At 40.7% G+C, this 144,179-nt stretch overlaps 1 protein-coding gene across 5 annotated transcripts; it reads left to right on the plus strand.

Annotated features, from left to right (window-relative positions):
- Window positions 1-5,603: 5,603 nt before the first annotated feature.
- Window positions 5,604-109,143, plus strand: Prkg2 (protein kinase cGMP-dependent 2). 5 transcript variants are annotated; one of them, XM_076926429.1, is made up of 19 exons: window positions 5,604-5,788; window positions 18,092-18,565; window positions 45,019-45,185; window positions 47,832-47,945; window positions 49,899-50,004; window positions 53,866-53,929; window positions 60,308-60,385; window positions 61,590-61,684; window positions 64,751-64,819; window positions 67,927-68,025; window positions 69,139-69,292; window positions 71,060-71,196; window positions 73,275-73,364; window positions 74,452-74,593; window positions 93,443-93,606; window positions 97,720-97,842; window positions 99,036-99,098; window positions 105,336-105,402; window positions 107,434-109,143. In XM_076926429.1, the coding sequence occupies exons 2-19, from the start codon at window positions 18,105-18,107 to the stop codon at window positions 107,527-107,529; spliced, it is 2,289 nt and encodes a 762-aa protein (XP_076782544.1). In that variant the 5' UTR covers window positions 5,604-5,788; window positions 18,092-18,104; the 3' UTR covers window positions 107,530-109,143. The 5 variants fall into 5 exon arrangements, with proteins under 5 accessions (XP_076782544.1, XP_076782543.1, XP_076782545.1 ...); XM_076926428.1 differs by lacking the exon at window positions 5,604-5,788 and adding an exon at window positions 16,193-16,282 and having other exon boundaries at window positions 107,434-107,671; XM_076926430.1 differs by lacking the exon at window positions 5,604-5,788 and adding an exon at window positions 16,193-16,282 and having other exon boundaries at window positions 69,139-69,205; window positions 107,434-107,671.
- The last annotated feature ends 35,036 nt before the right edge of the window (window positions 109,144-144,179 follow it).

Below are 144,179 nucleotides of genomic sequence, written 5' to 3' on the forward strand. Positions count from 1 at the left end.
AAAATGAGTACTGTATTCTATGCATAGTCAGTTTATGTTATATAAAGGCTATTAGGCTTTGTATACATACTCTTTTTATATACACGTGCACACACACACACACACACACACACATACACACACACACACACCTACATCATGCCTTCAATTCTCTACTCTATTTGCCTTTTCAATACCTGATCTGTTATTTCCAAGTATTTTCTGGCATATATTCACTAGGAATGTACATGTTCGTCTTCTCACAGGTAGACACCAACAACAATATCAACAATAAAAGAAGTTATGATAGTGGACAATTCAGGTTTTTAAAATAGATCTGTGTGAGACGCCCTCTAGGCTTTACAGCACATCCAGAAGTAGAACTGGCAGCAGGGTGTGCAAATTTTAATTTGAGCAAATTCTGGGTCTCTAAAATGGTTTCACCAGTCTAATTGTTCATCAGTTAAGACTTTAAGGTTATGACAGAGGGAACCATAACTACCTTGTTTCACTAGCCCTCTATTGTCGAAAAATAGAGAGACCATGGGAAGTGGACACTCTTCAGGATGACCAAGGCTGGGCTAAGTCCCCAAAGTGCACAATTTAACGTGCATCATGTTAACTATTCAGGAACTGAATACAGACAGAAAGCAAGAAGGGCTCAAGGATCTAGATCTCCATATAAGATCAGAACTACATGAAGAGTAAGGAACTGAGCAAGTAGGCATGAAGGATGAGTGGTTATAATTATAGAGTAGAGTATTCTCTTGGCTTCTGTTCCCTAGAAAATAAAAGCCATAGTGTCCACACTCATTGCCAAGACTTTATTCAAGGGTTTACCACAGAGGTGCAGGAGGGAGGGAGAACCTGGAATCGAGCAGGCAGAAGAACAGACACAGGGTGTTACAATTCCAATCCAAGCTCAGTTTCTAGCATCACGGCTGGTTTGCTGAGTCATGGAAGCGATGCCAGAGGTGCAGAACCACTGAGTCTTAGAACAGCTCTTGGGTGGGCGGACAGGCCAACAATTTATCTGTTGTCTTCATCCTGGCTCCTTCCTCTCAGTGGCCAAGGTCAGCTCCACAAGGCATGGACTCCAGTGTACATCTGGGCTGTGTTTTGGTTACATCCAGGCAGCATCGAGGGAAGTCAGGACTCCTGTGGGTTTAGTCAGGTCATCCCATGGGGCAGAACCCAATGTGAGAGGATTACAGAGGGTGTGTTGGTGCTGTCCTCGGTTCCAGGGAGGTTGAATTAAACCGCAGTCTTAGCCTCAGCATCACAACCACAGAGACAGCATGAGTCACTGCTAGTGCTATTGTGGCTGAGAAGCAGAGCCAGAGGCTGAGATCTTGGAGCTAGGTGTAGGCTGCAATGGAGTGCACATGTGCTGTTAGAGCTAGTTCTTTCGGTAACAACCCCAAGTAAGACTGCAGAAGAGGATGCTTGAGGCAGAGTGAGCTGTATATTAGGTATAAGATTAGTTATGAGAGAGGTGAAGAGTTTAGAGGCCAACGTGTTGTATAGGTGGTCTTTTGAAACAGTGCAGACCGACAGGATATCAAACACCGTGAGCCTGATGCACTGGCGTGTTAGCTATGTTTTGATTGCTGTGATTAAACTATCTGATAGAAGTCAAGGCAATTTTGATTTTGGCTTACCTTGGGTGGAACTGTTTGAATGCTCCCTGTGCTCGGGCAAAGATCACTGAGGTAGGAAGGCATGTCAGAAGAGTTTCCTCACTTCCAGGAGAACAAGATGCAGGAAGGATGAGGGACAGGTACCCACCCTCCGCCCCAAGGACCCACTGTCAGTCACAAATTTTCTTCCATGATAGGTCTTATCTTTGGAATTTTCCAAAACCTCTCCAAACAATACCATTAGCTCAGGGCCAATCATTCCATACCAGAGTTGTTTTGAGGGATACATCATATCCACGAAACTGTATTATTTAAGGAACACCCACAACAAGGGAAAAAAATTGCTCTTTAATAAAGATAAATGAAGACAAAATCAGATGATTAACTTAATTTATAATCTGGCACATTATAGAAAAATTTAGTATCTCTTGATTTCTAATTAGGCAAAATGCTAAGTTTTAAATTAAGTAATTATCATTTCAAGCCATTGTCTTTACTTCATGAAGAAAACCAAGAACATTCCGCGAATTCCAAAGACTCTCAGAAGCATAAGTGTAATTATGCTGGGTGATCACTTATCGTTGTATCAGCTTCCTAATCAGACCTGCTGCATGTATTAGGTGAGATGAAATACAGATGAAGGAGATGCTAGTCATGGCCTTAGGTGTTTACAGTCTACCAGAAAGGCAAAAGCACAGCCTCACAGAGATATTACAAAACAGAAAACGATACATGTCACGAAAGGGGCTGAGTGTGGTGCTGATGAAGGACCAGACATCACCAAGCAGTGACTGAGGAGAGAAAAGGGGCAGGGCTCAGAACAGAGACCTGGGATCTTTCAGACTGGATAGAAGTTGAGGTACTCAAAGGAGGGGTTGAGCACAGGCAAGGCACTGGCCAATGTAGGCAGGGCACACAAGGATGTTCTAGAGAAGAAAATAGATGAAATGTACCCAAAGTTAATGCCCATGATACTCACCCTCCGCACACACCAGACTCAGACGGGAGAATTAAACAAATGAGAGGTCACTGAGCCCTTCGTGAGTTCAAGGTCGACTGAAGAAATGACCCCAGTGGTGGAATTGGAAGATTGTATAAAATGGTAAGACTTCATCCCCATGGAGGAAGCTGAAACACTATGTTTAGGTTTCTTTCATGTCTTGGGTATCTTGGTGAATATTTTTTAAAGAGGAAACATGGGAAGAAGTTTGTTAAAATTATTTCTTTTAAATAATTAAATAATTTCAGAAAGAGCTCAGAGGTGTGCTACATTCCTCTGTCAAAGACAGAGAAAAGGCAATGAGTGACGCCCCCCAACCCCATGAGATGAGAGAACTCTCAAGCTTATTAGCTTTGTGAATTCAGTGACATGAGTGAGTTGACTCTGACTTGCTTCCCAAGGTCCACCTGCCTAGCACCTTAAATGGAGTAAGTGAAAAAAATCACTTGTAATTCTCTACCATATGGATGAGGTCAGGCCACACAGACCTTCTGCTGCCAGGTACCTCCTCAGTGACAGCATGTCTGAGCCTGCCTAGCAGACTTATCTATACAATATCTAGACATTGCCTACTAGATGTCTTCGCCACTACCACCTCCTCTTTGTTCAGCAATCTAATTTGAGACTGCAGCCCTGAAGATGTCAGAGGCAAATCTGTAGAGCGCGAGTCAAAGGATCGAAGTTCTTCCCCACCACTCCCTGCTTTCAGAGATGAGCACGCCACCCAGTTTTGAGAAATGGAAGGTAAAAAGAAGTCTCATTGGAAGCTTCTGAGAGAGACTGTACTGTTCTTGAAAAGGACACCCTGTTGCCTTCTGACAGGATTAGAAATTGCATAACTAGAGACTCTCCTGTCCAGAAGCTATGGGTGCAGTGGTTCTGGGGATGAAGCTGGCCTGCTAAAGAGAGCAGACAGAATAGCAGAAACAGTTGATAATCCTTCCTGAACTTACTCTGTTGGTGAATTGACCAACTGGAGTCTCTTGACCTTGGGACTCCTTGCTGTATGAAACAGTCATCAATGTCCTTATCATTTCAGACATTTTATGTAGGTTATTTATTAATGGCAGACTCCCATGACAACCTCACCTTCCCATTCTTCTTTCTCGGTATTTATCACATGTATAGTTACACATATAATGTCTGTTTCTCCCACTAGATTACAGATTTTAAGTTGACAGGAGAAGTTCCTCTTGATCACCCTTGAATTTCCAGGAATAAGGATTGGGGTGAATGTGTGTGTGTGTGTGTGTGTGTGTGTGTGTGTGTGTGTGTGCTTAAAGCACCCTGAGAAAGAATGACTGTGAGCCTTGTCTTCTTAAGCAATAGTCCTCCCCCTCCTCCTCTTCCTCCTCTTCCTCTTCCTCCTCCACCTCCTCCTCTTCCTTCTCTTTGTCCTCTTTCTCTCGCTTTTACCCCGCCATCCCTTCCTCCTCCTCTGATTGTTTTTTTCTCGTTTCTCTTCTGTCAGTGACGTTCTACCTGGTCGCTAGGGGAGATGTCACGGTCCTCTTCAACTCTAGTTTTACACCACTGCCTGTCCCCATCCGTGGTTTTCAAGATTTTAAGTGAATGGACAGAAAGTACCATTACATGGCTGAGTTAGTGGACCACAGTATTCATGAAACACATTTACTATGCGTTTTGTATTCTTAAAAAACACGGTAGCTTTGACTCAGTGTGTCAAGTCTGACCTAAAAATCCTTTCTTACCGTGACTTTTAGATATTTTCCTCTTCTTTGGAATTCTTCATCCCACCGTCTCTGGTTGGCCAATGGGAAATGCACAGATTTGAGAAAAAGTACCTGGACTTAATTTTATCCAGTGAGTAGAAAAACAAACAACTGCTCTTCGTCCTCTGAGACTTAATGGCCCCATTCAACAAGTGTACACAGGCCCCATTCTATGTGGGTTTATGTATGTAACAGTGCATGCTGGAGTTACAGGAGACCCGCGGCCTCCGGGTGGTTGATACCCCTAGGGAGTCGGGGTCTAACGAAGAATAGACCCTCACTGTGCCTCTCACTCTGCAAAGAAACTGCCCTTGTCCTTGGGAATCTGTCACAGACATTCCTCTGGGAGGAGGAAGAACTTCCTACAGGAGATCTCACAGCACCAGAGCACAGCATACTGCGGTGGGTGAGTATATCTATTTATATTTAGAAAATCATAACGCACGCCTCGGGATACTGTGTCTAAAAGGCCACAGGAGAGTATTAAATTACCTGCTTGAATAATCAAGAGAGCTTCACGCTAAAGCCTCACAGATTCAGGAGGTATAATCTCTGTCCCTTGAAACTCTGGTTCAGCCACTGTCCACAGCATGCATCATGTACAGTGGACTGACTAGATGAGAGTTAAGGCTCCAGAGTCCTGGAGGAGCGCGCGGCCAAGCAGCCCTTGGGTCACGTGTCATGTAGAAGGGCACCGCTGTGACACCAGAGATCATGGCCAGGGTGTGTGCGCCTGTTTGCGCTCTGGAAGGGAAGGAGGAATAGAGAAAGACTCAGCAAGGGAGAGCAAGAGCCCGCAGTGAAGCAGGCTGGAGGCACAGGGATGGAGAGGGAAGGCGGTGATGAATAGCCCCCTCAACTTTCCTCTCCCTCGGCCCACACACTTGAAATAGAAATAATAACACAGCCAACCACCCGGTTGCATCCACGATGTTATCGCCTTGCTTAAGTTGCCTCACTCCGGAGGTTCGGAGTATAAAGTGCAGACTGTCGCCGCCGCCGCAGGCCGGCTCCGGAGTACAGGTTCGCGCCGGCGCGGGTGACCCCACCTTCAAGGAAGCGGGCTCCCGGCTCTCCCACGCCACGCCGGGCTGACCCCCGCCCTCCTCCGTCCCTCCTCTCCGCCGAGCTCCCTCCTCCCTCCCGCGCGCCTCCTTCTCGCCGCGGCCCCCGCAGAGCAGCGAGGCGGCAGCACCCACGTCCCCGCAGCTCCCGCCCGCAGCGCGCCCGCCGTGTCCCCGGCTCCCACGCAGCGCGAGCGGCGGCGCCAGCAGCCCGGACCCCGCACGGTGCGCACGGCGCGCGGCGGGGCAGAGCTGAGCAGAGCCCGGCCGGGGCCGCAGAGGGGCGGAGTGGCGGAGTGGCGGAGGACGCCGAGACGCTGCGACCGCGCGGAGGGGACGAGCTGCGCACCTGGAAAGTTACCCGGCGGCCTGGTGAGACTGGGGGGCTCGGACACCCGGGGGGCTCGAGACGAGGGATGGGAGTGGGGACACGAGGGTGCCCCTGGGTGTGCGTTGCGCGGCGTGCACCTCTCCCACACCCAGCCGGTCCTCTCATGCTGCTTGCATGCGGACATGTGGACGCGTTTCGTTCTCTCCCTGTGGCGCGGGTGGCTCCATACAGCAGTTGGGTTTAGAGCGCAGTGTGGCTGCAACGTCCTTTGGGCTAGAGGCTCAGGGGCTGCTGTCACGATGTGCCATCCTGGCTTGGTTCTCCAAGGTCTGAAGAGCTGATTGGGCACACAAGACTCCTGCAAGGACTTTTACAAGTGCTTCTAAACTTATTTGGGTGTCTTGTCACTCAGCACCCTGAGGCATTTGCTTGCACATTTCTGCATATTCTCATGGAGAAGCGAAGAGAGCAAACACACGCTAAGAAAGGAGCCACTTTGAAAATGGGAGAAAAAAAGAAATGGGTTCAAGTATGAGAGCTGAACATACAGGCAGAGTGAGGAGGCCAGAGCTGAGAGCAGAACTAGCCCAGGGGACCATTAGAAAGGGTGACCCTCACTTTCAGCATGCTTATCTTGTTTCCAAAGTTCTGTAGGAAACGAGCTTTTTTTTTTCCCCCTTAGAGTGCAACATTCCACCTGCTCCCTGCCACACCTCCATACGCACACGCGCCTTAGAAACCATTTTTCATCTTTGCAGGTTTCTATTTAGCTAGTGGAGAAGGCGGTCATACCACAGAATATACAACAGCTGTTGCTCGTGTTCCTGTTGCATTTTGCACACTGGTCTAGTGAGGTGATTGGGTGAAGAATTCCCTCTGGAGAATTAGACTGGTCTCTCCATCCCAACCTGCCCTAACTAAGAATTTGCAGAGATGATACCTCTGAACCCGGCTTGTAACGGTCCTTGACTCCAGGCCTCTGCATCCACAGGATGCAAATGGGAACTCTCTTTAGAGGGAAAGAAGGCACGCCGCCTCTGCCCTGTTAGCCAAGCCCTGTAGTCTCCTGTTGTCTGATTTCTCTGTTTCCCAGTTGTCCCCTCTTTTCCTATGTTTTCATTTTCTCCAGCCACCTCAGCAGCTCGTTTTCTTGGGCTTATCAGTACTCTTATTTCTACTGTTGTAAAACTCCTCTGCATGCCCCCTTAGTGCCATTCGGAAGTCCCAACTCTGGCTTCAGCTCTATCCATGGGACTTTTAAATGAGGTCTATCTTCAGTCTGCTGAGATGGCTAACCTCTGTGCTTTCCCTCCTGATTCCCCCTCCCTTTGACACACCTGGAATTTGAGCTGTGGCCTGCTCAACTCTTGCAATGTCCATTTCCAAGCTGTCTAGCAGACTTCTGTCATTCCGACAATGTTTCCTTATCCTTTTCTGTTTTTTACTTCTCCCACAAATTATATTTCCACAGGTATGCCGTGCCCACACTTGGCAGTGTAGGTATTTCTTTCTTATGTCCCTCCATGGTCTAGTCTATTTGTTTGAATTCAGGTCTTTACCTCTGCAGAATTAGCCTGACTTTTTTTTTTTATTAATTAATTAATTTATTTACATTCCAAACCCGACTTCTCCTCCCAGCCCCTCCCTCACAGAGTCTCTCCTGCCACCCCTCCCCATCTCCCTTGAGAGGGTGGGCCCCTCTGGGTTTTCCCCCACCCTGGCACATTAAGTCTGCCAGATTAAGGACATCCTCTCCCACTGAGGCCAGACAAGGCAGCCATGGAGACTGAGCTGTCTGTCTGCTATATATGTACAAGGGGCCTTGTCATAGCTCATATGTGTTCTTTGATTGGTAGCTCAGTCTCTGAGAGCTCCCAGAATTCCAGGTTAGTTGACTTGGTTGATATTCCTGTGAGGGTTCCTTTCCCCTTCAGGACCTTCAGCTCCCACCCCCCACCCCCCCGTCCCCGTCCCCGTCCCCTTCCTTAAGTGTCCTTTACCTCCATCCGTCCAATGTCTGGCTGTTGGTACCTGTTCAGTCTGCTACTGGGGAAGCCTCTTAGAGGATAGCCATGCTAGATTCCTGTCTTCAAGCTTAACAGAGTGTTATTAATAATGTTAGGGATTGGTGCATGCCCATGGGATGGGTTTGGAGTCGGTTGGCCTTTTCTTCAGTCTCTGCTTCATCTCTGCATTTCTTTTAGATAGGACGAATTTGGGGTCAAAAGTTTTGTGATGAGTTCCTGTTTTTATCCCTTTTCTGGGGGTCCTGCCTGGCCACAGATGATGGGCTCTTTAGGTTCTATGTCCCCACTGTCCTGTATTCCAGGACCCTGAGACTTCCTAGAGATCCCCCACTCCAGCTGCAGATTTTCATTTATTCTCCTGGCCCTCCGGGCTCTGTCCTGTCTCTCCCCATACCTGATCCTGCCTCCCCACCCTCCTTCCCCTCCTCCCCCTCTTTATCACTGTTCCCTCCCTCCCTAGGCTTCCTATGACTATTTTGTTTTCCCCTGTAAGTGGGATTTAAGAATCCTCACTTGGGTCTTCCTTCTTGTTTAACTGCTTTGGGTCTGTGGAGTGGATCATGGGTATTCTGTACTTTATGGCTAATATCCACTTATCAGTGAGTACATACTATGCCTGTCCATTTGGGTCTGGGATACCCCACTGGGGATGATATTTTCTAGTTACATCCATTTGCCTGCAAAATTCATTATGTCCTTGTTTTTAATAGTTGAATAGTACTCCACTGTGTAAACAAACCACGTTTTCTGTATCCATTCTTCAGTTGCAGGACACCAGGGTTGTTCCCAGTTTCTAGCTATTACAAGTAAAGGTGCTATGAACATAGTGGAGCACATGTCCTTGGGTATGATGGAGCATCTTTTGGGTATATGCCAAAGAGTGATATAGTTGGGTCTTTAGGTAGAACTATTTCCAATTTTCTGAGAAACCATCAGATTGATTTCCAGAGTGGTCTTACCAGTTTGCAATCCCCCCAGCAATGGAGGAGTGTTCCCCTTTCTCCACATTCTTACCAGCGTATGCTGTCCCTTGAGATTTTGATCTTAGCCATTCTGATTGGTGTAAGGTGGACTCTCAGGCTGACTTCTTTTCTTTGCATAAGCATCTTGGCCCATGGCCAACTCAACACATCTTCTGTCTCCATAAGGCACCTTCTGTGTGACTCCTTCCTCCTTCTGTGTAATGGAGGATTACTGTAGATGGTGCTCCATGGAACATGTATCACTAAGTGAATAAATGACACGGAATGGAAGTCATGCCTTCCTCCAACCAGTCCAAGATTAAAACATTGGGACTGACTGACTTGCCTCGTGGTCTCTTGTGCAATTAGAGACCACACCTTGAATTTGATTCTCAATTGCCTCTATGTTTTAAGATTATTTTTTAAAAAAATTGAGATTATGATATAATCACATTTCTTCCATTTCTCTCCCTCCCAAGACCCCCATCTATCCCTCTTGCTTGCCTTCAAATTTATGGCTTTGTTTTTCATTGTTATTTTATGATATATCATAAAATATAATATGATACATGATATATATATATATATATATATATATATATATATATATCCTGTTCAGTTCATAGATAGTCTATATGTATGTGTGTTCACTTGTGTGTATACTTGCTTGTATGTGTGTTAGCTTGTATATGTGTTTGCTTGTATGTATATTTTCAAGGCCTGGCCCTTTGGTGTAAGACAGCAAATGAGTGTACTCTTGTGGTGAGTCCTGGTCACACGTTCCAGGACAGGTAGTGTGGCCAGGAGCTAATTCCAATGCATACCATTCTCAGTTATAAGATTAACCAGGGCTCTGAACCTGCTTCACCTGTCCTTACCAGTTCTTCCGTCTGGTGGCTTGGTTCTGCTTACCCCACATACTCTTCCTTGGGGAAACTCGCTTTTCCTGGTCCCAGTTCTCCTCAGTCGCCTGTAGTTCTGTGTGAAGCTATCTCTCCTCACTTTAACAAGTAGCTTCCTACCACAGCTCCTTTCTTTCCAATCTAAGAGTCAGATTTTCAAGCTGCTGTTCCTGGTGTGTCACTAATCCCAGGGAGCTTCTTCAGTCTCCACTTGTGTGTCAACTACTGCTACGAGTCTTAGGCTCCTCCTTTCATTTGATTTCCAGCCCTTCATTTATTACTGCCTACTGCACTTCTGTGCTTGAAATGTACACATCGCTCGTTCTGAGCATGTCCCAAATTAAACTGGTGCTCTGTGTCCCAAATCTGCTCCTCATTCCGGCTAATGGCATCACCTCTCATCCTGTCGCCACAAGGCGAACATGAGGTCGTTACTCTCTTTCTTTCCATCAAGTTCCATCAGCTGTAATGTCCTGATTTGTGCATGCCTGACCACCTGTCTGCCTTTATGGTTCATATGCTGTGAAGCATCCCCACCCCACCAAAGGAGCTGAATGGAGGGCTACTGAACTGTTTAACATATGGGATACATAGTATTCATAAAATTCATGCTGTGGGGTGGATTCTTCCATAGATAGCTGCTAGTGGCTGGAACACTGGTATGACAAGCTCACATGGTTGTGAATTGAGAGGAAAGCATTCTCAACATCAAGATGCTAGGCATGGATAAAACAGCAGCTGACTCCAAGCCGTGTCCCATGTCCACGGTCACAGGGCACGTGGAACGAAGCTTATAATTGTAGCACTGATAGGGGACTCAGCTGTTTCTCGAAGGGTCAGCTCTGTATGGGCTGCTTCAGGGAGAAGAAGCAGGGGTTTAGATACTCTGTGATGGTTACTTATTCTCTAAAAGAGCTCTGAAGAGACAAGCAAATGGTAGTGTCATACAGCTATGTATCATTTTCATATAACCTCAGAATTTTATCTAAGGAAGCCAGTGCAATCCCCTCCTCCAATTTCAAGCTGAACTGCCAATATGATAAAAGTAATCTATTCTGCTTTTCATGATTGATTGAAGGAGAGGAAATTGCAGTTACCTGTAACCATCACTTCTGTGAAATCTTCTGTAGTAATGTTTTCCTCCTCCTGGTTACCATGGAGATGGTCTGTATTTTTCCTAGTTCAGGAAGTCTGAGCTATGAGAATAGGTTTGAGACTCTCTGGGCTGGCTCTAATCTCATAAGCACTTGTCACTCGGGTGGGTGCAGTCGCCTTTGTTTTACTCCCCCTAAGCTTTCTTCGTTTGGTTTCATAGTTATTCCAGGAGAGTTATCTTCTAAAGGACAGCCATGACTACACAGCTTGAAAAAGAACTTGGCTTGCATTAAAACCCAGATACCATAATAAGGCATGTGCATTTTCAGTTCCTTACTCCAGCAGATTCCTCCGTTTTAGCTTGTTACTCATTACTTTCCTTCCGCCCGTCATCCACTTAGCCCATTTCCTCAGTGAGTTAGGCTTCAGGTTTTCTTGCATTTAGTTCAAAGTAAGTTTTCTAAGTAATAGATGCTCTACTTGGGGACAGTTTTAGATTTATAGAAAAGTGCAGTGCCTATGTACCACCACCCCCCCCCCAGTTTTCTTTGTTCCTAGCAACATTAAAAACAGATTTTAAGAGAATGTTTCAAATTTATTTTTATTCGTGTGCATGTGTGTGTATCAGTGTGCATATGTGCCATGTGTGTGTGGTGCTCACAGAGGCCAGAAGAGGGCACCAGAGACTCTGGAGCTGGAATTAGAGCCACTGGTGAGCTACCTGTGTGGGTGCTGGGAACTGAAACCTGGTCCTCTGGGTGTGCAGCCAGGGCCGTTAACCTCTGTTAACCATCTTGTAGCAGTGTGATATCAGTGTTCGCTACAACTGATGAAACAATATGGACACATTACTAAAGCCCATGATTATAATTGGGTTTATTCTTTGTATTGAATATGCCATGTGTTGGGACAAGTGCATGATAACATATATCTATTATTGCAGTATAATACAGAATAGTTTCAATGTCACAAACACCATGGTATTTAACTTGTTTGTTCCTTTCTCCCTTGCCCGCCATAGCTCTTGACAGACACTCATCTTTTCACTGTTTAAACCTTTTCTATTTCCCATAATGCTGTGCCGTTGGACTCATACAGTATGTTTGCTCTTCCAGTTGGCGTCTTTGTTTAGTGATTTGTAACTGAAGTTCCTCTATGTCTTCTCATATTTTTTTTTTTAACCGCTTCTCCTTATCCTTGAATGATACTCTGTTAAATTGATGGACTGGAGTTTCTTTGTTAACCAACAGAAGGACATGGTTGCTTCAAAGTTGGCAGCATTCATGAATAAATTTGATGGTTGTGAGGAAGCCATGTGATTTCTATTGGAAAATCAGGGAGAAGGGGACATGATTACCTGAGTGACAAAAGCCTGCTCTGTCTAGCTAAGTGACTGTATCACCTTACATGGCCTCTGGTCACACGAACCTTCCTGTCAGCCCATACCCTGCCAGCTTCGGTGTGCTCTGTGCTGTGGACTGTGACCTCCGTGTCTCGGGATCTCCAATTAGTTTGACACTATCTGCTCACAGATAACTGTTTCCTCCTGCCTTTCTTTGCTCTCTATGAATCTAGAGTGAGATATCTGCTCTGGCCTTTCCCCATTTTCCAGGCTTGTTTAAACTGTTGTGTGTTGAGAACACCTCCTTTATTTGCTCGACTACCTCATTGTCTTCTTTGGCAGCGTTTTCAGTTGTAACAAAGTATAAACATAACAATTTCTCCTTTACTCATGTATTTGTAGGTTTTTTTTTTTTTTTTTAATTTACCACTGAATCCAAGATCATCTGGACTCATCTATGCTAGCTTCTAGATTTGAGAGTTTTGTGTTTAGACCCACGATCTACTCTCAGGTCAGATTTTTTAAAAGCTGTAAAGTCTGTGCTTGGGTGATTTTGCTCTTTGCCTGCATGTGGCTCTTAAATGTGCCCTGTTCTCCATCGGCTTGGCTTCCCTTTACTCTTTCTTCAAGGGTCAGATGTGCAGGATCTGAGGCCACTTCTGGGCTGCTCTTCAACATTGATCTACGTGGCTATTGTCTCCCCAGGGCTCTCTCAGCCGCTCTCTTTCTCTTACCCTCTCAATGTTTGTAGCTTTGTTGTGAGCGCAGCGTGGGCTAGAGTCAGCTCTCTGAGTGCTCTCCTTTAATAGCTTGCTTATTTGGTGTAGTTTTTAACCAATAACCCTTGTTTTGATTGAGATAAGCCATTCCCTTGAGTAAATCATGCTAACACTAATAATACTGTTTAGTATTCATTAGGCCATAGTGACTTACACCGAGAACAGTGCTAAATGCTTACCGTTATCTCTGTCATACGACCCTCTAAGAATTCTACATGATATGCGAGTTTTTATCTGTTTGTCTATCTGTCTGTCTAAATGTCAATCTGTCTCTTCTGTTCTTATCATTAAAGCCTAGGAGCTGATCTGAGGACTCAGAAAACTAGTTAAAAGTCCTTAAACAGGGACTCTGGCTCTGCATCCTGAGCCATCTTGCATGCTCATACATATGTTTGTAAACACTCCGTGTTTGTGTGTGTGTGTGTGTGTGTGTGTGTGTGTGTGTGTGTGTGTGTGAGAGAGAGAGAGAGAGAGAGAGAGAGAGAGAGAGAGAGAGAGAGTTTGTATGTGTATCTCTCTGTGTGTACCTGTGTATGTGTATGTGAGTGTGTGTGAGTTTGTGTGTATGGGTGTCTCTGTGTATCTGTTTATGTGTATGTGTGTGATGTGTGTATGTGTGTATCTGTGTGTGTATGTATTCAAATCTCTCTGTGTGTATATGTGTGTGTGTCTTCCTCTCTCTGTGTATCAGTGTGTGGTATGTATACCTGTGTGTGAATCTGTGTATATTTGTGTATTTGTTTATGTCTGTGTGTATGTCTCACTCTCTGTGTATCTATATATGTGTGTGTGTGTGTATCTGTGTCTGTGTGTCTGTGCATGTGTGTATGTGTGTATGTATCTGTGTCTCTGTGTCTCAGTGTGTGTATCTGTGTGTGTGCATATGTGTGTGTGTGTGTGTGTGTTTCTCTGTGTGCTTGTGTATGTGTCTGTTCATGTGGCTGCATTTCTATCAGACTCTAGACGAGTAGAGGGAGCAACAAACATTATCTAGATGAGAGCCATGGTTATGTTTTTAAACTACAGACAACAAAGCAGGCAACAAAGCCACATTTTGCCACACTGACTGCCAGGTGACACTCAGCCTACAAGTCCTTCCTAGAGTCTTTGCTCTGTAAGTAGCTTCTTCTGCAGAAGGAGAATTAGGATAATGACAGACACTGCTATTATCATCTCCTCTTGCTAAATGCCAGGGCTTCCTTCCTCTCTCTCCTGTGTATCCCCACTCCAGTGAGTACTGCTGTTCTGCCTTTAGAGATAACTCAGTGAGCCTTTTCGATTAAAACATTTCTCTTCAGTGTGTGAGAATAAGTAGAATCTACACTAAGGAGGTGTCAAGCTTGAGGAAACCTAGAAGTTCTTGATATAATTTTTGTTGTCATTCAGACTGTTTTCTCATCCCTAGCCTTTTGGTAGGGCTCTTTTCCTGAGTTTTCTTGTTTGTTGTTTTGTTTTTGTTTTGTTCTACAGTGTGATTTTTTTCTCAATGGAATGTAGTGTCCAGGAAGAGTAAGGTCTCACTCTCACAAGGGAGTATTTGCATCTTTAAGGACCTCTTGTCTGGAAGGTATCCACTTGCTTAGACTTCTGCCTCATGCAGGAATTCAATTCTGTGTTGAATTTATATGTCCATCCATCCATCTCTATAAATGTACATAAATCCATCTCTAGCCTCATCCTGCCAAAAGAGCCCTTCATGTACCTCATGTCTCCTACGTGTTTTGCTTCACACAGGGGTGCTTTGCAATCTTCATCATGACCCATATGAAACGGAGACAAATGTACCCATTTTATAGATACAAGAATGAAATTGGAGATGCCACGTTAACGTACAGGAGGTCAGGAGAGGGTGGGTTGCTTCTTCCCCTTGTGTATCTTGAATCTGTTGCTCAAGTTAAACTGGACTTTTCATCTCTAAAGTCATTTCTTATTGCATCATCCACTGTCCTCTAATGTAAAAATGATTGTAATAATCTGTAGCTGCTAGACTGATGGGGCAGCATCCTACGGCTCAATTCTCCTTGTGGGTAGCAATTCATATTTGAGAAATTGCTTACCCTAGTGACAGCTAGGCAGCACACAGTGTGAATCTAATCAGATCCTGTGTGGCCAGAGGCTTGATACCTTGCTTTAGGGGTAGCAAAACTTAAACAGGTGACTGTGAGCTCATGCCAGTCTTGAAAGGCCTAGTAACTTGTTCAAGTCAGTGACTTGAAAGGTAAGTTAGCTGCTCTAAATTTTTCCCATTTTCTAAACACTTCACAAGGTTTGTACAGCTTCCAAGGTGACCTCAGGGAAACAGAGGAGATGGTGAAGGTTTAATGCTCTACACTTAATTGTGCTTTAGGTTGTAAGATGACTGGATTGGTACAGATTTTGCTCTGTCCATATACAGCAACGATTCTTGACTTCCTCCTATCTGGGATGTTGTAACTTTTTATTGTTAAATCCAAGTGCTAATATCCATGAGAGACTATGGATATACTCCACAGAGTATATGGTACTCCCGGCTCAGTAAACAGTTGTTTCATGAATACAGAATGAGTCATTAGTTCAATATTAAAATTTAAATCTGTTTATGCTTGCCATGTTCTCTATAAGACAATTCTATTTCCTCCTTACCTTTCCTTGGCTGGAAATGCTTGCTCACAAATCAAAAGGTCTGTCTAGAAAGTAGCTTAGGGCTGCATGACAAAGACTTGCACACATGTTAATTTCAGAGACCTGTGGGAGCACCTTTCAGAATATCACTCAAGTTAATTCTCAAGTCTCAGACTAATGTCTGATGAATTGCTTATTCTGGATACAAGTCTGTCCAGGCTTACTTCTTTAAATTCTCCTCTCCTTCATCTTCCTATGTGATGTTAATGGGTAAAAATAACGAATGCTGCTCGGTGAACAGAAGCTTAAAGGTTATGTCTGCTCCATGCCCACTGCTGTGGAAGCAACTCGGCATAAGCTTATGTTTATTAATGGCTGCTCCCAGCGAGAATCAAGTGTTAAAAGACGAATTACTTCCTGTTTCTGTCTTGATCTTGTGCAGCTTCCATTGGATGGTTGCGTCTGTTTAAAATTTGGAGACTGTTAACTTTTTGCATCCAGTCAGCCTCTGTAGAGGCCACGTTTAATTTGGCAGAACTCGTGAAATCAAGTCAAGATCTTTGTTTTTCCCTGAGCTAGAAATCCGAAGCTGGGGAGCCGAAATGCATGTTTATAAACTTCAGTTTTTATCCTCTGTTTCTGATTTCATAAAATCATAATTAATCCAGATTTTTTTTCACAGTTGATATACAGTTCTCCAGACTAAGCCATCTAATACTGCAATACTTGGTGTACAAAGAGCAGCTAGTCGAGGCAGCATCTGCTGAACTTCAGCTGTGCAAATTCCGCTGCTAGGAGATTTTGCGACATAGGTTTATGACCTGCAGGTGATTTACTTTTATAAACGATTTTATCGTTTAATCTTTAATTATGTGTAGGCTTCTGTGAGTGTAGTGCTTATGGAGGCTGGAAGGGGGCATTGGATCTCTGGAAGCTGGAGCTACAGGCGGTTGTCAGCAGTTGGTACTCTGAATTGCTAAGCTATATCTCTAGCCCTGATTTACATTTTAAAAATTTACTCTTATTTATGTAGAATTGGCTTAGTAAACCTAAACATACTACTTGATTTCCATTGACGTCATAACATCAGTGAGAGAAAACGTTTTGGTGCCAGCCTTTTGCATTTATAGTAAATGTCAAAATAAATAACAAAGCTTTGAAAATTTTTAAAACAAATACATGGCAAATCAACAAAAATTATCTCTAATAATCCCTGATCTTCTTGTACCCTGATTAGTAATAACTTTGGGATTTCCAAGAGGCTGTGTGTGCGCACGCACATGTGTGTGTGTGTGTTGTGTATGTGTTGTGTGTGTGTGTATACACGTCACTGTTTAGAATACACTTGGAAGCTATGGGCCATAGGGGTTATTTCTCAGCATCCATCTACCTTGTATTTTTGAAATAAGGTCTCTCACTGGGATCCAGGGTTGGCAAATTAGGCTAAACTGCCTGGCCACCCAACCCCAGGTGTCCCTCTGTCTCCCAGCACTGGGATTAGAAGCCAGACTGGGTATAGTACTCAGATTTCCATGCCTGCATGTTTAGCATTTTCTGAATTATCTCCCCAGCCCTCCTGTGAGGAGATATCCCATCTCTTTTGCAAATGTTTGTGTTGTTCATACATGTATGTGCATGTTCCTGTGTGTGTGTGTGTCTGTGCATGTACATGCGCGGATTCACATACATGTCTGTGCCTAGGCAAGCCGGAAGTCGATGTTCTGTGTTATAAATTTATTTCTACATTTTGAAGCATGGTCTCTCACCCAAACCAGGAGCTCACTAATATAGATAGTCTTCTTACACACCTTCTCCAGTTCTTTCCTGTCTCTATCCTGGGCACTGGGAATACAGGCAGACTGCCATGTCTATGCAGAATTCATGTGGGTACTAACTTAATTCCTCACACTTGCTCGGCAAGTGCTGTACCCACTGAGCTATCTTTTGAACCCTGAAGATATTCTTAATAAAAGAATGGAGCTTCAAGCCACGGGCCATCGTTTTTGTACAACTTGGCTTTGGGACCCAATGTGAAGAATGTAGAAGAAGAAACTTCATACTGATGTTTTCTTCTCAGAGATCACAGTTCACAGTTGTTAACACCAGCATTGGCATAAAGACACTTACTCATATACCAGGCCAGAACAGATTGCTAACAGAGAGAAACCGGCTTTGTTATCTCTAAACCAAGGGGAGCTTTTTTAAAAACTGTAGCCCAGTGGGTGTGGTGGGAGTTGTGGTATTTTCCAAGCATCTGTCGAAGTGAATGCTCCTTTGCATTTAATCTCTGCCATGGTGACATCCAAATCGCAGTCCTGTTAGGATGTTTTTGACAACTATCCAGAGAGAAGCACTGGAAGGGAACAGTAGGTGACTAAGGCCAGTTGTAGAAAACGCTTAGGTGTGATGCCCTGTACTGCTCAAACGACAGGGAAGAGCGAACCGAAATGCTAACAGCTCTCTACAGAGGGATAAAAGAACTCTGGCATTAGTTTCCTCTGTAAGAACGGAGGGCTTTATTGCTCATCAAAGGATGATGACTGCTGTGCGTCCGTTTATGAAGCAGACTGGAAAGGGGAGGGCTGTGAGAAAGTGGACCTCCGCCCGCTCATTCTCAGTTCTGTACCCTCCCTTAGGTTCTTGAGCAACATGGGAAATGGTTCGGTGAAACCCAAGCATGCTAAGCACCCAGACGGCCAATCAGGGAACCTCAGCAATGAAGCCCTGCGGAGCAAGGTGGCAGAACTGGAGCGGGAGCTGAGGAGGAAGGATGCAGAACTTCAGGAACGGGAGTACCACCTGAAGGAGCTTCGGGAGCAGCTGGCCAAGCAGACTGTGGCCATCTCGGAGCTCACAGAAGAGCTGCAGAGCAAGTGCATCCAGCTGAACAAGCTTCAGGATGTTATTCATGTGCAGGGAGGAAGCCCACTGCAGGCCTCTCCTGACAAAGTGCCTCTGGATGTTCACCGCAAGACCTCAGGCTTGGTCTCTCTCCACAGCAGGAGGGGGGCAAAGGCTGGAGTGTCTGCAGAGCCAACAACTCGAACCTATGACCTCAACAAACCGCCTGAGTTTTCCTTTGAGAAAGCGAGAGTCAGGAAGGATTCCAGGTAAGAAGTTTCTGTGACCTGTTCATTCCAGTGGCCTTCACAGGAGAAAAGACCAGCGAGGTGTCTATGGATGGCCAGGGGCACGAAACTTTCAGTTGTGGGTATGGAGAGCCTTGTGGAGAATGTCTTATTATGCAGCCTTTTCTTTAGATCTGGAATTGTGCCCGGAGGCTGAGGTATTCTGAGACAGGTGCAACTGAGGGACCGAATTATTCTCTTGACATTCTCAGAGGATGGAAGATTTCTTAGGAAGTGTTCATGTCTGTTCCTAAGCAAGCAGACTTAATACACACAGAGCACAGTGGGGTCCAACCTGCCCAGCAAAGCCAGCTTCTTAGCCACTGGTCTTTGAGAGTCCTGAGAAGGACCATGATGGATGCTCAAGGGAGGATGACTTCATCCACTCACTGCACAGTTCCTGTTGAGTGTTGTTCCTGCCAGCCACCATGATGGCTGCTTAAGATAAACAGACAGATCTCCTCATCTTGTGGGGAGAGAGAGCACACACAGAGAGACAGATGAGGACTGTATAATTATTAATTGGGATACATGACACAGTGAACAGAAGTGCTGTCAGAGGTGTTGGTGGGCGCTGAGAGTAAGTGGGGTTGTCATGAAGGCCCAGCTGATGGATGAGGTGACCTTTAGCTGAAACAAAAGGACAAAACGGGCAGAAATTAGGTGAAAAGAGCAAAGGGAACAAATTAAAAGTTAGAATTGATTTCTAAAGCCAGACTGCTTTCCCTTTCAGTGTCTTAAATCAACATGTAGTAAGTGTGTATATTTATATGAGCAATGTGATATTTTAACATATGCATATGGTATGTGTTGACAAAATTGGAAATTTAGGGTTTGTGTGTTTCTTATCATGTATTTATGTTTGGGACGAAATTTTGAAACATTGAAGGAAATGTAGAATTTCTCCACTACTTTCTTCGTAAGTGTCTCCCAGTGTATGTTTAGGAGTACAGTTCTGACTAACATTTGATTTCCTGATTAGGAGAGGAAGGTAAGTTATGGTCGCCTTTCTGTGTGGCCTTTCAATAAGCACTTGTTAATTGACGTGAGCTCTTAGACTGATGCCATCTTGGCAGAGCCTGCTGCTCTGTGCAAGATCTGTGAAATTAAATCAAATTTTAATTTACTCACAGGCGCAAGCAACATAAATCAAGACAAAACATCCAACTTAAACAAATAGCTGATTAATCTTGACAACAAAATTAGGAAGGGAGCTTTAATTCTTCAATTTGTTGACTGCAGTTGGAACAGTGAATAATCAATAAATACCTGAAAGGAAAACAGTCATACTGGGTTATTAATCATACAATTCTGTAGCTGAATGAATCTGATTAATATTAGTCATTACAATGGTTTTGTGGACAGAATCCAAAGTTTTGTTATTAGTTGGTTTAGAAGGGTCTTATCTATTTATTCCTTTCAAAATAATGGCTATTTTAGTGGCCTGGATTTATAAATTATAGTTATAAACATATGCATATTTTTAGAACTTGCATATTATCCACCATTCTTTATGGTAGACTATGTATTTTGATATATGAATGTATACTTATATTCTATGTATATAATGTATACATATATACTATGTATTTTGATATATGAATGTATCCTATGTATCATCATCATTATATTCACACAGACATTATGTGGGCATAAGTAATAGATTATTTACTGCCATCCCCAAATATTCTCAAATCGAATCTGGCTTTATATATGGGACAGTATCTGAGAAAACTTAGAACTAATCTATCTTTGACTTTCTCTCTACATAAGCTATTATGTTCTTCCTCTTAAAACCAAGGATTTGTTTATTTATTTTGTCCAAAGACCAAAAACCTGCACTCATCTTGAGTAAAAGCACTAGTCTCCTAGAGCACACTAACATGCACGAGCATGTTCCTTTGACTTGCTGGTTAGCTTGGTTATTCCATAGTAAAGAAAATTATTATTTAATTCCATAGTAAAGAAAATTATTATTTATGTACTAAGAGTTTTTAAGCTAATCCCCTATGGTTTTTCTTCTGTGTTTCATGAAGGGATCACAGAAAAGGCAAGGCAGTGTGTCTCTGAGGAAGAATTATCAGTGACTCCTCTTACCCCAGTAGCAAGCCAGATGGGCACAATTCTATGTGTAGATCAGATAAACAAAGGGACTAATTGGGTTTTGTTTTGCTTCGTTTTTCAGTACTGGAGATCAAAAGATGAATTGATTTCTTTAATGATTAGTCCTAAATAGGACAGCAGATAATTCATGCCCTAATAATTCTCATATACTTTCACAGAGCCTTGAGGTCATAGGTGAACCACTTAAGTAGACTATGGGCCCACCACTGCTTATTAACCACCTTGTGTTTCAGTTTTACTTGACAAGTGTACAAAGGCATTTCTCCTTCAGTCTGAAATCACTGATTGAACACAGCTAGCTCAGTCAGCTCATAGAGGTGATCTTATACAGTGTTAGGAGTATTTACCAACTGCAATTCATTTTCTCACTCCTAAACACTTCTAGTTTTCGAGAAAAGACCCAAATAAATCTTAAATATCTTATAGGCAGTTTATGAAGAAACTTTATAAGAAATAACGTTCTAGAAGTCAGAGAGCTAGGAATACAGGCTGTTGCTCACTAACGAGGCCTGATATACACAGCCCATTGATTCGGCCACTTTCCAAGCAGAACCCGCTAGAGATGTAAGAATGTACTCTGTTAAAATGGCTCTCCTGTTCATTCCTAGGCTCTCATAATTTATTCATTGAGCTTCTGTAATGTTTCCTGGATGGACTGAAAGCTAAATTTATACCTAATATATATGTGTCAGATACATTTTTGGATAACTTTTGCTCTCCACACTTGCCCAAAAAGCTGTTGAATATCAGATGATTTTTTTTTTAAAGAATACCTTTGTTAGCAGAGATCTCTTAACATTAATAGCTTAGGGATCTAGGAACTGCCATGAAAATCAGAGGATAAAATTTGATGGAATGATGAGTTAAGAACTTCAAAGTTCAGTTTCAATAATCCAGGAGGAACTGTCACAACAGCCCAGCCTTTGACTTTTGAGACCTCTGTTCAGCCACACTGTGATTGAAGAGTGAACGTCATTGATTTTCAAGGCAGTCTCAGCTCATGCCAGCTTTATTGACCTGAACACACTAAATATATTATTAGAGTTTTAAGAGGCAACCTCTGTGCTGGTCTAGAAGTTTTTATCTTCTACAGTTCAAAGATTTGTTCTCCAGGATTTGGCTCTACAGTGGTCCGGTGCTGTCTAGTAGATCTTTGTACAGTGACTGAAAGGCTCTGTAGCCTGTGCTGTCCAGCATCATAGCCGGTAGGCAGACGTGGCTCTTGGATGTTTGAAATGTGAGTAATGCCTGTAAGGAGATGAATTTTCTACTTTTGATGCTTACAGTTATATCCTACATGGGTCTGAATAGTACTGGTTCTTCCATTCTAGAATATTTGTTTTCTGTTACTGTTATGGCCATTGATGGGGTCGTGACCTCTGTGGGCTTTGGGAATACTGTACAGGTAAAGTAAGAGCAATTTTAGGCCCAGCCACAGAGAATGTGGATGCTTCAGAGAGACTGAAGTGATCACAGAGCAGAATCTCTGTGAAGCGGCTCTGGATATAGGCAGTGCTTTGTAGTCATTTGGCACTGAGCCTATGGAGCAGTTTAGATCTTCAAATGCAGACGGCTGAGTAGGCACGCCGTCTGCTTCTGTTACAGGCACCAAGGTTTATTACAGTATCCTAACTCTTGTGAGACTTAGTACATTCCATTAGGTGTTTTGGTCTCAGGTTACAATGTAAGGTAGGTGAATATCAGAAGTCCTTGCAGCTAGAGGCTTAGGGATCATTTCCTGCTACTCTTGTCTGGGAAGAGTATGGAAAGGCTCATGTCAACATTACAAAATATACCCCAGTAGAAGGAGAATTCAGACTGGATTCTAAGATTGACTTAGAGACCTCTGATATTCGGGATCTACCCACAGACATCAGTCCCACAGTTCAGGTCCCACAATGCTTTATGATAACAAACTCTACTGGTGAGCAATGGTGGTGCCTCCTCCCTCTGAGTAGGACCTGCCCATTGCACCGATGATTAGCGTCAGCCATGTCCTAAGAGAGGCCGGTGAGTAAAGGGAGTGATGAGTGGATTTGACCCCAGCCATGTTGTATATGGCGGAGCACATGTGTATGAATGAATCCCGTGCTTCTTGAGGCTAAAACCAAGAAGGGGCTCAGTGCTTCTGTCCATGCCTGGTTTGCCAAGAGCACCAAGGTAGCCATGCATCCAGAGGTCAGACCAGTTACTGGAAGGAAGTTTTCTGTTTCTGTAGATGTTGCTTAGCGAACTCCAGCCTTGGCAGAGCAAAAATTAGAAGCTCATGCTGAGTGTCTGGTGGAACACAGGCACATTTATCTGCCACATCTGGCAAGTGGCAGCTCTGAGCGCCTTTTGCTAAGAACGCTTAGACTATCATTTGAAACTATTGTTCTTCTGTGAGAAGGAAAGATAAAACAAAGGCTTGCCAGGGGCCTCAGAAGAAGATTTCAGTTTCAGGGAGGACAATTAGTTTTGTTTGTCACTCCCACCCCAGGGGGGATGAATAGGTAAAAGTGGCAAATGCTGTTGAATCATACACTGGGGCAGGATTGGGGAGGGGACGGAGTGAGGAAGAGTGTGCGGGTCTTATTTGTGCTTCCTTTCTGAGGGAGTACTGTAGGTGTGCATCAGAAAAACGGGCTCCCCTCAGGCAACAGGAACGTTCTTATGGGAAGAAATAATGGAGGTCTATTAACAAATGTGTGCTAGTCACCAGTCTGCTGCTTCCCCAGCATGGGGACACATAATACAACAACCCTTGTAGATGGTCACTCCCCTACTTTATGTATTACACACACACACACACACACACAGACAGACACGCAATAACTGTGTGCTAGACACAAGTCTAAATACTGCATAGTTTCGGAGAGATGTAATGCTTACAACAACTCTGTAGATCATCACAACCCACTTTACATAAGAGAAATCTGGGTCATGAGGAATTATGTCACTCACTTAAGGGTGCAAAGTTCTTCATTCCTGGACAGGAATTCAGAGGCCCAGAAGTGGCTCTACCTTCTTCTCTGCATGATTTTTCCAAAATTAGAATTAGAAGAGGACTTTCCATATTTTGGTTGAAAAGCCTTGTAGTAAAGTACCAAATGCTAATAAATAGAACGTTTAAATGCTATAATTCGCAAAACAAACAAAATACCACCAAGAAAATCCCTCTCTGCTTTTGTTTCTCCAAGAACAATTATACTTTCAGCCAAGGGTTTCTCTGACATGAGTTCATCGCACCAGGAATTTGTGTGGGATGGAAGGGAAAGGGGCTGAGTTAGTACCATAGGCATTGTTAACTGAGAGTTTTTAACAGACAATTAGAAATGTTTGGAGTGAACTCTAGACCTTTACTTATCAAGTCTGGTCGTTAAAAAGTTGTTGTATATGGCTAAAATACAGATAGCATAACCTCATTATTTAGCGTAGTAACTGTTGGATGGCTCAGTCCAATGAAGGCATGGGAAAACAGAAATCCAATTGTTTGATTAGATTGCTAGAAGCCATGGGTGATGATTACCAAGTGCCATGTGTACTGGAAGGCATCAGTGTGCTATGATGTGTAACTGTAGTGCTCACATAGACACCCAGATCCAAGCTAGCTGCTGAGAAAGGGAATCAGGAAACTAAGTTATTATTTAACTCTTCGCTGCTGGTTCGCTTTCATACATCTCTCGGATGCTTTGGACTTGCCTAGCCAGGTATGTGTGCTTTCTCCGTTGTTTCAAAGGTGAAATGAAAGCTCGGGGTAATGTGTCACTAGGCTGAAGCCTGTAGTGTTGATAGATTGCTGAAGCAGGTTTGCAGTTTGGGTCTACCTGATGTCCACTGTGTATTCTCAACCAGATGCAGCCTGCAGCATGAATGGCTTCTCTTAGGTTTGTATAACCAGGCTTAGGGAGGGAATTTACGTTGTTGGGGTTGGTGAGGGGTATCCTCAAGTTTTATAGAAAAAAAAAGGAGGTTAAGTATGGGGGAGTTTTAAATGTGTCCAGAATTAAGTGCAGCTGGCTTGTCATCTAGAAGCAGTTAAATGAATTAATGACCTCTCCAAATGCTGGCATCGGGCCCCACTCCCTTCAAGCCACTTCTCTCTAGGAATACAAAGGCTCTGTGCTAGAATACTCTGTCTCTCCGTCTCTGTCTTCTTCCATGCCCTGATTTATTCATTTGTATCTATTATTCCCTCTTACCACAACCCTGACTTCCAGTCTGTCAGCAGCCAGGTGTTAGGAAAATATGTAACAGAGTCGTAGATGATGCCCGGGATTCGAAGCCTGACTGTTTTGAATAGTCTGAAGTTCAAGTTCACATATAAGCATTGTGATAAGCCTGAGGCCACTCCCCATTACTACCCTCTCATAATGAAACTCTGTGATCTTTTTATACTACCCAGAAGCCATATCGATTCTAACCAATAGCTTCAGGTTAGAGCAGGCAGTGGGATGGCCCTGTACAATAACACATTCAAATCAATACTTATTTACTGACTACTGAATGAATGAAGCTCAATCCTGTAAATATAGTTAAGCCACCGTTACCTCTGTGACCTCACAGAGTGACTCCCAAGGTCATGGTCATCACCTGCAGTTCCTTTTTTAAAACATTTTTTTCTTTGAGAATTTCGTAAGTATATTTAAGTCAGACTCCTTCCAACACCTCCCAGACCCACCCTTCCCTCCTCCCAGATCTAGCCCCCTCCCTCCCTCCCACAACCACTGCTATAACCTTTCCAGATTCACCCCTACATCCACACCTCCCCAAATCTGTTCCCTCTTCCTTTTTTCTTTTAATAACTCATAGCCTCCAGTCTGTTCTGTCAGTCAGTGTATACTCATGAGTATGGGACTAGGCACTGAAGTATGGTCAACTTACCAGGAGCCACAGCCCTAAAGAAAACTGACTGGACTCTTACCCAGAAGCCACCAGCTACCCATAACACCTTGGTTAGGAGCGAGACTCACAAGTGCATGAGACTCCATGCAAGAGTGTTGGCTGGCTTCACCTTGTGTGGGCAGGCAACCATATCTTTGGTGAGTTCAGGAGCACAGCAATCCCATCATATCCAGAAGACAACATTTTGCTGTGGTCTTCCCTAACCCCCAACTCTTACAGCCTTTCTTTTCTTTGAGATGGCCTCTGAGCCTTGAGGACATGGTATATTCCAGAGGTCCTAAATGTGAATGGACATTCCAATGATGCTTTTTTCTGAGCCTTGAAGAATTCTGAGCTTCTGCATTAACCACTATCAGTACAAAGAAATTTCGACGGTGAGGTCTGAGCCCTGCACTAATCTATGAGCAGAGAGGTACCACTTAGAAGGCAGTTTGATACTATGTCCATTTACTAAAATAGTACATTCACTATTCTTAGTACACTTACTACTCCCACATCATGGCTTCTTGGCTAGACTTGCAGTACTCTGACTCTAACCAAAACCATTCCTGTCACTGTAGAGGCCATGGGCATACATCTTGCCACATGGACCATTATTGCATGAACACAGGGTTCACAGCTGGTAAGGAGTCTTGACTCTCCTCTGCAACCATCTCAGCAGCCCAGCCGCATAGTGCCTTCAAGTTAACATGGCCACAACTTAATCCCAGCTACTTTGCTTTCTGGCTCCTTAATCTATAGGTTCTGAAGACCTTCTTAGTCATATGGGTTTGGAACTGTGTCGGCTGGCTTAAACCCCTGTCTTGGAGGCCTGGGCAAGAGCTTCTAGCTAACCGTATTGATGCCCTTTCAGTGTCTTCTGAAACAGAATGTGCTTTCCTTATGCCTTCTTTTTTTCCTCATAATCAGTCTATTCTAGACAGTGCATGTTTCCTGGCTAGGTACTCATGGAAGGCAGAAGTATAAACAGTGCAGCTGGGGAGACAGTATCTCCCTACCCTGGCCAGCTCTGTGAGTCAGAGGGAAGCTTTGCCCAGGCCCTGGTCTCTGCAGTCTCTGTAAGCCAGTACGACTCCCTGCCTGACTTCTAAAATGGAAATAGCAATCCAGTTTTGAGGCAAGAAGAGCTAAGTCAAGGTGAAAGCTCTCAGGTGTCTAGACTTTATGGAGGCATCTTCTTTGCAAAGGATACTGTTCTCATCCTGTGACTCCACTCCTGCTTCAAAGTCTCATTTTAAAATAATCTGTCTTTGAAAGGTTTTTTGGTTGTTGTTGTTGTTGTTATAAATACTTCAGGGCATTCTTAACTGACAAGTGTCCTTTTTTTTTTTTTTGTTTAAATTTAGAACCAGCATCAGCTGGAGGATGCTTTATATCTCATTTATATTAAAGTATGAGTGGTCAGGAATTCCCATGTCCATTTAAGACTCCCAGTATTATATTCTGTCATATCAGCTCAACTGGGGGTGGTAATTTCCTTGCAGCAGTTTTAGCAATCTTTTCAGAAATTATTGACCAAGTTCCCAGGTAGGAAGGAAAGAAGGCACTAGTGCTCCCAGCCCCCAACACCCCTCTCCACAGGAGAACAAGGACAGGGAGCAAAGGGGACACCAGAAGAGGTTACTGCTTGAAATGTCTTGGGACTGGGGCCTCAGAGAAATACAAGTAATAAATTTCCTCAGAATTGGCAATGTAAACAATGTGTATTTGCCACCTTAGAACATTATGGGCTGGAGTCCAGTGCACTTTGTGTTGGTCACAGGTCCCAAGGCTACAGTGGAGGGGTCAGCCAGCTGTGCTTTTTTCTAGTACCTTCTAGACCAGTGGTTCTCAACCTTCCCAATGCTTTGACCCTTTAATTCACCTCTTCATGTTGTGGTGAACCTCAACCATAACACTATTCTTGTTGCTACTTTGTAACTGTAATTTTGCTACTCCTATGAATTGTAATGTGAATATATGGTATTCAGGATGTCTGATATACAAGCCCCATGGGAGGGGGGTTATGCCCCAGGTTAGGAACCACTGTTCTAGAGGAAGGTTCTTTCCCAAGCTCATATAACTGTTGTAGAATTAAGTGCATTGTGGGTAAAGGACCAAGGTCCTAGATTTCTTACTGGTTTCAGCTGAGCTCAACAACTTAGACCTGATGAGAGTTCCCTGTGTGCCTCTCAGGCCTCCTTACCTCATGGTACTTCTTTGTGGCAGTTGGGGAGTCTCTTTACAGTTGGCTTAGACATGGTCATAAAACCCTGAGGTGGCCTTCCACTTTTGTGTGTTTTGTTAGGGAGGAAAAAGTCCTTGGACCTGTCCCCATTCTATGGCAAGGTATTATGTAAGGGTGTGAAGTAGAAGCCACACCAAACTCTTACTTCTCTGAGGTGAGACTCTCTGGTCAAAATGGCCATGTGTGTGTGTAAGGCACATGTAAGAAGTTCAGAGTCCTACATCTATGTTCCTTTCATTACCAGAGCCAAGTGATGGGAAGCACTTAATATTTATCATTGAATTTAGAATATATATAAATATATTACGAATACAGAAACAGGATGCAGCATGAAGAAAGCACGCAGATGGAATATTCTCCAACCTTAACAAGATGTTACATACTATAACATAAATGAACCTTTAAGACATTATACATTAAGTGAAATAGATCAGGCTCGAGAAGGAAAATGTTGTCTAGTTCCACTTATGAGCTATCTGAAGTAGTCAAAAATTAGAGGTAGAAAGTAGAGTGGATGCAGCCAGGGGCAGAACAGAGAGATCACGTGTGTAATGGGTGTGAGCTGGAAGCAGACAATGGGAATACACTCAATGTTACTGAACTGTGCATTCAAGTAGTTCAGCGGCACATTGTATATAACATATGTTTTGTCACAACATAAAGAAATATTCAGAATCCTAGGACTGATTAACAGTGTTCTCCCAAATGTCAGGGCATGCTTCAAGTCCCGGATCAGGGCTTGGAGGAGAGAGAAGGCAATCGGGCTGTTCTCAGTTCTGTACCCATTTGTTATACCATGAAAGACAGTATGATCTATATAAGTGTTGTAGTAAACATTATATTAGTCAGTTCTAATTACTCGGTGTTAGGCGATTGCTTGCTTGAAGCATTTATACTTGTTTCATATCTTTTTGTTGCTTTATGTATCTTCCCCTTCAACACCCTCCTGGTGTTGCAGAACTACAGGGGGAAGGGTGACATCCCATCTTTACATCTATAACACTTCAGAAGAAGAATTTTACTTTTTTTTTTTTTTAGTGTGTGTGAATTTATGTGTGTGTGCACATATGTGCAAGTGCCTGTAACACACTGAGTCATCTCATTGGCTCACAGCTACAGTTCTTAAGTATAGCTGTAGTCACCTGGGGAATTATTTTTAAAGGTATCTGGGTCTAGTCCTGAGAGAACCTGATTAAATTGGTTTGAGGTGAGAGCTCAGGCTTATGATATAAGATTTATAAACACTGCTCGCTGCAAGCACTGAGAACCCCTGTGTTACAAGGATATGTCCCCACCCCTGCTGACTTCCAAAATAATCAGCTGAACGACCTAAGATCAGTGCTAATTAGATACTTGGAACTGTTTACCATTTATACCTAATTACCGTGTCACACCATCAAATGCATGCATATCATCAAGTGTGTCAGGCTAGCCTCCTTGTAAATTTTGGTTGTTTTCAATCTTTCATTATTAATCTCTGTTCTTTGGTACTCCTGGGAAAATAGCCAGCTGCAGAAACCTGAGAAAGATGGGGAAGTGTTTGTTGTGAGCAAGAAATAACAACAACGTAATTAAGTTAGAACCATGCTTGATTACATGGTCAGTAGGTAAGAGGATGCATTGGAGAAAGTCTTGCCTGTTCTCTGGTTACTGCTGGAATTACCTCTTCCCTTCCTAGGCTGGCTTGTCAGTTTATAAACACATACATTTGTTAGTTTTCTTTTTGTTGTTTTATCTATCAAAAATGTAGGGTTTTGATACAAAACCAGGAAACAAAGAGATCTGTGTTCTGTTTATCAGTTGTCTCTGTTTATTAGGTGACTGAAATCACTTTTACCCACTCTTGCCCTTATGTCTATAATATTTAAACAAAGAGAAGAAATTTGAAAGGTTTCCAGTTTTCTCGGTATCCTTAAATTCCTAATAGGTGCCAGGTGCATCTCAAGAGGTTAAGAAATAGGTTGGGGAGGAAAACATAGCCTTAGTCTTGATGATCTGAGTCTCTTTAGGGAAATTAAAATTATTTCCCCCGTGTGGTGAATACAATAGTTTTAGAGATAGGTATAAGAAAAGAAAAGACTTAAAAACATATCGAGATAGTTTGTTTATTTTGAAACATGTTCTCACTATGTAGCCCAGGCTGGCCTTGAACTCAGTAGTCTTCTGGTTCTACCTCCAGAATGCTGGAATTAAAGGTGTTCACCACCACACCCAGTCTTAAGAGAAGTTCTCAAGCTGGGTAGACTATAGGGATATAAAGTGGGCTGGCAGACTTGGGAACAACGCAGGCTTCCGTGGGTGTGGATATCCTGTGAGGAGACTGGGCAAACAGAGAGGTTAAACCATTAGAAGTTTTATCAACATTTTGAAGTGATTTCCCTGAGTGAATAATAGGCAGAGCTTCTGTAAAGAATGCGAAGTTTGCAGGTCTCGGTGTTTCCATTGGTGTTGAGTAGCTGATTCACCTAGCTAACTCTTGATAGCTAACTCTTGAGCAGTATATTTTATGTCCCATGTACTGTTCTTATTGCATTATGCTGTTAAATAATTTAATTCTCAGAAATTCTATGACCTGTGGACTGTGTTTATTGTTGTTTTACAGCTTAGAGAATTCAAGAGGCTAGGTGACATGCCACGTTTCCAGAGTTAATAGATGGGAGAGCTTAGAATCAAACTCTGGCATCCCCTTTCAAGGTTGTGTGTCCGTAGCCTCACAGTGAAAGTGTGTCCTAAGTATGCCTCTTATTGAATTATGTAGTCAAGCTGTGAAATACAATGCCATGCAACGCAGGATGTGAACACGGAGCTGATGCTTGTGAGAAAGATTTGGTGGGAAGAAGCAGACAAGGGATATTGGCCGAACCATGAGTGAAGAAGTTCACTGGATAACGTGGTCTTTGCGGGGTCTGAGCAGACTCGAGAACAAAGAGCTCTAACATCTAGCTTGTAGAAGGCGGCCTGAGGTCCCAGTAGTGAGAAACGTGGGTGAACTTTGACAAATGGAATTTCCTGAGCCAACTTAGAAGCTGGGACTTTATTGCTTTGAAGAATGTTGATTATATAGATTGGTGCCATAAACGGACTATGAAAGATTGTGAGGCCCCCTCAGATGGGTATGAGTTTGAGATCCTGCTCACTGGGGGAACTTTGGACAGAGCAGAATGTCTTGGAAATGCTTCTGTGGTTTCCAGAACCTTCGTTTCCAGAAAAGCATACTATAATGACGCCTGTTGCCAGCTGCTGATGTTGTTATGCATCAAGGATCTGCTGGCACGTTATCAGACTCAATGTGTAGAGCATCCCCATGGGACAGATGTGGGTGCCATGCACTAATCACTGCTGAGGAACCCACAGTTCAGAAGGCTAAGTAGCTACTCCAAAGATGTGAAGTTGGGAGATCACGGAGCAGAGATGTGGAGTGAGTGGTTTCTAGTTCCTGAGCCACATGCATTTTAAAATAATTTGAGAGCAGTGCTGGTTCTGGGGAGATGGTTCAGTGGCCAAAGAACTTGCCTGGGAAGCTTGAGGACATGAGTTCAGATCCCTAGTGACCAAATCCAAGCCAGTACAATAATGTGCACCTATAATCCCAGCACTGGGAGGTGGGGACGGGAGGACCCCAGGATCTTCCTTGCCAGCCAGTTTAGCCAATTGGAAGCTCTAGGCTTACTGAGAGAAATCCCCCCTTCCCCCCCCCCCCCCATATAATAATGTGGAGAATGAGGGAAGAAGACACTCGGAGTTGATCTCTGACCTCCACATGTGTGTGTGCTCTCATGATACACACAGACTGGTTTCTCACTGAAGCACACAGATAATAAAACGAACATAGCCATGTAACCATCAACTATTACTTGAGAATAGAGCATCAGCAGAGCCTAGGAAGTGCCTTTCTCATCTCTCCACATTATCTATTATCCACTTCAAAGTTACTCTCTATACTGCCCTTACCACAATTCTACATGTATTTATAACTTACTTTAATGGAACTTTAATAGATCACAACTCTACAGGCTTTGAAATTTTTCTTTATATAGCAAAACTCATTTATGTTATATACAGTGGTGGTTTAGAATTGTCATTGCTATGTGGTGTTTATTGTGTGACTCTACAGAACGGACCACCTCTCTACCAGACACTTGGTGTTTAATGCATATGAACACTACTGCCATGTCTCTCGGTGCATGGATGTGTGACATCTGGTGAATATGGACCGAGAAATGAATGGCTTGGCAGTATGGTATTTCTAAATTAAAATTTAGCATAGACAGCCAGCTTTCCAAAGAGTGGCTAAACAAACTGATACTCCCCATATCAACATAAGTGTATTACCTTTCTTTACATTCTCAACAGTACTTGGTAACACTAGCAATTTCCACCTTACTGGTTCTGGTGAATATGTTCTAATTTCCATTGTGACTTTAGTGTGCTTTTCTTTCTCAGTTAAAACTGATATCTGTTTTGGCCCATCATAGCACAGTATTACAGCTATTACCCATTATCATGTTTTTCCGTACATCTAGGCTGATTTCTCAACTTATTTATGCCAAAGGTCTTTTCGGCCATCTTCATACCACTAACATATTAGTTATTTTAATATATAGTAATTATTAACATAATGTCTCATCTTCTTTAATTTTCTGAGACCGTTGTTTAGCCTTTTTTTTAAACTATAAGAACTTTAGAATCAGCTTCTCAGTTTTCAAAAATAAAAACCTTGATTAGAATTTTATCAACTAGAGAATAGTTGACATCATTAAACGTTTTATTTTAGGGAGCAGCAGCAGGACAGATCAGTGAGTAATAGCACTTGGTCCAATGCCCACTGACTTGAATTTGACCTCTGCAGCTCACATAAAGGTAGGAGAGAGCCAGTTATACAGACTTGTCCTCTGATCTCCACATGAGTGACACACACACTCAATAAAATATCATTTTAAAATTCAGTTTCTAGATCAGTAACCTCAATATATATACTCCATTTGTAATATTTATTCTTCCTTCCTTCTGCCCATCCTCGGAAAGAGCAACATCTTCTCTGGAATTCACTGGGAAATGGGAGAGAGTAAGACAGGCTTCGTGTTGGTGCGCATCATGAAGCCTTTGATAACATTCCTGAGAGCTAGAACTCAAGACAAATGTCAAGCATGCTGTGCCAGGCCATGCAAATATTGCTTCTCCACAGCCAGGGCCCGTGAGGCAGTCCTCGATTGCAGTGCAGATTCTTTATTTTTATTTTTTCAATTCTCTAATCACGTCTTTATTTACTTCCTTAACATGTAAGCCCCAAACCTTCTTAGATGAAGTCGAAGTAAACAAGTGCATATTTCCCTTTATTGTATACATATCTTACATTATGTAGGGAAATAAGTGTTACATGATTTATATGATTTTATACACACACATACACACACACATACACACACAGATACATAGGTAGATAGATGGATGGATGGATGACTTACATGTATTTTTGTAATTTCACTTTCAGTCTCATTGAAATTTATATTTTTATTTTGCATTTATTAAAATAGAATTTATTTCTGTATAACAAATCCTGATTTCAGTTTCCCCTTCCTCTAGTCCTCCTATAGTGTGTGTTGTTTGGGGGTTTCCATGGGACCCCATTGACCAACAAATTAGATGTAACTCATTCCAAGTGCCGGATGCTTCATTTGGTGATGAGAACTGTCCAGTTGGGCACTGTCTTCCCCCTTATTTCGTGATTTCATTTAGATCACCTTCATGCATGTACATATTTCAGGAGGCTTCTACTGATTAGGTTTCCCTTCTACCCCTCAAATGGCTCTTACTTTTAGCTGTCTCTTCCTGCATTATTTTCTCTGTCTGCCCTTCTCCCTCCACCCGACTCTCCCATTCCAGTCCTCCCTACCCCTGTTCATCCTCAACTATCTCTGTTCCATATCATTTTCGTAGCACAGTCTAGCCATTCTCCCTACTTCTACTTGCATCCTCTATGCCTACCCTCTGTGGCTCTGTGGTTCTAGGTATTGTAGATTGGTTGTCATTGACTTACGAGCTAATAGCCACATATAAGCAAATACATACCCCTTTGTCTTTCTGGGTCTGTGATTTCTCATTCAGGATGCAAATTTTGTGATGTCATCTTTTTAACAGCCGAATAATATTCCATTGTGTAACTGTACCACATTTTTTTTTTTTTATCCATGTTTCTCTACTGTGGGGCATCTAGGTTGTTTCTGGTTTCTGGCTATTATGAATAGAGTTACAGTGAGCATGGTTGAGGAAGTGACCTTGTAGAAGAATGAAGCATCCTATGGGTTTATGCCCAAGAGTGGTACAGCTGGGTCTTGAGGTAGATTGGTTTCCCATCTTTCTGGGGAACAACATGTGGATTTCCATAGTGGCTGTACAAGTTTGTGCTCCCACCAGCAATAGCCAAGTTCTACTCACATCCTCGCCAGCATGAGCTGTCCTTTGGTTTTTCAATCGTAGGTAGACAATCTGACAGGTATAAGATGAAGTCTCAAAATAGTTTTTATTGATGTTTCCCTGTTGACTAAGTGTTTCTCAGCTATTTGAGTTTCCTCTTTTGAGAGTTCTCTTTTTTAGATTTGTGCTCCATATTTTAATTGGATCACTTGTTTTCTTGATATCCAGTTCTGTTTTTTGTTTTTGATATACTTTCGATATTAGCCCTCTATTGTATGTGTACCTGGTTAATCTCTTTCAACACTCTCTAGGCTGCCGCTTTGTCCAAATGACAGTGTCCCTTACTGTGCAGAAACTCAGTCTCATGAGGTTATGTTTGTTACTCTTAGTGCCTGTATCAGTGTTCTCTTCAGAGAGTCTTCTCCTGTGCCAGGGAGTTTCAGGGTATTCTCCTCTTCTATCAGGTTCAGCGTATCTGCTTTTCTGTTGAGGACTTTGATCCATTTGGAGTAGAGTTCTGTGCAAGTTGATAAGTATGGATTTATTTGGATTCATCGACTTGCAACCATCATTCAGTTTTACCTGTACTATGTGTTCAAGATACTATCTTTTTTTTCCCCCAGTATGTATTTCTGGCTCTTTCTTTAATCAAAAATCAGGTGTTCATGGGTGTGTGGATCTATGTCTGGATCTTTAGTTCAATTCCATTGATCAACATGTCTTTTTTTTTTTTTTTTTTTTTTTTTTTTTTTTTTTTTTTTTTTTTTTTTTTTTGCCAATACCATTTTATTTAACTATAGCTCTGTAATACAACTTGAGGTCATGGATAATAACACCACCAGCCCCTCCTTTGTTACTCAGAATTGTTTTAGGTATAGTGGGATTTTTGCATTTCTATATGATGCTAAAAATTGTCCTTTTAAGATATGTGTAGAATTGTATTGAAATTTTGATAGGGATTGCATTGACTCTGTAACTTGCCTTTGCTAAGATGGCCATTTTAACTGTATTAATCCTACTGGCCCATGAGCATGGGAGAGCTCTCCTTTGAAATCTTCTCCAATTTCTTTCTTTGTTCTGTACATGTAGTGTTTTGATTACTATGTGCCAAAGGAATTTCTTTCTGGTGCAGTATATTTTGTGTTTACTCTTCTTGTATTGTGATAGGAGCCTACTTCTTTAGGTTAGGGGAAGTTTCTTCTATGATTTTGTTGAAAATGTTTTCTGTGCCTTTGACCTGGGTTTCTTCTCCTTCCTCTCTTCCCATTATACTTAGATTTGGTGTTACCATAGTGTCCCAGATTTCCTGGATATTATGTGGAGAGGTTTTTTTTTTTTTTTTTTTTGTTTAGATTTAACATTTTCTTTGACTCAAATATTTATTTTTTCAGTTGTGTCTTCAATGCCTGAGATTCTTTTTTTCTTTTTCCTTTTATTAACTATTTTTTTCTAATTTTCTACACTCCAGATTTTATTCCCCTCCCAGTCCGCCCTCTGACTATTCCACATCCCATACCTCCTCTCCATCCTCTGTCTCCACAAGGATGTCCCCACCCCCCACCCCACCAGACCTCTAAACTCCCTGGGGCCTCCAGTCTCTTGTGGGTTAGGTGCATCTTCTCTGACTGAACCTAGACCTGGCAGTCCTCTGCTGTATATGTGTTGAGGGCCTCATTAGGGATCTAGCTCAAGGGGAGGCTCCAAGGCCTGAGACTATTAATGAGGCTATGGAAAGATCACAAAAAAAGGGACCTATCATGACTGCCCCCCGAATGACCCAGCAAGCAGCTGAAAGAGTCAGATACAGATCTTTGCACCCAACCAATGGACAGAAGCTGCTGACCCCTGTGATTGACTTAGGGAAAAGCTGGAAGAAGCTGAGGAGGAGAGCATCCCTGTAGGAGGATCAGCAGTCTCAATTAACCTGGATCCCTGAATCTCTCAGACACTGGACCACCAACCAGGCAGTATACATGAGCTAATAGTGCCTCAGCTTCTGCCATGTCTTGTGTTCTATTGGTGATGCTTGCCTCTGGGGTTCCTGCTCGAGTTCCTAACATTTTCGTTTCTAGATTGCCCTCAGCTTGGATTTCTTTATTAATTCTATTTTTACGTTCTGGTCTTAAACTGTTTTATTCATTTTCTCACAGTTTGTGTTTTCTTAGATTTCTTTCTGGGATTAATTCATTAGTCTTTAAGAACCTCTATCACATCCATAAAAGCTATTTGAATTTTTTTTTATCCTGTGCTTCAGCTATGTTGCTATTCCCAGGATCTACTGTGGTAGGTTGCTGGGCTCTAGTGGAACAATACCATCCTGGCTGTGATTGACTGTGTTTTTATGCTGACATCTAGGCATCTGGGTTTGGGATGATTGTGATTGTAGGTGCCGATATATCTGCTCTCGTCTTTGGTGAGTGGGTGCTCTGTTCTTTGGTTTCTGTTTCCTTTCTGGTTCTTAGGAAGGTTTTGTTGGCTGTGTGTCGCCTGGTATGGAAATTCTTCTTAGATCTTGATAAGTGTGGCCACTGGAGGTCTGGAAAAAATGTGTTTCTAGGTATGAGGACTTGACATTTAGGGATAGAGATTGGCTGGGGGCAGGGAGATCTGAGTAGGTCCACAGGATAATGTTGAACCAGAATCTGCTTAGTCACTTGTGACTCCGAGCAGAGAGTAAGGAGACAACACAACAGGTAGTCTGCTACTGAGCTGGGCATAATGAAGGGGAACTGGATATGGAGGAGAGGAAGGAGAGTTAAGATGTAAAGCTTGCCTCCCAGCTTCTCTGGTCTACTTGCTTCTCAGGCAGGTTTGGCTTGTGGGTTCCCAGGGAATGCCTGCTAAATTGGGGGGCTTCAATGAAAAGATGAGTGGGAAGAATCATCTTTGGAGGGAAAAGTCTGTGTGATGAGCCCTGGATATGGGGTGGAGAAGGAGGGCAGGCTGCAGCAGCTGGTCTGCTACTGAGCTGGAGGTGACTAAGGAATTGGGCTTGGAAGCAAGGAGGGAAGAGATCTGTCCTTAGCCTACTGCTTCTCCAGCCCCAATCTTCTTCTTCTCTCTCTCTCTTTTTTTAAAAATAATTGTAGTAGTTTCCTGTGTGGAGGAACTGTCTATGTTAGATATAAACCTACTAGCTGATGATTTAAGTTCTATCTTCAATGATGCCATTTACAATTTTTATTTATTTGAATATTCATAGAATATATAGGCGTATAATTGAATTTATACCTTGCTTTTGTACGAAGCCAGAGACTGTTGAGAGTTTTGCAAATTTTGATGTCTTTCCTTCATTTTTGGCAACCATGGCCATGTCTTTTTGGATCCAGTGACAGTTTACTTTCTTCTGCTGCTATGTCTACATCTTTGATGTTCTCCTTTTGTTTATCTTTTTTTTTTAAAGAATAATTCATTTATTTTATGTAAGTGAGTACACTGTAGTTGTCTTCTTCAGACACACCAGAAGAGGGCATGGATCCCAATACAGATGGTTGTGAGCCACTATGTGATTGCTGGGAATTGGTCTCAGGACCTCTGGAAGAGCAGCCAGTGCTCTTAACCATCTCTCCAGCCTTGTTTATCTTTATTAAGAGCCTTATAAAACTTGCTCAAATGTCCAGTTCCTGTTAGACTTTAGCATCACATTGCGACTGAAATGTGGAGCCTTTCAGCCTCCACCGTCTAACACACTCGTTCCTGACATTTGGAGCAACCTACCAAAGCTCCACGGTCTAATACATTGTTTCCTGTTGTTGGAAGGATGCTTCCAGCCCCCCTCAGCTTCCTAAACTGTCTTCTGGCTTTGTTTACCAATATGTTCAAGATTCCTGTCCATTCTTGGTTTGCTGAGAGCAGTTTTGAACTTAAAAATAATTACAAGTGTTTAATTTTATCAATGCGTTTTAAAAATCTAATTACATTTGGTGTAATTTTTTTGTCTCTTTGTTCCTTTTATGTGGCTAATTACTTTAATTTTCTAGAGACAGAGTCTCCACTGTAGCCCTGGCGGTCTCAGGCCTGCCTTCTGACTCAGTCCCTGGGTGTTGGGACTGCAGGCATTGCCACCACACTGGCTACATTCATTACTTTTCAACCTCGATATTTATTTGAAATACTTTGTTTTACTTTTTCACATTTATGTTTTTAGAAATAATTAGCTTTTTTCGCTTGGATTATTAATACTTTTTTTTTCCAACAGACTCTCTGGTCCTAAAATGAGTTGTCTAAAGTATCTCTTTCCTGTTTTCTGGAGAAAAAAAAATGTTGTGATGATATTATTCTTTCTTCAAATATCTTGGAATTTTAATGGTGGTTATTAGAATCAGGAATTTTGAGGAGATAGGTTTTAATTTTTGTATTTCATTTCTTTATTATTGAATTTTCTATCTCTTGTGTCATACTTTAGGGATTTTAAAAATTATTATTTCATGTGATGTTTACAGATGCATCTGCATATCATTCAGTTATTTTTTTTCTCACGCCTGCAGTACAGGAAAGGATGGTTCTCCTTTGCTGGATTAGCTACATCTCCCCTGCGGCACCCATCTTGCCAGGAACTTAACCATGTTACCTGCTCATTAAGTCTAATAACAGATGTTTGTATTGGCTTGTTGATGCCTTTCACTGAATAGCCCCTTCTCTTTCCCTCCCTCCCTCTCTCTTTGCCTCCTTCCTTCTCTTCTTCCCCCACCTCTGTCCATTGCTTTTCTTTCCTCTTTTCTCCTTTCTATGGCTTGTGTGTATGCAAGCATTAGGGGTTCTCACTTTGTAATACCAACATGCTTTGAATGGATGTCCTTCTGCCTCAGCTTTCTGAGTACTGGGATTACCGATAGGCACCATGTCCCTTGTATGATTTTCTTTGAGGTGGAGACAACTCATTTATAATCTCTATTCTTTTCCATTTCATGCCTACTTAAATCTAAACGTTTTTAATCAACGCTCCATTTTAGCTAAATTCCTTAGGATCTAACATAGTATCTGTGGCATATTTAAACTGTGGTGCTCAAATCTCACACATGTGAGGATTTTGTGGCTTTAGGGTTTTTAGTTTCTGTGTAGTCTACAGAATTTGAGGAAGAGACTTTGTCATTTCCATCTTTTGAAATATGTGGAAGCTTTATGCTTTTGCCCCACCCCCAATGGTTTAGCATGTGATCAATCTTCATGAAGGTTGGTGTGCACTTAAAAGGGTGTCATATGTGAATGGAGACGTAAAATATCAACTGACTCTAGATCTTGAGTAAACTTTCATAACCAGTGGTTTAGGTATGGCTTCCAACTACTGTGTCTACTTGGTTGGTTTAGAAAGAGATGTGTTAAAGTATCCGAATGTTATTGTCAGAGTTTTGTCAACTCTGTTTTGAGTGTTGTTGCCTTTTTAAACACTTTGACACAGTCCTCCTAGGTGCAATCTTCTTGGCATATTGACTGAGCCCTGTTGCTGGAAACATCATCAGGAAACAGTGTGGGTTCTCTTTAACTGGTAGCAGCACATCAGATGTCTTCCCATTTCCTATTCCACCATCATGTGGCATTTGTTGTATGTGTAACACGCATGGCATTGTTGTTTTGATATCAGTTTTACAATCCTGTCTTCTCAGTGATATATTTGCTACACTGGTACTTAACATCATTGTACAACCGTTAGTTTAAACCTTACATGTTACTGTTTGTTGACCTACTGTCTCATCTTGTAGTTTCTTTGCGCCGATTAACTATGTATTTTATTGCATTATTTTTAACATTTAATTTTAATATCCTCTGATTAATCTGTAACAAATGTTCTAAATTACAGCATGCCTCGGCAATTTATAAAGGTTTCACATCACGCTTTGTCTCTTACATTTATTTATTATGTATTTTATGCTGCCCAAGGTATCAGTCTTTTAGAAAGACAGCCTTCCTTTGGTCACCTGCATGTTTGCTTCCTCTGTAGCTCTTTCTCTGTAACATCTGTGCTTCTCATCATCCCTCGCATCTGAGCCATTCACTAGGAGACATCTGCTCCCAATGGGAAAATACTTTCAAAATGTGTTCATTTTGCTTTCACTCTTAAAGGCTGTTTTCAGGGCAGCGAGGTTGAATGGGCTCTGTGGGGCATTGGGAGATTTTCTATCATGCTCTGGCTAAATTAATCCTGTTGTTGCTCATTTGTCTCTTATGTCTGACTGCTTTTCTTCTCCCACTCTTCTGATTGTATTTTGTTTTCAAAAATTCAACTTTGATGGGCCTAGATATAATTTTAATTTAAAATCTATTGGTATTATTTTAAGTGTGTGTGTGTGTGTGTGTGTGTGTGTAAGATGTATGTGAATATGGGTGCATGCCATAGCTTGGATGTGCAAGTCAGAAGACAACTTTCAGGAGTCAGTTCTGTGCTTCCAAGTTGGCTTCTAAGAATTAAACTCAGTGCTTTTATCCACTTTAATCTATCTCACAGCCTAGATGTAATTTTAATTGTATTTGGTCTGGGGTTTATAGTGCAACTTTTCTGTGGCTTGATATCTTTTAATTGATCTAATGACAGTATAGAATATGATTGTTGTAGTTGACTGTACTGGGGAGTTTTATGTCAGCTAGATACGAGCTAGAGCCAATGAGAAGAGGGAATCTTAACTGAGAAAATACTGCCAGCAGATTGGTCTGAAGGCAAGCTTGTGGTGCATTTTTTAAAATTAGTATTGGTTTTGGAGGGCTTAGCTCACTGTGAACTGTGCCACCACTGGGCAAGTGGTCCTGGGCTCTATGAGAAAGCAGGCTGAGCAAGCCATAGGGGAAAAGCCTTTAACCAACACTCATCCATGATCACCACAGCAGTTTCTGCCTCATTTTCCTGCCTTGAGCTCTTGCCCTGGCTTCCTTGAATGATGGCTACAAGCTATACATAAAACAAATCCTTTCCTCCCCAGGTTGATTTTGGTCATGGTGTTTTATTGCAGCAATAGAAACTCAACTAATACATTGAGTTTCTATGTTATGACAAAAATATGTGAGGTAAACAGATTAGAGGAGAAAGGTTGATTTTTGTTCAGTGTGTAAGAAGTTTCAGTCAGTGCTCAGCTGACTCTGTTTCTTTTGGGTAGTCAGTGAGATAAAACATAGTCGGGGGAGTTCCTGGAGCAGCTTAGAACATAGTTGAGACTTGTCCTGTGGAGTCTATGTTCTGTTAACATTGCTCTGCTATTCTCAGTAGCTGTCTGTCTGTCTGTCTGTCTTTCTGTCTGTCTGTCTGTCATCATGTATCTATCATCTGTCACATCTTTCGTTTTTGCTGAAAGTTGTGCTGATAATTCGAAGGTCTATCTCTACCATAGCTGAACATTGAATTAAGTTTGCATCCATGAGTGTGTGTGATGTTTGTGTGTGTTTGTATTTGTGTGTGCAGATACAAGCAGAATTCAGAAGTCAGTGTTAGGTGGTCTCCTCGATTGCTCTCCATTTTTATTATTTATTATTTTAGAGACAGGGTCTCCTCTGAACCTGGAGCTTATCAATTCATTTGGCTAGGCCTGCCTATCTCCATCCCAGTACTGTGGTTAAGGACACATTCTAATCCACCTGGCTTTTCCACGGTCGGTAGGATCTGAACTCAGAACTGTACGTTTTACACAATAAATAGATTACCAACTGAACCATCTCTCCATATTCTGTTTATTTTTTATTATTTAATTTTATATTTTTACTTAATCCCTTTTTATCCTGCTCACTGCTCCCTTTCTGGTTACTCCCTCCCAAATCCTTCCTCCTCCCCCTCGCTGTCTTCTCTGAGCCCCCTGGCTATCCCCCACCCTGGTACTTCACGTCTCTGCAAGGCTAGGTGCTTTCTATCCCACTGAGGCTAGACAAGGCAGCCCAGCTAGAAGAACACATCCCATGGACAGGCAACAGCTTTTGGGACAGCCCCTACTCCAGATGTTCAGGACCCACATGAAGACCAAGCCATTTGCATTCTTAATGGCTGCTATATGTGTCCTGTGTAAGTGTTTGAAAAAAAAAAATGTCCAATGTAGTTTGCATGAATACAAGTGTCCTGGGAATAGTAAGAAAGATTCCTGTGAACTGTGTGACAACTCAGGACCTGGGAAGAACTTTTGGTTTATGGATAAGTTATAAGTAGCTTGAGAAGAGACTAAGCCAAGCTGGAGGAGAAAATTTGTTCTGCTCTTTAAGGCAAAGCTGACAGAAATATGAGACAATAATACTGACTTATTTCATAAATTGATCTATTCAAGAAAAGAGAGATGTTGTAAAAAAAAATGATGAGTAGTGCATTATAAAATCCTGATTTTCCTCTATAGACAGAGGGCATATAGGAAGTTAACAGAAGTCAGTATACAGAGAAATACATTAAAACTTTTTTGAAATACCACTTTAATATATTTGTTTACTGGTAGACTTTTTTGAACTTTTAAGTGATGGTTTGTGAACTTCCAAAGTTGGTTAAACTCAGGACACTTTACATAAGTGTTGCTTCTAAGAATACACATTGGGGAGTTAGGGGTGTGGGCACCAAGGAAACCTAAGTGGGAAATCTAAACAAGCATAGGAATTCCATTGATGCTGGAGATTTTGTATTTTGTTCCTGTCTTGTACTTAAGCCAAAACCTTTGCCTAATAAAAGTATGCCCTCAGTACATATTAGCTGAGGGCTAATGTATGCACACATTTATTTATTTATTTATTTATGTCAGTGGATAAAGGAGAATCTGGACCAAAGTGAAACATTCTATCATTTTTTTTCCTAGCAAGATTAGTTTCATGATATAGTACAGGCTGACCTGAAAGGAAAGGCCCCAAGAAGCTTAAATCTCAGTAAAGAAACTGTTAACTTTATAGTCCAGAACTATAAATTGTTCTTATGCTATGGTGACATCATTGAAATTAAAAATAAAAAGGACAACAGTGATTCTTTTGTAAAGAGAGTCAACACATCTAGATACACGTTAATAAATGAATGGGTGAGAATTTAGTATATATATTATATATGTCATATTAACATAGTAACATACAATATACAGAAAATATATATTAGAATACTCTTCAGCTTTAAAGAAAGATGAAATTGCAAACTTAGTAGGAAATGGAAGGACAGGATGTAGGATATTAAGCAAGGCCACGCAGTCCCTAAAAGAAAAATAATTTGCATATTCTCCCTCATCTGTTGACCAGCCCATAATGTGTGCATGTGTGTATAAGCAAGTATGTGTATGGCTTTGGTGAAGCACTTAGAAGGAAAAGCTGGAAAGGGTAATAGTGGTTGATGAGGAAGAATAGTGTGCAGAAAAAGGACCCAGGAGCCATGAAAGAGGCCACCAAGCTAACTGTTTTGCTAGTTTCAACTCTGACGTGGTACCTCATGGTGGATAGGTGCACAGAAATGTAATTGCTACTGAAGGAATGAAGCCCTCGGTGAAGCTCCAGGGCTCCAGAGTGACTAGTCTAACTGTAGACAGGTCAACAAAATGTGTAGAGTTTGCAGCTGGGTGAGAGTTTGCTCGGAGTGTAGACTTTATTGAAGCAGCGTGGTGCTTATATTTGTGACAAAGAAAAAGCAGTTTTTAATATTTAAAATAGAATTGGCAAAATGCTGTGGTGGTTTAGGTGAAAGAAGAGGGAGTTCTTAAGGTGGCCGCTGAGTTTGGATGTCGCTGAGAACAGAGAAGTATTTTAAGGAGGACGGGGTTCCTAGCAAGGAGCTCGTCCGGCTTCCTTTCCATGGTTTAATGATTTGATGAGGTCAGAGGGGAAGTCACTTATTTCAGGAAGTCTTTAGCTTGTGTTTGAGACCCTTGTATAGGAAAGGTCTACTGGTTTCCTAATAGAAAGGAAGCTACTGTTAAAGAGCATTTGAATGAATGTTGCAGGAGGGAAAAGGGGCCATTAAAAATCACAGACAGCAAATGGAGTATGTAAAAATTCCCAGGCTCATGAAGCATCTTTTCCTCCAGCTCAATACTTTGTAACATCTAAGACAGAGTATGTTAATTAGAACATTTGAAACACATGGCAATTGAGTAACTATTTTGAGCGGCCTCTTTTTGCTAACAGAAGGCAGAGGATTCTAGGATTGTCAATAAGTAAGACTTCAATTTGAGCAGTGAAAAAGAGTGTGACATTGGAAATGAAGTTTTTGTCCAGTCTAATCATACCTAGAAAAACATACTCAAGCAAACCCTGACTTCCACGCCCCAATCCATGTTAATCAAGCCTAAGGAGCCAGCTTTTGCCCTCTGAAGATCGTGGGGTGGAATGGAAGATGGCGATTAACAGGTTCAGATTTAAAATCCAGGAACAGCAAATCCCTTCCTCCCTTTTATTCTCCTTCTTCATAAACAGGGAATAATAAACATGTTAAAGAACATAGAACTACATACGTTATAAAAGAACACCACCACTGGCAATGCATGCACATAAGAGCATCAACAGAGGCATGCGTGCATGTATCAATGAAGGGATTTGCAATCTCACAAATACAGCTTCTTTCTGCTTTCCAGATCTGTTTCCATCTGACAGTTGCATGGCATGGGAATTTTCCATTGAGAGATGGGATTATAAATGATTAGTAAATTGATATCAATACTATGAGAAAATATCCAAGATATTTTTAAGAGTTTGGCACATAATATATTGCCAAATATATTGAGACCAGGAAAAAAATATGTACTTGCAAAAAAGTATAAGCATGTAGATTTGAAGATTGTCATATCAAAACACAGAATGAAAAGAATCTTTCATGCTTTCCTTTAACTGTAATGACCATTCATTTTCTGTTATTTTACAACAGTGAGAAAAAGCTCATCACAGATGCCCTGAATAAGAACCAGTTTCTGAAGAGATTGGATCCCCAGCAGATCAAAGACATGGTGGAATGCATGTACGGGAGAAACTATCAACAGGGCAGCTACATCATTAAGCAAGGGGAACCTGGAAACCACATCTTTGTGCTGGCTGGTGAGTTTCACAGGCCTTTTCAAGTTCCCATATGAAATGATTTTGTTTATTTTGGCTGTTTTGCAAACATTTTAAAAACAAAACCGAGTTGCTCTGTTTGTAGAAAATAAACAGATTGACAGTGTGTGACAAGGACATTGATGATGTGGTCACGGCAGTGGTTGATGTTCATGGAATGTGTTGTATCTCATCTCCCACCGAGCACTTGATAGAGAGGTCTCATTTCGTCTCTTATCTGTCCTGTAGCAGCAAGCACAGTTGGTTTCGTGTTATCAGTGGAATCAATATCCCATCCTACAGAAGTTACATCACACATCCAAGGCCTCACTGCTCAGAAATGGAAAGTGTAAAGTACAGGCAGGAAACCAGACTCAAAACTCCACACTTGTCAGAATGCTGCTGATTCAAAAGTTTGGTTCAAAATGTAAATGACATTGTTACTAACGAGAGTTCACTTTTGTGGCTTTGAAAATCACTTTGTACACCAGTGGTCTCAAAGGATCATTTAAGTTTTTTTTCTAACAAACAAATCAAATCAAATGCCTTTCCTATTAGTGTGTTCAGCATTTAGTCCTATGCTTTATGATTACTGGAACACACATGGTTGGGAGATAGTTAAGAGACCCATTGATGAATCTTAAGTAGTTGCTAATCTTTAAATATAAAGAAGCAAGAAATTGCCTGGATAGGGATTGAGGTGACTGAATGTCATGTAAAATTCTGAATTGCCTCAACTTTTTGAGTCTTAGGAAAGAAAATTAAACTTCCTTACCCAGGTAGCATGGCTTCCTGATTGATGCTGTGAACATCTTGCAATGTGGCTCCCAATAATCTAAGCAATCAAGCAATATTACTTTTCCTGTTTTCTGCAGCCTTAGAAGTTGCCTATCTAAACAAATTAATGTACTTGTATTTTCCTGTTTACAACACTCCAGGGATTGTTCTTTTGTATACTGACTCTAAAAGCCTATCAGTTTTAAAATTATTTGTGCATTATTTGTTATATAATCTTTAAAGGTAATGTCAAAATGATTCTGTCATGCCAGAGTGAGTATTATACTCTTGTAGTGAGTTGTAGTCTTAATTTAGCCAGCCTTTGATTTTTACAGGGATAGGTGACCCACAGTAATACTTTCTTCTTACAACTTTTTTCTTGGCCATTTCACATCTATTTTAGCATCATGAGAGCACCTTGGCAGGAGAAGACAGGTCATTAAGTCAACAAATATTTATGAAGCCTGCTAAGAGAGCACAAGAAATGCATGCCAGCTCCATCCTGTTCCTTGCCAGTGACTCTGATGAAAGGCTTGTGGAAAGACGAGGTTAGACAGGAGTCAGCAATAGCACAGCTGTTGAGACCAGGCATATAGCATACGTGGAAGTGAAGATTGGATGCTTTCTTATTCGAATTAATTATGGTGGCATCTAAGGACCCAATTGCCTGGCTTAATTATCTGCCCAAACAAATTAATTTGATAATTAGAATTCTTCCCTTTATAGGACATAGCCTGAATAGCAAACACTACAGCATAGTGCATAGTTAGCATAGACTCTTGGTATTCCATATAATTCTTCAGTATTACTCAAATCCTATAAGCTATAACCAATTAAGAAAAAAACCTGGACATGTAGGATCTAGGATATCAATCCCAAGTGGTTTTTTATGGAGCTAGAACTGGCTATAATAAGAAATTATTGAACTGTATGTGTCATCTGTGGAATTCAGGACCAAAAGGAAGAGATTTTTTTTCTTGTTAGAGTACAGTTCTATCCCATATATTTCTTGTTAGAATATAGTTCTACCTTTGATTCTCTGGCCTGGAACCTGTGATGGTTCCTGGCATGATGTCGACTCTCATATTGGATTTGTTAAAATTAAGTGGACGACACAGGGTGACGTAGTGACGCAAGCTTGTTGGGAGCAGGACAAAGACTTTGATTGCTTTCCCCGGATTTCTTCCTTTAAAATAGTAGACTTCTTAGACGAGGTTTTGCTTGAAGAGGCAAGGAATGGTTTCCAGGGCAAAACAACTGTAAGCAGTTTGCTGGCACTCTGTATTCTCTGCCTCAGCTTTGTGTAGGTATAGATGTATAGGCGTGCACGAGGATGAGAGGCTCAGGACCTGAGGACCATGAATTCACTTATCCAAGGTTACACAACCAATAACTAATGCAACGCAGATGGAGAACTAGATGGCTTGACCCAACAGCCAGGACACCACGGCTCTGACAAGTCTTCCTTCCCTCCCGCCAACAGCTGTGCAGTGTTTTCAAGACACTCTGATTGTTGGGAGAAATGGTTTCCTGTGCTACATTTTCTTGTGGGGCAGAATAAATGTTGTAAGAATTTACATAACATCTAGCCTGTGCTAGCTATTGTTCTAAGTTCCCTACCTGTGTTAACTTACTTAATTCTCATGATAAACATATGAAATACCTATGACTCTCCACACCATCCATGGCGGACTGCTCACAATCGGAGACTGGTAGATTTGGTTTCAGGCCTGATCTTTTAACCACTCTGGTATAATTAGATTCCTAAGTGACTTAACTGCATTCTTTGCATGCTTTCTAGTTCTTTTCTTCTTCTTTATAGAACCCAGGTATATTTTGATGATTTGTGTTTCTCTCAATTCTGTTTGATAGAGGGTAGACTAGAGGTGTTCCAAGGAGAGAAATTGCTATCATCCATCCCGATGTGGACCACGTTTGGGGAACTGGCTATTTTGTACAATTGTACTCGGACTGCATCTGTGAAAGGTAAGAAGAGACAAGCTGCTGAGAATCACTACTGCATCTGAGCCGAGCTTGTGGTACTTCGTTTCTCATTTGGCCCCGTAACTTTTATTGGTAAAAAAAAAAAAAAAATACAATTCCAACAAAAAGATTTATATGAGAGCTTTGATAGAAACGATTCAAGCTCAGAACTTTTCCTAGACTGGGGATAGCTCGGTAGGGAGAGCACTTGGCTTGCCACCACAAGGACCAGAGGTCCATCCCTAGAATCTATGTGACATACCAGGCTGTGGCAAGAGCCTAATTGGTGAGTGCCAGGACAGTAAGAGACCTGACTGAGGAGGTAGGTGGCATTATTGAGGATGACACCTAAAGCTGTCATCTGGCCCTGCAAACACACATACGCACATGCATACTTTTACATGTACAGACACTCATATGTGTACGCACATGCTCCTGCACAGAAGCTTGTGCACCTACATAAACACACAAACATAAACATGTATATGCATTAGAAAAGAAAAATGAAAGTTCTCAGATGCCTGTACATGAGGTGGGGTATGAAGTTGAATACTTCCATATTTGTTCAGTTACCACCTTACATTTTATTACATAGACCATTGCCTTTCACTCTTTTAGGATGTTTGCTTTCTAGTGTATTAAGTTCTTATAAACCAGAGATATCCTAGAAAGCAATGATATAAATATCAGCATGGGTGTGTTCTGGAGAAGTGTTTCCCTGAGTAGTATTTAAATCGATCCTCTTAAAGATTCCCATTTATGTTTCTTTTTTCTTTTTTTTTTTTTTTCCATAGTACCCTTGAAGCAGACCTTTAGTCTGCTTAGATGTGCTGTGTCTCGGCATTAGGAGTGGAGTTACACAGGGTTATAAGGATTAAGACCACCGAGGTATTGAATAAAAATGCAGGTTGTGAGGTTCACCTCCAAACCTGAAGAGTAACGAAACTGGGGTGGGGATACATTTTCTAAACAAGAATATTGAGTGACTGATTCCATTTTACTCTGAAGTTTGGTGAACTATAGATTCATGTCATTATTTGTTTTATTTTGTTTTTAAAATAATTTTGATACTTTTAGTTTTGAATTTTTAGATTTACTTATTTTGCTTTAGTTGTATGGCTGTTTTCCCTGTATGCAGGTTTGTGCACCATGTGCAGTCCCTATATATAACTGGGGTTATGGATGGTTGTGAGCTACCATGTAGGTACTGGGAATCAAACCTGGGTCCTCTGCAAGAGCAACAAGTGTTCTTAACCACAGAGTCACCTCTATCGCTTATGTTTTTAAATCTTCCAACCATAATGTATCTAAACCTTTTTTTTTTTTTTCAAGAAGTTTCTTCTGTTGCCTGTCAGTTTGGATATTATGCTTGCTTTTAAAATCTTCCATATAAAAATTTTTGCCCCCAAATTTTCTTATGTTTTATCTTTAAAAATGTTTGTGTCCATTTTATATGAAAGTAACTGTACAGATCTTTAGATGGTATTGGCTTTTTTATGCAGTTTTCTAAACATCATAGAAAGACACACATTCACACACGTGCACACAGACTTTAGCTTCGAGTTGCCTGCTTATGAGTCCTTTTGTGTTAAATCATTTGCTGGCTTGGTTCAAGAACACACCCTGTGGTATGCACTAGATTCAGTGCACAATTAGAAATTGCAAACAAGCTGTTTGAATATCATCCTACATAAAACATAATCAGAAAAAAAATCTACCCACTTCCAAATCCTGGTAGATTTCAAAGCTGAAGTGATAAAAAAAAAACAAAAACAAAAAAACAAACAAACCAAAAAAAAAAAAAAAAAAAACCTACCCACAATCTCATTATTTCCGTTTATTTGCATGTTTAAATAATACGTTTCCAATAAGTAAATACGCACTGATTCACATTTTGGATTATTTTCTTTGTCTGGTGCTAAACACTGTTGTATTGTTTTTTTGAATTTTCTAAAGCTATTACCAATGTTAAAACTTGGGCACTCGATAGAGAGGTTTTCCAGAACATTATGAGGAGAACAGCGCAAGCCAGGGACGAGGAGTACAGAAACTTCCTCAGAAGGTAAGAGTAACCGCGTGGTGGGCCAAAGTGCAGCAGTTGGTAGGCAGGTTGAATTTGGCCACAGTAATGATTTACGTAATTGTTATTCCCCATTTAAGCAGTTTCTATAGTGTTAAACCAAGGAGAAAAAGACTTTCCATAAATGGCAGTAGGTACCGTTGTGTTGACTTCCTGTTATCTTGTATGCTGAATCATTTTCTTGCTCTTCCTTTTACTTTAGTATTGAAGGGACCATAGTATTAAAAAATATACAAAAACACCCAAAAGTTTCACCCAATTTTGTTCACGGGGCTTTGAAAAACGTTTATGATCTCAGAGAGTACACCAAAAGGCTAATTCTTCTAATATTAATTTTAGTTATTTTTATTACATTTTAAAATAAATGTATGTATGTATGTATGTATGTATGTATGTATGTGTTGCATGCACACACTTACATGTGTGCTACATCATGTGTAGGAGTCAGAGGACCACTTCCAGGCTTGTGCGTCCAGGGAATCCAACCCACATGATTGGTCCAGGTTTCTCGGTCCTTGATACCCTGAGCTGTTTCACCAGCCCCACTTGGAATATTAAGATTAATTTATTTTACTCTCCTTGCTCTACAGGTGACATTACTTTTCTCATTGGCAAAGCCATGCTACCTTCTAAGTTTCCATTGTTTGTAGCAGCCTAAAAAAACGTTATTAAGTAGCCACAATGACAGTTGATTTTGTGAAATGCTCTGTACCTTGGCATCATGAGTGAGTCAAGTTTATAGGGAAACGCATGTCTGTATAATTTCAAAGGCAAGCTTGAGGAAATAACTGGTTTGAGAGTGCATGCTCTCCCTGTTCAGTAGTTTTGCATCTGAGAGTTTTGACAGCCTCTGGATTTGGGACACAGCATGTGATAACATGTACTTAGGATAAGTGTAACAATAATGATGCATCATGTGACTTCCAAAAGTAAGCTTCCAGCTTTTCCTAAGTGCAGTCTTGACCGTCCATAGGCAGCCTGGGAAGCCAGTTGTTTTAGGGGCCGTCTACACCTACCATTTAGTTGGGGATCATAGGCACGAACACATTGACAATGAGCAGAACACAGCCAGTGTGCAGGTTCTTATAGCGCATCGCCCTGACATACCCTCCTAGAGACAATAATGACTCCCGACAAAGAGTTGCAATAATGAGAAGCAGGTGTCTCATCTCTAGGTATCATGTGCCTTAGCTGTCATGTGGTAGGATCTACCTAGATATAGGTGATCTCAAAATTCTGCAGCTGAATGTCACAGATCAGCATTTAAATAAGTCACACTTAGGGGTGAGATTTTTTTTTTTTTTTTAAAGAGTACAGGAGTAAACCAGTGACCACAGGATGTATTGACTGTCTGAGATAAAAAGCTAAACCATTCTACAGAGACATAATCCCCTTGCAACCTAGTATGCACTGTTAAAGGAGCCCAGAGAATTTTCCAGCATGGATTTCTCTTCTCCAACCTTCTTATGGTTATTTCATTTATCCATTCAACAAATATTTATTTCTGGACACCAAACATTGTGGATTCAGTGGTGAACAAGGTAAACCCGACCTGTGTCTACACAGAGGGGAGATGAACTGAGATTTCTCCTCATCTGTTTACCCGCCACTCCCAAAGGTTTACTATTCATGGATTCCAGTTTGGACCAGAAGAAAAACCTTCATTAGTTTGTGGAAATTGAATTCTAGTTGTTTTTGTTGTTGTTGTTTTGTTTTTTGTTGTTTTTTTTTTTTTTTTGTTTTTTGTTTTCTATTTCAATAGGAAGGAACTACTCTGGAGTAATGCAGCTTTTTTGTTTGTTTGTTTCTTTATATATAATAGGCCCTTTTAATATATGGACTGTAATACAGAAGGGCTGTGGTATACATGTAAATCACGAAACCTCATAAAGCTAACAATCCCATTAGGAAATACACCCCAAAACAATGAAATCAACATGTTGTAGGAGACATCCGTGTCTCCATGTTCTCTGCAGCAGCATCCAGAATAACCAGGAAATGGATACAATCTAATTGAGCATCAGCCATGAATGGATAAAGAAAATGTGGCCCATATAATGGAACAATGTTTAACCATAAAGAAAAAGATTAAAACTCATTCTTTGGGACGACATGACTCAAAGTGGGGAATGTTCTATTTAGTGAAATGGGTTAGACATAGACAGACAAGAACTGCGTGATCGCACTCAGATGTAGGCTCTGAGGGAGTTCGTTGCGTAGACATTGAGAGCAGAACGGTGCTTCCCAGGTGCTAACAACAGCAATGAGAAAATGTTGACCAGCAGGTGCTAAGGTAGGGGCGGGCAGGAGTAAGACGTGATATTGCACTATAAGGTGATTATACATAATAACAACGTAATGCATATTTCAAAAAGCTGGGAAGAAGAATTCTGTGTGTTTTTACCATAAGAAAATGATAAATTCTTAGAAGATACATACTTACCCATCTTTAAACATTGCACATACACACACGTGCATAGAAACATTGCAAAGAACCTTACACATATGTTCAATTTTATACACATATCTCAATCAGAATATACTGAAATGAATGAATAATAAGTATTATTATAAGTGAATGATAGCATCATTATAATTGAAATTAGTGATGTCCCTGCTGTCCCTGTGGGCTCTGATGTCATCACAGGCATCTGCCCCTTTCCTCTCCTCCTGCATTTGGAAGTTTAGTGACTATCCCTTAGGTATTCTTTGTATTTATGGCTTGATTTAACCCATTTTGAACTTAATAAGAATGGTGTTATTTTTGTAACCCATTCTTTCCTTACCTGTCAACATGCATTTATATGTTCTTTAGCTTGGCTCACTCTGGTGTTTTGCGACCCCTGTGCACCAGTTCAGGCATTCTTACAGATTGCACACATGTTTTCTGGCCTAGTTCCCCATGCTACATGTGTGCAAGAGTCTGCCTTGAGCTTCCTGCCTTCACAAGATTTAGTCCTGCATTTTGGGAGCGGCATAATATTTTCTGTAAAGATGTCAAATGGTAGATGGTAATAAAGAAATACTGTTTATACAAATGATATCAGTGGTCTCAAAACTGTGTAAAACAGAAAGAAATTGATTCAACAAAACAATCTAATTATGTTGATTAGTTAATCATGATGAGGGAAATTTGTGATTTTTTTTTTTTTAAGAATAATGGGTTTCAGTATTCTATTTAAAATGTTCCTGTTACTTGTCTCTGGAAACACTGATTTAAAAAGACAGTACAGTAGGATTAATAATCAAAGACTATGTCGCTGGTAATTTTCGTGTTCTCATGGGTTCAGTCTTTACCTAATTACAAGGAGTCAGATGAAAATCTGATCTTCCCTCTTGAATAGAGTAATTCACTTGGGCTGTAAGAGACATGGGGAAGTAGAAGCGAACACTTTTCTAGATGTAAGTCACTTAGCAAACCAACATAGTGTGAACTAGGTCCCCTGAGTGAGTGGGATGTTACTGTTCCCTTTGTAGTATGTTGACACCGTCATTTCTGAACCTATGACAAATAACTGGAATAGTACAGTATATATGAACCAATTCCTATTGTCAAGAAATTCTGTTATTTATGTGATTTCAATTATTTGAATATTTACATTGGAAAAACTGAAGTACATTGTGTTATAAGAGTATGCAAATACAAGAATTTAGAATCTGTATGAAATATATATATTTTTCAAGATATCATTAAGTAAGAGCTAGGTGTGGTTTTGTATGTCTGTAATACTAGGGCTTAGAAGTTCAGGGGCAGCCTGAACTACATTGTAAGACTTGATCGCAAACAAATTTTTTAATTAAAAAAAAAGATAATTAATTTAAGATTTCTTTTTAATTTTGAAGTGTTTCCTTGTTGAAGAATTTACCTGAAGACAAATTAACCAAGATCATTGACTGCTTGGAAGTGGTAAGAAATGTTAAAGTTAAAAATAAAAAATAATCATTAGATCTTAGGATCTAGTCATATTATTAGTACTGTAAATGAATAAAGAGGAAAAGATGGTAGACCACCAAGTCCCGAGACTAGGAGCCATGTCCAGTTGTGAGAAATCTTAGGCCAGCTCACACTGAGATATGGGACCAGCAAGGGTTAGGTAGCCTTGGAACTTGCAGAAAGAAATTTGCATGTGTAAAGTGAAATTTGATTTACATATTTTAATCTTTTTAGTACATTTCATACAACTAATCTGCCTTACTCAAGAGGCATTTGATTTTCTCCAATTAACATCACAATCCCTTGCCGAGTTTTCACAATATAAAGGAGTCACTGAGGCATAATTAGGAAGCAGGGTACAGAAAGGGCACGCTGCTGCTGTGGGGGTGGTGCCCAGAAGCCAGACCCTGAAGCAGTCTATACTCAGCACGTTTGAAGAGCTCACGCCTGAGTACTTTACCTATTTCAATATCTAGAGGCAAATGACAGATTGGAAAGTGTTCAAAGGCTTATTCCTGGCATCCCCCAGATGGCTGGTTTTAGTTTAAGATTCATCAAGCCTCATTGTGAAAAAACAATTTTATAATGTACCTTGCTTTTTAATGATACTCATTTTTTGTAAACCTCTTTAGATTCTGAAGATTATGACTTTGGAAAAAGCAAATAGCCTCTCTCACTTTCTTGGGGGTCCCTTTCATTGAAACCAAAATGACCTTTCAGAAATTAAGAGGAGGTAGGGGGTTGGTGGCAATATCATTTCTGGATGTGGCACTTACACAGAGCTGCTTTCAGTTGGAACAAAGTTAGAAAGAAAGAAAGAAAGAAAGAAAGAAAGAAAGAAAGGAAGGAAGGAAGGAAGAAAGAACAGCCCATCCATCTGTTGACAAATAGATCTGTCAATCATAAAATACAGTGTAAACACCTATGTGTTGAGAGAGAAGCAGGGACTATTTTATCCTAAACCTAAGCGCCATCAGTAATGTTTCCATGTATAGTCATGGAGTCCATCAAATCCTTAAGCAAAGGCAGGCTAGGGGGACATCATGCCTCATCTCCTGTCCCCTGGGACTTCAGATATGAAGTCAGATTCAACAAGCCTGTGTACTCTGCATTCCTCCGGGATTTCCCCAGTGTAACATAAGCCAATCACAGATGTTACAAATTAATAATTCATCCCAAGTTCTTAGGGTGTGTTTCCTTTCAGGCCAGAGAAGCCCTATTTGTATAAATTTTGTTGTTGTTGTTGTTGTTGTTGTTGTTGTTGTTACTCCCCCATCTGTTTTTAATATACTACTAAGAGAGTGGTTTCACCAGAGGAAAATTCTGCTCTAACAGTGACTATGAGAACTTGGTGTCATTAAAAATAAATGATCAATTAGACATATTTATAGCGCCTATAGGCAACAGCCACAGGGTACAGAGATGGGTCTCGAATGCAGGATTAATTAGCACACAATTCAAGTTTGTAAGCTTCATCTTTTAAAACACTCTAGGAAAGCTTGATTACACATCAGCCTCTGCAGACAACAGCCCCATGGGCTCTTTATTCACACCTGGCAAACAAATGCATCCCTGTCACGTGTGAAAATCCTCAGCTGTGGAGGTGATTACCAAGGGAGTAATGGAATCTGTTTAGTTCTGAGGAAAGTGAGCAATTTACAAAACAGATCCTCCCCACAGTCAATCTCCCAGTGCAGGGAGTTGTGATGAAGGCCCGGCTGAGTTCCTGCAATTCATCTCCATGCTTTCTTGAGAAAAGGGGTGTCTGAAATGCCGCTTAGAGGTTGGCAGGGGAGCCAGTTTTTCGTTGTGTTTGGGGAGAAAGGTGCAGAAAAGAGGATCAGTTTCCTGTACCAAGCAGTAGAGCTGGCAGGTTCCAAAGAAACCCCAGATTAACTCTGGAGTCTTTTAGCATGACAAAGCAATCACTACTAGTGTCTCCTCTTAGTTCCTCACACCCTGGGCTCTAAACCTCTTTAGCGCAGGGGCGTGGCTTCTGGGGCGTGGCTTTTAAGGGCGTGGCTTCCCTTTTTCCAGCTTCCCATTCCTATGCAATTTTGCCATTTAGGCAACTGTCTCTTTTGATCCTTATTCATTCTCTCTCTCTCTCTCTCTCTCTCTCTCTCTCTCTCTCTCTCTCTCTCTTCTCCCTTCTCTGCTTTCATGGCCCGTTCAGTTATGTTAGTCTAGTCTTTCTCCCCTTGCTATGAATTCTTCCAGATGCCTTTGGCTGTACTCTCCCTCACATCTACAATAAAACCTGTCTCCTCTACCATACCTAGAAACAAACATGTAGAGTGTGCCATAGTCTGCTCCTTCCTTCCAGAGATTTCCATATTAAATCATGTTCGGCCAAGTCTAGTCTCTCTGTGTGTATGTTACGTGTAGTTTGGGTGAGTGTTTTCTGTGTGTTATATGTACTTTGGATGAGTGCTCTGTGTGTGTTACGTGCAGTCCAGGTGAGTGTACAGGTGTGAACAAATGTGTATGTGCGTGAGTAAGGAGGTCAGAGGCCAACCAGTGGGTGTCATTCCTTGGGCACCAACCCCCTTTTTCTTTTGAACAGGGTCTCACATCGGCCTGAATGCACAGATTAGACAAAGCTGGCTGCCCAGTGAGCCCTAGGAGTCCGCTTGCCTTTGTCTCCTTAGTGCTGGGATTAGAGCAAGCGCGTTCATGTTTAGTTTTCAAAAATATGGACGCTGGGGGATCAAACTCAAGTACTCAGGCTTGTGTAAGATGACCACCTTACTGCCTGAGCTGTCTCCTCAGCTCTAGGCACAGGTTTCGAGACCGAGTTGTACATGTGTGTATGTGTGCGCATGTATATGTGTTACATCTTGCCTGTCATCAACACTTCTTTGCGATGAAGGTTCATAGCACAGATTCTGTCAGGAAGTCTGGGCTTTGATTTTCCTCCATCACTCCTGAGTTTCTTCCTAGTTCTTATGTCTTCTGTATAGAAACTCAGTTTCTTGCCTTTTGCCACATCAGTACAAAAAAGCATGCCTTCCTTACAATGAAAAGTAATGCCTGTAGAGGCCACTGTCCATTTGTATTGTTTTCTAGTCTGCTCTCAAGTTCATTTTCTTCTTTTTGTTTTTTTTTTCACATCTGTTACGTCTCTCTTCGAGCTTCTAGGCATCTTCCTTTAAAGACGTTTTTTCAGGCCGTGGGTGGTAGATCATTACTAGTTCACGGAAGTGATTCGGTGGAACAGTTTTGCAAAATCAAAGGAGCTTGTGTAGTCATGGTTTCAAAGACAGTTTATATTTTCCGTAAGTGTCTATGTGTGTGTACCTTTACGGGTATATCAAGCAAACATGTGAAGTGAATTCCTTATTACAGGGAACATGCTAGAAAACCGACTCCGCACAGGGTAGAGCCATGGCTTCTTGGTCTTCTAAGGGACCCTTTGCAATGTTACCACAGGGCAGCCACCACACTGTTTGCTCTTCCCCTTTTGGTTGCGGTAGCTGCCCTGGTCTGACTGGCAGCACTCCCCAGTTGACAAATACTGGACAGTCAGTCTACCTTCACGGCCAGTTGTCACCACTGTATATTTTTGGTCTGACCTATTTCCACAGCCTTTCCTGATCCATGAGTTACTGTCGACACACTGGGAGGTATTATTTGCCTTCCTTCCACGGTTTGAGGTGACAAAGAACCATTCCTGGGATGATTCCAGTGGGGAAGCTGCCCTTTAAGAAATAATAAGGCTCTTTCTCAATGTTCCCTTTTCAAGCTTGTACCCTCTGAACTTACTGGTTGTCAGGAATTAAAACCACACCTCTGCACATGTAAGAGGTTTTGTAATAGTCCAAGAACAGCCCGGTAGCCTGTCAGAAAGTTCTCATGTCGTTTCTGCTCCATGTGCGTGATGGGGACCCAGATGGGAAGGGTATAAGGGACATCCTCAGCCATGGTTTACCTGACAGGACACTGCTACTTTACTGAAGTGATTGGTATTTTAATTAGTTACAGGAGGAGGATACCTTGAATTGCAGGGGTGTGATCATTGCTAAAGGGTCATAGTTACTGGCACTGTAAAATGGAGCATCTCCATAGAGAAGACTTCTGAAAACTATGAAATAAGAAAAAAACCAAAGAGCTGGGCTAAGTGAAGTGAATGCAAAACCTCATTGTTTGTGTAAAACAGAGTTCATCTCTCATTCACAGACCGGTCCACCGGTTAGGTTCACCCAGTCATCTGGAGATGTAAACTGATGGCTACTTTGCCATCTTCATTTAGCAAATGGGTTTCAAGGTCCCTCTAGGCCATGCCATTAAGGATGTGCACATGGAATGGTTCATGGGTCTGGCTCGGAAGTGAGATGCATTACCACTGCCTTATTCTCTAGGACATAATTTAACCATATGGTGAATACTGACAACAGAAGCATCACTTCCTTGGATAGCCATAGATGACTCTGAGAGTCAGCTTGCAGCCTTGTCACAGAAATAAACAGTAGCTAGGTTCCTGGTGTGTACCAAAAAAATCTACCATGTATTTCATGAGTACTTCTACTTCATCCTCAGACAATGCTAGGTGCCTTAGATACAGAAGAACAAATCGAGGTTCAGAGATATGGCCGTAAAGCACATACCACAGTCCCTTTCCATAATACGTCAGTTATTAAATAAACATTCACCATATTAAGATGTATTCCGGGGGTATACAGAATTGTACTCACACACGACCACACCCAGTCCCTTGTTGGCTAGATGGGCTGAGTATAATTACAGAAATCCTTGAAAGAAGAGAATCATTCTATGTGGAACCAGAAGTGGAAACTAGGGGAGAGTCTATGAGTAAGAATCTCACATGTCATGCTTGTTCTGAGATGTCAAGGGGAATATGGCAGGCAGAGGCCTCCAGCAGCTCAGAGCAGCCCTGCTGACTCCCCACTGACAGCCTAGAAGGAAATGCCATCTCTCCCTACAAGCTAGTTCAGCCAGCCATCACAGTGAACTAGAAACACATTTCCTGCACCTGGAGGTTTCGGGATGGAATGCAGTCCCTACTAATACCTCAAACTCAATCGTGAAAGAGCTCAAGTAGCTGCTCTCCTCTGTCCTAGGGCTTTCCGATCCACAGAAACATTAAGCTAACCAAAGGTAGTTGCTCTAAGCTACTAGGTCTGGGCTCATTGGTTTTAGAAGCTACAAAAAGCTAACACACTTCTATAGCTTTGAAGGTCAAGGTTCTCAGCTGATGTGTTCAGTTAAAAGCAATCCCATGTAGAACTGGGCTTAGTATCTGGTTCTTTTGGCTTCATGTATCTGTCTGAGAGATGTTGAAATATCCAATTAAGTGTATACAACATTATGAGAATAAAAGGTGTTTTTATTGACGTGAGGAATAATGTTCAGTCTATAAAGGTTTGTTCTATTACACTTTGGCCATTTTGCTTAAATGACCAGGAAGGTTTTGAAAAGCAAACACATTAAAGTAGTTTAGTTTAGAATTTATTTTCCAGTCAAAAGGAAACAAATGAGCGAAATTATGTTGTCAATTTTGTTGTAGGAATCACTTTGTGTGTAGAAATCATTACAAAATCCATCTTCTCTGAATTGAAATAATCTCAAACTAAGACAACATAGAAGGGGGCAATATGATCTGTCTGTGTCCCATGATGCTGGGTTGCTCTTTTGCTCTGACAACTGGATACTTCCTTCTCAACAAAAAGTCTCAAATCGCACAACTATGTGTGAAAGATAGAAAAATTAATACAAAAAAGGAGAAAGAAGTGATCATTTGCAGTTTTATGAAGATAAATCAACACTAAAGCAGGAATTTGCACATGTAGGTTCTGATGTTGCTGGGACCTTTTCTGATGAAGACCCTTTAGAAACAGTGCACATAGCAGAGCTACCTGTTGTATGTATGAACTCCTTCTAGGTATTGCTGTTTCACAGAGTTAGAAACAGAGGCTGCCTTTCCTCATACCCACTGGGAGTATTTTCAAGCTATCATTCAATCACGCATTCCTTTCTGAACCTTTGACCTACTTTTTAGACAGTTACTAGACATTGCAGTTCAGCCAGAGGTGAGATCACAGTGTATCCCTGGCTGTCATCTTGTTCTCTCTTCTCACCATATCTCTGCCCTCTGTAACGGAAAGTGAATATTGCCAAGTGAAGGTTCCGAGAAAAGATAAGAACAAGCACAGATCTTCTAGCTGGTCAATAAAGCAACACTTTTTAATTTTACCACAGCATTAATGATAGGTAGGGTAAGCTCACAGGCAGCCCACACTCACTTAAAGACACAAAGGGCTCTTTTTCCTGTATGTCTTCAGTCATAGGCATTGACTTGATCTGATATTTTGTTTTTTGTCATCCCAATAGGAATACTATGACAAAGGAGATTATATTATCAGAGAAGGAGAAGAAGGGAGCACCTTTTTCATTTTGGCAAAAGGAAAGGTAAATTCTAAGTAAAGCTTAAGGCAAAAAACCCTGTGCTGGGTTAAATGTACTGACAGTGTGGTGATGCTGTGTGTGGCTGTGGAGGAACCCCTGACTGAAAGGGTGATGAGACATCTCTGCTAGAGTCCCTGGATTGGAGATGAGTGCACAGAATACTCCTGATTGACCACAGGTGACGTAGTGCTTTGTCAGTAACTGCACACAGGTTACTTTATTTTCTGTGGAAGCCTCACTGTGTATAATGTCTATGGTGACTGGTTTATTTCTAAAGTCCCTTTTTAGGAATGAGCATCTGATTGTCAGTCAGCCCAATGGCCAAGAATGGGCCTAAAATAATGTTTTACTGTAACAGGTATGATGAGCTCAACAGGCAATGAGAGAATTCTGGCTGATACAGGAATTGCATTTCAAAATATTAATTCATGGTAAAACACATAAATATCAATCACAAGCTCTAGCCAACATGAAACAATGCCTAATGACATATTAAAGAGGACTAATTCTAGCTCAAATAAAGAACATTGTAAGCTTGGGTTTCCGTGCTGTACCCTCCTAGCCTGTGGTTCACTTTGAAATGGACACTGAGTTGTGAGCCCTTCCATGGCATCATTTTGCATTGTTTTGGAGTCCATATGATATAGCCTACCTGTGGTCAAGCCTCAGACTGATTCTTGATTAAGTTATCAAGTCTGTTAGAATTTTTTGAAGCAACAAAAATCCCTATAAGACTAAGACTATTTGCTTTGAGGATCTCTCAGGAAGGATCACTGGATTTATATTCTTAAAATTGTCCTTTGGAGTCAGGCATAATGGCTCATACCCTTAATCCCTGTACTTGGGAGGCAAAGGCAGGAAAATCTCCAAGTTTGAGGCTAGCTTGGTCTACATAGTGACTTCCAGGACAGCCATGGTGACACTAAGAAACCCTGCCTCAAAAATCAAAATAAATAGAAACACAAATAAAAACTGACTTTGAGAGGTGATCTGAATGGTTGGTTTGGGAAGAGATTATCCTGTTACAGAGGGTTGTCTCATACCTGCCTGAACCAGAGCAGAGTGTAGTATGCTGTCCTGACTACTGTACCACTACTGTGGCCTCTTCTTTTCCCTCCTTCAGATAGTTCTGTGAGTTTGTGTGACAGCTGTGCATTCAGACCCCTTGTTTACTTAATCTCTGTTTTGAATGTCTTTCTTCCTCTAGGTGAAAGTCACACAGAGCACAGAGGGCCATGATCAGCCACAGTTGATCAAAACACTGCAGAAAGGAGAGTACTTTGGAGAAAAGGCTCTGATCAGGTGAGTTCATGGATTCATACATCACACTCAGACACAAGGCTTTGACTGTTTTCTATGTCAACACTACCCACACACTAAGTTTGCACAGAAAGAAATTGGAAAGTCTTATATAGGTAGGATCAAGATGGTGTTAGATTAACTCTTAGCTTAAAAACATTAGCAAAAGACTGTAAAGCAAGGAAATTGTTAGCTAAACAATGTTAGAGACAGCTATTACACTGCTGTGGTTTACAAAAAGTATCCTGATCAACAATTTTCTTTTTTTATTAAAATGTGAAAAGAGAGCTGATAAGAAGGGCCAGTGGATGGAGGGGCTTGCAGCCAAATCTAAGGACCTGAGTTTGATCCCCAGGAACCACATGATGGAGGAAGGGAACTGACTCCCCTAGACTGTCCTCTGATTTTCACATGTGTGCCATGGCATACAGATACACACACATAGACACACACACACACAAACACACACACATACACTAAATAACTGAATAGAAAAATTTAAAACGTCACAAACTTTTCACACACTGGGTATCTTTAAAACATCATGTAAAAAATAATTTTTAGGAACTTTCTTATGAGATCAATTTGCAAGTCTTAGCATCAGCTCAAAATAGTGTGTCTGAAATTTCTATGTGACCCGTCTCTCTTTTGAAGTATAAACTTATTTACAATTGACCTATGTTATGGAAATATCTTTTTAAAGGCTGATAAGTGGCTTGAGAAAAACGTTGTACTTCCTCAAACAAAACAAACAAATGCACACATAGAAAGAAATAATTTTTCTGAATAAAAATAGCTTCATAAAATAACAAGATAGAATTCAGAAAAAGGCACATTTTTTGAGTAACATGTTTTTGAGTGAGTAATTGACAGTTATTTAGGAAGCACTTAAATTTTATATTACCATCAAATGGTTTTATTGCAAGTTTGTGTTTGAAGAGAAGAGTTATTGAAGAGCCTATTCAATTCTCTCTGCTCTGTTTTCTTCACGTTCACCCATGAAACTCCTGTTTGGCTGATATGCATGACAGGTTATATAATGGAGAAAACGCTCCACAATTACCCAGAGACACATCTGATTATTCAAAATCCTTACATCTCTTATTTTTCAAAGAGAGCTCAAATAGTAAAACATAATAAACTGCGCTTTAGCTATTATGTAAGCAATTTCCAAGTAGAATTTAAAGACAGGCTGAGCTTTTCTTTCTTAACTTCTAGCTGGTAATGAACTTACTTTGATAATAATTAAATTGTCTTTTTTTTTTGCACTATCATAATTACCTTCCCACATTCAAGTAAAACAAACAAACCTTGCAGATACGAAAGTCTATAAATGGAGTATAGATATTAAGTTTCTCTTGAGAGAAACTGTGCTCTCTGGTTTTGCTGGACCTGAGGTAATCTGTGCTGTCTGTTGCAGCCAGCCAATTATAGTGCTTTTCCTATAGGAAACACAAGGATTTATGTTTAACACAGACAACCAGCTCCCCGAAGCATCTGAAAGCACAAAGCTAAAATGAATGGGAAGGAAATGTTGATACACATATTTTTCCCCTTTTTGCACATTTTTATGGCCCCATGTTTTAGGGCTGCTGACGGCACTCTCAGCCTTGCTTCTGTTTCATGTTTTTAAAATGACATTAAATGGTCTCAGGAGTTCTTTCAGAATTTTATTCATAAAAATAAATCCATGGCACTTAACAGACAGTTACTTTGAAGGCACATGTGGGACCCTGTTGTAGTGTGTGCGGAGAATGATTTTTGTGACAGTCATGGGGTGCACCTGTAAGGCTTTACAAATGCCTTAAGCAGTCCCTTGCTCTGAACTCAGAAGCCAAGGTCATATCCGTGCCTGTGTTTGTGTGAGTCCACACATACTTGATCTCTCTACTCCACTTCTGCTTCTACCAGTATTCATACCTCTGTCTCTGGGTCTGCTTTTAATTGCTTGTGTAAACTGATCCAAAGTTATCCCACCTTTGCCTAAAATTCCCCGAGGCTCAATTATTTTCACTGATACCCTCTAGCAGGAACCCTATAAACTGAAGACCAACTGTAAACTACATAAGATGGTCTTTGGATTTCATCTAGAAAGAAAGGGGGCTCCTTGGGCACACAAGAGATGGGCTGCTTGAGTTTTCTCTGTCCTCCCACTAAGGACATGCCAAGGAACACATAGTTGGTATTTTTCATGGAATTGTCCAGAGCTGTCCCTGTGATGCCCACATTTTGTTAGTACTCCTGGGTTACTCTAAGTGAGTCTCTGAGTACTGGATACTATGTCTGTGCCTTTCATTAGACTCTAATTTATATCTAATGGAGGGAGAAAATCAATACGTTAAGTCAATATGAAGAAATACTTTACCTGATTCTTGACCCATCAATGTTACTTAGACAGTTAGATTGCCTTCGGCTCATATACGACTCATATCTAAGAGGTCATGGTAAGAGTCTGTGTTGCATTATGTACCAGAAAGGTAACAGTGCCAATTTTGCCATGGTTCATCTTTAAGTGATACTAATATCAGAGATTTTCCTGAGGGGGGAAAAATCCATTTTTCTATCGTATGGCATGAAAGTGTTTCAGTATTCAGTGAATTTGTTGCTGCAGCTCTGTGCACACAAGCCTGGATTCCATTTTAACTGCTTTGTTGTAGGGCATGCACTTGACCATCTCCCGGTACATTTCTCTGATCTGTTGGTCTCTGTGCTGCCTCCTTGTTCATTTGTGATTCTCCTTTGATGGAAGAGATCTCTTCTATTCTGATTGTGACAAACGCAAATGAGATTCTGTATTGCAGCTGGTGATTCTCTCAGGCTCCCAATACAGTTACCTTCCCTGAACTCTTTGTGTACACAACCTTTATTGGGGCACATTTCAAATCCATATCTTAGAAGGGTTGGATATAAAATACTGTGTTTTTTTTTTTTTTTCTTCTAATCCATGCAGTCCTTGGATGCTTTAGCTACTGGGTGTGTGAATTCACATAAAGTTGTAGGTTCCCTAACCAAAACGAACTTTTAATTTCTAATTGTGGTGAAAACTGACTTCCCTTTTTCCATTTGCAGTGATGACGTCAGATCAGCCAATATAATTGCAGAAGAAAATGATGTCGCGTGCCTCGTGATAGATCGAGAGTGAGTGTTCCAGTGTCAGAGAAGGCAGGCACCTGTTACTTTCAAAGACTTGGCATCTGTTACTCCGAGGCCTTCTCTGTTTTCAGATTCATCACTACTTGGGAATGCTGGCCAATACTCAGCTGCAAGTACACGCCATTAAAATTCATGAGCAGGAACCGGGCCTTGTGATCAGAGTCTGTCTCTGCAGTGGCAGATGCTGGCAGGCTAAATATTTTGTGTGCAAAGTTGATACATAATTATCAGCAATGGGCTGATTTAAATTCCATGTCTTTCAAGGAACTCAGTTTGCTAGTGTTTTCATGGATTTATTTGTGTGTCTGTGGGCACGCCGTATGAGAGCAAGTATCCAAGGAAACAGGAAGAGCTTCCAATCCTTGGACTTGGAGCTACAGGATATTGGGACCCACTTGATTTGGGCTCCAGGAACCAAATATGGGTCCTTTACAGCTAACTGAAAGGAGCTGAAAGAACAACTAACTGTTGAGCCATCTCCCCTGCCCAGAATCTTCCCGTGAAGTAAAAATAGTCACTAATTGTTATCATTCCAGAGAGGCAGGGCCATCTGTAGCAATTTTTATTATATGCACAAATATTGATATTGTTTTTAGGTTACTTTTTAAAAATAAGCCTCATTTTATATCCTTTTCTACTTCAAAGCCAATTTTAACCTGGCTTCTTGGACCCTTCATTAACCAGTTAAATAGTCACTGACTATGTAGCCAGTCCAAAGAACACAACTCACGTAAACAAAAACAGAACCATCGTCTATGTAAAGCCATACTGTCATCAAAAGAAATAAGACGTACTCTTGTAAAAGATTAACGAAATCAGTAAAATGGCAAGGTTTAACAGTGGAATATGTTCAGTGGCTAATTGTCTATACCATTTACTGAACATGGAGTCATAGATGTGAAGCACTGGGAAGGATATAGAACATCTATCAGGAAAATTTTCAATTATGGAAAGAGAGAATGACCTTGTCAGCTTCATAATGCACCTTTGTCAGTTGCCAATGCATAACCAATAACCCCTCCACAGATCCAAACCATCTCATAGTACATTCAAGGAAGCTTAAAACCCACGACTACTTTGTCTATAGATTTCTCTGTTGTCTCTAAAAGCCAGATACTATAAATGTAAACCCGTACAATCCTAGTGTCAAGATATATAAAAAGTTAACCGTAATTTTAATACTTCTCTAAGCTATTCTGATTCTTTCCTGCAGATAAGACAAGTGAACCCAAGTAGGTAAAAGGTCTTCTCCGTCAGTGGCCTCTGTGATTGGACAGGGGGCTACTGCCCAGGTTTCTCGACTCATTTCAGCATCCGGCCACCAGGCCCCAAGGTTCCCATAGCACCATGGGAGAAAAAGAAGCAGTCATGAAGCTGTGGAGGGGAAATGGCTGTATTTTATTTTTAAGTGTGGAAAGGGGCCTCAAAACAGGACATTTTCTAACCAAAGAGAAAATGTAGAAGTCACTCCAGGGGAAGTAAGCCTGCAAAGACACAGGAACGAGAAAGTGCAAAATGTACTTAGATGCAAACAATTCTTGCAGGACAGCTGTCAGATAGAAAATGTATTAGTTCAATATCTTCCAAATAACAGATTTGCTTTCTATGAGTTTCTTTAAAACAATGCACATGTGCTAAATAACATTAGTTGTGCTGTAATTGCTCCAGAAGCTCTGACCTGTGAGAAAAGAGATGAATGAACGTCATCTGTAATTGTTCATGTCAGAGAGAGTCCCTCAGAGTCTATGGATGAAATGTAATAGTTTTATGTCCTTTACAAGTTTAATTTACATGCATATTAATGAGGGGTGGGAAGTACATCTGATACAATGAAAGAGGTAGCATTATGTACATCAGAGGTGAGACAGATGAACCATAAGGTACATGTAGGTTGATCTACAACCTAGATTTCTGTGGACAGTGGGGTCACGTATCTCTGAGTGGTGTCTCATTGCCCTGTGAACATTATTCCACTTTAGATGACAAATGATAGATGATTATTAATTCCTCTAGTTATGACTAAAGAAATAGATTAGACCCCAGCAATAGAGCCATTTAGGACATTCTGTAGACTTTAATCATATTGACTGACGCTCACAGTTTAGTTTATAAAGCACCTGCCCTACCAGCCCCCTGCTAGCCTCATGATCACAGAAGGATGTCCTTTGTACATGGTGACTGCAGAGCCAGTGTCTGTAATAGTCCTTACCAGATGGCATCTTGACAAGGGGTGCCATACTTTTTTTTTGAAGTTGTGAGAAGACATGTGAATTAACTGCAAGGTAACAATAACTCTATTTTTAGAAAGCCCACACTTCCTGGTGACATCTCGACCATGGATGGTGGAGAAAAATCTCAAATGGTTGATAAGTTACTCCTTGGGGTCTAACATCTGAGTAGGGACAGCTTGTTTGCAGTTACAGCTAGAGCCTTGTAGCTGCAGAAACCTGGGGATGGCAAGGCAGGGGTGCCTAGACAATGCTACCTTACTGAGAGTCCCTGTGTGTCCTTAACAGAAGGAATTAGCTATAGAACTTCCAATGACTAGTCACAATTACAGAAAATTTAATATTTCATAACTTATTGAAAAGCAGTTTAAAAGTTGAAACAAACATTCAGAGAGCTTTGTGGATGTGCATGCATTGAGTAAAACTCTTGGGCTTGGGGTGCAGCTCAGGGCTTTGTGTGTGTGTGTGTGTGTGTACACTGAGTAAAACTGTTGGGCTTGGGGGACGGCACGGCTCTGCCAACAAAGTGTTTGCTGTGCAACCACAAGGATTTAAATTCTATCCCCAGAACACACATACAAATTTTAGACGTTGAGACCTGTGCTTGTAACCCCACCATTAGGAACGTGGAGGGAGCCATGTCTCTGGGACTTGCTGGCCAGCCAGCTGAGTCTAATTTGCAGGCTCTGAGCCAGGGTGAGACCCCATCCTAAAGGTAGACAGCTCTTGAGTAATCATACCCAAGGCTAGACCGCCACACACATGTATACCCTTCCCCTCCCCCCCAGATACACACATGAGAACGGAGAGTGTTAAATTACCTTGATACCTTCACAATGGACCACTTTGTCTCTTTTTATTTAGAACATTCAACCAAACTGTGGGGACATTTGATGAACTCCAAAAATACCTTGAGGGGTATGTGGCCAACCTGAATCGCGATGATGAAAAAAGACACGCAAAGTAAGTGAGACGGGTTTCCTTGCCCACGGCAACAGGGACAGGGTACAATTCCCTGAGGGGTGACCTTCCATGTGCCCTTGCTAGAGGATTTTGAAGATACTGCCTCAACTCTAGAATGGGGAATTTTAAGCCTCTAAGTAAACACTTTGAGTAATGAGTAGGAATTTGAGAGAACTTTTCTGATAAAGAGAATACTTTAGAGTGGTGAGTTACTCCAAAAAGACATGGTTAGAGGGAAAAAGCAGGATTATAGCTGGGTTTTTTAAAGTTTCCAAGGACGTATTTGTGAGCAGGAAGAGTTGAGTTGACTACTTTAAATTACTAATAGAGTTTTTAAAAATAATAGGGAACTTTCCTTTAATGTTTTGTTACTTGATAAAATATTTACATTTTTATTATATTTTTGTGCTGAGAATTGAACCCAGGGCCCCATACATTGAAGATGAATTATCCCTCACTCTGCTAACCCCATAACCCTTAAGGCATGAGGAGGGAAAACTGAAGCTTATGTTCTTGAGACAGGCTTCTGATGAGGTACACTCAAAATTTCTAGAAAGACTAACTTTTGAGTTAAAGTGTTCAGTCAGCACTTTATTTTTCTCCAAGATATGCACCTTCGATCTTTGTGCCTACAGCCTTTTAGAGTAACGATTTGCCCACATAGAACTCAGAACAGTTACTTTTAATTCAAAGATGAGACAGGTATTTATGAACAGCGGCACTTAGATGTAAAATAGGAGTGCCCATTCATGTCCCATGAAGCAGTCATTCTGCCTAAGGTGTGAAAATCTCTGGTGACTAACAGCAGAAAGTCCCAGTGTGGCCTTCTGGGAATGACAAATATGACTGGTTTTGTCCTCTTCCACTGACTCTTCTCCTGGGTTATTGATTAACAGCTTTTTTGACATGAGTTTCAAATGTTACAAAATCCCTCTATTCTCATTGAATTTGACTTTTGTCCTGATGAGTGATTCCAGGTATGATCAAATCCATCCCTGTCAAAAGTGGAGACAGTCTTTGTGGCACTGATAGGCAGTGTAAGAGCAGAGTTGTGACTGGCAGGGTACCAGCACAGCTCGGGGTGTGTGTGTGACTTCTTGATTCTCTCTTCAGGCGCTCCATGTCTAGCTGGAAGTTGTCCAAAGCCCTTTCTCTGGAGATGATTCAGCTGAAAGAGAAGGTGGCCAGATTCTCCTCAACCTCCCCATTCCAGAACCTTGAGATTATCGCAACACTGGGCGTTGGTGGGTTCGGAAGAGTGGAGCTTGTAAGGGGTTTACGTTTCAAGCATCTGAGAGAAAGCTTTTTGACTTTTTGTTTTGTTCTGTTTTATATCCCAACTTAGGTTGGAGGAATAGATGAGTTATCATTGCTATCTTAAAGTGTTCTGAGTCTGAGGAAGTAAACGTTTCTGTCTATTTGTACTTGAAAATAGTAATTAAGTGATCTCTTACATCACATCCCATGATGAATCCTTCTTGATAGTAATTATCTGAGAATGTGCCAAGTAGGCATTCTGAAAGATTATAAAGTGTAAAAAAATTGTATTTCATAACAACCACTCACATGTGCATAGATGTGTACAGTCAAAACCCACTATCTCTCTGCAGTGGCCAGCAGAAATACCCTAGGTAGAATCCTTAATATTGTAGGAGTATCCCTTAAGAACCCTGCTTCTATGTCTGTGCTTGGCTTTCATTACCCTGCTTTGGGGTTATGTATAATTTTCCATCAGAGAAACAAGAAAGAATGAAAGCAAGAGGACATTTGAAGAGCAGCCTTCTGCAGCACTCAACAGACAGCTGGGGGCCAGAGCCCGGTGTCAGCTAGCACCACCTTACTGTGCTTAATAATCAGCTCCCAAGAAGTAGCAGAGTTCCTGGGTCAGAGCAAGTGTCCTAAGAAAACCCAGCAATAGACAACTGTGCTCTTTTGGGGCGCAGATGGCTCTGAGCCCCTGGCAATCACCAAGCCCCTCTTTGCCCAGGCGATTTTTAACAGTTCACTGTACAGTGACCCCCAGGGGCTGCATGAAGGCCTTGGTCTGCAGGATGGCTGGACATTAAGCAGCTGTGGAATGCTGCTACAGACTGTGATAGAACAATTCACACCCACTCCAAACTCATCTCTGATGGATGAAGGGAAAGCACCTTTCTAACAGGGGGAAGAATATTTGTAATGAGTCTTATGCAGAGATTCTTGTGCACTGGTATTTTCCACCCAAGAACACAGCTAAGAGATTGGATTAACAACGCTGAGATCTGCTTTCGTAGATAATAACTACAGAAGAAGTAATTCCTCCAGTCATTTAAAAATCTATAGACATTACAACTGATAAATATGATGAGGATATAAGATGTACCAATTTCCATTTACTATTCAGTATTGTCTGCTTATTGATTTTTACATCTATCAGAACAAGATAGGTTTTTTTTCAATTCTGATTTACCTTTAATAGTAAGTTCTGATTTTTGCATATAGAGAAGGCCTTCTCTTACTTTCCAATACAAATTTCTACCATGATGGATATATGCTTCTATTACCTGATGTGTTTGTTGAGCTTTGGAAATGTGCCTAATACAATCAAGAAAATGAACTTCTACTTGTAACTAATTTAAATTTCAATAACTTCATGCTATTAGTAGGCTGCCCATTGAATAGGACAGATATAAAATTAATTTGATTTGAGTTTTGAAAATTAGAGATGAATATTAAGAAATAAGAAGCCTTAGCAAATCTTGTCAAAGTTGATCATGTTATACAATGAAAACAAAATTTCTGTTAATGAAATTTATTGAGAATTTATTTTCTTATTTCAGTAGAAAAATTTTAGAACCAAGTCATATGAAGTATTTTGAAAATGATTGGAAGTGTATAAAGTTATATAGAACTCAATTCTTGAGGAATGCATGGTTAAAAGCTAATATATTTTTAAATGTAAAACAATTTAACTCTCATTAATTAATATGTTATATTACACATTGCAAATTGTCATGATACATTAAGTATGAGCATGCTTCCATTTCTCACATAGGTTAAAGTTAAAAATGAGAATGTTGCTTTTGCCATGAAATGTATAAGGAAGAAGCACATTGTTGATACAAAGCAGCAAGAACATGTCTACTCAGAAAAAAGGATCCTGGAGGAGCTGTGTTCTCCCTTCATTGTGAAGTAAGTACGCAGTGGGCATTCCAGGAAGTGTTACTCTGAATTCTCCTATGGGATCATGGGTAGGAGTTTTCAATTGCTTTTATCTTAAGGAAACCTTGCAGACTTGTTAACTTGCTAACTTGTACACACACACACACACACACACACACACACACACACACACACACACGGTTACCAAAGAAGGATATACCTGGTGCTACAAGTTCAAAGCTCCAGTGTGACAGTTATTTCTTTTTGTTCTGGACTTGTTAGCAGCTTGGAGGAGAGACCATCTAGGCCATTACCATCTTTACTTGCATGTTCATCGGCCCACCGATATAAGCCAGTTTAAATTTTCATTTACCTCTTAACAATCCCTAAGTGTAGTTTCAGTGACTTCTGGTGATGTGCAGTCTACGGGAAAGACCAAATAGATATGCCATGTGGCATCTAGCCTGGGCTTTAGCTCTGGAGCCCACACTCTGAAACGCTTTTACTCTCTGACTAGCCTGGTACTAACTATGTGGCCCAGGATGACCCTGAACTCATAGAAATCTTCCTGCTCCTGAATGCCACGATTACAAATGCGTGCCACCATACCCAGCTCCTAAAGAGATGACTTACTGCAGTATTGTGCATTATCTGTCAGCTCTCCTGGCTGTTTCCCTCTGGGTGTGGGACAACCAAGAAAAGGGGCAGTATCTTCCCCTCTCTTTCTCCCCACCTACTCTTCGTTCCCATTCTCCTCCTTCTCTCCTCTCATTCGTCCTTCCTGACTTTTATTCTATGTGTATGAATGTCCGCCTGCATGTATGTATGTATGTATGTATGTATGTACACATGTATGTATGTGTACTATATGCATGGCTAGTGTACACCCAGGACAAAAATAGGTGGTGGAACTGTCATTATAGATGACTATGAGTTGCCGTGTGGCTATTGGGAACTGAACCTACATCTTTTGTGAGAGCAGCAAGTGGTGAGCCATCTCTCCATCTCCTAAGACAGGTTCTAAGCACTGGAAAATGTTTGCACCCGAGTGTTGAGCGTGGCATACTGTCCAGGCACAGCACTGCAGGTCTGAGACTCTCCTGCCCCAGCTTGGAGTATGTGGCCTGTTAAGCACAGGATCTCTGTCCTTCTCAGGCATCGCTTTTCATGCTCAGAACCACTTTACCCACCATCTAATTACCATGCGTTAGCCCAGGGTAGCAGAGCTCCTTAGCGGTGGGCCTTTGTTGAGCCTGGATCATACATACTCCTCACCCAGACTCCTCTCCACTTCTAGGTGTCCTTGCCAAGTCATTCCCCACTACCCTTACTATTGGCTCCTAGTCTAGTTCAATACTAGCTAACCAATTAGGGGACATACAACATGTGTATAATGAACTGTTATGGAAGGTACCTATTAAATGATACATGCACTGGCCTGTGGTTTGGGGGAAGAAGGAGAGGCCCTATTTGATAGGTGACATAATGAGCCAATTTATGTTGAAGGTGGTCTGGTGCTCAGCCTTTCAAGAAATGGAGCTGAGGAGGTCCAGTCTGTGGGTGGGCAGAGGCAGGGCTGTGTAAGTACAGGATAAAGTCAGAAATTCGAGGAATAATCAGAAAGTCTTTGGTGAGAAGCCCTGTGCAGCTGTTGGGTGTTGTCTTAGTTAGGGTTTTACTGCTGTGAAGAGACACCATGACTGATGCAACTCTTATGAAGAACAACATTTAATTGGGGCTGGCTTAGGCTTACAAGTTCAGAGGTTCAGTCCATTATCATCAAGGTGGGAGCATGGCAGCATCCAGGCAAGCATGGTACAGGAGGAGCTGAGAATTCTACATCTTCATCTGAAGGCCACTAGAAGACTGGCTTCAAGGAGGCTAGTAGGATGGTCTGAAAGCTCATGCCCACAGTGGCACACTTCTTCCAACAAGGCTACACCTCTTAATAGTGCCACTCTCTGCGTCAAGCATATTAAAACTACCAGAGGTGCCGATGTGGAAATGAGAGTCGTTGTTTCAAATGTTGCTGATGGAAGCCTAACCTAACCAGCTTCAAGGATGTTAGGACCACATTTCTAATCATTTGTTTTCATCTGTCACCACAGATTGTATCGTACTTTCAAGGACAATAAATATGTATACATGCTTCTGGAGGCCTGCTTAGGTGGGGAGCTGTGGAGTATATTAAGGGACAGGTAAGCAGTAACTCTTACCAACTCACATCTGGGCTGGGCTATGAGGATGGTACTATGACACAATTATAGAAAAATGTTCCTACTACATATAGCAGTGTAGTAACTGGTGTGTTTGTTAGCTAACATTACAGAAGTAGCATGTGAGTCTTGTAAAGTAATCTGACATCATGGTGTATAGACTAAAGGGTTTCAGGCATACAGCATGTATGAGCTATCCAAGGTCACATAGATAGGAGGAGGCAGGCTCAGATTCAGAATGTTAACAAGGGGTATGATGGGAACTGATTAGGTCCTCACCAAACAAAGCAGAATGGGACATTTACAGAGGTTTGATTTTATTAAAGGAATGATTTTGGTAGTCATACTACAGATGGCATGAAACAGCTACTATGTAGAAGGCATAATGGTAAAAGTTTGAAAGATTCCTAGACAATGCAGAATTTTGCATGTAAAAGGTCATAAAAGTATAAACTTTAGAAAAATAAGTTTAGGGTTTATCTGAAGAAAGGGGGGGGTGATATTAAAATATCCCACTAATAGGAAAACTAGATAATGGCAGAGAGGTTTCGGATTTGTAAGGAAACCAAAGGACACCCCAAAGATGACAAAGACTGACTCAGAAAGGCAGAGAGGTGGGAAAAGACAGGACAGGAAAGCTGTGGACTTCTGAGCCACAGAAAGTGCAAAGACAAGGGCAGCAGAAGAGGCGTGTGAGGGTGTGCTGCGACAGGCGAGGGGGTCATGGACAGGCGTGTCCTTAGATAGTCTTCTTTGGCACAGTGGTCCTCAACCCTGGCTGCATGACATGGTTGCATGTGGAACTCTTACAAGCCAAGGACGTTTTGTCCTAATATCACATGTGATGATTCATTTTACTGGGGTGTGGTCCAGTAAAGCATTTGTTCAAAAGCTTATCAGTGCTGTCATAGATAGCCGAGGCCCACTGAGCTACAGATGTAAGTAAATAAATGTTGGGTTAAGAGTGTGTGTGCACATGACCACATGTAGATTACAATACAATCTAGATGCCAAGGACTGCACCAGGGACATATTCAGAGTATTAAGAGGAGAAACCATGTCATTGCAGAGGCAGCTTTGATGAACCCACCTCCAAATTCTGTGTCGCTTGTGTGACAGAAGCATTTGACTATCTGCACCGACTAGGCATTATCTACAGAGACCTGAAGCCAGAGAACTTAATTCTGGATGCGGAGGGCTACCTTAAGTTGGTAAGGCACATTACTCATAGTAATATGTGAGATATTTCTGCAACAAAGTTGAGCTATAGTTACAATCTCTTTTTCATTTGGGGGCAGCTATTTTTACTCTGAGGGATGTGGTCCTTGAATACTTTAATACCATGAGCAATGCTATGCGTATATTCTATTTAAACATATTTTTACCTGTTTGGGTGGTTTACATATTTGTATGTGCCTGTACACTCATGCCTGAAGAGTCAGAGAGGGTGTCATATACCCTGGAACTGCAATTGCAGACCGTTGTAAACTGCCATGTGGGAGCTATGAACTGATCCCTGTCTTCTGAAAGAGCAGCCAACGCTCTTAACTTCTGAGCAGTTTCTCCCTTAACTATGTATACATTCTTCTTTGGCTCAGTGTTTCAACCGTATCTACAACTCTTCCTGAAGATTCGCATCATAGAATGCCTTTCAAGTTTGTCAGTATTGTTTAATCATTTAAGCTGTGTTTTGTTTGGTGCTACAGACAGGAACTGCCTTGTGAGGAATAAAGAAGTCAGTGTGACTTCTGTGTCAAGGAATCCACTTTCTAAGTAGGGAGAGAAGGAAACATGTGACCATTGGTAGCTATTTTGACATCGTTCTACTGGTTGATGCAGGAAGTGAGCATTCAGAAGCTATGAGGCCAAGCTGTGTGAGGCTCAGCTTTTCTTGCTACCCATCTCTGTGGTCCATTTATTCCAATAGGAATCCCTTGTGGGTCACGCAAGGTCATCAAAGGCATAAACTTCTTTCAGTGAGATGCTAGTAAAAGTTGGTGGTCACACTGAGGGAAAATCAAGCCACTTTGGGCCTCAAAGGATCTCTCTACAGGATCAGAAACCAAAGTGACTTTACAGCATCCATTTCTGCAAGCCATATCTGCACTTAAGACTTACAAAGATATTGCCACCTCAGGGTTTCGATGTAGGGAGATAACAGTTATCATATGCAGATGCTACATTAAAACTTTAGCTGTGAATCTGTTCGATAATGCACGAGATAGGTTTAGTTGGTATAACTGTGAAATTTAGCCCAAGTGATTAAACTTGTTATGTCTAATTTCTAAGAGATCTTTTCCTATGAGGTAAAATAAGAGGCCTTTCATGTGAAACCTGGCTCACTCCCAAGAATCATTTTGATCCATTCAAGCTTTATTTTGTCCATGAAAGACAGCTTTCAGAACTGGCGAGGTCCGAACACGAGACTTCACAATTCATCCATTGACTGTGCCTCCCCCAGGTCTTTAGGGAAAACTCTCTGAAATACTCCAGAAGAAAGAAAAGCTATCACAAGGGCTGAAGACTGTTTATTAAATGTATCCCTTACTTTTCATAGCTGTTTTTCCAAAACCCTAGGAGAGCATATTTAGTGTTTACGAGACTAGATTGCAGTGACTTCCTGTTTGCCGTCATTATCAACGAGCAAAATAAACAGTGATTTGAGGCATCTAAAAAGTCAGTGTTGAATTTTCAATTACCAATTATATTTTGAACTAAATATCCTGAATTACTTTCACTACAAAATGTTTGGAAATACCAGATAAGACCCAAAGAGGGTTGGGAATTCACAGAGGGGTTCTTTATCTTTAGACAATATAAGAGTTTCTATGGGACTAAGAAAGAAGATAGAACAGTAGTGGATGGTTATTGCATTGCACACAGAAGGGTCTAAGACATACAGCAGTTGCCTCATCAGGGCAAACCCCCAGGAACAATCTTCAGTGCTGTCATCGAAGCTCCATGTTCCAGCAAGTCTGAATGACCTAGCATTTGAAGTTAGTGGCTGTGTCATTGAGGAATAGGAGATCAAACCTTAGCTCTGTGCAGTGTGGGAAAGTGAGCTAGGGAACTCTCTACAGAGGCAAGAGCCTAACAGGTTAAACAAATAGCAGAGTTATAAAGACAGTTCATGCAGACAGACGTTCTTATCTCATCATTAGCTCATGTGAGAGTGATGAAAAAGTTTCCTCTAAAAATTCTTGGCCACAAACTGCTCTTGATGAAAAAAAAATCCAAGCAAAATTTGAAATGAGGATGGACTCATGCTGGAAGCATGCCCAAGGTCCTAAACTCCACTGAAGAATCTTTGTAAAAGGATCTCCTGTCAATTCAGGACACAAAGAACTCCTAGAGGTGAAGTTCCAGGAAAGCTCATGCTAAATGTATTAATAATAAATATATGGGAAAAATACTAAGTACCATGGGCATTAGCTGCCAAGAGAACTAAGAGCAGAAGTAGACGCTTAAGTTCCTCGAGGCTCTCCAAAAGTGATCTAAGAAGTTTGGAGAAAGATCCAACAAATTAAGTGTCTGCTGAGAAAAATAAAACTATAATAATTAATTAAATATACAATTGGAGTTCTTATGTATGGTGGAGTAGCTTGCATTGGACCACTCTTGTGTAACTAATTTATGTATAAAATGTGAAGGCACTGGAGAGCCATCAAAAATATAAATAAATATCTAAGCCTTGATAAAGGGCATCCTGCAAGATGAGACCCACATTTTAAAATGGCTGCATGGGTGTTTATTGAGAATATGCCTCAGAATGCAAGAAATTAGGATTAAACCTACGTCAACATCATACCCAATGAACAACATTGAACTTTTTTCATTAGATGGAAAACAAAAAGAGATTATCTGATCTTGCGGTGTTAACATGGTAATAGGTTTTAGTAAATGACGTAAACCAAGAAAGGACAACAAAAGGCCCCAAGTCAGAACATAAAATAAATCACCTCTTTTTACTTGAATATAGAATGAACTTTTATTTGTTATTATTTTATTGTTGTTATTATTATTATTATTATTATTATTATTTATTTGTTATTTAGAGAAGTCTAATACATCCATCAAAGAAGAACTTAGAGTGTGTAAGGAAGCAGTGTTGGTCCAAAATCAATAAGCAAGTAAATTTCTCTTTTTTACATAGTAATGATAGCCGGGCGTGGTGGCACATGCCTTTAATCCCAGCACTCGGGAGGCAGAGGCAGGCGGATTTCTGAGTTCGAGGCCAGCCTGGTCTACAGAGTGAGTTCCAGGACAGCCAGGGTTATACAGAGAAACCCTGTCTCGAAAAACAAAAACAAAACAACAACAACAAAAAAAATGTACATAGTAATGATAAGAGTTCTAAATGAAACAAAATGACACTTATAACATCAAAATTATAAAATATATTAAAATAGTATCACCATTATAAAAATAATCAAAAATAGATATAACAACTCTTCATGGAAAAATCATTAAATAATAATAAAAATAACTAAATGGTAATATTGACTGTGTCCATGATTTGTAGACAGTGATAGTGTATCAAGCAAAATTGTATAAAGATATCTGTTTTTCCAAATTGATTTATACAATTTTTATGTCCATGTAATCAAACCTGCCTTGTAAGACCTACTCTGGAGCCACTTGTCAGTATCTTATTGTCTTCTTTTGGTCACACAGAGCCAGCACTTGCTTTCTGTGGGAGGAGAATCTCTGAATTCCAGGGCACCACGAGGGTTCCCTTGGATATTGGCTACTATAGTAGAGAAATATAGAATTTTAAACAAATTGAATCTTAAAAGAGAAAGGGGAGTGGGTGTAAACAGAAAGGAATAAAGGGGGCAGGGACATCAGGGAGTGAGGAATTTCATCTGACAACTTACCAGCGACAAAAGAAGCCAGAGTTCAGCAGAAAATCATGCTTAAAACTCTGAGCAAGAATAACTGACAAATTTTAATTATAAGCCCAGAGAAACCATCTTTCAGGAAGGGTGCAATAACATATTTAGACAAAGACAAGAGCTGTTTCCTACATTAAAAAAAAAGGATATGATTATGGAAGGTTAAAATATGACACCCCATCCCTCAAAGAGAGTCTAAGGCAGCAGTAATGGTGACCACAGGACAATGGTAAATCTGTCAGCTCCTTAAACATTAAGGTGTAAATCATTCACACCATAACGCATAACATTAAAAGAAGAAAATGCTAACTAACTCAACGGCAGCGGCATATAAACTTAAAGTAGGAGTCTCTGAAATTAAAATAGGAGGATAAAATGTCATCTTCAAAGAAGGCAGCAAGAAGAAACAGGAGAGCCAGGGGTGGGGGAGGAACATAAATTAAAAAATTAGAGAGAAATCCAAGATATGTAAATGAACTTAACTCTCCAGATTTAAAAAAAAAAAAAAGAATTGTCAAATGAAATTATAAAATAAAAATCAGATATATGATATCTGCAACAGAAAGACTTAAAAAGTGAGATGCAGGAGACTGAAATTAAGGATGAAAGGGTATGTCTGGAAAATGCTGAGTCCATTAAAAATCACGTTTCACGGTGGTGTCATTGTCAGGAAGTATTCCTAAAGGTGAAGAGAGAACGTATTATGAGAGGCTGCAGAGCTCATCAAGGTCACAGAAAAAGCCTGGCTTTTTAAAAGGTATTTTCTAAAAATCCACAGAACATTCAACCACAAAACACTAAAGCGTTGGAAACTGTGTGGAACACAATGAACAAACTTGACCTCATAGGCCTCTAAAATGTTGTTCCCAGTAGGTGATGAATGCACATGAGAAAAATTTTGGCAAATTCTGGGCCATAAAGCAAGCTTCAGCAGAGAAAAATATAAGGAACCGGCTGTTGGCAGAAAGCCCTGTAGAACTACATTGACTGAGGGTTCCAGGGGTGGTTGAATGGATTGGCAGTGGTAGGGGTTCCTGGCATCAGCATGGCAGGAGTCACAGGGTCCCTGTAACAGTGACCTCAGTGACCTTGGCCTCACTCCTATGTATGTATATATGCATGTATGTATGTATGTATGTATGTATACATGTATGCATGTATGCTTGTATGTATACATGCATGCATGTATATATGTGTATATTTCTCCATTATACTAAACCCTGAAATTTTCACAGGAAGTTAGACATCTAATGAAGGTAAGTAAGAAATGAAATTATGGTCTCATGGGTCATAAAGTAAAATGGTTTTCATTGTAGAGTTCTCAGCACCACCTGGTCTAGGTTTATTGCTAGATACTTGTTTTGAGGCTAGTGAATGGGCGTGTCCCCATGATTTATTCCCAACATGCTTTACTGCTTGTTTTCTGGGTTTGTAAGTTGATTTTGCATCTTGCCACATTGCTGAAATTGATTATTACTAAAAGTTTTCTTGTCAAAAATTTGGAATTCTTTATGTATAATATCACATCATCTACAAAAAAAAGGATAGTTTGAGTTATTTCTTTCCTATAAGTTCCCTTTTGTTTTCCTTCTCTTGTCTTAGTCCTCCAGCTAAAACTTCAGAACTATGTTGAAGAGTAGTGCGATTGGTCAGCAGTCCTGTCTCATTCCTGATTTGAAGAGGATTCCTTTTATCCTTTCTCTCTTCAGGATGATGCTGGCTGTGGGTTTGTCTCATGTAGCCTTTACTTTGCTGAAATATGTTCTCTTCCGTCCTATTCTCTAGAACTTTTATCATGATATATATATATATATATATATATATATATATATATATATATATATATAGAGAGAGAGAGAGAGAGAGATTACTTTTGCCTTTGTTTTTGTCTTCATATCTACTTATATGCTTCATTGCACTTCCAAATTTCTGTATGTTGAACCATCTCTACTTCTAGGATAAAAGAAAAGACTACACTGGATGAAGACTACACTGGATGATTTTTTTTTAAAAAATCATATGACCGTTTTCAGTTTCAAAAGGAAATAAAAGGAAAATAAAAATAGACAATCTGAGAAAAAATGCATAAGTAATAGAAAAGCTAAGATTCAGAGCTCTGTGTCTTAGAGGGTCATAAGAGCGTGCCCATTGCTGATAATCACAGACATGCTTTCGGTAAAGCATGAAGACTCCATTCTCTTCTTCCTCTTCAGACCTGAGTCATTTTGTTTGTTTGTTGGTGTTGTTTCACTGATTTGTCCCCAGTAAGATTCTACCCGGGCCCAAGTTGACTTTGCCAGCAAACACACTAAGTACAGATTGAAGAACCAGAGGATCATGCATATCTCATACATGTCTCTTTTGTGCACTTGCCATATTTTACTCGTTCAATCTTGTTTCACTTTTCAAGCCAAGGAAGGCACATGAAGCCGACAGTGTCCCGAACATATGTATGAATGAGAAGAAACGGATGTAGTACACATTTTAAACACCAAGCTGGGTCTGTTAGTGAGTACCGATAGGGCTGGTGTCAGAACCATAGAAGGAAGCCTATGGGTCATAAAAACAATCGGTAACGGTGGCAACACTGAACATATTTTGCATTTTTTATGTAGAACTCCCAGTGAGAGAATATACTAATGAGGAGCAAATTAGAAATAGCTAGGAGGACCAAAAATAAATGAGAAAATAGGAAATACCAGTGACCCGGTATCCAACTTTAGAAGTTAAAATGACAAAAGGAAACGAATGGAATTCAAAGGGAGAATAAATTATCATAAAACGAAAGGCTACTTACACCTAAAGCTGATTATTTGAAAATACTGATAAAATTACCAACTCTGTACATCTCCTGTTCATTTTAGTCACGTTTCTATCACTGTTATAAAACATCATAATCAAGGCAACTCATCAAAAGAAGCATTTATTTTGGGACTTCCATTCAGAGGGTTAGAGTCCATGATTGCAGAACAGAGGCATGGTGGTTGGAACAACTAAGAAATTATATCTTGTTCTACAAGTTGGAGGCAGAAAGAGAGAGACTGAGAATGGTGTGCATCTTTTGAAACTTCACTGCCCACCCACAGTGATTCACCTCCTCCAACCAGGCCATGCCCCACCCTGTCTTTCCCAAACACTTTCACCAGTTGGGGACCAAGCATTCAAATATATGAGAAATATATGAGTCTATCTGGACCACTCTTATTCAAGCCACATTTTACTCCCTGACCCATAAGCTTGTAGCCATGTCATAATTTAGTCTAACTTTGAAAGTCCCCATAGTCTTTCAGTCTCTTCCAAGTTTAAAACTCCAAAGTCACATCTGAGACTGAAAATAAGTCTTGATTCTAACACCCTATAAAATAAAACAGCAAATTACATACTTACAACATACGGTGGCACAGAATGTACATTACCATTATAAAAGGAGAGGGATAGGGGCTGAGTGGAGAAATACTGACCCAAAGCCAAGTCTGAAACCCAGATGGGGGACCTCCAAATCCTGTAACTCTGTGTCTGACATCAGAGGCTTAGAAGGTTCTTCCATTCTAGCTTTGCTGACTGTGACATGTGCACTACCCCATTCCCGCCCTTTGGGCTGGTTCAGGCTGGTTTGGGCTGGTTCAGTTCCACTCCCTGTCTGCAGCTCTCCTTAGCAGAATGACTCCAGCATCTCCAACATCTTGGGTTCTCCAATCAGTCTAGGCCTTTGGTTTCATAGCTTCACTCGATGACCCATCAGGACCTCCACATGGGGACTCCTCTGCCATACCCTGGTCCTTAGTTGCTCTCTGTAACCATGAAGGAAGATTCCATGACTCCATTACTTTTGTATCTTTCATGCCTCTAAAGGATCTGGGTACCACTTGAGGTGAAAGCCTGGTTCTGTTGAATCACATGTGCAGGCAGAAACTTTCCTCTGCTTCGCTGTACAGAAGTGGAGCTTTCCTTTTTACAAGTTGGAAGCTTAGCTGGGTGGGGTCTTACACTGAGGACACCCCCCTTTTGATTCCCTTCATATAAGGCCTTTCTTTCCTATCCTCATCTCTTTCAACCTAAGCCATTAAATTCCTTGTGTTCTTTCTTACTTCAAACAGCACATTTAATATTTCCTTTCACCTCACTTGCTCTTCTTCATTGTAGACCTGCATAAGAGTGATTACTAATGACCATGCAGCAAAGCCAATTATTAGGGTCTTTAGAAATCTTCTTTGTCAAGGAATTCAATACTTTTCGATGTAGCCTCAGACAGATTCTTAGGACAAGGGCAGAAAGCAGCTACACACTTTGCTAAAATACCACAAGAACAATCTCTAGCCCTGTCACGAATATTGTTTCTCCCTGAGACTGCTTGGGTTGTGATTCCATAGTCCATGTGGCTCTTAGTATTACTGTCTTCCAGGATCCTACTAGGATGGCTCACTTCTTAAGCATCACTTAGCGAGTTCAACCCTTTCCTAGTCCAAAGTCCCACCATCATCCACCGTTCTCCAAAAGCAGCATGGCCAGGCCTGTCACAGCAGTAGCCCACTTGCTGGTGTCAATTTCTGTCATGGTTACTTTTCTATTGCTGGAATAAAACACCATGACCAAGGCAACTTATAAAATAAAGCATTTAATTTGGGCTTTACCGTTTCAGAAGGTTAGAGTCTGTGATGGGAGAGTAAAGGCATAGCAGCAGAAACGGATGTGCATCTACATCTTAATCCAAACTGGAGACAAAGACACTGACAGTGGCGTAACTCTTTTGAATCCTCAAAGCTCACCGCCAGTGATATACCCGTAACAAGGCCATATCTTCTAATTCTTCTCCGATAGTTCCACAATTTAGGACCATGCATTCAAAATATATGAGCCTATGGGTAGACATTTCCTCATTCAAACTGTCACACTGCTTCAAAGAAAATAAGATCTGTAGAAAAAGGCTCTTATAGATGAATATTATTATAGTAAAGACAAGGTTTATGTGGGTTAGAAAGATGACTTCCAACTTGTTGGGTAACTTCACACTGTATATGAAATCTTAGATGACCACAAAATACATTAAAAATGCCTAGATAAAGTAATCTAAGGAGAAATAAAACAGTCATATTAAAATGTTATTAATTTCAGGGACTTTACAGTTAATCTTACACAAATTCCTTACCAAAAAAAAAAATAGTAAAAGTCTGTTATTCTTATTTTAAGAAGCTACTTGATGTAAATTTAACCATTCAAGGAGATCTCCAAAAAAAAAGCGATGTTAGCATCCTATCCCATTCATGAACCTAGTGCACACTCTAAAATGTTAGCAACTGACCATTGCAACAAATCACAAATTCATGGCATGCATCAGACCAGGTTGGATATATTTCTCAGTTGTAAACACAGTTTAACCTGAGACGTTCCATGGAAAAAGCCTTTGATTTTCTGGTTCTGTGTGTAAAGAACTTGGAAACTACCACTCTCTTGTAGCATAGGTAAGGAGCTGGTCAGACATGAGAAGTCAATGGCTCTTCTGGGTTCTATAATATACATGTCACAAAGTGGGTGTTTCTGAGGTTGAGAAGGAGCATGGAGGGTCACAGTGTGTAGGAGCAGAAGCCTGCGGGCTGGAAACCTCCATAGGTACTCATACTTTATGAGTTTGTCCCATAGAGTTTGCCTGAGCTTTCCCGGCAAACATAACAGACAAATCTCCTTAGGCTTCTTGCAAAGAGCAGAAGAGAGGAGCTATTTTGATATGAGACAGTGCTTTATTCTTCCTGATGAAGAATGTCTCAGGAGGAACTCATAGCCAGTGCCTCGCCTGATAGGTTGTTATTAGAGCCAAACTGACCTGGCAGAAGAGAAAGATACCAACTTCAACCAACTCAAGTGATTTCTTCACATAAGGAGAAAGAAGTCAGGGAAATATTTGCAAAGTTCACATGGGAGAGGCTTGGTTGGGCCCAGGGCCTAACTGGTGAGACATGGAGTATATTTTCCTTCTGGGAACTATCACTGTATTACTTGGGACTATTCATAACCATATTGCCTGCAAAAGGCAAAATATAAGTTAAAGAGGCAGAGTCAGCCTCAGAAGTAGGCATCATAAGGATGTTAGAATTGTCAGAAGAATCTAAAACAGCCACGATTAACATGCTGAAGGGCTTAAGGGACAAACCAGGTACCTTAGAAGAACAAATGGGTGACATAAGTGAAGACATAAATTCTAAAGGAAAAAAAATACTAAATATAAATAAATAAATAAATAAATAAATAAATAAATAAATAAATAATAGGAGTAGCTGTTAGCAAACTAGGTAAGGCTGAGATGAGAATCTCTGGATTTGAGGATTATCCAAAGAAATGTTAAAAATTAAAGAGAGCCGATACTGCAAAACAAGCAAACCAACCAACCAACCAAAAGCAGACTACTCCAGGGCTGTGGAACTGAAGGGTGTTCCCTAAGCAGAGGAGACTGAGATGAGATGGGAGGGGACAAGCAGCAAGAGCAAAAGTGTGCTGCAGATCCACACAGATGCAAAGGCTGGAGCACACAGTCCTGATATGATGATAATGACAGCTACAAGGATAGGAAAGAAGAGCAGGGCACTCTCATAGGCCTGTGAATGGTATTGTGTCAACTGAATGTTTGTGGGAAGGCATTATAGTGTGTGCTCACAGACCACACAACCTTGAACTCATAATCCGTAGCTGAAAGGCAAACTCATTTGGTGGAAACACACTTATACATACTATTTGGGTATCTTTGAGTTTTTGTTTTGTTTTTTTGTTTTATTTTGTTTTGTTTTTCCTGTTGGCATGGTAAAATGCTCTTTAAAAAGCAACTTAAAGGAGAAAGGTTTATCCTGGCTCAAAATTTTTAGGCTACAGTGGGTCACAGTGGAGAAGCCAAGATGAAAGAACTTGAAACAGATGGTCACATCATAACCGCAACCAGGTAGCAGAAGTCAATGAACACACACAGACACACACACACACACACACACATACACACACACACTGCCACTGAGTTCCCCTATCCATTGATACTGTCCAGGATCCCAACCAGGGAGCGGTGCTGTCCACTAGAGACAGGGCTCACCACAACAGTTAATGCAAACAAGATAATTCCCACAGGCTTGCCCAGAAGTCCATGTCTCAGGCGATTCTAAATTCTGTGTAACTGGAATACTAGGCACCACAGTGGGTCAATAAAGAGGTCTCATAATTGTGTTTCAAAATATTTTGATTCAAATAAAAATAAAAACCCAAGCTACCATAATTTGTGTAATGTTCCCCAAAGCACTGTTGATAGAGAAACAGAAAGCACTGAGTGCCATATTAAAAAAGGAGAAGGATCAAAAATCAACCTATATTCCTAACTGAGGGAATACCATACAGAAGCAAGAGAACATCACATTCTAAGTGATTGGAAGATAACTGAAAATGATCCACGTTCTTACAATTTAAAATAGAAAATCCCTAGTGGAAAAACTAATCACTTCAAAAACTGATGCTCTGAAGTGACTAGTAAAAATCAATAAATCTCAAAATTAAATAGTAAAAAAAAAGAGTGGATTCACAAATTAGTGTTGCAAATGAAGAAAATATTATTATTACATGCTTTGTGGATACAGAGATAGTGATAAAGGAATTTTGTCACTAGCCCCATGGGGTCAAAAGTTTAGATGAAATGAGCAAATTCTTGAAAAGACATTATCTTCCAAATATTAGGGAGAAGTAAAACATAAATAAGTTGATATTTGATAAAAGAGAAAAGGTGATTCTTAAACAAGATAGCTGTCTAAAAAAAGTGGTGTTGCATCTAAGAACCACCCCAAGTAACCCACACATCAAACCCACACCCTGCATAAAAAGTAGGTAAAAATCAAACAACATAAACATTACATAATAACTCAAAGGACTCCTAGAAAATAACATTGGGTAACATCTGGATGGTGAAGACTTCTTAAATACAAATGAAAGGCTATGATCAATGAGATAAATAATTGGCAAGCTAGACTTCACTGAAATTAAAAGGAACTGATCTGTTAAAGCAAAGCCAAAGTCCAGAGAAAAACATTTTTTAAGAGATTTATCTGGTATGGGATCATTGTTTTAAAAAATGTACAAAAATACTTAAAGCCAAATAATAACCAACTCGATTGAAGATAGAGTAATGACATCAATGAAGAGCTTACCACGGAAAATCACAGGTGGGAAAGAGTCAAATGAGAAATACAAAACCGTAGATCATTTGGGGAGTTAAGCACTAAAACAGCGCCATCCCACACCACATGCATGGTACAGTGGCTCAAGTGCAGGATGTGAGGATCCCAAGTGCTGAAGAAGGTGGGTGGTCAGGAATTCGCATTCCGTACTGGGGAGTGTGAAGAGTACTGCTTCCTTGTCAGATAGTGTTAGTTTCTCAACAAACTAATCATTCATGGACCAATCTCACACTTAGGTTCCCTGTACTTACTGGAAAGAGATAGAAACTATGATCACCTAAAGACCTGAACATAAATGTTTATAGCTTTATCATGATTGCCAGATCCTGGGAGCAAGCAAGATATCATTCAGTGGGTTTATGGCTTTATCATAGTGCTGAGTTGTGAATAAACTATGGCAAATCCAGTTTAACCTGGATTTTTTTTTTTAATGGAAAACTATTCAACTCTAAAATCAAATGAGTTCTTCTTAACTCATGAAAGGACTTGCTGTAACTTTAAATTAGTAAGCAACAGAACACCATGCTAGAAATACTTCCTGCTGTGTTATTTCAACTATAAGATGTTTTATAAAAAAGAAAATTATTGGAGACAGTGGAAAGTAGCTGCTAAGATGTAGGATATGTGACAGACATGAGTATGGATAGTTTATGATAGTAAAATTACTCAGTACTCTATATAAGAATAGACACGTGCAATTATATAGTTTTCCAAGCCTACAAAATATACATCAATTGTGAACCCTAATGTAAAGAGGGTACATTTGGGAACGATGATTTGACAACACCAGTGGTTCCTTATCTGTAAAACTTGTCCTGCTGTGGTGTGGGGGTGTTGACAGTGAGGAAGTCTGAGCATGAAGGGGACAGGAGGTTTATGAGAAAACTCTGTATCACCTCTTTCCATTTCACTGACTGATCTGAAGAAAATAAAGGCTTAAAACAAAAAAATTACATTATAAAACTCACACTCAACAAATTAAGATAGAAACAATTTAATAACGAATTTAAAAGCATCAGCAAAAAACACACTACCTTAATGGATTTCTCCATTTGTATATGTCAAAAATTTCTTAGAAAACTAAAAAAACGAATCTATTGTATTAATCCAGTAAAAGGTGGCTAACAAAGCCTAGTGTAAACATATACGCTATGGTTAAAGCATTAAAAGTATTGTTGTAAACAATCAATGGTGTGAGTTGTGAACTCACAGAGAGTGTAACAGCACACACAAGACCTGCACAAACCAAACAAAATCCCAGCACTGAGATGGAGAAGTGGACACAAAGCAATCACCCCATTCCCACCCTCCACCCTAGAAGCCCTTTGCATGCTGGGAAAGGGAAAGCCAGTTCCCTCCTATGGAGTGAGTGTCACAGTGTAAATCAGACATAGTCCAGGGCTCTATGTCCAAAAGTACTTGGCCAATACAAAACAGACTCCTTGCTTATTTGTGTATGCTGTGTTTTTTCTTTTGTTTCTTTTCATCTCTTTTTATTTTTACTTCATATTTTGTTTGTTTATGTGTCTAATTGAGAGAGAGACAGAGACAGAGATTGAGAGTATATGGAAGTGGGGAAGAGCTGGGAAGAGTTAGGGGAAATAATAGAAGGAAATAATCGAAGTACACCCTGTGAAAAAATTAAAATAAAAAGGTTTTTAAATCATTGCCATGCACACTTCTATTCATTATTTTACTGGATGTTCTACCTAATGCAGAAAGATGCAGATATATTTAAAAGACACACTGAAAAGCCTCAACAGAACTTATCAGATTGGCCGATTCTTTATATAAACACCCAAATTTTATAAGAGCAGACTTTACAATTAAACGAAGGATTTACAATATGGCTGCAGGATGTCGTGGCACACAGTGTATTTTAAAATAACCAGAAAGAGAGTCAATAGGGGTACAGATGCCATTTGCAAAGATCTAAGTTAATAGATGGGGTGGTACATGCCGTCCTCTGGGCAGAGCCACCCAACTCCTCAGCCCTCTGTCTGGGCCATTGTGACCAAGTGACACAGTTATAGCTTGTGAAATCGTAGCAATGCTGTGCCCGCTGGCTTACAGATCTTGTGAAGTGGGTCTCTGTACTCTTTCTGGATTGTCAACAAGGACAGACAACTAGAGTTGGCAGAGCCATAAAATCTGAAGTCTGTGTCCCTGAATCAGGGCTTCAAGATGATTCACTTACCTCCCTGGGAAATCCATTATGTGAGTAAGAATTAATTAATGTATAGTTGAAACCTTAATGTCTTCCTGAATCCATTTTTGTAGTATCCAGTCCTTACTTATCCCAACTCAGACAGACAGATGCCTCGTGTTTAAAACCAGGAAGACTTCTCATCCTTGAGGTACTCTGCTAGCTGATCTGATATCCTTCTAATGATATCCTTCTAATGATATCCTTCTAATGAAATTGCCACCAGAGCTTTTCATGATACTTGGCAAGCTGATGCTAGAAATCTGTGTCAGGATACGGAAGCACCCAGCATAGCCAGGGTATTGATGAGGCCACACAAGGAAACCAAGGTAGGAAGAAGTTGTGTCCTCAGTTATGTGAGCTGATTTTAGCTCAAATACTTCGGCAGAGGAAGTTCAAGTTGGAGGGGTAGTAGTTTTATCCTCACAGAGAGTAAGAGCTTGTTATTTAGATGGCATTACAATGTAAGTAGACTTCAGTGTACAAATGCACCACTATAGGCTTAAATGAAAAAAAAAATGTTGCCCAAAATAGGTATGATAATGTTGATCTGAAGATTAAAAACTAGAAGCATTATTGTATTTGTGATATCAAATACGTGGTAAAGTTAGAAATGAACGGGGACAATTGATAGATGTGGGCATAAGCGTGGTTGGTCTCTTGTCAATGGGCAGGAGCATAATGTAGGGCACGACTTCTATCGCTGTTCTCTTCTAGTTACATACTGGTGGAGCATGGTGGACGCTGATTCTCTTGCATTTGTGTCACACTTTTTATGTATCAAGAATTTCCTCATGTAAAATATGAAAATAATCATGAGCTCCAACCATTTTCTACTGACACCGCGTGACTAGCGTATTGGCTGGCAGGGACGGAGCTTGTCCCATCAACAGGCAGAGCACGCGCAGCTGCCTCTCCTTTCAAATATCTTCTGCCTCAATTTGCCTGTCTCAAGAGACTTATCTTTGAGTGTTAGATGGAATTGTACCATCACGCCAGTGTGTGTGATAGCTTTTCTTACCACAATTTAGATTGGCTTTAATGAGCAGTCTCTCTTTTTTTTTCCTACAATAAGCACAAGTTGAATACCTGCCCCATTTCAAATACAGAAAACTACAAAATGGATGTATGAGAACTCTTATTCATGAGCTGGGTTTACTGATCCAGTTAGAACCTGCTACCCAAAGGCATGTGATTATGAGGTATAATCGGTAGTAAAGAATGTGGAAGAAGAGAGAAATAGGCCCATGAGTCAGGGAAATCTTCAAGGAGATAATGCTAGGAGATGAGTCTCAAAGTATTTTTCCTAGTTCAGCCTTGTGAATAAAGTCCTTCCCTTTGTCTTGCCCAAATCAGCACTTTGTTTCTGTGAATCTCTCAGCCCCATGGAAAAGGGGATGTTTCACAAAAAGCTCCTCTACTCCTGCCTCAGCCTCTCCCCCTGTCTCTCAGGGGAAAGCACCATTGCTGTCCATTAGAGAAGGATGTTAAATCAATTGCGGGAGTTGGCAGAAAGACAGAGATTCCATTTTACCTCGTCTAGCCTGAGGTAAAGACGGTGCCCTAAACATGCCACATAAATACTTTTGTGGAATGTTATGTCTCCATGAGTCATCTGTCTTAATTATAATAGTCACTTTGTGCCCATTTTTTATGTGACTGAACCAATATCTCAGAAATGTTACTAACCCAAAGAGAAACTTATGGGCGAAGAAAGGTCATTGATAATGAATATCAGTTCTAAGAAGTCACATGGTGATTTTTCTTTTCTCTGAATAATACAGCCTCAGCTCCAGGTGTGGAAGTATTTCAAATCCTTCTAGTTTATTTCAGCCATTATAAATATGTTTGAAACCTCTCAGCTCACTGTCATCCATCCTTAGGAGTGGAAATTTAATTCACACAGTTAAAAAAAAAACTGTACATAGCTTTTCTAGAGATCCCCAAAAGACTAGTTTTTTTTTTTTTTCTTGAAGAATTTGAAAACAAAGGGGGAGGGTCTCAACTTTTTTCTTTCCATGATCTCTTGAGGACATAAATCACACCCTTTCTTCTAACGGTCCTTTGTGCTTTTCAAACCCATGCAGACCTGCATGGTCTTTCTACCCCTTACTTTCCATGCCTCCGTGGACCACAGTAGAGGCAAACTGAGCTTGGCAGGATTTGAACTGACCACCAGCATTTGCCTCTCAGGCTTTGTGTTGTCTCTTCCTCCTGGAAGGACCTTCTTTCTCAGATATTTACGGTATTCCGCTCTTCTTTAGATATCTGTTCAAATCTGTTCAAGTGTACCTCACTGAAGTGTGTTTTCCTGGCCCTCCTATTTATATTATCTCGTTCTCAGCACCTAAATCTTCTATTTGCTTTTCCACAGAACATCTTATCACGTGACAATATATCATTATTATGATACATGTTCATGATCATTATTGTTCTTTTGGTTTTGATACAAACTTAAGAGCTAAAGCTTTGTGTGTGTCCTGGTACCTGGTAGAGAATGCTGTTCACTGAGTGTTTCTGAATAAAGAAAAATGGAATGTCCTTTTGGCGGCCTAGAGGAGAGGGGAAAGGCTCCTTGGTGCAGCCATGTACTGAGGTGGGGTGGGGTTGGGGCAGCTTGTTTCTTATAGAAAATGCATAGAACTTGACAGAAAATCTGGAGTCTTCTACATTAGTGACACAACTTTGGGTATCTCTGAATGCCGATTTATTCTGGCCAAATGTATTAGATCAAAGTTGGTATGAATCTATGAACCAAGTAGATGAAGAAAGGGATACAATTTTGTAACTCTTAGAGTATTAATATAGTTATTAGCAATATGCAAATATTGCAACACCATACTGGCAATTCAAATTAAAATATATTATTTCAAAAATTAGAATAGCTCTCCTAAATAGCCAATGAACTTCTAGTAATTCATAAAAGGGAAATTAAATGCAATTAAAAAAAAACAGTCTAGAAGCTGTTATAATCCAACCAAGTGCAACGTTTTTTTTATATGCACGTATACAATTGCAGCTGTGATCACTGCTTTTTCACCTCTTAAATTTCAGCCTTTATAAAATTAGTTAGGACTTTCATTATTGTTTCTTTCTCTGAGGAATATGTAGTTGTTCTCATCTCAGCTGGTTACGGAGTTTAATTTTATAATATTCCCAGTCATCTCTCAGATTTAATCTTTGTGAGTCATGCTGTGTAGATAAAGGCAAGGAGAAAAAGCTCATTTCTGAATCATGTTATTTGCATTCCTTTTCTTCACTAACAGAGTCTTTGCTGCTTATGTGGTAAGTACTAAGGAGCCTCAGGAAAAGGGAGAGTTTCTAAGAAACGTCTTTAACGGAACACCAATTCTTTAAACACGAATATTTGACCAAGCAAATGAGGTAGATGTTTTGGTTTGGGGCTCTTGCTTGTCAAAGTGCGAACTTATTCTGATATTAACTTTCTCCGTTTTTAAGCATGGATTATGGATATGTTATTGAAATTACCCATGTGCAACGAAGCTATTGAAATGGGTATGGTGAGCCCAGAAACAATCTTTATGCCTATTACCTGAGGGAGGTAAAGAAGCTTAAAATAAAATTAGTGCACATTAGAGATGACTGGCTAAATGCTCACTCCCCTGTGTGAAGAAGCCAGTTATTGTTCTGCAGGACTAGAACAATTTCAGTTATACACACTACCTCATTCAGCAAGAGGCCCCTGAAGCCCTGGCCTCCCCTCTCATCTGTTCTACAGAGTTCATTGGGTAAACTGTTGGGAAAGTGAGAGAGACACATTCTAAAAGGCAGAATGGGGACCCCTGACTCCTTACTGTGGGAGAGTTCCTCACCCCCAGACAAGGACGGCCTCAAGTGTTACCTCCCTGTGGTACCCACATCCTCCCAGCCCTATCTCCTTAATGTTCTGGGATGTTAGCTTGTTCTTCTCACTATGAGGTTATGCTTTCTTCTCCCTTGTGTATCACAGGACGTTGTATGGACTGCCTGTGCATAAGTTGGCCCAGTACTCTGAGCTTCTCATGGTCAGCTCCATATGATAATCATGGAGCAAAATCTCAGCTGGAGTGGGTGCTGACTACTTCTTCAGAATATGTAATTTAATAATCCACTACCCTCCTTGTTAGTGGGGATCACAAGTGTTTGGAGATCAAAGCAAACTAGGCAAAGATGGCATTGGCTTTGCTTTGAGATGCAGAAAGAGATAGTTGGTACATGTTAACAGTGCATCTTTAGGACAGGCAGAGGTTTTAGCCTCTTTTCTTAGCAATAGACTCCTTCCCAAACTCTCAAATTATTTTAATCCCTAGAGGAGTTTTACAGGTACCTGTTTCTATTAGTTCCCCCCTCCCTTCAACCCATCAGGTAAGCCTCTGAATTAAAATACGCTTTAGTCCTGTTTGCCAGGAGCATAAGAATGAATTTTGAATCATCTTCGAGAGTAATGTGGTACATATGATGGACTTTTTCTCAGCAACCTGATCTACAAAGGAATATCTGAGATGGTGTATGTGCGTGTATCTGTGTGTGCATGCTTGTGTGTGTGCTTGTACGTATGGTATGAATGTTTGTGTATGTGGCATGTGTGCACAGGTGTGTGCATGTGTATATGAGTGTGTGTTTGTGTGTGTGTGTGTGTGCGTGTGTGTTGTGTTTTGAAGGAAAGTTTGGGCTTGTATAAAAGCTCATACAAGTTGGCAGAAACGTAAAAGCAGCACAAGTTTTACAGCATCTTCAATTTTCTTTGATGTCTTCTCTTAGGTTGACTTTGGATTCGCTAAGAAGATCGGCTCTGGGCAAAAAACGTGGACATTCTGTGGGACCCCAGAGTATGTGGCCCCTGAGGTCATTCTTAACAAAGGACATGACTTCAGTGTGGATTTCTGGTCTCTGGGAATTCTAGTCTATGAGCTCCTAACGGGCAAGTAAGTGTGAGCCTGCAGCTCAGTCTAGTCTCTCCTAGCTTCATCTTCAGAGCAAAATAATAATGATAAAAAATACAAAATTTAAAGTGTAATTACCTAAAAATATTTTTAAGAATGTTGTTTTTTCCTCTTCATACTGCTTCAAACACAGGGCTTGAAAAGGAAGTTTAAAATAGAAAGGATTCAGAAAGCTAAAGCAAAGGAGTATAGAATTCTTACAGTTTACCTAAAGTGGCAGGTTTCATTGTTACAGAAACACATTCGGTATGTGGAAGTTTCCATGATCCAGAAATAGAAACAATGAAAACTTTGGATTTGTTAGAATTTCTTTCTTTTTAAACAAATGATAGAAGCTGTTTTCCTAGCTCAGTAAAACTCATTGATCAATCAAACTAAATTGAGCTAGAGTCTGCCATCTTCCCCAGATGTCATTAACCACAAATGCTAAAAGAAAGCTTCAGTGCTGAATTTAAAATTCAAATCCCCTGACAACTCCTTTACAAGGTACTAATGAACAGAACCAGGACACAGCATGGGTTTTATCCGTTAAGAGTGGCTTGTCCCATGGCCCCAGCTATATATGTAGGGGAGGATGACAGTGTCAGGCATAGGTGGGAGAGGAAGTCCTTGGTCCAGTTAAGGCTGGACACCCCAGTGTAGGGGAAATCATGGGTGGGGAGTGAGAGTGGGAGGGTGGGTGGGAGCATATCCTCATAGAAGCAGGATGGGGGTGGGATAGAGGATTCCTGGGAAAGAGAATTACTTCTGAAATGTAAATAAAATATCCACTAAAAAAAGAGTGGCTTGTCATCCTCAAATAGATAAAACACTGGGACTAATAAATCTGCAGTCCTAAATATTTAACAGAGTACAGTGTCATGTTCATTCACAAATACACACACACACACACACACACACACACACACACACACACGTACATGCAATACAAGATAGTCCACATTCATAAAATGTTTCACTGCTTACCAAGCACGTATACTCATAACCTAGTTTAGTTTTCAAACACACATGAGGAAGATAAGGTAGGAATTTTTATTATTATTTTATGATTCAAATGTTTTTGATTATTTTATGATTTAAATTTTACAAGTTAGACAAGTAGGTCACAAAGCTATCTTCCTGAGATCAGTAACTTGATTCCAGGTCTCCTGGCTCTGTCTGTGACGTACTTTCCATGACACACGCATGATTTATGACCCTTTATAGCCAACTGTAGTCAACATTAGTTCTAGAGACATTTGCACTAAGAATTGTGTAATCAGTGCTGAGATGGATCCATTAGCAGGGAAGTAAACATCGACATCCACGTGAAAAAGCAATTTCATAGAATCTTCTCGAACTTTCTTTTTTTGCAACAGTAAGGACCTAAACCTATTTGGGCTTTACACATTCTAAAGACGAAGTCTCCCACTGAGCTGTGTTCTTCTTAATTGTCTTAAGTACTGTAAGCCTCAATATTAAATAAAAATGTTAAAAACCCCCATGGATCACATCTTTGTCCACACACGCTGGGGAAACAGATGTGAAAATCTGTATTTTATCTGAATCACTATTCATTATCTACAACCATGTTCAAATAGTCATTATTTAAGATTTAGATTGAAGCATGGAATTTTTCAGGTAGTCACTGAGAAGGACAAATTTTCTAAGGTGTGGAGAACCCCAGGTTGTTTCCAATATTTCTTTTTCCTCATCTTAGAGATTTCTAGGGGAAAGGTACTGGCATGGTGGTTCTTGGAGCTTCTGGAAAATCTTTGTGACCCTGGGAAATCTGTCATGCAGATCAGCAAAATAAATTGGGGAAATAACAGAGGGAGAGAAGGCACAGAAGCTTGGAATTGGTAAGGGGGCCTCGAACCATCATAAAGAAGTTATTTAGCCAGACATTTTCAGGGCAGAAGAAAACTCCATTTTCAATCTCCTGATTCAGTATTCAGGATATCAGGGAAAGAACACCATGAAAATAACAACACGGCTGTAAATATGCTGATGCACGTATGCATCTGTGTATACCGAAGATGCCAAACCAATGGCGTTGCCTCCGGCTTCATCTTCACAGGGGAAGCATAGGTTACTGGAAACTCAATGTATTACCTTTGCTTTAAGGCTTTATTATTTTATTGTGCCAAAGGTGAGGACAGTTGGTTTCTAAATAGCACAGGCATGGTTGCTAGACAAGAGAGTGGTTAGATCATGTTTAGTTTTCAAAATTTCAATGAAATGGTGTACTAGACTGAACACAAAAATGTTTTAGAAATCAAAGTGATATATGAGTTAAAATGTTACCCAGCTTGGTGGCTACATCTCAACCACACTTTACCCAGCAGAATATTCTTTGAAATATTCTCTCTGGTACTTTACAAGACCCGCTTCTCCCTCATCCTGCACTCATAGTTCCTTCTCGGTATTCATTTCTGAGTTTCCTCAGTTTTCCTGATAGTTTCACATTGGACCGGTCAGTCCTTGGCCTCTCTTCCACCTAACACTCATTGGGTCATATCCTCAGGTCCTACATCCATAAACCTTATGAGATGGAACAAGTCATACTTCCTTAGTGTTTTTCCTCAATGCTAGGCCCATAAACCCAATGGCCTGCCTGTCAGTTCCATGTGGTTCCGGAACATAGCTGTGATCCTGGGACTAACTAGCAATGGCTTTTCATTGCTGTGACAGAATACTCAGGGTCTCTTACGAGTAAGAAAAGGTTTATTCTGGTTCCTAGTTTCAATCTATGGCTCACTGACCCTGTAGATTTGGGAACATGCCACAGTATGACAGAGCATGTGACAAAGGAGGTCTGTCACTATTCGGTGGCTAGAACACAAAGAGGAAGAGATGAGCATCCTAATATTCCGGTCAAGGTCATCTCTCCAGTGGCCTTTTTTTTTTTTTTTCCCCAGCCTCATTCCCAAAAGTTCCCTTTATTTCTCCATTATGATACAGCTTAGGGATCTGGCCTCTGAGGGATACCCTAGACCCAAATTACAGCACTTGCTTCTCCCCTAGCTTGTCTCTCTTAGAGGCAGTCGTTCAATTCTGTGGGCACTGTGGCTAAGCATCATTCTTGAAATCCTTCTCACTCTTCCCCACCACATTCACTATGTTGGCAAATCCTGTTAGCTTTATCATTAGTCTTACCCCAGGCTATATCACAAAACTCTATAAGCTGGTGGCCTTTTTTTTTCTCTTCTTCTTCTCAGTTTTGGAGGCTGGAAGCCTCAGCAGAGAGTTGGGCTCTAGTGAGGACTCTCTTCTTAATTGTAGACTTCTTATGGGATCCTCACTAGGAAAGAGATGGCCAGCTGCCAGACTCTTGAAGTGACTGTACATGGCCCCACTCTCAACCTAATTAGCTTTATAAAATCCCATGTACAGTCACTTCAAGAGTATGGTTTCAACATACAAATCTGGTAAAGAGACATAATTGGTATAATCCACGGACTAGATAGAGCCATGTCTGTTTCAGTGTCTTCAGCACAACTTCCTACCACCAGCCTGCCAGCTTTACCCCATACTGGACTTAATTTCTTGGATTAAAAACAGACGACTAGAGTTGCTGTAAGTTCTACCACTGACTCAGATCCTTACTGTAGCCCACGGGAAACTTAGGATGCTGTGGTAATCTCTCACATCCCTTGAAGCTTACTCATTCCACCATGTACTGCCCACGCCTGCCCACTCCTGACACATTCCTTCGCACTTCCTGTCTCAGAACTCCGTGACCACAAACAACTCTGTCTCATCTGCTCCCTGTGTCCACTCAGATTTCTTTGTCACCTTAGAGAGGAAGTTTTTCATACTTGCCTTCTTATACACACACACACACTCACACACACACAAGGAAATCACACCCACCCTCCCTATCTCACTTTTTCAACCACCTTTTTTTAGGAATTATTTGTGAGTATCATTCAAGCAATGGGAAACTGGTTGAAGGCTTTCCATAATATGCCCCAATTTGTTGTAAAGTAACTAAGGAGGGAGGAGGGGATTGGAGAACAGAATGGAGCAGAAAGAGAAGTAGGAAAAGAGGGGTCTGTTCCAGAAGCCTCCCAGACTCTTGCTAAAGTATGTCTTATTTTGTGTCTTCTCCAGCCCTCCTTTCTCTGGCATAGACCAAATGATGACATACAATTTGATTCTCAAAGGAATCGAGAAGATGGATTTTCCCAGAAAGATAACAAGGCGACCTGAGGATTTGATCCGGAGGCTTTGCAGGTGAGAATGACCATGGGCGACACCTCCCAGCGGAGGAAGTGTGAAGGTTTCTGCTTGCTCCTTGTGCAGTGTGTAGATGCTTCACAATTAGGTTTGCACATTCACTATTTGAACATCTTATGTTGCTGTTGTAACTGAAAAAAGTTTTTAAGTTAAAAAATATTTTTGAAAAAATGTTGCATGTGTGTTTGTGCACAGGTGCATGCCTGTGCCTTTGGAGGCGAGGAAATGTCACCATATCTGGAATTGGAGTTTTATAGACAGTTGTGAGCTATCGTGTGGGTGCTGGGCTGTCGTGTGGGTGCTGGGGATCCAGTACAGGTCCCCTGAAAAAGCAGCACATTCCCCTAACCACTGAGAAGGGGCATGTCTCTAGCTCCCTAGTATTCTTCTTTTCTTTTTGTTTTTTAAACAGTTTTTAAGAAAAGATTTTATTTATTTTTATTTTGTGTATATGTATATTTTACTTGCATGAATGTCTATGTATCATATGCACACCCACAGAAGTCAAAAGAGGACATTGTGTCTCCTGGGGCTGGAGTTAGAGACAGTTTTGAGCTGCTCTGTGGGTGCTGGGACTTGAATTTGAGTCCTCCGGAAGAAAAGTCAGTGTTCTCACCCACTGAGCTATCTCTCCAGCCCCTTAATCATCTTTAAGAAATTGTACTTCCAGTCTTCTTTTAAATTAAATGATATAGCCTTTGGCTTATATCATTTTTCAGGGAAATGTTGGAGACTTCCAGAGCTTTGTTTTGCTTAAATTCCAAGGCACTGCTGCATCCCTGCCCCACCTCTGGAGATGTTTTTAAAGGGTTCAAAGTTAGCAAATGTAGAACATCAAACCTCGTTTGGGAATTGAAAATAAGAATACCTACACACTTCTAAGATTGTAGCTTAGACGTAAATGAAACTCTAACACATTTCCCAGTTTTCTCAGCAGCGCTTGCAACGAAGTTTACAAGCTAGTAATAATTCAAAGTCTATCCAGGGCTCATGTAAAGAACTGACAGGTGTAATCAGCCATGGCTCCTCCATGGAGGGCCATGACTGTTTTTTCCTTGTGGTCAAGTGGCTGGCCTGCAGTAGGCTCTGATGAAAGTTATTGAGTGAATGAATTTAAACACAAGCACTACTCTTTTATCTAAAACTTCTCATGTATTCTTATTATAAACTTCTTCTGTTAATTATTTTAGGCAAAACCCAACAGAAAGGCTGGGGAATTTGAAGAATGGAATCAATGACATTAAGAAACACAGGTACTGATTTCCTTTGTTGCTGAGATAAGCACAGAAATACATAGAGTAACCAGGTGTCTTAGATAGGGTTTCTTTTGCTGTGATAAACACCATGGCCAAAAGAAACCTCAGGAAGAAGGGACTTATTTCATCTTACAGATTGTAGTCTATCATCCAGGGAACTCTAGGTAGCAACCTGGAGGCAGGCGCTGACGCAGAGGCCTTGGACGAGTGCTGCCTTCTGGCTTGCCCATAGGCTAATCTGGTGGGGAGCATTTTCTCAGTTGAGGTTCCCTCTTCCCAACTGACCCTATCTGGCATCAAGCTGACATATAGGCCACCAGTATATGAGATGACCATGACAGGTTCTCTCAGGAGACCACCATGCTCAGTTACAGGCTTTCCACTTTCAGGTGTTTCAAGGGTAAAGTTTTTCTTTGTGTAGTTTGCTAGTTATAGTTGCCCAAATAGGTCTTAATATGCTTTCCTTAATACTGGAAATGCATGTCAAGAATGAGCAAAGTTATTTTAAAAGCTACAAAATCACAGCATTCAGTCACAGAAAGTTTTTCATCCACTGTTGTTGTTATTGTTGTTGTTATTATTATTTATTATTATTATCTTGGCTTCTGTAAGGGAATTAAATTATATTTTTGGCTTGGAATTTGTAAATAGAGCAGGGGTATAATTCATGAAGCGATGTAGAAGAGAATGATAGCTTAAGCCATTATTAAATATCACTGACTACTGAGTTTGTACTTTATGGTTCTGGAAAGGGGATGTATTTAGTAGGAACTATGACAGGATCTTGTTCTCCCTCAATCCTTACAACTCCATTAAAAGAATTCGCAAGAGACAAAGTGTAGTGTAAATGATAGGGAAAAATTATCACCGAGTGAAATGGGACATCAAGGGATGAGTGTGCAGTGGCCAAAGGGACCTGTGCAGAGCAGAGCATCTCATGTCACTGTGAAAGCAGAGAGTGGCCAGCAGGATCATTGCTTCTGCCTGTGTAGGTAAGCTCTATGATTATTTCCTAAGTCCCATGAACAGACAGCTTTCCTGAGGGATGTTTTCTTGTCCAGATTGACAAGCTCTCTTGGGTTCGATCTTACAGGAAGGGCAATGGGTTGCCAAGGCTCCCGCTAGCTAGCAATCTTACAAGGTTTGAGGCTTCTGGATCCTGTTTGAGATAGTGTTAATGGCTTTCTGAACAGTTCAGGAGGTCACATCTCCAGGGCAGAGAAATGACTCAGGTCATTTAAAAGTAATTCAAGCCCTGCAGCTCTAGTCCTTGGCTATACCATGAGGCAGGAGTCCAGTACTAGAGTCCTTAAAGCCTGTTCATGTCTAAACAGCTCCCCCATTGAAGCCATACCCTGACTCCTTAAAACCTTTCCTGCAGCGAGTGATGAATAAAGATGCCAGGCTGTGGCTGTGAACCACAGCACCCAAGACCAGGAGAGCAGTTGACTGTGGTATTACTTACAATGTTTGATAGTTTTAAGTTGTTAAATCCTTTTTACTTAATATATCTTTAAATTACTTCAGTTTTTGTCAGTGTGTGATATATTGTAAGTCATCCCTATTCTATTTCAGTTTTAACTAATACTACATATTTGTTTAAAATATAGCTTCCCTTGAATGATTCTCTAAGCTCTGAAACCTCAATTGACTTTTCTGTTGGAGTCCATTGATTTGCACAGACCCACAATTCGGAGTCATCTCATGGTGATCCAGCATTCCCCTTTAATAGCTTTTAGACCCCTGATAACTTCCTTGACATCCCCTCTAATTTGATTAAATATTCAAATGTGGCACTTTGAACCTTTAAGATTTATGGGGTTTAAATCAGTCTTTGACAAGTCCTAGAATTTTCAGGATGTTTCTTCCATCTTGCTTATAATCTACAGACAGAAAATATCACTTGTGGCTCTCTCTTGATGGTCCACATATAAATGTGAGAATTTTGTTATTGTAAGCCTTTAGGTATGCTCACGTGTTCACTTTCAAAAATGAGAACCTCTCTAAGGCTTTATTCATGTCAGATTGAGGGCTGATATGTCTGTGCACTTGTGCTGGGAATCAGGGTAAAATCTGGAGTTCCATGCATACTAAACACATGCATTGCCCCCAAACTTCCCCCTCCCCCCCACTCCCAAACTCTGCTGGTGTTTTTTTTTTTTTTACTGAGGAATTAAAGGACCATCAGCAGCCAGGACACAACAGGAGGCATGTGGCTATGATTTGTTCTCTTTAACTGCAGCTGCAAAATGAACAAAATAAATAAATAAATCTTAAGATGCCAGTCTTGCTGTATGAATTCATGATCTCCCTTGCAACAAAGCCATGTGTTCACCATTGGGAAACCATGCTTCCCCACAGGGTGAATTAAAAAGAAAAGGAGGGAGGGAGAGAGACATCACAGAGGGAGACAGAAGACGGAGTTATTTGGAACTTCATAGACATTAAAGTGCTTGTAATACTTTATTCTTTGTCATCCTTTGAGTTGCCTTCAATTAAAGGTTGAGAAACACTGTTCTAGATAAAAGCTCATTATTTGTCTTAAAATTCAATCTGTCTTCTCCTTGCACCCCATTCTTGTTACCAGCTTCTATTCTCATTATAAAATGACATATAAGCATACTGTTCATATTGACAAGTGTCCCACCAATTAAAGTGATTCTTATTCTGTTGTCCCCCATGTTCTCATTAAGGAGTTGTCAAGCTTTGCTTAGGGGTGGCTGAAAGACAGAAGTGACCATAAATGCTGAGAAGCTCCAGCCTTATCTTCTCCTTTACCGGAAGCTCATCCAAACTTACCAGGCAGACTATGGTGGGATGCACAAGCAAATTGATGTACTATGGCTTTTCCTTCCAGCAAGATTGATTGGTCCATTCTCTGTAATAAGGAGGCTTCCTTCTGCCACACACAGCGTCAGGGACAGAGTTCAGGGGACAGTTGGCAAGATACAACAGATTGCATGGCATTCTCTGAACTGGAAAACATAATTTCATCCTAATTTTCTCTTTTCCTGGAACTTTTTCCCAAGCTACCAAGCTAGTGGATAAGCTCAGGTGTGTGTGTGTGTGTGTGTGTGTGTGTGTGTGTGTGTGTGTCTTTGTGTATCAGTCTAGATCAGCAGTTCTCCACCTTGGATCATGACCCCCATAAAGATTGCAAATCAGATATCCTCAATGCCAGATATTTACCTTATGATTCACAACAGTGCAAAATTACATTTATGAAGTAGCAACGAAAATAATTGTATGGTGGGGGGAGGTCACCACAACATGAGGAACAGTATTAAAGGGTCACAGCATTAGGAAGGTTGAGAAACACTGTTCCAGATAAAAAGCTTTTTAAACTTTATACAAATCTCCCAAGTCTATAACTTTCTTACTACCCAGTATATTCTTAAAATGTAAAACCAGCATTCTTTTAGGGGCTGGAGTGGTTGAGAATACAAACCACTCTTGCAGAGGTCATGAGTTCAGTCCCCAACACCTATGTCAACAGCACATAACCACCTCTAAGACCTGTTCCAAGGCATCCGACCCCCTTTTCTGGCCTCCTCATTAGGTGCACACACACACCCACACCCTTCCATACACACACACACCTCACTTTAAAATAATAAAGTAAATATTTCTCAAAATCTCTTTGTATTAGATTTTCATACTCCTCTGTAAAACAAAATTCATTTTTAAAGGAAACTTTTCATTCTAGCTTTGCATTAAAATAAAAGCATGCCTAGGCATGACATCACTCTATAAACATGCCCAATTGTGCATCCTTTATTCAGTCATCTTTCCTCCCTTGTTTATTGGCTAACCTGGAAACAAGGCATCAGTCTTTTCTTCCAAAGGCAAAGAAAGGCTGGTGAACCTGGGTGGATGTAATTATGATTCCTGACAGGAGTATTAAACCAAACCCCTTACCATAACATTTGAGAACAGTGCCTATAAATCTCCTGAAAGCAATTTCTGTTCTGTCCATGTCAGCGCAGCTCTGCTGAATATTGTTCACATACCAGTGTGTGCGGCACTTGCACTGCATACAACCGCAGCCTGTCTCCTGCATCGCATGTGATGCATGTCTCAGAACACTGGGATTAAGTGAATGGTCACTCACCCCAAGCAAATGTTGCTGTTAGTGAAGCTGCAGCGAACCCTCTAAGAAATGCAAGACTATTTTCTTCATTAGAACAACAGTAATCACTAGTATTAACAATACCGCCTCAGCTAATGGGGTTTTTGCTTCCCTCCCTCCCTCCCTCCCTCTCTCCCTCCCTCCCTCCCTCCTTCCCTCTCTCCCTCTGCCATGCTGGATGTTGTCTGGTTTCAGCTCTCGAAGCTCTTCTGTATGCTGTTACAATCACCATGAGCTTCATACGGACAAATGCTCCATTGCACTGTTCCTTGCAGTTACTCACCACCTCCGAACCTCATGATCTTTCCAGCCCCTGGGTATCTTTTTCTTCCTCCCTCCTTTACACTGTGTACCTCAGCCGACTCCTGCCTCTTCCATCTGGGAGGTCCTTGCTCAGAATTCTGCATGGCTTCTCTCTTCTCTTCATCCTTTAAATACCACTCCCAGTGGGAAGCAATCCTTCCAAGTTCGCCCCATCCCAATACCACCTACCACTCTGCTGTCTTCCATCTTCCTGGCACTTACTAGTGTCTAAATTTAAGTCAAGCATTTGTGATATTTACTTATTTTGTCTACCGCGTTACCAAAATAAAAATATTATATATATTTTCATACTTGGGACAAGTTGTCTTTCCATACATGTTTGCTGCCTGGCTAAATTGACATCAATAGTCTAATAAGTAATGATCAATAGGTAGAGACTTGCCTTGCTCCATATTCTTTGTAAGATTCCAAGAGACGGGTCTCCAGGAGAAGGGAGGCCTCCCGAGGTCTGCTATGACACGTATGCTAAAGACCAGACTCACCCGCTTACATTAATGATATAGATGTGAATAAAAGAAATTCCAGCTGTCAGCTTGACTCGGTATCCCCACACATCACTCACTGTAGCGCACTGTGCTATTGGGACTGTGTAGGTGCTGGAGGAGCTAGAGGAAGGAAACCGGAACTGACTGCAGAGTACTCAGGAGAAAGTGGTTGGATGGACTGGTTAAAAACACTCCTGGGGCCGTTGTTTCTCTAAAGCTAAGTAGAGAAGCAGACTGAAGAGACTTGGAGAGGAAGTTAGGTCAAAGGATGTGTTTTGTTGGTGTAAGAATGAAGCCGTTTCTGTATGATAACCAAGCAGTGACAGTGCAGGACAGAAGAACCACAGCAATAACCAGAGATGATGTCATCAAGCATGTAGCAGAGACACTGGCGTTAGGGAGAAGATAAGGAAGCCCATTCGTAGTTCAGGAGAAAAGGTGATGCAGGGATGGGGTGCAAATGGGCTGAAGATGGAACAGGAGTCATTTTTTTTTTTTATGGGCCTTTGGAGTTTTGTTCTGTTGTGGTTTTATTTCGCCTCATTACCTCTCAGTGAATTAAGACTCAAGGGTAGGGTCTAAAGCAGTGACTCTCAATCTATGGCTCACAATACTCTTGGGGTTGAGCAACATTTTTACAATTGCCTAAGACCATCAGAAAACACAGATATTGACATTATGATTCATAACAGTAGCAAAATTACAGTCAAGAGATAGCACAGTAATTTTATGGTTGCGAGTCACCACAACATGAGGGACTGTGTGAAAGGGTTGCAGCGCTAGGAAGGTTGAGATCCACTGGGACTAGATAGCTCTACGGTAAAGAGAACTTGTTGCTCTTGCCGAGGACCTGGATTCAGTGCCCAGCACCCACACAGTAGCTCACAACCATCTATAACTTTGGTTCAAAGGAAGTTGACACCCTTTTCTGAGCCGGATATGCTCAAGAGAGGGTGCATGTCTGCACAAGTCTGCACGCGTGCAGGCAGAAAAGAATACTTGTACCCATAAAATAAATAAATCTTATACAGATAGGCATAAAGTTATGAAAGTCTGAGGAGGTGCTACACTATATGTTCTGAGCCTAAGTGCCACAGGGAAATATTGCTGGGCAATGTGAATGCCCAGTAGTCGTGGGTTGAATATGAAATGGGTCAAGGCATCCTTCCCTGTTAACTTCAGCTCTTACAGCCGCACTTTTGGAGGTAGGGAACGGCATAATGGATCAACAGATATACTCCAGCATGCTGATCATGGATTATGTGAGTAATATCCTCCATATTTTTCTCATTTTAGGTGGTTAAATGGTTTTAATTGGGAGGGGCTGAAAGCACGGAGCCTTCCATCACCTTTACGAAGAGAGGTATGGTATTTGCTAGAACACTCCCTCAATTAGTTTCTAGGAACTAATTTTTAAAAGCAAATTTTGAAGGGGGGTAAGAGGCAGGAGGGAGGAAAGGAGAGAGAGCATGTACATAAGAGATTTTTTTAAAAAGTACTTCTCATTAGGTGAGTTTGCCCTGCTAATTGTGATCTAGAAAGTTAAATTAGTATGGTTGGGTCTGGAGAGCAGGCTCAGTGGAAAAGTGCTTAACACATGAGCATGAAGACCCAGTTCCTGCATAAGAAGCTGTGCACTGTAGTGTGTGTGTGTGTGTGTGAAGCTGTGCACTGTAGTGTGTGCATAAGAAGCTATGCACTGTAGTGTGTGTGTGTGTGTGTGAAGCTGTGCACTGTAGTGTGTGTGTGTGTGTGTGTGTGAAGCTGTGCACTGTAGTGTGTGCATGAGAAGCTGTGCAATGTAGTGTGTGTGTGTGCGCGCGCGTGCGTGCGTGTGAGAAGCTGTGCACTGTAGTGTGTGTGTTTACATGAGAAGCTGCGCACTGTAGTGTGTGTGTGTACATAAGAAGCTGTGCACTGTAGTGTGTGCATAAGAAGCTGTGCACTGTAGTGTGTGTTTACATGAGAAGCTGTGCACTGTAGTGTGTGTGTGCGTGTGAGAAGCTGCGTACTGTAGTGTGTGTGTATATGTGCATGAGAAGCTGTGCACCGTAGTGTGTGTGTATATGTGCATGAGAAGCTGTGCACCGTAGTGTGTGTGTATATGTGCATGAGAAGCTGTGCACTGTAGTGTGTGTGTGCGTGTGAGAAGCTGCGTACTGTAGTGTGTGTGCATGAGAAGCTGTGCACTGTAGTATGTGTTTACATGAGAAGCTGTGCACTGTAGTATGTGTTTACATGAGAAGCTGTGCACTGTAGTATGTGTGTGTTTACATGAGAAGCTGTGCACTGTAGTGTGTGTGTGTATGTGCATGAGAAGCTGTGCACCGTAGTGTGTGTATATATGTGTGTGCGTACATGCTTTAAATGATCAATAGATTTTAAATCTTGTATGCTATTTAAATTATAGTTAGTATATTCTGAGAAATTAGGGAAGGTTGCGTTTTATTTTATGTGACTATATCAGACTAGAAATTTATCCATAACTGTTTATCTTTGGTGAAAACCTTTGATGTACAAATGTGCATGGAAGGCACAGGACTGCCATGATTCCTTCAGACAGCACACATAAATTTGGTAGAACGATGACCTACTAGTTCTTGACACACTTCTCCTGAGTCATGTGGTATTCCACTTTCTCTCAACCTATGTTGTCCAATATGACACCACTAGCCACAATCGTGACAATCCCAGGAGGTGCCCACAAACGCCCAGTAACCCACAGTAAATCACGATAGCATCATCAATGCTTTTGAAAAATCTGTTTGTTTAATTAGGTGCTCTGTAATTTGTTTTAAGTAAAGAATTTCAAACTATAGCTACAAAATAGTGTAATACTGTCATTTAACTTTCCTAGTGACGTTTCAATGCTGCCAAGATTTAGGATTGTCTATTTGTTCACTATTTTGCATACTTTACAGGGATAGTGTAACTGTTAAAATCTGGCAAGAAATTTAAATGCAAGAGGAACTCTGATAAATTTTAATATTTAAAAATATGTGTTTTAAAACCATTTCTTAATTTGATACAGGAAGGTAGATAGTATTTATTTCACCTTTTCTTTAGAATATAATTCCTCATGCTGCACAGCTCCTGATGAATGTAACCAATGATAAAATCACTTGATTCTAATGAGATGATCTCACGTTGCTGAGACTGTGTGTGACACGATGCAGATCGTGTCTTTTCTATGTAATGTGTAATATGTAATTTGTAATATTTAACATGTAACATGTAATGTGTAACATGTAGCATGTAATATGTAATAACAATGTAATATATGTAGTAGTCTCCAGTGTAAGGTCAGCACTCGGGTACATCCAAGCTTCACCTGGATGTACTGCCATGCTTGGTCACTCCTGTCCTCACCTTTGTTCTCTCCTTTCTCCATTAGCTCAGTGGCCCCATAGATCACAGCTACTTTGATAAGTATCCCCCTGAAAAGGGGGTGCCTCCGGATGAAATGTCAGGCTGGGATAAAGACTTCTGACAGGAGAAAAACGCCGCTGTGCCCCGGAAGAGGACTGTGAGGAACAGTGACACAAAGCTGATTATTCCTCTCTTCAAAGCATTGTTAGCGCTCCTGGAAGACAATTATGGAAAAGAAAACCCTGATAAACAGGGAAGGAGAGTGGCTGGATGTGGTTCTGAATGAGAACATCTCCTTTAGATGCTGTGAATTATTCTTGTATTCCATTCTGTACTTGTCTCAGAGATCAAAAGTTGTCCCTTTCCATTTCTGTGGTCTGGTCCATTTTTGTTGGCATAACATAGTTTTCTCTGAAATTTGCTGCTCCCTCCAAATCATACTCTCATGCCTAGAATCCTAATAAAATAAATATGGCTTTTGTCCTTGAGCACCTAAGTTATTCAGATAGAAGGAAGACTACTGAGCAGCTTTAGAAGAATATCTCCAGAGCTTAACAGACACCAGGGATATAGCGACATCCACAAATCATGGTTTTCAGACATCTTAGATAGTCAATAGAAGACCGTGAGTTTTATTATCTTTCAGCTTACAAATACACTAATATATTTTTTGACGTTATCAAGGAAAAGGGAAACTTTGGATATTAGTGAGTGGTGCCAGTTACTAAAGAAGGCCAGTCAATCAAATCAGATAAGTATATCATTTTTAATAACTTAGAAAAAAAAGCATTCCCTTTTCTTTGGCCAGTTGTGATAGTGCAGAGATTTATCAAAAACTTTGTAAAAAATAGTCTGGAAAGTGTGGCTAAATGATGGGCCTTTGGGAAGGTTTTATCTTATGTCTATATATATATATATTTCCACTACCAAAGTAGACAACTCGGTGGATGAAACACTAAGGACATTTCCTTCCCACCAAAGACAAAGCATAGCAAACCCTGATAGCTCAAGTTGCTGACTCTTTCAAACTCTGAGATGTTTTGTTCAGTCCTATGATTACTGCGATTAGTAAGCCCAAACCATGCATGATTTTTAATGAGAAGCCCATTGGCAAATGTTGAGATTTTTAATCACTGTAGAGGTAATAGCTTTGCTCAAAGGAGGCAATTGAGTCATGTATATAATTATAGCCCAGGCTACTAGTGATGTGATGAGATTTTAGAAGAAAAAGGAACACCCAGAATCTGGCCTCTTCCTGTTTCCTCTTGGCAATCTTCCAAACTGAAATCGATGAGGAGAGCTTCCAGTGCACTGCACACCTGTCCCTGAGGGCTTTCCTGGTGTTTGTAGGTGTTCCACTTCCTCCCTTCCTTCCCAAATGATGGCAGATGTCCCTGTATCTTCTTAATCTGGAGGAGGAGAGATGATATCCCAATTCCTGTATCGTTTAAGCTTCTGATTGTATTTTCATATGATATATTCTATGTGAAAAGCAAACCATCCATTCCAGACATATTTTCATTCTTTAGAGAAAGTCAGCTGTCTGTCTCCTGAAGACTGAAGCCAGATAAGCAAAGCCCAGAATAAGAAAGTGCATCCTTAAGAAATTATATTTACATATTTAGAGTCCTTTGCTGAACCAAAGAGTTTTGTTTCTTGGGGTAGATTTTTAAAGATTATGTACTGTATATAGAAAAGCTGTTTTTAATAGGATTAATATAATATGCTTAAAGAATTTCTAAAGTCTAAAAATATCTTATTTGCATTTGATTTCTATGTACTATCTGCTTTTCCATGTATATATTTTATAATTACCAACATATGCAGGTAGAAAATGGATACATTGGATGGCCATTAGAACTGTACAGTAATAGTAACAACGATTTTCTCAAGAGTGTTCCATTATTGTAATTGAAAAGAAAAGCCTACGTGTATAGAGTTAAAACACACCTTAGAGGTTAATTTTTTCTGTGAGTGGCCATATCATATATAATGCCCACACATGATTTAATGTGTTTCCTTTATTAAGATGAGGGTGTGTGACTGAATTATCATTTAATCTCAACTTGATTTCTATCTCAGTGACCTTGGGAACATGATTTGCCTTTGGGTACTAGCTTCTCACTTGTAGAACAAAGGCAAGGTAAAGCTGTATCTACAGACAGATCCTTACCTGGTATCTGTGAAATGGTCCTTGCTGCATAGATGAGAGCTACTGTTACTATCTCTGTTGAAATTAAAGCGGCCTTAATAACTCTTTAGTTCTGAACCATGTGTGTCAATGGCGTCTGTGTGCAAAATTCTGAGTGAAATTAAGTCTGCAGTAATGATAGTTGATGAAACTTTGGTGTATAAAAAGCATTAATCATCACCAAAATGAAGTGATCTACTGAACTTACCTTCATTTAAAAGTTATGAGTTAAAGATACACACACAAGAATGGGAGGTTATCCCTATATGTGAAAAGCCATCATACTTTAACCATTAAATCATTTCTAACTTCTCTTTTGTAGGATATACTATTTTTTTCTTCATCAGATTTTCTCATGTGGGGTCAACTTTTCGTCATTATAGCTTCCTCTTAATTTTTACCTAAGTATTAATATCTGAAAGATGTTAAAATCCAGAAAAGAAAGGATGAGGCTTAGATTTGCATGACTTTAACAATAAATCACCTCCTGGTTCATCTGTCATTTCAAAATATACGTTTAAAAATGTTGAAACATTGGACCTAATTACTGGTAGTAGCAGGTCACTGAGAATAACCACTTAAAAAAAATGTGTGCATGTGCTTCTTAACCTAATAATACATCCTGATCTTGACTGTCAGACACCATACTAGGAGCACTTCTATGCACTGCCTCAGTCATATGAGATTCTCCAGTTATATCAATCACCAACTGCTGATGGTTCCTGAAGCCCCATATTGACCTTAAATACTTACTGCATTCCTAATTTACTTGTAATGCTTTTGCCTGGACGAGTGCCCATTGCTGTACATGTCTAATAAATTATCCCTGAACTTAGAACACTCACCAAGAAGCATCATTTTGTCTCTCTAGCTCCTTTGTGCCAGGAATTTAGACAGGTAGCAATGGAGGGTAAGGAGTCTGCACCAGAACATCAGAGGGAGCCAAAGTGCTTGAGCTGGAACTTCTCAATGCGTAACACTGCACCAGTTAGCCTATGCTTGCTGCCTCAACAGTTTGGAATCTTTAGGCTAGATACATCTAAAGCAGCACTGGAATCCAAAAGAGAAGGTTCTAGTCAATGAGGCAGAGTCTGCACTACTCCCTATGAACTCATGGAAGTGGTCTAAAATCACTTCTGTTGTATTCTATTGATGGGAATGTAAGCCCATCCAGACATGAAGAAGGGTTGCATAGATGTGACTTATTAATGAAGAAAGTTTTCAAAACTTATGCAGCAAGTCTTAAAACAGCCACAGTCTATTTTCTGGCCAGATAATTGCATTACTCCCCTATGCAAAACAAATCTATACCTTCCCAGGAGCCTCTATAAATATATCATCAGACTCAGGCTCAGCATCCAGGATCTTCTCACCTGAATCCTATTCAGGTGTGGATGGAGGCCCCTGGGTGCATTTCCTTGCGTATATTCTTTCAGGGCTTAAAGGCACTCAAACAAGTAAATAAGCCATCTTCCCTTGACACTCACAGCATCTCATGGGGGAAGTGATCAAAGGGCACTGCTACACACATTTGCTTTAGGAGACAGTGGATAGTGTAGGCACAGGCCAACTCTGAGAGATGTATCTAACCCGCAGCCAATGGGCTGCTTCATCTCACAATAGCTGTTTCGAGCCCCTCTGTGTCCCCTTCGCCCGCAAAAGAGACACGTGAGGCGGTGTTCGGGTGGTTACCACAGAGAGGCTTTATTCTTGTATCAGCAGAAGCAGAAAGACCCCAAGCCCAGAAAAAGCACTGCTATACGTACCCTAGAGTGGCGTGTTCACTTCTGATTGGCTATTCACTCATTACCCATATTACGCCCCGGGATGGGCAGTGACTTTGGTGCGCTTTTTGCCTTTTGCACCTGCGTAGTTAGTTGTTTACTTGTGGGAGGACAGGATGCCCGCGCCATCTTGTAATGGCGAATGTTGTCATGCTCATGCGGCTCCTAACAAATAGCTGTGAATCTGGCTCAACCCATTTGTAGGGGACAGTGCAATGATCCAATTTCAAAAGGTTGGAGACCCCTGAATAACTTGAATTCTAATTTCTGGGCCTGACCTGTGGTGCCATTTTCTGCTCTGGGAATTGCTCTTTAGTTATTTGCCATACATGTGTAGGTGATAAATGGCTGGGGGAATCACAGAGTTCCTCATGCCAAGCTGTGGGTAGTTGGCTGGGAACACTCTGGGTTCCTCCAGCTGGAACTTAGACCCGGCCGCTCACTAAAGGCCTCTCCAAGGCTCCTCACAGCACAGCCCCAACACAAGAGAAAGTCCATGGGTTTCCAAAATGGGTTTATTGGCATGATGGATGGTGGATGGATCTGGATGCACCCACCCCACCCTAAACCCAGGGAGGTCCTGAGTTAAATAGGCAGGGGAAGAGGGGGAGGGGTTGGGGAGGAATGCTTAGTTGGCTCCACCCTCTGGCCTTCAGGTACCTCATTAGTATGTAAATCTCTCTAGGGATTGAGGCCTGTTTATCATGCCCTTCACCTGTGTGACTGAAGGGTGCAGGTTGAATGGAGATTAGACCTCATGTCAGGAGCCTGGGTTCTGGGGGCGTGGCCAAACCCACAACCCAAGAACCAGGATACCCTTCCACGGCCTGACAACATGAATTCACAATGAACTCTATTAGATATATGCTGTTATCAAGGACTGAACAGCACATACTTGAGGCATTTTAAAAGTCTATTTGAAATGCTGTGGCAAGCAGCTTCAAAAACACCCTGAGAGCTCCTTTTATATATGTCTGCCTTTTATGATACTCTGTTCTTGGAGATATGTGATAGTGCACACACCTGGAATCCCAATACTGGGGAGATGGACCTAAGAGGACCAGGAATTAAAGATTACCATTGCCTACTTCATGAGTTCAAGGCCAACCAGGGCATCATGAGACAGTATCTCCAAAACCTGAAACTATCCACCAACCAAAAATTCATTCTTCTTTAGAGTTACCCAAAACAATTTCCTGTTAATAATCAGAAAGGAAAAGCAAGAATAAAGCAGACACAAAATAAGGACATTGAATTCTTGAGGGAAAACTGAAGCATTTGAACACAACACATGACCATAAACTGGAGTCGGCATCTGGCTTTCGTGATGACCAGTTTGCCATGTTAGGTGAGCTGCAGCTCACATGAAGACTTTCATATCTTCCTCGATTGGGATTTAAAGACACTGGGGTGGCATGGGAGTCAGTCTGTCTGCACCAAAGCCACAGGCCTGATGGCCGCTTCTCCCAAGGTGAGCCCTCTGGTCACCAGCCTTGTGGCTCTGTAGCAGTATAACACTTAAACTCATCCCCAGAGTGCAGCTCAGCCTGGGTCCCAGGCTGCCTTTCAGACCAACATTCTTATGCAAAATTGTCCTGTGAAAGGTCCAGGACAGAACCAAACTGAGAGAGGATGTCTAGGGAAACACACTTCAGCCTTAGCTAAGTTGACGGAGGACTAAGTAGCTTATTTTAAAAAGCAGTAAACACATAATACATGATTGTTCTCCTCTAAATAGCTTACTTATTTAATTTGCATTTTAACTAATGGGTTTCCTTTTTTTCCTATCTAATATTTATTATAATTTGTTGAGGACGCCAGCATCATACCTTTGTGGGAAACAATAGTAATTGGACTTAGATGATTGACATGTAAACTCAAAATTAAGTAACAGCTGTGCCATTTTGAATTTTAGAAGGCCAAAAAAAAAAAAAAAAAAAAAAATCAAGATCTTTCATTCAATTTCAGTGCATGCAGACAAGAGCCTGATATAGCTGTCTCCTGAGAGGCTCTGCCAGAATCTGACATATACAGAGGCAGATGCTCACAGCTAACCATTGAACTGATTGTGGGGTCTGCAATGGAGGAAGTAGAGAGAAGACTAAAGAAGCTGAAAGGCTTTGTGGCCCCATGGGAAGAGCGACAATACCAACCAACCAGAGCTCTCAGGGTCTAAACTGCCAGCCTGGGAACATACATAGAGGGACCAATGGCTCTAGCTGTATATGCAGTGGAGGATGGCCTTGTCAGGCATTGGTGAGAGAGCAGCAGGTCCTTGGTCCTGTGAAGGTGGATGCCCCAGTGTGGGGGAATTCAAGGGCAGAGAGGGGGTAGTGGGTGGATGGGTGGGGCACACCCTCATAGAAGTAGTAGGAGGGGGGACAGGATAGGGAGCTCCTGGGGGGGGGGGGCTGGGGGAGATGAGGAAAGGGGATAACATCTGAAATGTAAATAAGTAGAATATCCAATAAAAAAAACAAAATTAAAAACAAAACAAACAAAAAAATTTTAAATTATATGAAGAAAAATAATGTGAAATTTGTAAACTTCTTTAGTGAGGGATGAAAACAGGCATGCACTGAATAGGAGCTAAAAGCTAAAAGAAATGGGTTGCAATTAAGGAAGACCCTGTCTAGTCTCCAGTCCTGGAGCTTGATGCATTTTAGGAGCCGCGTGAGCGTGACAGCATTCGCCATTACAAGATGGTGTGGGCATCCTGTGCTCCCACAAATAAACAACTAACTGCGCAGGTGCAAAAGGCAAAAGCGGACCAAAGTCACTGCCCTTCCTGGGGCATATTATGGGTAATGAGTGAACAGCCAATCAGAAGTGAACACGCCACTCTAGGGTACATATAGCAGTGCCTTTTCTGGGCTTAGGCTCTTTCTGCTTCTGCTGATACAAGAATAAAGCCTCGCTGTGGTAACCACCCGAACACTGCCTCACGTGTCTCTTTCTCGGGTGAAGGGGACTCGGAGGGGCTCGAAATATCTGGTGCCGAAACCTGGGATCTTCAAGGCGCCACGGGCGACCCCCCCCCCGAGATTTGGGGCGGGTTAAAAGACTACAGGATTGAGGTACGTCTCTGAGAGATATGTTTGGAGTGGAAGCCTTCGTTGCGAGCGGATTCTCACCCATTGCTGCCGCTGCACTAGTTGGCCTCTTGTTTGTGTTGCTTTTGCTTTTAGCTTATTTGTGTTGTGGGGATCCAGCTCACAGCACAGCTAGTAGTGCAGGTCAAGAGGTTTCAGGAGAGGTCCACTCCAGGGTATCAGAAACAGAGCGTGTTAGCCGGCATCAGGCCAAGGAGCCTGGGGAAAAAGATTAGGCCAAGGAGCCTGGAAAGGAGAAGCAGGCAAAAAAGCCTGGGCAACAGAGACAGGCCAAGGAGCCTGGTCAAAGAAAAGAGTACTCAAAAGGAACAGGGGCCACTGCAGGGCCTATTAAGGTTAAGGACCCTTCACCGGCTGGTGAAGAGAGAGTGGAGGTCAAAAGGACCCCCTTTTACCCCATTAAGGAGCCTGCCTCCATAGACCTTGGCAGCTCCGAGGAGGAGAGCCTAGAGGAGGAGGCAGCCACTTGTGCAAAGGCTAGCCATTCTGAGATAAGACTAAGAAAGACCTTGAGCCCCTCGGTCCCACCCTTGCCTCCGGCCTAAACCCCGGGCAGCGCCTCTAATTCATTTCTCAGCCCAGGAGATCGGAGACAGCTACAGCTTGCATTTCCAGTCTTTGAAGTGGCAGAAGGAGCACGTGTTCATGCCCCAGTAGAGTATAGGCAGGTCAAAGAATTAGATGAGGCAGTATGTGCATATGGAAATGGGGCTAATTTTACCGTATCCCAAGTGGAGAGGTTAAGTACAGCTGCTATGATGCCAGGAGACTGGCAGGACACAGTGAAGGCGGTACTTAACAATATGGGCCAATACCTAGAGTGGAAGGTCTTGTGGCACGAGGCACTGCAAGCACAAGCCAGGATTAATGCAAACACTGAGGGACAACAATTATGGACTTTTGACATGCTGGCTGGATTTGGCGTGCACTCGAACGACCAGAACACTCATCCCTGGCAGGTCTATGCACAGATAGCATCAGCTGCAATAAAGGCATGGAAGTCTCTCCCTAGGAAGGAAGGCAGTAATCTTTATTTGTCCAAAATAACTCAAGGGACCAGTGAGTCCTTCTCTGACTTTGTGGCCCACATGACTGAGGCAGCTGGCAGAATCTTTGGGGAACCAGAGCAAGCAATGCCATTAATTGAACAGATGATCTTTGAAAATGCCACAGCTGAATGCCATGCAGCCATTGCTCCTCGGAGAGCCAAGGGATTACAAGACTGGTTAAGAATCTGTCACGGCTTGGGGAGGTCCCCTCACTAATGTAGGACTTGTGGCAGCAAATTTAGAGATGGCTGCTGTCCTTCTCCAAGGTCAGGGACGCGATAGACCCCCACCATGGCCGGGGAGGGGAGCTGTCTGTGTTTTTCCACAGGGTGAAGACAATCCAATTTGGGTCCCCACGCGGCTGGTGTAGATCGTGAAGAATGAAGCTAGATTGCAAGATAACGGCTCTGATTCTCCTGATGCTGATGTTCGATTTGGGGATAAGTATACCACTATGGGCCATAGTTAGATCCTGGCCTGTTCCCATGCCAGTACATTCTAATTCTTCAGTGCTGCCATTGTTTACAGCTACTGAGTGTTACATGGATGCCCCGTGCTCTCGGCGCACCCACCAGCAGCCTGAGTTATATAATGCTACAAGTTTTCTATTAAACTTTACACTTTGTTTTGTGGCAGCAAGCAAGGGTAATAGACTAGTAAACTGCATATACCTTGTATGGCTCTTAAGAAAGCTACTCTGGCTAATTGGGTGGATCCTGTGACTTACAGTAAGATAGAGACAAGAGTGCTAGGGGCTGTCTTGAATCAGATCAGTTCAGGACAGATGGAAGGATCCGGAAATGTCGGTCTGAATTAATTAGCACCTATAAACATTACCACCACCATGATTAGAAGTAATGTTATTATAATTAAGAGGTCCAATTGGCATACCAATAATGCCACTTCGAAACAAATGATATCGTGATACTATCCAGATTTGTCCTTTCCAGTGGTGTTTTCACCTTGCCAGTCTAAGATTAAACCCAAAAAACAAATTGCCAGAGGATTTAATTTATCCCCTCCTCTCGATTTGGCTATAATGAATAATATAGGTAAGAGCATTGGCATAGAAAATATTTGGCCCTTTTATCATTGGGTGCTGAGTAATGAGGCTGGAGCTAGTGCCAGTGTATCTGCCTTTGCCTTGTTGAATGGTATATTTCATGAAGTACAAAATGTTTCAGCTACACGATCTAATATCTCTAGCCATTTGAATAACATTAAAATTAATAAGGTGTTTAGGAATGCATCTGCACAACCGGTGCCAGTGTGTGTGGAACCCCCATTTTTCTTTATGTTATCCAACTTTTAAAATAATTCTGATATCTTGGATTGTAAGAATGTTACATGCTTTTTAGCACAATGCTGGAATGGATCACTAGACCTAGCCTTGGTTGTGCACGTGCCTACCTTTGTGCCCATCCCAGTAGAAGCTGATCCTGAAACTTTCCCTATTACATCATTAATAAGACATAAAAGAGACTTTGGCATTACTGCAGCCATTATCATTGCTATTACCATTTCTGCAGCTGCAGCTGTGACAGCCGGCATAGCCTTGGCTAATCAAGTTACAGCAGCTACTGTTGTTAATCAATTTTCAGAAAAGACTTCTGAGGCTTTGACCACTCTACAGAAAGTGGATGTACACTTGGCATCAGGCATTCTGTTGGTCAATCAGAGAGTTGATTTGCTCCAAGCCCATGTGGAACAACTCACAGATGTGGTTCAAATGAGCTGCATGTCAGCAACCCCACATCTATGTATTACACCTCTGAGATTTATGAACGATACATATATTCAAAGCCATAATCTTTCTGCTTATTTACAAGGGAATTGGACTAGGGAGCTGGACCAGATGCAGCAGCAATTGCAGATCTGGATCTTGAGCCTTGATGGAACACGAGTGGACCCTGTGTGGCGATTTTACTTCTTGGCTTACCTCTGCCTTTTTTTTCTTTCTTAAAGGGTGGGGATAGGCCTGTTTGGTGCAGCTCTATGCTGTGGATTAGTGTTCATTTTATGGTTGGTCTGCAAGCTCAGAGCCCAACAAAAACGTGACAAGGTTGCTATCGCCCAAGCACTCGTAGCCTGGAGCAAGGATCTTCCCCTGAAATTAGGCTATCTATGCTAAGAAAGTAACTGATGACTGAGACCCTCAGTTGATGCACCCCAAGGGTTCAGCCCATTGCACTGGGTCGATGAGAGGTCTAAGTCTAGGCAGCCCTTGCCTGAATAACTGTGGTACCTGAATATTTAGAGGTGTTTGCGAGTGGGTACTCGACAGGGAATGTTCCACGAGTGGATAGATTTCCCGAAAGTATGCCTGATTACACAAAGGTTTGATGCCAAAACCTCCTCTCCACACACGGACGGCCGCCAGGCGCTCCAGAGTGGAGGCTCCCTTTCCCCGACAAAAGGCATCAAGATGAGTATGGGAAGTATTACTCATTGCACGACGACAAGAGAAGAAACCCATTACAATATCTCATTTTGCACAGGGGATCAGACCTCTGCTTTCCCTCACTGAGTTGGTGCGGCGCTTGATAGGCAAAAGGCTGTTCCATCTTAATAAAATTGAAAGGGAGATGTTAGGAGCCGTGGTGAGTGTGACAGCATTTGCCATTACACGATGGCACGGGCATCCTGTGCTCCCACAAGTAAACAACTAACTGCGCAGGTGCAAAAGGCAAAAGCCAAAGTCACGGCCCATCCCGGGGCGTAATATGGGGTGATGAGTGAACAGCCAATCAGAAGTGAACACGCCACTCTAGGGTACATATAGCAGTGCCTTTCCCGGGCTTTGGGTCTTTCCGATTCTGCTGATACAAGAATAAAGCCTCCCTGTGGTAACCACCCGAACACTGCCTCACGTGTCTCTTTCGCGGGCGAAGGGGACTCGGAAGGGGCTCGGAATAGATGCAGACTTCCTCTCTAGGTTAGTGGAAGAGAGCTCGGGTGTTGAAGAGCACACACTGACTGGGAGACAACTACATAGCCCTAACAGTTAAAATGCAAGGAGAGCCTTGGATTGGAATGGATCACAAATTTTAGGGTCTGGAGCAGCCCTCTGTTCTGCATTCTGCTTGGATTGTTCTTAATTTTTTGAAAATTTCAAACATGAATGCTATATTTACATCATTTCCACCTTTTACTCCCTTACTCCAACTCCTCTCATGCCCATTCTTAAAATGAGTGTGTGTGTGTGTGTGTGTGTGTGTGTGTGTGTGTGTGTGAGTCTGTGTAATACCCAATGAGTTATATCAGTGTTTTTACAGAACATGGTGGACAGGTTATTTGCAGAAGCATGATGCCTTACCAGTGGCTACACCACTGAGGAAAATGTTTGTATGTTTAACCATTAACTGCCTCTATGTCTTCCAGGAAGAACAGGGCCTTGTGAGTCCTTGCTCTTCTATAACAGGGTGTACATGGCTCTACTCTAGTGGAGGGCTTATGCGGGTAGTCACAACTGCTGTGAGTTCAGGAGTATAATAGGAACCTACCAAGAGGGCATTTACAGTACTCTACCCCTTCTTCGAGTGTTAAAGTTAATATTTATAATGGCGGCACCCAATCTGTCTTGTTGTTACGGGCACCATGTTCTCGACTAGGTAAGGCCTGAGACCACCAGCAGTGGTGTGACCCCTCTGCTGCTTGGCTCAGGCCGCAGGCTCAGGCAGGCCAGAAGCACCGGCCCTGGCACCCACGAGATTCCAGTGTGGGAGATGGCTCTGCAAATCTACCACACTGTCTCCACAATACTTGGCTGGGCCCAGACCATCCCGCCATCTACACGGAACCCGGTAGAAATGAGAGCTTAATTATTATCCAAAGGCTTTATATGTTTAGAAATGCTCAATTAACAAGATGCCCGCACATTTGAGGTATTTCCCAATATCTAACCTTAAGATATAAATCGTTACCCAGGACCGTCCTGGACCCGTGGTTCTCCCTGGCTCCTACATCTCTGTTTCTCCTCTCGATTCTCCTCTGCCCTCTCCTCTTCCTCTCCTCCCACTCCTCACTCCGCCTACCACTCATACAGCCCAATCGCCTAGCCTTATACAAATGTTGTGGGAAATTATCCCGCTACATTCAAGCCCTTAGGCTCTTTCTGCAGTAACTTCCTCAATGGGAACCTCTTACTCAACAAATGAGTAGAGGATATGAAGAGAAAGGTTAAGCTATGTCTTCATAGATTTTCCAATGCTTACTAAGAGAGTGCTTATGTTGCAGGACTTGTTTCAGATGGTGAGATGAGAAGGGCACAAAGCTCACAGTCTTAATGCATGACTGTGTTTGTCAGATAATGATGAACAACAAAGATCTCCCTCCAAGGGCGCCCATAAAATCCCTTTATCTCTATGCTCTGCCTTAGGCACTTACTGTATATTCTTTTCAAAGAATAAAACCAACTCTAAAAAATTAATTTGCATCATAGATGTAGGCCAGATAGCAAGTCCTTTAAAAAAAAATAATAATAATAATGTTCACTATCTTCAGCTTTCACTAAACCAAATCAGTGTGTTGTCAGCTAACTGTGGTAACGTCTTCCACACCTGTATAACATGAGATTCCTTGATTTCTTTGAATCTGCATCTTTGAGTCGAATATTTACAGACTTATACCAACTTTGTTTCTTATGTATCCTTACTGATGTCTATTTTTATTTCGACCTTTTAGTTGCAACTACTTTAACAAGAAACTAAAAATATAATTAGTTATTGCCTATATTATTTTCCTGTGCTTGGTGTTCCATATCAGACTAAGATAGATAATGGAACTGACTATTACAGTTATTTGGCTACAGTCAAACATTTGAGATGTTTTGTTGACAATTTAATATTACACTGTCCTATTGACAGTGTCCTTTGCCTCACAGAAACTTTGCAATTTTATGGGGTCCCATTTGTCAATTCTTGATCTTAGAGCATAAGCCATTGGTGTTCTGTTCAGGAATTTTTCTCCTGTGCCCAAGTATTCAAGGTTCTTCCCCACCTTCTCTTCTATTACTTTCGGTGTATCTGGTTTTATGAGGAGGTCCTTTATTCATTTGGACTTGAGCTTTGTACAAGGAGTAAGAATGGGTTGATTTTCATTCTTCTACATGTTGTCCTTCAGTTGAACCAGCACCATTTGTTGAAAATGCTGTCCTTTTTCCACTGGACAGTTTTAGCTCCTTTATCAAAGATCAAGTGACCATAGAAATATGGGTTCATTTTTGGGTCTTCAATTCTATTCCATTGTTCTTGTGCCTGTCTCTGTACCATTCCAATATATAAAAAGAATTCATGAAATTAGACTCCAGACAACCAAATAACCTTATTTAAAAATGGGGAACAGAGCTAAACAAAGAATTCCAACTGGGGAAACTTTAATGGCTGAGAAGCACATAAAGAAATGTTCAACATCCTTAGTCATCAGGGAAATGCAAATCAAAACAACCTTGAGATTCCACCTCACACCAGTCAGAATGGCTAAGATCAAAAACTCAGGAGATAGCATATGCTGGTGAGGATATGGAGAAAGAGGAACACTCCTCCATTGTTGGTGGGATTGCAAGCTGGTACAACCACTCTGGAAATCAGTCTGGTGGTTCCTCAGAAAATTGGACATAGCATTACCTGAGGACCCAGCTATACCACTCCTGGGCATATACTCAGAAGATGCTCCAACATGTAAGAAGGACATATGCTCCACTATGTTTATAGCAGCCTTATTTATAATATCCAGAAGCTGGAAAGAACCCAGATGTCTTTCAAGAGAGAACTAGATGCAGAAAATGTGGTACATTTACACAATGGAATATTACTCAGCTATTAAAAACAATGAATTTGAGAAATTCTTAGGTAAATGGATGGAACTAGAAAATACTATCCTAAGTGAGGTAACCCAATTTGTGTACCCCATCCAGCTGCTGGCACTGCTCATCTTTATAAACTAAAAGAGGGGGAATTGTGCCCTTCCTTCAGCCTTGAGCAGCCTGAGAGACCTTGTTTACCACAACAGACCAATTGATAGGATCTAGGTGGAGTTACCAACCTTGGCTGCACAGAATTTAGAAGAACTGCCCCTAGTCTTGCCTTGAGATATCTCTGGCCATGACCAAGAATGGATTAAGGATTATCCCACCCATCTCTGTCTTAAACCAGGAGGGGTTTGGGGTTGGGCCTTTCCCTTTAAATTGAGAGCTGAACATTAAAGCTTTGAGCCTTGATTAGAGAACTTTGTCTTGGCGTCATCTCTTCTTGCCCTCTGTCCCCTTTCATTCCCAGCCCTTCTTTCAGGTGAACCCAGTTGATTCGTGGCCACAGGCGGCTACACCCAATCACAAAAGAACACACATGGTACGCACTCACTGATAACTGGATATTAGCCCAGAAGCTCAAAATACCCAAGATGCAACTCACAGCCCACATGAAGCTCATGAAGAAGGAAGATCAAGTGTGGGTGCTTCGGTCCTTCTTAGAAGGAGTAACAAAATATTCAAGGGAGCAAATATGGAGACAAAGTATGGGACAGAAACCGAAGGAGGGGCCGTCTGGAGACTATTTCACCTGGGTATCCATCCCATGTGCAGTCACCAAAGGTAGATGCTGATGTGGATGTCAGGAAGTACATGCTGACAGGAGCCTGATATAGTTGTCTCCTTAGAGGTCTGCCAGAGTCTGACATAGTTAGAGGCGGATGCTCACAGCTAACCATTGAACTGATCAAGGGGTTCCCAGTGGAAGAGTTAGAGAGAAGACTGAAGGAGCTGAAAGGGTTTGGGGCCTCATGGGTAGAGCAACAATACCAACCAACCAGAGCTTCCAGGGTCTAAACCATCAGCCTGGGAGCACATAGGGAGGGACCCATGGCTCCAGCTGTACATGTAGGGGAGGATAGCCTTGTCAGGCATAGGTGGGAGAGTAGATCCTTGGTCCTGTGAAGGTTGGATGCCCCAGTGTGGGGGAATTTGAGGGTGGGGAGATGGGAGTTGGGGGGGCACATCCTCACAGATGCAAGAGGAGGGAGATAGGATAGGGGGAAAATAGGGTAAGGGGATAACATCTGAAATGTAAATAAAATATCCAATAAAAAAACCCAAAAACAAAACAAAGAACAATACCAATGAACTTGAGAAAGTTACAGCAGTTTTTACTCTGTTAATCTCCCATCTATCCAAGTGACAATACTTTCCATCTCCAATCTGTGCTTAAAACTGTTCAGAGTATTTGGACTGGGATCTGAGAAAGATTGGAGGATGACAGCATGTGTGTAATGTGTAAATCTAAGGTCTAGACAAGTTAGAAAATCTTTTTGTGACTGACTCCTCTTTTGGGCATTAGCCAGAGCCAGATGCAGACTATTATTAAAGAGTGTTTTCCTTTATTAATCTCTAAAGTATATTAATTCTAGAATATTCTATCATGACCATCTCTGTTCAAAAACCAAAGACTGTTACTGTGACTCCCTTGTAAAAATCAAGAATGAAATTACACAGTTCCAATATACCATGGCATATAATAGACATTCCCATTTCAAAATTGAGGAATGAGGGTATAGCAAAAAGAGACTGAACCAAAATGAGACTGAAACTGAGCATAAAACCCATCAAGTCCTTCATGTCTGGTACCTGGGGATTCAAGTTCAAGGGACTTAGGTGATTCTGTGCCTTCAGCCTCACTGCCTGCAACAAATACTTATGTTTGGGGCTGGTTTCACTTCCTGTGACAAGCAGCCCTTCTCCACAGATGTTCCACTGATCTGCCACGTACAACATCTTGTCACAACCTATGTTTCTTATTTTGCAGAGTTTCTATTCCTGCACAAACATCATAGCCAAGAAGCAAGTTAGGGAGGAAAGAGTTTAGTCAGCTTATACTTCCATGTTGCTGTTTCTCACCAAAGGAAGTCAGGACTGAAACTCAAGCAGGTCAGGAAGCAGGAGCTGATGCAGAGGCCATGGAGAGATGTTACTTACTGGCTTGCTTCCCCTGGCTTGCTCAGCTTGCTCTCTTATAGAATCCAAGACTACCAGCCCAGAGATGGCACCACCCACAATGGGCCAGCCCACCCTTGATCACTAATTGAGAAAATGCCCTACAGCTGGATCTCCTGGAGGCATTTCCTCAAGTGAGTCTCCTTTGTCTGTGATAACTTCAGCTTGTGTCAAGCTGACACACAAAGCCAGCCAGTACAACTGACCCCTTGTCAACTTGACACACTAACACATCACTATTAAGCCCCAACCCTTACTTTCTTATTCATCCCCAAGATCTAAATAACTTTAAAAGTCCCAGTCTTTACAAATCCTTACATATTAAAATTTCAATCCCTTTAAGATATCCAATCTCTTTTAAAATCCAAAGTCATTTTATAATCAAGTCTCTTAATTGTGGGTTCCACTAAAATACTTTCTTCCTTTAAGAGGAAAATATCAGGGCACAGTCACGATCAAAAGCAAAATGAAACTTAACGGTCCAATATCTGGGATCCACTCATGATCTTCTGGGCTACCGGAAGGGCTTGGGTCACTTCTCCAGCTCTGCCCTCTGTAGCACACACTTTGTCTTCTAGGCTCCAGCTGCCTGTACTCCACTGCTGCTGCTGATCTTAGTGGTCATACATGGTACTGGCATCCCCAAAACACTGCTGTCTTCTGCTGCAACTAGGCTTCACCAGTAGTCTATCATAAGCTCTTTTCATGGTGCCAAGCCTCAACTCCTTTGCATCACCCCTTCAATGCTGGGCCATCAATTGCAACTAAGACTACACTTTCACCAATGGCCTACCATGACCTCTCATCGTGCTGAGTCTCAGCTGCTCTTCATGACCCCTTTATGCCTTCAAAACCAGTAGTATACATTACCAAGTCCAGCTGCAGCACAAGGTACAACCTTGGCTATTTCTGGAACACAGCCACTTAGTGCTCTCAGAAAACACTTTCCAGAAGATTTCACTTCAATGATGCTGGTCTCTTCCTAATCACTGCTAATTTTTTAGCTCCAGCTAACCAGCATCAATAGTCCCAGCAATGCAAAGGTTTTGATTTAGTAGTTTTGATATCTTGTTCATCACAGCTGATTCTTCAGCCACAGCTAACCCAAACCACCGAATCATCACAATCAAAACAGCTATGGCCCTGATAAGAGTCTTTAATCTTCCCTCTGAAATTTCACAAGCTAGGCCATCATTTGCACTGTAATCAACATTATCTTCCAAGCTCCTATAGAACATCCCACAGTGGGCCCTCCCACTCTTGATCACTAATTGAGAAAATGCCTTACAGCTGAATCTCATGGATGCATTTCCTCAAGGGACCCTCCTTTCTCAGTGATAACTCCAGCTTGTGTCAAGTTTATACACAAAACCAGCCAGTACACTATGCTATTAAGGACCAGCCTCAGCTTGAAGAGGTGTTCAGAGAGAAGAGGGTGTCTGGGAGCAGTGAAACAGATGACTTGAAGTCAAACGGTGGGTACAAGCTGAGGGCCTATGTCTCTGGTTGAGACAGCTCTTTCTGCTTCTAAAAGCTCTCTGGATAGCTCATGGGTCTTCTGAACAAAGTCAGAAAAACTGCTATAAAAAAAATTCTTGGATTTTCCAACCAGGTCAGAAATTTTGTTAGAAAAAATTCTAAAAGTAATTCTCGGGTTTTCTGATCAATATTAGAAAGCCTGAAAACATTCTGAAGGAGCTGTGTTCTATCTTCAGATAACCTCTGGATAACTGCTAGAAACATGCTAAGTGAGCTGTATCTAAGTAATTCTTGGGTCAGAAATCCTGTTAGAAAAATTCCTAAAAGAACTGTGTTTGCTCTCCATGGATCTTCCAACCAAAATCAGAAATACTACTAGAAAAAAATTCTTGAAGAGCTATGTTCGTTCTCCAAAGAACTCCAGACAGCTCAGGTTTGCTGGAAGAAATTCTCAAGATCAGCTATTGTCTGCTGCTAGCTCATCTCAGAGACAAAAGCCTAGTCTTTAAAAGTTTATATATCAATTCAGTCATTTACTCCAGGTTCCCTCTTGACCATCCTACAAGTCAGCATTCCATGACCTTAGCCTCTTGACTGTTAGGAAAAGGACAAGTACATTTTTTAACATTACAAAAGAATTCAGAAATCTGTCTGCCTTTACAATTTAGCTGGGTTGTACCTTGTCCTGAGATTACAATTCCGACCATGCCTCATCCTAAATTTGCTCTGTCCCAGACTGAGTTTGAATTCAGGAACCTACAGCCTTTGTATCTGCCTAATTTTGTATCTTCCTGACAAGCTGGCTCATAGTGCAGTTGCCTCCGTTTTGTTTTTGGTTTTTTGTGGATTTTTTGTTTTTTTTGTTTTTTAGGTTCACAAAGACACTCACATACTTAATTTTGTAACCGTATATTTTGCATAGTTGATAAATTATATATTTCAAACCCATGTTTTCAGAGTTTCTTTCCCCACAGCTTTAAGGTCTGTCCTGAAGGTCACAGCAGTCTGCCATTTTGGCTGAGACATATACACACCCTTCCTCCCAGACTCATGCTGTCTCTGATTGTCATGGAGACATTAACTTTGGCAGAGAAGACATTTCTTGGATGAGGAATGTGAAACTATGTACATTATTATACAAATAAGATTCCATAGCACTTACCATCAACGCTCACGGAGGCTCTTGCCCTGATGGCTCTGCTCCAGAGGCAGGAAACCATGTCATCCTGTCCCTTACTTGGCCAAGCCAGTCTCAACACTATGCTTCACCTTCATGGCTGTATAAAATGCCATTCAGAGCCTTTTTACAGGGATGCCAACCTTGCCACATGTTGCCTAACTTCATCAGATCTCTAAAACCGTGGGGAAAGAATCTCATTTTGTATATTTCATGCTTTCAAGCAGTGCCACATGGGAGACATTGCCAGGTTCCTCTTGTGGCTCAGGGCAGAGCTTGCCTCCCTGGGCCTCATTTGAAGCAGCTTCTGTGTACTGATGCTAATGAAAAGGTTTCTCAGCTTCTAAAAACAAGGAAGGCTTCAGCTTCAGGCTCTCCTCCTTTACAAATTGAAGCCATGGCTGGGGGAACATATTGCTCTCAAGGCAGTTTTTCTCTTAGGAATGGTTCAGTGTAGAATTGTTTCTTGGGTCTATGGATTGTAGCATGAACAGGAGGCTTCTCTTTAATGGCGATAATCTTAACAGTTGCTGTCTCCTTTTTAGCATATGACTTAGCTGCTGCCTTAAGCTTCCTAGTGTTAATTTTTTCCTCTTTAAACCACATTATTTGTTGATTTTTTTCTTTTTCTGTTGCTACATTTCTCTGTAGACTTACATGGGAATACTCAGTGATAACCATGCCACAAACTCAATGGGGTGTTAATGAGGTCTACTTTAATTTTTAATAATTTAGCCCCACACAAATTCCCAGGACAGGGTCAGAATGCAGATTCCTTGCTACACATCACACAATTGGCCCCTAGCCATATTGCTGAGTTCCTTGTGCTTCGAAACCCCATGAGATGAGCCTCCACTTTCTGCACCATTCTAAGCATTGCTGTCTTACAAGTGTAGAGTGAAAAATTATAAAGACCATTTTATGAAATATATACATATATATATTTCTTTTCCTTTTTCTTTACCCTAGACCTGAGCAAAAGAATGCAAGTTCCAGAAGGCGGAACTGAATGTAAGATTTCAGGCCTTCACTGCCACGGGATACATTCTGGGTGGAGGACATTATCCTTGAATCAGAGGAGACTTGCTGGATTAACATTCCTCAAGCCTCAGGGTGGGGTTATGGCAAGTGAGAAGAGTTAACCTGAAATAGTTGGTAATGACAGGGTAGGGCACAGTGACATGGAAAAACTACATTCTTGAGAAGAATGAGTGTGCAGAGTGATTTTCACATGACTCTAAATCATTTAGAGTGGGTTCCTCTGAAATGTTCCACTGTTCTTGGTTCCCCCCACCCCTTTGAGGTTTTCCCAGTGTTATAGCCTGCTGATGTTCAAAATTTGTAAAGCAACCAATCATGTGTAACCATGTGAAAATTCCTCCCTTTCCCTACTCCATGCTATAAAAAACACCTCAGCTTGCTGGCCTTTTGTCAAAATTCTGTTCCTGTGTGGATGAGCAGTTTTGACCTTGGCTAGCCAACTTTCTCCCTAATAAACCTCTGCTAATTGCATCCAGGTATGTTTTTTTGTGATTTTTGGGTGGTTGTGATTTCCTGAGACCCGAGGAAGGGTTTCCCAAGTTTGGAGGTCTTCACAAGTTCCCATGAAACAGCCTGTCAAGTTCTGATCAAAGTATTCAATGGCTTTTCTAGCCAAAGTTCCAAAGGATTCCATATCCTCCAAAACCCAATATATTCAAGTTCATCATCTCAACAACTCTGCTTTCCTGGTACTAATTTCTATACCAGCTACTTTTATATTGCTGTGATAGAAATTTTTACCATTTAAGAATCTTAATTGAGTCCCTTTTCTCTGCTAGTTAACAAACTAAGAGGCAGAAAAAAATCTTGAGTACAACAGGCATGTCAATGAAAAAGAAAAAAAAAAGACAGATTTCTTCATAAAGGGAGTAAAAGATAGTTTATTCTGGAGACATTTTGAGTGAACACAGACCAGGAATACAGATTTAGATTACCCCAAATTTATGTTACAACATGGAAACAGTTCAGAGTTCCACAGAATAAACAATGTTATAAGCAAGGCAAGTTTAAAACACATTGATGGGTAGGTATGTCATAGTGATGGTTACTGTGATATGGGAAAACTTATTTAGAGGCCTAAGATGCTATCTGATGACATTCTTAGCTTTGGGGTTGGTAGTTATTAGTAATCTGTGAAAGTAATAGATTTCAAAACATTTTTATCAATTAGTCATTGGATTTTAGTTCTGACACAAAAGTGGTTAAGGAGTGGTTGGTTGTGACCAATGAAACTAACCCTAGAAAGGTAATTAGCCTCTAGACCAGCTGCATTCCAAACTCCCACAATATTACAGTTATAAGCAGTCTTTGAAGACACAGCTTCTGTCTAGGAACTCTTGTCCAGGGTCTCAGTGGGGATGAGGGGGGCACAGATATAGGAGACAGCAGCAAGCAGAATAAGCCAGAAAAGAAAGGCTATTGGTAGGGTGAAGAAATACACACAGAGAGAAAATCCCCTGCAAAGCAGAAGGGGGACTTAGGAAGCTGAAGGTCAGTCCTTCCTTTAAGGGGCTGGGGGTTCTAAGGATCTTTGAAGGGTCTTCCTCCCCTAATTCAAGCTTGGTCAGTTTGAACAAAGATAGGGAAGCTAAGCTGATAGGCCCACAAGTTTGGGATAAACTGGCCCTGGTCTGACCTTGAACTTGTCCTACCCACCCACAGGCCAGAAGGTCTTTTTTTTTGCTGGAGAAAAAGCATGGAAACTTTCAATGAAAGTCAAAGAAGCAGGAGGCTAGTTGAGCACAGACCATCTCCAGATGGGAAGCAGAGAAAGAGAACAGAAAATGTGACCAAGCAGTGAAATCACCCTTAGTGACAGACTTTCTCTGGCAAGGCTCCTATGTCCTACAGGTTCTATCAGCTTCCTAAGCAATCTCTCCATCTGAAGACCATGTGTCCAAACATGTGTCACATGTGTCCATGTGAATGTGAGACTATCTCAAACTCATCTTCTTACTCTCCTTATGGCAAATTCAACTTCTCCTACCTTTTAAGTTTTCACTGGAACAAGACAGAACTGACAGCATTTCACATACAAGTGACAGAACCAGCTTTAATTTTTATCTTACTTTGGTAGTAAAACTTTCTTACACTGAAACCCAACACTTATTTATTAATATTGTTTGACAGGTTTTTGGGGCTAAAGCACACAATGATACTCACAGCAATTAAAATGGATTCTACAGATTGTCTGCAGGTTATGGATTTTCTTTCCAGGGTTCTGTTATTTTGTACAGAATCCTAATAAGTTGGCCTTGGTTCAGTGTACTTTTTATATTATGTAGGAATTTTAAATATAATGTTAAAAAATCATTGTATAGTAGTTGGAGAAAAGAAAGAAAGTTAAAAGTCATTTTCACTAAGCCTTGTTGTTTGACTTCATTTTATTGGTGACAACCATTCTAACATACCTCTCATCTCAGATGACACCTCTCTCTGGCTCTGGTCAGAATCCCCCTGATGACCATCTCTTCTCTCACTTGTGACCATTTGTTATTCTTTTTTTGGAGAAATTCCTTTTTTCCTTTTTTAAATTGGGTTTCTGTTTTTTTTCCTATTAAGCTACAAGATTCAAATAATTAAACTCAAAATGAAAGAAGAGACATTGCAAATGATACCACAGGAATGTGTCAATGATAAACAATTTTATATCAACAAACTGGATATCCTAAAGAAATGGATAAATTCCTGGAATCATATATGTTGTACAGACTAACTCATGAAAGGATAGAAAATCTGAACCAATAAACAATTGAAGGGACTGTGCTGGTTAGTTTTCATCAACTTAATACAAAACATATGTGGGAAGAGGAAATCTATTGGGAAATTCTCTATCAGATTGGGTTGTGGACATGTCTATGGGGACATTTAATTGGTTGTTAGTTGATGTGGAAGGGCCCTGCTCCTTGTGAGTGGTAGTGTCTCTGGGAAGGTGGGTCTGGTTTTTTTAGGAAAGAAAGCTGAGTAGGTTAGAAGAAGCAAGTCAGTAGACAGCAACCTCTGTTAGATTTTTGCTTCAAGATCCTTTCTTGGTGTCCCTCAGTTGTGGGGTCTGTGAGCTAAAATAAGCCCATTCTTCTCCCAGTTGTGTTTGGTCAGTGTTTTATCACAGCAACAAAAAGCAAACTAATACATGGAAATTAGTTTAATAATAAAAGTCTTTAACTAAGGAAAGCCAAGAGTCAAATAGTTTTCTGGTGATTCTGTCAGGCATTTAAAAATACTCAGCAGCAACATTTATTAAGATTGTCCAAAAGTTGATGATAAGGAATTGTTTTTTCATAATCATGTCATGGGTCTAGCATTCCTATCATACTAAAGCTAACCACACAAGAAAAAGACAGCTAGAGGCCAATATCCTCAATGAATACAAATTTAAAATTCCACAGCAAATTTAGCAAGCCAAATTCAGATTCACTGTATGTAAACTGATTGATATGAATCACTTTGTCAAAAGATAAAACCACATAATTATCTCAATAAAAGCAGGAAAAGTGTTACATCATTTGACTCCCTTCACTATAAACAAAAAAGAAAAAGAAATAACTATTTTATAGCTCGAACTGACCTCAACAATGCTACATATGACAGGCTTGTTGTACATCATTCTCTCTAAGACCAGAAACAATGTAAAAATATGTATTTGTGCCACTTCTAATTCCAATGGTAGTAGAAGTCTTAGCCAGAGCTATTAGGCAGAAAAAGAAACAGATGACATTCAAACTGAAAAAGAAGGAGTAAAATTGTTTCCCTGTGCAGATGACATGACCATTTATCCAAAAAACTTTTGGTACCATCAAAAAAGAACAAATGTGTAACTAATAAGAATGTCAAAGAAGTTTCTAGCTATACATTCATGCTATTAAAATCATTATTGCATTGTTAATCTTGATTTTTTTGTCTTCTTCATTTCCAATTCCACAGTTTCATCCCCAGCTCTGTAGCAGACAACATGTAGGAGACTGCCCTCTTTCTGATTTTACTCTCTGTGGACATTGCTAAACCTCATGGCAGACCCAGCTGTACTTCTTCATGTGAATCCTTTCACACACACACACACGCCCCAATTCTAGCACATCCCCATTGTTTTTGTATCTGCTCCCAATACCTGGAAACACCTACAAGGACTCAGAAGTATTCTCTAAAAGGCAACACATACATACTACATGGTCCAAAGATCCAGGGAAGGCAACAGAAACCAAGGATCCAACCAAACAAAGACAAGACTGGATATCATTACCTAGAATCACAATCATACCAAACCTGGATGCCTACGTACCAGCTCAAAAACATAATCATTAACATCCAAAACAATATGCCTCTACTAAAACCCAGCAACCCCACTACAGTAGGCCATGAGAAATACAATATACCTGAAGCACATGACAAGGGCTACAAATTAGCTATTATGAATTTACTTAAGGACCTCAAAGAGGATGTGAATAAATCCATTAATAAAGTTTGTGAAAACATAATCAGTGAATTGAAATGAAAAAGTGAAAACAAACAAACAAAAAAACCATTTTAATACATGATAGCAGAAATAGAACCATTAAAGAAAACCCAAACTCAGATAAATGGAATGAAAACCTTAGGAAGTCAAACAAAAACCTCAGAGGTAAGCCTCACCAACAGAGCACAGGAGATGAGAAACAGGCTCTCAAGAACTGAAGACAAGATAGAAAAAAATGAACACTTTAGTCAAAGAAAATGTTAAATCTAAAACAAACCAGGCACAAAACATCCAGGAAATGTCAGACACTATAAAAAGGTCAAATCCATGAATAATAGAAAGAGAGGAAGGAGAAGAAACCAACATCAAAGGCACAAAAAATATTTTCAGCAAAATAAAAGAAGAAAAAGTCCCTAAACTTAAAGGAGAGGGTGTCTATCAAGGTACAAGAAGCATACAGAACATCAAAATGAGGGGAAAGAAGATATTCTCTTGGCACATAAAAATAAAAACACTAAACATACAGAACAAAGAAAATATTAATAGCTGCCAGAGAAAAAGACTAAGTATCATATATAGGCAGACTCATTAGAATAGCACCTAACTAACATCTCAGTGTAGACTTTAAAAGCCAGAAGGGTCTTTTCTCATGTTCTACAACCTCTAAGAGACTACAGATGCCAGCCCAGACTATATACCCAGAAAAACTTTCAATCACAAAAGATAAAGAGAGTAGGCTAGAACAAGGAAGTAGACTTCAGACATGAAAATGACTTTGGGCTAGGACAGGGAAGTTGGCTCAGATATTTTGGTCATCCTGATAAGCCCTTAGAAACAGTGATCCAGTGATCATGGGAGTGTTAATGGAATTGTGTTTAATGCCTTGCTTGTTCCTTGACTATTTGCATCTATTGTGTTGCTAGACCCTCAACCTAGAACTGACCTTAATACTTGCATGTAATTAAAATGGTATAAAAGCAAAAAGGAGGAGGGGGATTATGATAGGGGGCTCTAGGGAGGGGAAATGGGGAAAGGGGATGACATCTGAAATGTAAATAAATAAAATATCCAATAAAAACAAAAACAAACAAACAAACAAAATTCAAGCAACATCTATCTCCAAAGCCAGCTGTATACAAGACACTAGAAGGAAAACTGCAACTTAAAGAGGTTAATCACATCCAAGAAAACACAATAAATAAATAATCCCATATCAGCAAATTAAAAGATGGGGGAAGCACACCATAAAAACAAAATAAATAACTAATTAAAAGTGCTCATTGATATTTGCACTCCTCAATTCCTCAATTAAAAGACACAGATTAACGTATTGGGTTAAAAAAATGGGAACCTTCCTTGTGCTTTGTTCAAGAAACACACCTCACCATCAAGGATAGACATCTCAGGTTAAATGAATCAAAAAGGTAGTCCAAGCAAATGAACCCATAAGCAAGTCAGTGTAATTCATATTAATATCTTACAAAATGTACTTTAAGACAAAACTAATCTGATGAGATAGGTAATTACATTACATTCTTATCAAAGGAAAATCCCAGCAAGAGAATATTGAAATTCTAAACATCTATTCCCCAAACACAAGGACACCCAAGTTTGTAAAAGAAACACTGATATGGCTGAAATCACATATTGACCCTCATATACCCCACTTTCTTTGACAGGTCACCCAAGTAGAAACTAAACAGTGAAATTCTAGAGCTAACTGGCAAATGGACCAGGGAATATTTGCAGAACATTTCATTGAAACACAAAAGAACATACCTCCTTTTCACCACTTTATGAAACTTTCTCCAAAGTTGACCACGTACTTTAATACAAAGAAAGTCTCAACAGATATAAGACAGTCAGTGTAACACTATGCATTCTATCCAGCCACCAAGGGTCAAAGTTGGACATCAACAACAACAACAACAGAAAGCTTACAAACACATAGAAACTGAACAGCTCATTACTAAATGAAAAATGTGTCAAGGTAGATATTTAGAAAGTAAGATTGTTTTAGAATTGACTGCAAATGAAAACACAACATATACAAACCTATGGGGCACAATGAAGGCAGTTCAAGTTCATAGTACTAAGTGCCCACATAAAAGACTAGAGAGAACTCACATTAGTAACTTAATGGCACACTTGAAAGCTCTAGAACACACACACACACACACACACACACACACAAAGAAAGAAAGAACATCTAAAAAGAAAATATGATAAAAAATCAACTCAAGGCTGAAATAAAAAATTAAACTAGAAAACTGTAAAAATAATCAATGAAATGAAGAATTGATTTTTGGAAAAAATCAGTAAGATTGCTAGACACTTGGACATATTAACTAAAAAAAATGGAGAAACATAATCCAAATTAACAAAATTAGAGACAAAAAAAGAGGACATAACAATAGATACCAAAGAAATACAGAAAATAAAAAGGATATTCTTTAAACTTGTTACTCCACCAAACTGGATAATCTAAAAAGAAATGGATAATTTTCTTGACAAAGACCACCTACCACAGTTAAATCAAAATTAGATAAGCAACTTAAACAAATCTACAAGATCTAGTGAAATAGAAGTTGTAATTCAAAGCCTACCAACCCAAAGCAGCCTGGGATAATATGGATTCAGTTCTGAATTCTATCAGACTTTCAAGGAATGAATGCCAGCCAATACTTCTCAAATTGCTTTGCAAATAGAAAAAGAATTATCATTGTTTGATTATTTTTACAGAGCTGTAAATACCATGATATCTAAATGACATACTGATCCAACTAGGGAATTAAAGACTGATTTTCCTTTAGAGCATGAATATAAAACTCTGTTCTAAATATTCACAAAATAAATCCAAGAACACATCAAAAAGATCATTCACCACAACCAAGTAAATTTCATTCCAGAGATTCAGGGATGGTTCAACACATATAAATTGACAAATTTAATCCACCATATAAACAGAGTGAAAGACAAAAAACATATTAATCTCATTGATGCAGAAAAGGCCTTTGGCAAAATTCAACATGCCTTCATGATTAGGCAGAGATTAGGGATACAAGACACATACATTAAAATAATGAGAGTTTACAGAAAGCCCACAGCCAACATCAACTGTAAGGAAGAGAAACTTAAAGCATTTCCACTAAAATCAGGAACAAGACAAGGATATCCATTTTCTCTGTACTTGAAGCCTTAGCTTAAACAGTAAGACAACTGAAGGAAACCCAGGTGATACAAATTGGAAAGGAAGAAGACAAAGTATCTTCATTTGCAGATGATTATAATCTTATAAATAAATGACTCTTAAAAATTTCACCAGGAAACTGATGAACACATTCAACAAGATAGCTGCATACAAGATTAACACACACATACACATACACAAAAATATCAATAGCCTTCCTGTATATAAACAACAAATTAACTGAGAAAGAAGCCACGGAAACACCACCTTTCACAATAGCCTCAAATAATATAAAGTATCTTGGGTTAATTAGAACCAAATAAGTGAAAGACTTCTATGGTAAAAGCTTCATGTCTTTGAAGAAAGAAATACATAAGGTATCAAAAGATGTAAAGATCATATTCATGGATCAGTAGGAGTAATATAGAATGAGTGCACATCCAATGAAAAGCAATGTTTCTATAGTATCTTATTTATTATTAATATTATTATTTATATGAGTGTTTTCTAATGTGAGTGAGCAAAATGGGTGTGGATTTATGTGGGTTGAAGGTACAAAGGATTTGGGATGAGATGCAGGAGGGGAGTTGTAATCAAAATGTAGTGTATGAAAAATAAATTATATTGTATCTGTTTTCAATTTAAAAACAAATGAAATAAAATCTTGTCTCATATGCATTAAGCAAAACAATTTAAAAAGAAATCAGGCAAACAATTTCGTTTTAAAATAGCATTAAAACAGTAATTATTTGAGAATAAATTTAACTGAAGAGCTTGAAGAACTGAATATTAAAAATATATAGAACAAGATACTGAAGACAATGTAAGCACAAGGAAAGATAGCCTGTTATCATGAATTGTTTGAAATGCCCATAGTGATAGAAACCATTGAAATCCCAAAGGCATTTTCCTCAAAAATAGAAAAGAAAATACTTTAACTCACACGGAACTACAAAAGACTTGAGCAAGGAAATCTTAAGAATGAAGAAAAAAATCAAAGCAACAGACTTTTGACTTTCAGAACCTTGCAAAAGGTAAAATGCAATCACATGGCTTACTGTGTGTACAAGCAGACACATTGACCAACAGAAGCAGAGAACCTTAGAGCAAACCGCACACACCAATCATCAATATTTAATAAGGGTGCCAATAATACTTGATCTGGAAGGATAGTTTCTTCAGCAAATTGCATTGAAAGTACTAGACATCTGCATCCAAAAATATCTGTATTTTACTGCAAACACAAAAATAAACTCAAAGTGAATTAAAGATTTAAGCAAGACCTGAAACTGCAAAAATCCTTAAAAGAACACATAGGGAAAAATCTTCAAGTAATGTTCCATCAAACTGAAAGTTTCTGAATGCTACAACGAGGTGGGAGGGTAGCACAGAATTGGGGGAATATATTTGGAACTGTACATATGATAGTGGGGTGCTATTCAAGATATCTGAACCACAGATATCTTTCAACTTCCCTAATACTGGGACCCTTTAATACTATTCCACATGTTATTGATGACCCACAGCCATAAAATTCTTTTTGTTGCAACCTCCTAATTGTAATTTTGTGTTGAGAGCCGACTCCTAGCAGAAAGCAGCTACCGTCTTTGGAGCCATCTCGAGCCATATACCCTGACAAGAGACTTGTTTTCAACAGCCTACAACAGCTGAGCACACTCTGATAAATATCTTGTTTATCCCACATATCTTGTTTTGCTGTTTAGTGCCCCCAGCTGCAAGGCACACGTGATATCCACGCCTGCAAGACATGTGGCAAAGTGTATAAATACCCCTATTTCCTTTCAATAAATGAGACTTGATCAGACACTGTCTTGTCTCCATTCTTGATGTCTCTTTCCCCCCTTCATCCCCACTCTCTCTCTTGCTAGACCCTGACCCACAGACCGGAGCAGTAGTTCAGGCCGGGACACAGTGGCCCCCAAGCCGGGTAGTGTAGGCCTCAACAATTTTGCTACTGTAATAAATTGTAATGCAAATATTTGTGTTTTCTTGTGATCTTAGAGACCCACAGATTGAGAACCACTGGACTAACAAAATCAATCTTATTACTGCAGTAACATTAACATGTCTCTTCAATTGATATGTACTTACACCATGTCTGTCTTTTACAGTGATACTCAGAATGATGAGGTTCTCTCACCTTGCTCATTGTTGAGCTTCCCTGAAGTCAGGTTTGATTCTAGTTATCCCAGGCAGAACTGACAATCAAATTTATTTTCTACTTTCACACAGGGCTTGCTGATACTCCTACCTATACAGTTTCTATTCATACATACAATATGCAAGTAAGAAGGTAAGCACACACGATAGACTTTAATGTTTAACACAGTATTGTCTACTCAGGGAATTTACCCACAGAATCATGTAATGGTCCAGTATTGTTATTACATTAGCAACTATCTAAAATAAAGCAACAGACAGATGGGGTGAGAGATAGGGAAAAGAAAAAGTAAGTCAACTCTAACAATATCTACAAGTATAAAAGTAAAACAGTGTCATCTTGGTTCAAATACTGTGTTACTATCAACAGAAAATTTGAATCTAACCAAAAGAGAAAATTCTTTCCACACATATTACAATTTTAAAATGAGTTCATAGGGGGTCATGTGAGGAAATACAAAGGGAGTTACGGGGAGGAAATGGGGCAGACAGGATTACATTTTATTCCACATATGTATTATAGTATCAAAAATTAGAATTGAAAATACAACAATTATAATAAATAGCAATTAACAGTAATTTTTTAATGTAACACATTTGCTAATTCTCTGGGGATTTCACACCATGATCTCCCACACAACACACTTACTTCCATCCCTTCTGTGTGTGCTTCCTCACCCTACAGATCGACCCCCCCCCACAAAAATATAAATAGAAAAATAAAAATAAGCAAGTCCAACCGGTGTTCTCTATATTCTCACTGGAGTAGGTTAAACTCTCAGTGGCCTGCTCATTAAATAGAGCCCAGTCTTTCCCCTCCCGCATCCCTACCCCCCCCTCCAAGCCATCAATTGTGGAGAGCTACCCTTCAGCATCCCAGTCACACTTTCTATGTTTTATTTAGAAATAGCTGAGTGGAGTTAACAGGCAACAGTCCAGATTACCTTACATGGATAGCTGGTTTTCAAAACATCAGAAATCCTTAGAAATGACATGACAAACATTTCAGTATTAATGTTCATTTTCATTAGAGACCTGTCTGCTCCGGACAGCTTCCTATATTGCATTCTAAGAAGAAATTGAGCATCCTTGGAGTTACTCCAGTTATGGTGAGACAGCCACTAGGCAAGAATTGCCACTTTCCTTCTACAGACAAATTACTGTCCAGAAAAGGACACACTTGCAGAATAGTCGAATGATTATATCTGCCTAGACAGAGTAATCAGCCCTTAATAATTCTGCAGCACTAAGGTCTGTCAGATGATCCTGGGCCAGAAGGCAGAAGAACAGATGCTCCAACATTTTGAAGTATAGCGAGTGTCCAGGTGTTCAGAGGTCTCTATAAATTGGCTAAGTTTTAGAAGCTATGCTTTGTGCTTCCCACAATTATAGTTAACTCAGTCATTCTGGATTTCTGATGGGGTTGAAAACATATAGCTATTGACCTTAAGAGAAAAGACTTGAGTGGATGGTCGTCAGCTGACATTCATCCTAAAGCCAGGTTCAGAACTACATGTTTTAGTTAGAATAGATGACAGAGGAGCTGGTTAGTCAACAAAAGGATGGACTGGGTATTAGGACTATCTTGTACCTCACTGGTACAAATTGGCATAATTATGTTCTAATTGTATTTTGAGAGAAAAGTTTCATTTTAACAGGAAGGGTGATGTGTAGGAGGAGCTAAGGTAGGAGGAGTACTGAGAGGAAGAGAAGGAGTAAGAAGAGGAGAAGAAGAAAGAGAGGAGAAGCTAGGTGAAGAAAGAGAGAAAGAGGGGGAAGACAGGGAGGCAGATGTTCAAGTATCTCCACCAGTCAAAGATAGTTGTTATATCTAGGTTGGTCAGTGGGTTACACCTCTGATTGAACAATTCCAAACTTATAAAGCCTATGATTAACATTTTTTTAAAAAATATATAAATGCAGAAAGGAAAAGGGGGCATGGGATAGGGGTTTCCTAAGAGGGGTGGGGGGGAATGGGAAAAGGGGATGGCATCTGAAGTGTAAATAAAATATCTAATAAAAAAAAGAAAAAAGAAAAAAAAAAAAACTCCAAAAAAAAAAAAAAAGAGTTCTCTTCCGTGGCTTTCTTTCTAGGCTGTTACTTTTTAGAAGCAGGAGAGTAGGCGTCGTCATCAGAAAAGCCTCCCATGTCCCTCCCTCTCAACTATGCATCTGTAGTCATTGATGCCACAGCAGAAGTAGACGCCTCGCTCTTCACAGTCATTTCTGTCCCTCCCTGATCTAATATCCCCTGTTCAGTTCACTGTTCCCAGTCTTGCTCTGCTGGCTCTGTTGGGTTCTGTTGAAGTTGTTATGAACAGAGTCATTTCAAAATATCTGCCAGGAATTTAGGTTTTTATCTGTAGATATTTTCCTTCTTGGGTTTGGACTTCACCATCACAGTGATTTTTCTGGATGTTCATCTGCCCTTGTACAACACTGTACAAGCATTAAAGTGTTTGACTGGGAATTAAACTAAGGGAAACGATACTGTATAGTTTTTCCACTTGAACTTTACAAAGGAGACTGATAAAAGTTGTCAGCATTGTACATTCTTTAAAATATCAAAAATATCCTCTAGGAAATTCAACCATATTGCTGATCCGATTTCCCAGGCCACCCTTAAGATGCTGTGCTACTAATGTGTTAAAAGATTGGTTCCTTTGCCAAGCCTGTCTTTAACCTCTTGATTGTTCTAAAAGGAATTCATGTACGCATAAATCACTTTGAATCTCTATCACTTGTTACGAAGTTGAGCTCTTTGGCTCAAGTGCCATTTAGACATATTATTAGAGACCTAATATTGTTGTTATATAAACGTGTAAAATTATATATGTTTTTCAATTCTAAGTCAGAAATAGGGTAACTTGATCAAGCCAAGACAATCTGCTTTTGTACAAGTGACTGCGCGGGGTTGGCAGTGATGATCCATGTTCTTTCCCTGACCTTCTGTCGGTCACATTTCACTTGTAATTGGATTTGGTAGCTTTGCGTGAGTGTTTTTCTTATTCTGAGAACAATCAACACAAAGGCAAAACAGAGAGGAACATACTTTGTCAGCATCTGAGTATTACTCCAAAACTTCACTGAAGATCTTCACCAATGAATAAATATCTCCTAGCGACAAAACCCAGCCTTGTAGCCCCAGTACTAAACGTCTTCCGGCCAATATGTCTTCCATGCAGAAGTGCCACATTCAGATGAACCGGAGCAGGCAAAAGCTTGGATGCGATAAGATGTGTTTGTGTCTCCATCTAATAACTGGACTCCCTCTAGTGGTACAAGAGAAAGTTAAGGTCTGGCTGCTTGGATACGGAGACTTCAAACCAAAGTAAACAGGCGGGTGGTGGTTAAGAGCTGCTGCTGTTGGAGGATCTGAGACATGAACTAAGTAACAGAATCTCAAACTTCCACGTGAGGAACCCTAACACCTCTCTTTTGTGACTGCTTTTGCTGCCTTAAGCCTGCACCACAGCAACAGCGGTTGTGAGAGGGCTTTATTGTTGTTTGAATCCAGGAGGAATCTTGAAATGAGCACAGAAGAATGTCGCGAGAAATGTCTTTGACTGTCTGCAGGTCCATGTGAAGATGGCTGTGTGGGCCCGGTCCTTGCTGTTTGAACTGAAAAGGCGAAGCACAAAGTGTTCTTCCTCTTCATCACTTAAGAACTGTCATGTGCTGTGCAACAAGGTGCATTGTGGGACAGCACAGGACTACAGTTCAAGGAAATAAAGAAAATTTTAATGTAAATATCTAAAACACATTAAAGAAAGTGTTAAATTTCATAGCCAGATGGCCACAGGAGCTACCACATAGTACACTAAAGATGAAGTGTTTGCTTTTAGGTTGTGGAATGATAAGATGCCCTTCATACGGACCCGTAGCAGTGACCTATTTATCCATATCTATGCCTGTGTCTATAACTTTTCCATGCATGTATATACATCTATAGGTATACGTATAAAGTCAATAAAAGAAATCCCAGCGCCTATGAAAAATAGCTGGCCACTTGGAAAAAATAGTTTTAACAAATAAAGAATTCTTATATATGAGAAGAAAAAATACCAATTTCTTACTAGCAACTAGAGATACTCAATAATGTGTAGCAAATGCATTTCAGTTTAATAGAAATTACACAAATTAAATCTACTAATTAGTTAAAGTAATTTTAGTTACTATTAACTATTCAGTTAACTAAACTAAGTGCTATTAATAACAACAACTTCAAAAATCTCGTTAAAGCAGCAAAGTTTAAAAGGATCAATATTCACTAGTAGCCGTCTAATGATGTTGAGTCAGAATGGAAAAGACTTGAATTTTTTGGAATTTGTTTAAACGGAACAAGCTGCTACCTGATGCAAGATAGCATCTTTTGCAGATGGCAGGATGTGGCACTCATGAAATCACAGAAATTTGGTTGGCTGCACAGTGACCATGCTAATGAGAATGGGGAAACTTTTCACAAGGCCTCACACCTAGATGAGGAGTCAGGCAATGGTTGCTGAAGGAGGCAGGATCAGTTTTCTTTAGGGCTGAGCCTCCTGATGGGATAGCTAAGCCAAAACATATGTAACATATCTAAGCCAAAACACTAAACCCTAAACATATGTACATACAGGCAGCAATAATCACACTCAATAGGGTGTGTATAAGCACACACATATGTAACAATGATAATTAGAGAAGCAGAGGTCACAGGTTTGAGAAGGAGTTGAGGGAGGAATGAGGGAGGGGGTTGGGGAGCAAAGGGAGGGGTGGAAATGATGTAAATGCAGTATACTTGTGTATGAAATTCTCAAAGAAATACAAGCAACTTTTCACTTGTGTTTTAAATCTGGGAAGAAAAAAAACAATGGGGTGGGTGATTATGTAGATCTGTTTGTATAATAATCTCTTGGTAACATTCAGTGGAATAGCAGACAAACAACTAACAATATCCAGCCCTAAGTATGTTGCCATGTTGTGGTGGCTAAATAATTGGAGACAAACACAGAACATCCCATGGAAGAACATCCATATGGTCTACATGTATAACATTATCATAAAGAATATTAATTCTAAAGTGAAAACAACTTACAGGAGAACATTACAACACAGGACGATGATGACTCTGTCTAGAGAGTAAACTGTGTGCTCGTATTAATTAACATGGGAACATTTCTGCCAGTGCTGAGAATACGGAAGCTTTCCCTTTTATTTTTACCTTGCTCTGTTGTATACATTTCCCCTACGGTTATGACAAATTGCGTTTATTAGCATATAAACCAATTATGTGATTTTTATTTAGGGCGAGTAAGCTTAAGAGATTGGTAAAATCCCCATCAAATTCTCCTAACTACATTTTCCATGAGGCTTCCAAACCCAGACGTGTAATTTCTTGCTTCAGTTTATCTTAGTGCTGAGGTCAATGACCACAAAAGATCTAGTTCACTAGTGAAAAATGTTCTCTTCTGACCCTCTGGGCACTGTAGCGAGGTTCCATACCTCAGGGGGTAAAAAGAGACATGTAAAGACAGGAAGCAGGAAGCCTCACTCAGAGGGCATACTAACACATCTCCATGGTAACAACACACGCTCTATGCCTACATTCTAAACATGTACATACAGGCTCCATAGGGCCTGGTGCTACTCAGGTTCAAGTGTAAGAGCAGAGAAAATGGCTTAACATTGCTGCTTCTACTCAAGGAAAAGATGCAGATGGCCAAGGGATCCATGGGCCTTCTCCCCCACTTAAAATCTTTCTGATTCCATCATGCCTTCCCAATCATCATACTAAGCTCTCAACTTCTTTGAGATAGAATTCTCTGTCCTTAATATTGTGGCCAAAGTTACTCTGTCTGTTACTGCAGCAGAGCCAGGCAGGTTTGCTCTGAAATCTTAGTGTTGTCATAAGTATTATGGTATTATGTCATTCTACTTAAGAAGTAAGTGAACTCTTTAACTTTTCGTATCTATAGGATAGCACATTATTGTTACATTTAATGCTGGTGAAGGGCTTTAGTACAATGCCTAGCTCAGAGCTGGTGTTTCAGAACTGAAAACCAAGCCATTCTCTGTATTAAAGCAAAGCAGGAATTATCTTCTGTTAATCAGAAGTTGGCTGGCTATGTAATTTGTTAAACAAATAAGATCATTTTTGACAGTAAAAGTGTGTTTGCTTTAGTTATGCCAAGGCACAAATGAAATCTGGAATAGTCTCTGGGAAAGTTAAAATGGTCATGCTGGTTAGAAGATTATTAACATAATACCTTCAATCTTACTACATTTACAATGGCTGGTGATTTAAGGTCAGTTTGAGTTTGATGGTTTACTTAGGATCAATGGTTTGGGAGACTCTGATAATTCTCTGAGCATGCGTACATCATACCATATCATTATTATTTGCATAATGCTGTCCCCATGTGGAAGGTTATTCATATCCATGGTGCCTAGAATACTGTACATAATAAATAAATGTTTGGTGAATCCATGTCCAAATGTCCCCAAACTATTAGTTTCAGCTATCAGGAAACCATCGGCAACTACTTCAATAGTCAGCCTAAGACAGCAGCAATCATCTCTACTGTCTAAGTGTAGAGATTGCAGATTGCTATTCTCTACCCAATATTCTTGAAATTTTTGAGGAAGGTAGAAAAACACTTGGCTTTCTTGGCACTCTTTAGATTCTGTTTGCCTGTTGAGTCACATGTTGAACCTACTAGATAATGAACCTACTAGATTGAACCTACTAGATTTAGGACGGGCACCACCAGGGTGTTTGTGTTTGTATCTCCAGGTGCACAGCAGACAGCCCAACAAATACTTGCAGGATTAAGAAATAGTAATAATGAAATAATTGTAAAATAAACAATCATCAAATAAAAGGCACATTGTAGTTTGCCATACAAATTTAGAAATTCCATTTACCTTTGGGTCTCAACCTCATCATAGCCATAGGAGGAAGGTGGGTAATAAAATCTCCTGCATGTCAGTCAACACCATAAGTCATACACATTACTAAGAGAGCAAATTTCTATAACACTGTGTGCATCATACTGTTAGATTTGGGTCTGGAAGAACTGGAGTTTGAATATGACTTTTGTGAAGGCATCCAAGTCGTATATTCCAGTGCTGTAATGGTTAAATTCAA

Source organism: Arvicanthis niloticus, chromosome 27 (assembly GCF_011762505.2).
Source record: "Arvicanthis niloticus isolate mArvNil1 chromosome 27, mArvNil1.pat.X, whole genome shotgun sequence".
Classification (NCBI taxonomy): Eukaryota; Metazoa; Chordata; class Mammalia; order Rodentia; family Muridae; genus Arvicanthis; species Arvicanthis niloticus.

Bases quoted from the DNA above. Each gene is read 5' to 3' on its own strand.
- Prkg2 (XM_076926428.1), top strand. The intron at 45,186-47,831 runs GTGAGTTTCACA...TCTGTTTGATAG, and splicing joins CCACATCTTTGTGCTGGCTG to AGGGTAGACTAGAGGTGTTC. The intron at 47,946-49,898 runs GTAAGAAGAGAC...AATTTTCTAAAG, and splicing joins TCGGACTGCATCTGTGAAAG to CTATTACCAATGTTAAAACT.